This window comes from Cololabis saira, chromosome 1, assembly GCF_033807715.1.
Source record: "Cololabis saira isolate AMF1-May2022 chromosome 1, fColSai1.1, whole genome shotgun sequence".
Classification (NCBI taxonomy): Eukaryota; Metazoa; Chordata; class Actinopteri; order Beloniformes; family Belonidae; genus Cololabis; species Cololabis saira.
Genome location: NC_084587.1, coordinates 19214930 through 19357610, shown reverse-complemented (window position 1 = coordinate 19357610; position 142681 = coordinate 19214930). Strand labels below are relative to the sequence as shown.

The following is a 142681-nucleotide window of genomic DNA, read 5'->3' as shown; positions in this document are numbered from 1 at the left end:
GTGGGGGCTTTATTGGTTTATGATTGATTTGCAGCAGCGTGTGTTTAAACTGTGCATTGAAGTTTGCAGGTTGCATGTAATTTCCTATGATGACCACTTGAGGGAGGCAAATGCGTTATAAAGTTTGAACAAATCTCTGGCTAAATGGGGTATTTATGAGTAGCAGAGTAGCATACATCGCATTTAGGTCCCTTACCTGGAACAGTGCAAATGGTACCCCATTTGGTGGGAGGTTTGTCCTCCATTCTTTGCACGTTAAACTTTGAGATAATTGAAATTATCAGATCAAAAACACAAAATTAAAATAAAGGACTGCAGAAATATCTGAAAAACAGAAAATGCCCCTTATATACAATGTGGTGACTGTTAAGTGACAATTGTTCCCCTTTTCCTATGGCTGAAGGACAAAGCCCAACAAATGGACTGGCAGGGGAGGAAGGAAAGAGGGGACATTAGATACTTACATTGGGTGTTGAGACATGGTTGTGATGAACAGTCAGGGAAGATTATGACAGACAGGCCAGAAAGGGAAGAAAGGCATTTACTTTCAAAATAAAATACAAAATAATTTGTGAAAGAGCGCACAGGAAAACCAAGATCAGCAAACCCATATACCATGACAGGTGACGCTAAGATGTGTGACGCTAAAATGTGTGATGATAATTATGTTACTTTGCGATTTGTGATGGATTATAGATTACACAGGGTTTTCATTTGTTATGTTATGTTTTGTAGATTGATCTTTTTAAAACTGAAACATTTGATTGCATATTTTCTCAGAACATTTGAAATGGCAAATTAAGAATTGTTATTTTTGAGATATGTAGTTTTTGTAGAACAACACAGAGTGACAGTTTTGTTTCCTCTGATCACTGGTTTTTAATGGCGTATATTGGACTTCCAATGTTGGTGGCAGAGACTGAATGCATACGATTATACTTGCATTATGCTCTTGTGTATGTCTATGCAACGTTTGTGGTGTTTCAGACTATACTAACAAGACAAAGTCGTAAATCACACCGGACAAAAGGGACATAATGGCCATCAACAGAGTGGAGTAAGTATAATATGGTGATAATAAACCTCCTCTCTCCAATTCTTTCAAAAATAATCCCTCTATTCACTCAGTACCAAGCAGCAGCCTCCTCCTGCCATCCTACGGAAGAGAAGGAGGACCAGGGCCAGTCTTGTACCTAGTCTGCAGTCATTCAATGGGCCTTTGTAGACGCTACCATCCTCTCCCCCTGCAGCCTATTCAGGAGTGTCACATGGCACTCCCACTCAGCAGCCATCTCACAATGCACTTCTGTCATTTGCACCTCATTGACATGCGCTCATAGTGATGTGTATCAGAGAATGGTTGTGCTCTTCCACTGATTTCAAAGGAAATGAAGCGTTGGGCTGGGTGGCCAAAGTGTGGCTTCCTGGAGAAGAGCCTCATGTTTCTTGGGAGGAAGTAGGAAATTGTGTGCGTTGGGAGCTGGCAATGAGCTCCAACAAATGTGATGTTGGAGCCACCCTACATGTTTAACTCAGTCACTGAGAGAAGAAATGTAAACTAACTCAATAAGCACGTATTATCAATAATAGTCCTGTGCAGATGGATTTCATAGGAAATCATGATGTTTTCAGCTCTCCACTTCGCATTTGTAGTGAACTTTGATGACATGCACATATCTATAATAAAAATTTTAAAAGATCACATGCTTTATATCTGCATTGTTTAGTTTAGAGTCAAAGGCCAAATTTAATACTGCTACCATTACTGTCCTTTTATCCAAACACGCTATTTGTATATCTTGTAAAATATGTTGGTCCTTCAGAGGAAAAAGAATCTAGAAAGTGACAATTTGAGCTTGATTTCCTGTCACATAGATTGATTCCAGCCATGCGCTTCTTTTAAGAAAAATCTTGCCTTCCTCTTAGTTAGCATTATTGTACTATGAATAAGCCCCAACAGACATATGGGAGATTTTACAGTTTTAACACTGTATATCACTGTCTTGCAACCTTCAATATCTCTCACAGAAAAAGTTAACAGCCACCACTCATCCACCAAGAGAGAACCAACAGCAGAGTTCACTACAGGCATGAATAACCAGGTGCAGTGCTATTAAAACAACAATCCTTAGAATTAAAGGTTCCGTTTGCAACCACTGGTGGGTTTTTAAGTAGAGAAACTAATATTTAATATTTTTTGTTGTAAGTGCTTAATAATGTGCTTCTTTTGAGAATAAAAAAACTATTACTATTTGAGACATTTTTGTGCATCTTTAACAATGTATTTACCGTCAGAAAAAAAAGTGTCCTTGTAGGGTTTATATACGGTAAATGGTAAATGGCTTACACTTATATAGCGCTTTCCAGCTGTACTCCTACAGCCCCAAAGCGAAAGACCTAGTTAAGTTGTGGGGCAGGGTATTTGGCATGTGTCAGTTGTATTTGATAAGACACCATCAGTCATACTCATAGGTTGCTCTCTAAAACATCAAGCATGTTAATGTGCAATTATAAAGTCTGAGTTCTAACTTTCTGAGAGGAGGACATTTTCATGCCAAGAGATGTAAATTATAGTAGTTTCTGACAAAAAATGGTTTAAAAAACTTTGCATTTACCTTTGTAAGGTAAATGGTATATATTTGATATATATTTAATTGCAGAATTGTATTGTACCTGATGTGTGGTCTCAAGTGACGTATAACAACTAAAAACAAATGTATTTTGTATCCGAGGTATCGGCTCTGTTAAAGGTTTATTCAAGGTCTTCTCATATACTTTCGCCTTGACTAGACATATTTAATGCAACATTTAGGACAATATGTTTTTAATGCAGATGATATTGGATATATTGTTATTACATTACAAATATATATATATATATATATATATATATATATATATATATATATATATATATATATATATATATACAACGCATCGCGTCGTGCAGCGCTGCGTCGCTTGCGGCCAGTTAGGACAGTCCAATAGAAAATAAAGCAATGGAATTAATTTTGTCGCTGACGCTCACACAGAGGTGGACAGAGTACTCGACCCCAGTACTTGAGTAAGAGTACAAATACTACTGGTCAAAATTTCAAAATTCCTTCTTTTCTCCCTCCCTTTCTTCTTTCCTTCCTTCCTTCTTTTCTCCCTTCCTTTCTTCTTTTCTCCCTTCCTTCCTTCCTTCCTTCCTTCCTTCCTTCCTTCCTTCCTTCCTTCCTTCCTTCCTTCCTTCCTTCCTTCCTTCCTTCCTTCCTTCCTTCCTTCCTTCCTTCCTTCCTTCCTACCTTCCTTCCTTCCTTCCTTCCTTCCTTCCTTCCTTCCTTCCTTCCTTCTTTCTTTCCTTCCTTCCTTATTTTCTCCATTCCTTCCTTCTTTCCTCCCTTCCTTCTTTTCTCCCTTCCTTCCTTCCTTCTTTCCTTCCTTATTTCCTCCCTTCTTTCCTTCTTTTCTCCCTTCCTTCCTTCTTTCCTTCCTGCCTTCTTTTCTCCCTTCCTTCCTTCTTTTCTCCCTTCCTTTCTTCTTTCCTTCCTTCCTTCTTTTCTCCCTTCCTTTCTTCTTTTCTCCCTTCCTTCCTTCTTTTCTCCCTTTCTTCCTTCCTTCCTTCCTTCCTTCCTTCCTTCCTTCCTTCCTTCCTTCCTTCCTTCCTTCCTTCCTTCCTTCCTTCCTTCCTTCCTTCCTTCCTTCCTTCCTTCCTTCCTTCCTTCCTTCCTTTCTTATTTTCTCACTTCCTTCCTACTTTTCTTTCTTCCTTCCTTCTTCCCTTCCTTCCTTCTTTTCTTTTCTTCCTTCCTTCTTCCCTTCCTTCCAGTTCCTTCTTTTCTTCCTCCCTTCTTCCCTTCCTCCTTCCTTGACCCGAAGACAGCACAAGGGTTAAGAATAAATTATGTTGTTTTTCTTTCTCTTAGGTGAGGAGATCATCCTTATACAAGAATCGCTTGAAAATAACAATGTTTCCATGTGCAGCATCTCCTCCCTCCCTGCCAGCCCAGCATCCCTCCCATCGTACACGCCGTCCTCAAAACCTCCAGCAGCACCAGCAGGTCTGAGTGCCGGGCTCTTCTCGACTGGGAGGAGGAGGGATCTCTCACCGGTGGCAGTCAGACTTGGGCGAGTCAGCGCGTACGTGCGGATCGTGCAGACCTCCACAAGGGCAAGCAAGCTGCCATCATCGCCAACGAACTGCTGACTCAAAGTATTCACACCCCTATGAGAGCTACCTGCCGTTTTAACCCCCATTGTTGTTGGTTTTTGTTTCTCCTGTCGTTTTTGCCTCTGTTTAAACGCAGACCTAGTAAAGCCTGATTTACGCTTCCGCGTTAAATCGACGCAGAACCTACGGCGTAGGGTACCGTGGAGACGCGCACCGTAGTGGTTGCGTTGATTTATGGTTCTGCGTTAAATCTACACTGGCTTCCAGTGAGTCAAAGGATAGAGTTTAAAATCTTACTGCTGGTCTACAAAGACCTGAATGGTCTTGGACCAAAATACATGCTTGATCTGTTAGTTCCCTATGAAGCTCCCAGAACCCTGAGGTTCATCTGGATCTGGTTTGCTGTGGTTCCCAAGAACAAGAACCAAGCAAGGTGAGGCAGCGTTCAGTTACTGTCTACTGCCCTTATTTTTAACAGCTTGTGCTTTTTATTATTTTACTTCTTTTCTTATCATCTTATTCTTATTTGCTATTCACTGTCTAATTATGTCTTGTATAATATGGTGGATTTTATCATATGGGGACAGATAATTTGTGCTGATTACAAATAATGTAATATATTACAAATATTAGCACTGACCAAAACACCTGCCGAAATACTGCAGGAATGACATAGCAGCAGTTAAATGCAGCTTTCTGTAAGCTTTAAATATCCACTGGGCTTACATCAAATACATCAAAACACAAAAAAAAAACAACAGTTTTCTGAATTTATCAATATGCTTATATAAGTAAAATGGATCACTGCAAAAACTCAAATCTTAACAAGAATATTTGTCTTATTTCTAGTTAAAATGTCTCATTTTAGTAAAAAGAAATCTCATTACACTTAAAACAAGACTCGTAATTGGAAAAAACAACAATTTTCACCTGTTTCAAGTAGATTTTCACTTAAAATAAGTAGAAAAATCTGCCAGTGGAACAAGATTTTTTTGCTTGTAATGAGAAGATAAATCTTGTCCCACTGGCAGATTTTTCTACTTATTTCAAGTGAAAATGTACTTGAAACAGGTGAAAATGGTCAAATAAGTTATTTTTCTGGTGTTATTTTTCTGGTGATGACTCTAATGTTGAAATAGCAGTAATACCACATTCATTGATGAAATTACATAAGGGATGGAAAGGGGGGGATTATTTTGACCGTTTTTATTTCAGGAGAGATGCCATCCCCCCTCATCCCCCCTCAATTCGAGTACTGCTTAAATCGACGCAGAGCTTACGGTGCGCGTCGCCGCGTACCCTACGCCGTCGCTTTAACGCGGAGCCATAAATCAGCCTTTAGATTCACTGTGTGTCGGAGCCGTGAGCCCCGCAGATACATAACAGGCGGAGCTGTGATGAGCAGCAGCAGCAGCAGCAGCAGCAGTAGTGGCGAGGGTTTGCGTAACATTTGAGATACTAAGTGGGCTTTTTTTTCTCCTTTTCCCCCCCTTTTGTCGTGAGGACTCCTGCAGTTGTGGTCTAATTCCAGCCTGCTGCCACCGACACCGACTGTGTAGTTATTACTGCAGGAGTTGTGGAGGGGATTACTGGTGAGTGGAAGGTTATTTTTATCGCTTCTAGCTCTCTAGTTTTCAATCAATGTGCTGAAACTTGGAAACAAACGTGGATGCTGTCGACTTCACAGTCAGAGTAGTGTTTTCTCCACACCAGCTTCTGGAATTCAATCGCTTTTAACTCGGAAAGCTTCCCAAATTAGCTTGTTTTGGTGTCCCTGCTGTTGGTTGTAAAAGGCGTGTAAATTGGCATTTTTGTTATTTATTCTGGTTAACTTCACGCTATGTCATTTTGAAGCTAAGCTAAGCTAGCCAGCCTCCGCCCATTTATCTCCAGTCCGGTTGACAATCAATACAAAGCTCTTTAATGGTGCATAAATGTATTGATAACGTTATATCGAATCCCGAAGTTGTCTTGGTTCTGCTGATGTAAAAAAAAAGGTCGATGCACTGACACTATGCCAAGTCATTTTCTTATTTTTGTTGAGTGCAGGCATCATGAGCACAGAAAAGAGCATCAGTCGAGGTTAAAAGCTCAGCTGTCAGTCACAGAAACCCATGAAAACACATGCTAGTTCTTCTTGACTGCAACACTGATCGCATTGTGTGCATTTAAGCTTGCCAACTCCCTGAAAAATGAATAAGGGACACCTCACCAACCCTTTTCATTTTTTTAGCTCCTTTTTTTGTGAGTGAAACGATTTTTTTTTTACTATTTGATTCGAACCTGAATTGGATACATATTTTTGAATGCCATGAACACATGGGAAAACAAATTATTATCCAACAATTCACTTTAATACCAAATAACAAAATGAACTGAATGAAATAAGTATCTTTCTTAAACAGAAACCTGTCCTGCTTAACTTAAAATTGTATAAATTAATAGAAATTAATTAATAAATTAATAAAAATTAATAGAAAGAAAGCAGAACATCCATTCTGTAATAGTGCACATTTTTAGTGCAATAACAAAAGTGCAAACAGAAAGTCTGTAGAAAACATATTTGTGCCTCAAAGGCCATGACTGTAGGCTACAGTTGTAGTAAAACAGGAAAAAAAACGTATGAACTCAACAGCTCAATGCCATTTTCCACTTAACTTTTCCACATTTTATGACTATTTTTTGACTCTCGCAGTAATACGGGACAAAGTGCGTCCATTTTCAGCTCAATACGGGACGGTTCCGTTTTTCAAGGGAAGGTTGGCATCCCTATATGCACTGTATGCACCATGAAAACAAGTAAGCTCTGTGTGCATTCATCCACCGTTTGAGTGCACTGATTATGGAAAGAGAAAGCAAAGAAAACAAGAGCTGAAAAGTGGTTCTTGTGGATTCTGATCATGGATGGAGTCAAGTTGGGAGATCCCGGCAGCTGTGATGATAGAAGAATGATTGTTTTTAGAACAATGCTGGGGAAATTTCTGTCAGATAAAAAGACAGATTTCAAACTGTACACACTCTTGACTTGATTTCCGTTTCTTTAGTCTTTACTTTCAAGCACATGTTGGACAGCTGCTTTGGCAAAAGTTCAGGTTGTTTTTTAAACACTGAACTTCCAGAACAATGAAAACCGACTCATATGTGGTGATAACTTGAAAATGTTAATGTCATATCTGGATGGTGCTTTTCTGAAAGAAATCACGTCAGCAAGCCTTCCTCTTTTCCACATGGTCGTGTGTTGGTGAGTCAACTGGAAGTCTATTTATTCCAATAGTAATCCCCTAATCTGAAAGGTAGGGGATGCAGGGGTTAAGTGAGAAGTGTTGTGTCTTGGGATACGCAACATAGCAAGTAGCTGTGCAATGGATTTTGGCATATTTAGCAAATACTGTCCTCGCTGTATATGAACCAGCTGAATGTCTTACACCTCCAAGGGGCAGGGCCATTAGTTTCTGTGTGTTTTTTTTTTTTTATCTCTGGAGAGATGAATGAAATGTTAAAAACATGTAGCATTCATCCAAAAGGGGCTCAGACTAGACCTGCTGCTCATCTGCATCGAGGGAATCCAGATGAGGTGGCTCAGCATCTGGTTTGGATGCCCTTGGATACTTCCTTGTTGAGCTTTTATCCCACTGGGAGGAGACCCCAGGGCACGCTGGAGGGGCTGTCTCTGGGCTGGCCAGGGGACGCCTGGGGATTTAGCTATATGAGCTGGATAAAGTGGGTGTGGAGAGGGAAGAATTTTTCTTCTGGAATTTACCTCTGGTACGATGACATTTTATTGTTTCTTGGTAGATTTTGTTGCCGTAAAACTTTATATTCAGTTTCTCAGCAGTCACTCGTGCAGTTGTGAACTAGTCCGTCATCTTAAGATATTTTGAAGGCATAGTTAGTGTAATTAAGTGACTTTTTTATTTCATTATATATCATGTCAAATATTCAGATCTTAATGTAATCAATTGGTCATCTTTTAGTACAGATTGTAGATTATGTACCAAGTAGACTAACTTTTTTGCTTTTTTATCACTTAACATTAATTTGTTGTGGCAGTGCCCCATGTGTATATTCCACAAAACAAGACTTAAAAAAAAATGGCTAAAATTGGCTACGTTCCTATGGTGACGATGAAGTTTCCCTCCATATATCCTGAAATTCATTTCCATACATTGAACACTGGGGAGGTCCTAGTCCAAATATCAAATGGAAGTTTGTGCAGCAAGCATGGGTGTTTAGGAAAGTGGCATTTCTGTGTTAGATGCAGTAACGTTTACGTAACAGTTTAATTCCTGTTCAAGGTTGAACTGTCTGGTATATTTATATTTAAAGATTGACACACAGAGTGGCAGCAGGTCTTAACATGACACAAGGCAAAAGTCTCCAAATTCTCCCACTCTGTTTTCTCTTTGACTGCTGCGTGTACATTTACCGGCCACTTTATCAGGTACACCTTGCTAGCACCGGATTGGACCCCCTTTTCCCTTCACAACTGCCTTAATCCTTCGTGGCATAGATTCAACAAGGTACTGGAAACATTTCTCAGAGAGTTTGGTCCATATTAACATGATATCATCATTTATCGGCTGCACATCCATGATGCGAATCTCACGTTCCACCACAACCCCCCGTGGTGTTGATGCTCAATTGGTACTAATGGGCCCAAAGTGTGCCAGGATAATATCCCCTGCACCATTACACCACCACCACCACCTGAAGTGTTGATACAAGGTAGGCTGGATTCATGCTATCATGTTGTTGAGGCCAAATTCTGACCCTAACATCGGAATGTTGCAGCAGAAATCCAGACTCATCTGACCAGGCAACGTTTTTCCAATATTCTGTTGTCCAATTTTGATGAGCCTGTACGAAGAAATTTGCGTGAACAAGCAGTTGGACAGGTATAACTAATAAAAGTGGCCGGTGAGTGTAGATCCCATTAATCACAGTACCATAAACCGGCGTATGTCCGAAACCACAAAGGATGGTCCATTGTTTGAACAAGTGGCCACAAAAATGACAAACTGGGGCTTTGCAAGAAGATCTGGCCAAAAAACGCTCATCCCAATGTTCATCCATGAATGTTCCATGAAACCTGTATGACGGCATATTAAGCTTGCTGATGTACAGACAATACGTTATTCTACACGCCCACACAGCTTGCGTTATGTTACGCGGATAATGCCGCTGGACTCGTCTTCCCTCTCATCAATTCGCTTCAGGCATGAGGTGACTAATAACACACCTTGCGTTTATATTACCCAAGGTGCGTTTAAACACTCAATCATCATCCAGCGATAATAGCAGGAAAGAATCTAAAAACACCTTTTCCATACTAGGCTCTACACACATGACCAGAATGGAGACTTGGACATGTGAAATGTTCCTGTTTTAGTTTTTATTAATTTTCTTCGGTTTACCTTTATCATGTACTTTTTTATTAGTATCACCTTGTTAAGTTTTTACTTGAACCAAGGTGATACTAAAAGTTACTATGAAACACTCCATACTGCTCCATACTGGGAAAATGTATGTGTAAGCACACACATCCAACGCCTCTGGAGTAGTATTGAACTCCTTCCACACCACTCCTTTTTCTCAGGAGAGAGAATTCATTTGCAAGTCCGTGAGCACGGTTTGCAAATCTGAGGGCAGGATTGCAAAAAACAAGGCACATATTACACAGATACATTTGACTGTGGAAAAACAAAACATCCTACTAATTGATGGAGCATTTTAGCAGTATCATAAGAGACATATTAGTCACAACTTTTAACTAATAAGACCAGACAGTTGTGACTGTAGCCTGAGGTGGCAACTTCACTGCCAAAATGTTAAGTTAGTTTATTACTTTTGGAAAGAAAAGTTGGCCCACTGTTTATTGAAATAATCCTTAGTAAAAAACATATGATCCGTGATTTTTAGACAGTATTTAAAAAAAAAAGAGGAAAAAATGAGGACTACCACTTGCATCCTTCTGCTGTGTTCAAAATGAACCCAATCTGGATAGGTAGCGCCTAGAGTTATTTGCATACTCCTTTTACAAGACTCAACAGGTTAAGCATGTCTTATGTGTGCATACATACACACACCCACACAAAAAGTATATACAACAGCATTCCGTGGTTTAAGAAGTGGGCAAATGTGAGACTGTAATTGTTTGTTTTTGTAGATAAAGAAACATAGTTGTGATTGCTACTTGATGGTGAGCAACTTGTGGATGGCCTCTTAGAGCATTTGTTAGTTTTTAACAGTATAGTGCATGTGTGCTATAACCAGTTATGTAATTGCTCCGTAAAAGCGGAAAGGAGCATTACCAGCTGAGGTGTAGGAAACCTTTGAGGGAAAAGGTACGCAATATGATCAAATTATGTAACAGCAGATTTTAGAGTTTCCCATAAGCATGTAGAGCCAGTCCGACTTTTTCCTACTGTGTCAGTTTTAACCTGAGTGACTGCTGCAGCTCTTCACATGTGGGTGTGTAGCACCTTCACTGCTTACATTTGTGATGTTTCACACATGGACTGGAACCCTGAAATCTTTGAGACATGTTGAAGACAGGCTGCATGCATCAACACTTGCAACACTCTGGGAACGTTGGCAAACTTCTGAGTGGGGTTTAGCTAGCTAGCGCGCTATTAATAACTGGAAAGTTAATGTGTGATGCAACAGGAAGTAGAGTAAAGACAGAATAACTTTTTCCCACGTAAGAGGAGAAATACACTTGAAAGTCACAGCGATGGCAGGAAGATGAATATCAACAGTAGAGTACTTTAGGAATGAATGAGCTTCTGTTTTAAGTTGAAAAGGAACATCATTTGATATCGGCTGGCAGCCTTGTTATAGCTAATGTTTGTAAATTAGATTAAGCCATAAGTATTTGTTTCAAGCGTTCTCAAAGTCAAGAACCATAACGTTAGGGTGACGTCAGATACATTAATCAGGTACACAAACCCATATACTGTAGATGTTTGCCTGCTCCAACACACCTGATTCAAATTATCAGCTTGTTATCAGGCCACTTCAGAGCTTGATGAGGTTGATCATTTGAATCAGGTGTGTTTGGAGCAGGGAAACATAAAACATGCAGGACAGGGCTACCTGAGGACCAGGTTTGGAAAACCACTGTTCTAGTGTATTAGTTATTAAAGCTCAATGGTTGATTTTATTATTTTCCCCAAACATCAAAAATCTATGGCAACCAAAAAATTGTAAAACAGCCCCTAAAACCATAATTGCTTTCTTCATCCAAGTCTTCTGAAGCCACCACATGCAGTTGACTTGCTAATGTGTCACTAACACTCTGTTTTAAATCTAACTCCTCACTGTTGCAAGTTAAACTCGTGCAACAATCAGCAAATTGTGTGAGGAAACTGCATGCATTTAGCTCTTCTTGCAATGTTGAGGAGTTGGATTAAGAACACAATGTGAGTTACGTCTTTCAAGTCAACCTCAAATGTGGCTTTAGGAAAGCTGGATGAAGTTACACAAATAATCTAGATTAGGGGTGTCCAAAGTCGGTCCTTGAGGGCCGGTGTCCTGCATGTTTTAGATGTGTCCCTTTTTTTTATCAAACCGTGATACAGGGAGCTTGGTCATCAACAGAACTATCCAGACTTTGATGACAAGGTGGTGACGACCGTTAATTAGAATCAGGTGTGTTGATGCAGGGGAACAACTAAAACATGCAGGACTGCGGCCCTCGAGGACCGACTTTGGACACCCCTGCTGTAGGTGAATACCCACATTTATCTTCTTTGGGTGGTTTTGCCTTGGTGTGGATTGTGGTATAGCCATACCACACTCTTGCAGGGATGGAGAGCTGCATTTGCAGTTTCAAATGTTAAATGCATCAAGTTCATACTTGTTTAGAAATATTTTGTTTCCGTGCATGGAAAGGAAAAACACAGTTTTTGTTCCCAGAAGGCCGAAGTGGCATGAAATTTAATAAAGTGACCGCATTGCATTTATTTAACGTTGGGAAAATCATGCTACTAATTTCTGGGTTGAGGTCACAGGGGCAGCAGCCTAAGCAAAGAGGCGCAAACCTCCCTCTTCATGGCCATTTCCTCTCGCACCGCCAGAGGAATACTGAGATGTTCCCAAGCCAGCCGAGGGATATAATCAGTCCAGTGTGTCCCGGGTTTGCCCCGGGGCCTCTGCGTGGTTAGTCAACCCCCGAAACCCCTCCCTTGGACGGCGCTCTGTACTCCAAGTCCCTCCCATGCGGTGCGACATCTCAGATTCACCACATCCTGCCATATTTAATTTGGTCTTCCTACACTAAAGTTAATTACCGTATTAGTGAATTGGCCCTTAGGTAGTGAATTTGTTATATGTTCTCATATGACCAGACCTGGCTGATGTTTATTTTCTGAAGGTCAATATGTTGGACTTAGCTTGTTTCTATATTACGGTTTCTCCATCTCACCTTCCCACAACTGCTGGTTTTATTTTTAGGACTGTGACCATGCACTTCCCAGACCAAGGGTTTTATTTCTTTAAAGTATATAGATGTAAAAATTAGGGGTGGGCAAAAATATCGATATGGCAATATATCGGGATACTTTTCCAGCCGATTCAATATCGATATTCAAAATTTGAATATCGATTTTTTTTTTTTTTTTTTTTTTTTTTTTTTTTCTTTTTTTTTTTTTAGCCCCGATTTTTTTTTTCCATATCACCCAGTGCTCCTACCTAAGTGACAGTCCTGGGCATTGCCACTCTCTACCAACCCTGGGAGGGCCCTGCACTGAGCTCAGGTTTTATTTCACGTTTTATTTCATTTTATAATTTATTTTTTATATACCACAATTTCCTGTCCTTAAAAAATGAAAAATAATGGACAGAGGTTTATTTATTTATGGATTTATATCTATACTGACTGATCACTGTGCCTGTCCTTGGTTTTAGTACCCATCTTTCTTGTGTTTATTATCATTTGCCACATAATTAAAGCAACCTCATACTAAATTTAATGTTAATTTCATATGATGTAAATAATATGAAAAACATATACAAATATGTTGTAACTTTAGCTTGTATAGTTATAATAAAACATTGTTTTGACTCAGTTTGTCCCATGAATTGTCCCTATAATGTGATGAACGTGCAACTCGGATTTTAAGATCCATCACTATCATCTGATGTACATATAACTTGGATTTTATGATGTGTAATGCATTTTTAAATTTTTCGGTGAACTATGTAGAATATAATAATCGGGATATCGCATAATCGGGATATCGCAATGTGTATCGTATCGTGGCTCAAGTATCGTGATGCGTATCGTATCGTGAGGTCCTTCCCAATACCCACCCCTAGTAAAAATGAATTGCACAGAACAAGGCTTTTTGCAATTAGAATCAAATTAGTTGTATTACTGTAAGGAACAATCAACTAATTTATTATTGTTGATTTTAAAGGGATGTGCTTGTAGCTGTTGGGTAAACAGAAATTAAATAGGAGAAGAAAAGAAAGTAAAATTGTGACTGCTAAATAGCAGTAGACAATGAGGTGACATGAAGCAGAAGGGGAAAAACAAGACAAAAAAATTTGGTTCTAGAAGCATCAACACGGGAAGGTTATGAGAAAAGATTAAGGAATCTAGGGAAGGAAAGGAGGTCATATCTTTTGAAGTCTATAATAATTGCTTAATATTGCACCAATTAATTTAGTAACAAAGGTACTATATACACAGTGTTGAGTTTGAGCAAGTGATCAAAACAACAGGAGATATTTGAACAAACCCTTATGAAAGAAGGTCAAAAAATCATCTCAGACCCAAATCACATCCTGCACAGGGAATATGAGTTGATGCCTTCAGGCAGAAGGTATATGTTGCCAAGCTGTAAGCTCAATAGATATACTGTAAATTCTCATTTATTCCATTATCAATTAAGTTACTCAATAACCGGAAATGTGCTGTGTGTGTGTGTGTGTGTGTGTGTGTGGGAAGGGCGGAATGTGCAATAACGTGTGCTGCTGTATGAATAGAGGGAAGTGCAATAATGTTGCTGTAGCAAGGGTTTTTTTTTTGTGTAGAGGTGTTTTCAGGACATTGCGGGGGGGCATGCAAAGAGCGGGGGAATATGACGATGTGTTATTTGTTTATTGTGATTTTATGTTTTGTTATATATGTGGTGCCTGGAGTCTCTAGTTTTGTCCAAGACAAATTTCTCTCAAGGGAGACAATAAAGATTATCTTATCTTATCTTATCTTATCTTATCTTACATACAATTTGTTGGGCATAGTAAGGTTAGATAGTAGATATCACATGACTAGTCAATGCTGGACATTAAGCTTTTTCTGTCACTTGTCCTTTTGGCAATGTTTTAACAAGTTTTACTCCTGCCCATGACTCAATGACAAGCCATGAAAAATAATGTCTATCAAATGTCATTATAAGGCTCAATATCAATGAACGGGTCTATTTTCATACATAAGGCGCACCAGGTTATAAGGCGGATGATAAAACATATAAAGCAAAACAAAACAGTCTGATAAGTCAAACTTTATTCAACCATTTCACAATAACTCAGAATATCGTTCAGTTGTAACTAATACAGAAAAATACACTCAAATTTTAAATAATTTGTCTCCCGTAAATCCATGAATAAAAAGTGGCGGTAGTAAACATCGTACTACGTCCTGTTCTCTGATTGGTTCATCGTTGCCAGCGATAGCGAACTTCTGAAGTGTGAGGTTGGAACAACGTTGTATTCCAACACTTCATCGCTTAGAAAACTTGCACTAAAACATTTAGACAGATTTTTGAGCGCACTGTACTACATAAAATTTGTTCGAGGTCAGTAAGCACAACAAAATTCATACATTTTTTTTGAAAAAAATGAAGTGTGTAAGTACGCCTTATAGTGTGGAAAATATGATGACACTTTCCCAACTGTCATGTGAATCATTTCCCCAGAAACTGAGTTCATATGCCGCAGGCAAGTTCTAATGGGCCCTGCTAGTCATGATATCTTAAATGTTGCTCTGGAAAAAGTATTGCAAAAGATAGTCATCTCTACTGATAGAAATGATACTGCTCATGTTTAAAAGTTAAAAAAAATAGTTTTTAAAAATATGCTTAAAAGTCATGAGTGAAAAATCAACCATGTGCCAAGATTTGTTAGCATGAAGATGGATATACAAGTGGGATAATATATGGATAATATCAAGTATCTGCAGTTCTGTTGGAGTTTATTTAGCTTGACTTTGAAGAAAAATAAACAAATACTTAGCCCAGCTATGACTAAATTAATTTTTAATAAATATTTGTGGTTAGTATTACTACTTTCAGTGAAAAACAAATATGGTGTTTAATCATCCGTATCATGTTGATCCTGTCATAATCCATCTCTGTTTAAATCACAGAAAATGTGTACAATGTTTAAATTCTTCACTGAGAGCCATGTCCTTGAATCTGCTTTACTCTTGAAACTGATGTTTTCAAACCAAACTCTTGTCACAAAACATACGGTACAGTGTTATATAATTGACAGTTAGATATGTGAGTAGCCTGCATGTAAAATGATTAACGTGGTTTCAGCACCAGAGCCAGGACCTTTTGAAGAGTCCCTGGATCTGAGGCCCTGGTGTTTGTTGCTGCCCTTTGGCATATAAAGTTTCAGATGAGCAAAATCTCATAGCTGCTCGTGGCAGCTAGTGGAAATTTCCACTTCTCATTCAGACAGCAGGCTATAAAAAAATAAACAAAAAAACTAGAGTTTCATTATGTCATTTTTTTGTATTTGGTAAGACAAATACAGAAACTAAAAAACAAAACAAAAAAAACATTAGATATATAGTTTAGAACTATTTTATAGAGAGAACATTTAAAGGATTTTGCAACTTCTTTATAACCCAGTGACTGTATTTCTGATTTCTTCAAAAAATGCTTCAATAAATTACAAAACAATAAAATATAATGGTAATGTTTTCTAATGTAATGTGTAGAAATGGTTCAGTGGGAAGTGGTGGGTAGTGGGTGGTTTGTGATTGCTTCAACCTTAGTCTGCAGAATGAGTTGTGTAATGACAGGGTAAGCGAAAGGGAAGTTTCTTTGATCAGTTTTAGAAGTTTGATCTGGAGCATTGTAGGTATACATGTACATGTATTACAGTTTGCTCGGTTATTTTCAGGTTCTTTTTGTATCTTAGGTTTATTGTTACTATTTGATATGGTTCAATAGGTCTTAAAACATATGTTTGCCTGTGCTCTGTTAATATTTTAGTTGAACAAGTTCTATATCCAAGTAAATGGCGATGTGGAAGTTGTTTCATGTCATATACTGTATCGACTATAGACTTGTTTTACATGGCATGGGTCAGAGGGAAACCATTTTGTTGCACAAATAAGTCATGACTCATGTTATATCTGGATAAGTCCCCTTGACCTCTGTTGACCTCTGTTCATAACAAGCATTGATTGTCCAGAGGTTTTAGTGCTCACGGAGCAGATGTTGCTCTTCAGCATGTTTCAGCATGTGGGAGTAGTGGAATAGTGCCAGTAGAAGGAAAAAAATGTTTATCATACTGGCAGAGAGTGATGTACTCCTGAGGAAGTTAAGAATCCCTATTCATGTAGGGTCAGGAAATGGTTTCGTTGATAAAAGATTCACTTGAGATAAAATGTAGCTCAGAGAAATTCCTCCTAACTAAAACAACAATGAGATGTTCTCAATCTCCCATTACAAATTAACTTGTATAAAAGGTGTCTGATTTAATTTTATATATATATATATATATATATATATATATATATATATATATATATATATATATATATACCCCTGCATATATTTTATTACTCGGCTTTCTCAACAAATAAACAACACAATAATATGTGGAGTGATGCGTGATTCAGCTCTCCTGCTGGTTTCCTATAATTGTGTCATGTTATGTGTCGTCTTGTTATTAGTTATGTAATGGGGTGAGGCCATGTGAAAAGGCAGATGCTGAAAGTGGAAAGCAGATGGAAATCTAATCTCCCCTCACTAGCAAGGAAACAATATTATTTGCCATGTTACTTCAGTCTACCAGATGTGAAGATCTGTTAGATTTTTTTTCACTATGGAAAATAATGTGATTTTTGTGATTTCAAGTAAAACTCAGCTTCAGCCGTTGCTTTCTGCCAGAGCAGCTTCAATGGGCTTTGGAATACAGTCTTTATACCTTTGTTTGTAGGGGTAACACAATTCTTCCACGTATTGAATTATATTGAATTGAATTATTTTGTTTTTGTTGGTGTCAGTGGTGGTAAGCTTTGCCAATGAGTAACCATCTAAATTCTCATGGAACCATTATGTCATCATCATCTATGGCCTACATGGAAACATTTAGGAAACATGCTCTGCTTCTTTTTTTTTTTTTCATTAATTTCATACATGTTTGAATGTAGTACCAGTTCATTTTATAGTATACTCCTGCGTGACACCCTTGAATAACTTGAGATATGTGGGTTGATGAATGTAAACGTTTTGGATTTGTAGATCACTTGATGCTCCTGAGATATAGTACTTTTTAAATTGACATTCAGTCTTAATGCGCTTTAGCAAAGATGAAACCACAATGGGCATGTTCGCACAGATCAGTCACACGGAGGCTCATGCTGTCAAAATCAAGTTTGAATTTGTACCTTCTGTGTTGAATGATATGGTAGTCCTGTTGTTGCTTAGCTTATGTGCCTAGTGAATAATCATTAAAGCAAATCATCTTGGAAATTGTCCCTTGGAACTGTTTGGAAAAGGGCAGGTATTGGAAAAAGCCCTTAAAGCATGATTGAATGAAGCATCTGTTACTATTTATCAACACTGAACTTTAGAATAACTCTGCTTTGGCCAGACACACATAGCTTCAAGTCTGGCAAGAAGAGTTGTCGTGTGATTTGGATGAGACTCAAATCCAGAGGTGCTTTTCATATTCTGATACTATGGAATTCTGGCTATGTTGTCTCCTCTTACAGCCAATAAATCATCCAACACCTTTTAGGATTTGCCTATCCAGCACACAGTAAGCAAGGAAAAACATCATGGGCAGAATCTTTGTGCAAAACTGGTGCAATTTATGAGATTTGTTGTCATTTAAAGTTCCCTTTTGACCGATGCAAAGGGAACCCAAGTTTTCAAAAGGCAGTTTTGGCTCATTCATCTTTGTGCTTCATTTTTGCATCTGTCTTTCATGTTCTTCACTAGGAAATGGAGGAGAGGGAAATTGAGGGGTTGTTTTAGCATAATGAAATGCTGTCAGGAGAGCAGTTGGCTCCCAATTTGCAAGAGAAGATGTAGTTGATTTTAAAAAAGAAATGACTTCATAGGTAAGGTTGTTTTTTTGTTTTTTTTAAATGCACACAGTCAGTGTACATCATAACAAAATTTTATCGCAGCTTGACCCGCTTATGAACTTGCATGAAATAAATAAAAAGATACATATAAAAAGAGTTGATAAAAGTGTCCATCTACAAAACATGTTGCACAAGCCCAATTATAAGCAGGGGGAAGGTTGCCGTGGCACCGTTGAGGCTCAGACTCCAAAAGGAGTTACAGCTAAGAGGATCTTGTGTTTAAGTGCCTTTTATCAAAGGGGACATGATCCAAACATCTGAAAGAAGGCAAACCTGACAAGTCTCTTTCTCAAGCATAAGCTGCGTCATTTTTCAGAGGCCTGTTTTACTGGTCTATAGCTCTGTTGTTTAACTGTTAATTATAAATATATACATGTTGTTTTTTTTAAATCAATGTGTTGTATTTCCAAAGCTGATCATTAATCTAACAGTTTTTTTTGTTTTATTTTTAGATGAATCTTGTGATGATTTTTCTTTTTTTATACATCTTTCTCTTAAATCCCAAGAAATAATACATTTGACCATTCTCACAATTTTTTACTTGTGAAAAAATAAAATACATTTCATACATAAACCAAACAAAAGGTTTCTTAGAGCATCATTTGGTTTATTCAAAACAATGTGCATAAATCTAAAATAACTAATTCAAAAAGTGCAAACACTGTTTAAGACATCACTTTGTGTCAAGGTCCCTAATTCTAACATAAATTCTGCCCAAAGTTGTAAGTCTGAATGGTTTTCCATCACAAGCATTAATAATCTCTGCACAATTGACATTGAATATGTAGTTACTTTTTTAATATTAAATGATGTTTTACCAGTTGATGGCACAAAGAAGGATGTATATTTGTCAACTATATTGACAGACAGTATAACATGAAATTAATAGGAATTAATATTGTTTAGTTCTAAGTGCCCAAAAATGCTTAAATTGTTGTAGTTTCATCACTTTAAGGTTTGAGAACCACAAGATGTTTTCTTTTGAGATGCTCACGCATGGCGGTTGTGCTGCTGTTATATGCTATTTAGATTTTTTGAGTGTGCAGACCACCATTTTTGTTGGGTTTCTGCTTGAAAAATTCCCAAATTTGATGCTCGTATCCGAGGTAGAAGTTTAATGCGATTAATGTTTATGTTTATTAAGGATCCCCATTAGCCGACGCACAAACGCCAGGCTAGTCTTCCTGGGGTCCTATTTAAAAAGTACAATATAAACAACAATACACAATAACATACAATTCCAGTTACAAAACATACACAGATCAAATTGCAATTAAAAAGAGAAGAAAAGAAGAAAAAGAAAAGAATAAATCACAGTTCCCAAAATGAAAACATAACACTATTAACTCTCCAATCTAAAAAATGACTTAACATGTTTTTTAAATGATTTCTTGTTTGGAATGCTCCTAATATTTAAAGGAAGAATGTATGATACTTGTACTCGCCATGGTGAGGGTGTTGTGTACATGCGTCATATAATGCATAGAGGCACTCGTTGCAGCTCGAATTAACTCATCCTGACATTGTGCATAGTTTAATTGCATTAAAAGTTAAAAGTCTATGAACTAAATCCACAATCTTTTGAAGGCTGGTGCTGGATATGAAAAGGATGCTGTATAAAATTGCAAGAATTGTATTCCTGTGGCCTTGACTGCTATACTCTCTCCTCATGGGGGCTGTTAGACGATGTTTACACAGCAGATGCATTAGCTGGTGAGTTAAATACCCTCGTGCTTATTATTTAATGAGTGTAAGATGCTAGCCCCCCCCCTCAACTAAGTTGTTGTATCAATGATTTAAGATCTGAGGGAATGTCCTGGAAGTAATTTAAATTCATTATGATGTTTTTAAATCTGGTTTGTTGGAGCCTCACATAAGCAACATATCAGCCAGTGATATTTATTTGTTCACCTCTTCTTTTGAGGTATAATGAGGCTTAGTCAAGTCTTTAGGCCCATGAGCAATCCAGGGGAAATTGACTTTAAATCCATGTTTTTCTTCCTCATACCTGTCAGTTTTCAAAGAAAGTTAAATGTTCACATGAGGTGACAGTTAGTGTGTCAGAACAAGAACTTCACGTTCCTTCATGTTGTCATGTGGCACTCTGATATCCTGGGCCAGGTGTATGAACATTACCCCCTCTTGAAAGTGGTGAGCATAACCCTGGTAACCCCGGCCCCCCGACCACCTCTCCCGCCTTTATTTTGTGGCTCTGGATCCCAAGTGTAGCTCCAGATCAGGGTCTCAATCTTCGCTGTTGATTCTCGGGTGTCATAATGTTTTGAAGATGCTGAGGTGATGACTGTTATGTAACAGTGCACATTTTTGAGTGGTGAGTTTATGATAATCCTCTTAGAGGGTTCTCCATGACATCAGCAAAAGCTTTAAAACTTTCCACTAGGTGAGTGTAGTAAAATTAAGTGGCTTGAGGAGGAGAAGGGCACAAGATACCCCCCCCCCCCCAAAAGGAGCAATAGTTATTCTTGTCTTCCCCTCCTCCTCCTCCTCCTCCTCTTCATCCTCCATTGGTAGGTGTAGACATGTCTAGTCTTGCTCCATTTTTGTATGCTGTGTAAGAACTATACCAGTAACATTTTTGCAAGTTTTCTCTAGCAATTTTTTTCTTCTTGCATGTTCATATAAAATTAACAGATGTATATCAGCATGTGACCTGGATAAACAATTTCATTAAGAACATCATGATAGGGATGTAGCTCTTTATTTTAAATTGTCCTTTTTTATTTGTGAAAAAGGTTATGATTCAGTGGAAGGAGAATCCTTTTTTTTTTCAGAAGGGGTTTATTAAAAAAGTACAGGCTTGGAAGATGCTCTTGCTTTGTATTACTGATGTGGATATAAATGAGCAATAATGCGTGCAATAATGTTGGTGTAATTTGTGTTCCTCACTGAGTAATTGTCCCACCGTTTGTCTTCAGATGACTCTGAGGTTTGGGCATCTTGCCAATCTTAACAAACTCTAAAGCAGGGTTTTTTTTATTTCACAGTAAACATTATTTTATTTTTTTACATTGAAACTATATTTCCAATGAGAAATGTTGTGTTTTTGTTTATGTAATGTGTAGCTTTATTTAATCATTTCTCTTTATAATTAATTGAGATCAACTGTACCATTTATATGTATGTGTATGTGTGTATATATATATATATATATATATATATATATATATATATATATATATGATTAATATAAGCACTTTATTGACTCATTGTTGATGAGCAGGAAATGTATCTTCTTGTTCATCGCCATCATCAGCAACATATCATGCCAGGAAACTGAGTCAGCTCCTTCCACACTGATTTCATCATTATAATTAGCTTTTTGAGACTACTTGGTGTATATGTTGCATTTAAACTGTTGCAAAACTATTATGTAGGAGTTAAAACTGTCAAGAAATGATTTTGTCACTACCAAAGGTCAGAATATCATACTGGAGTTCTACACTGATGGTGGTTCAGTTAAAAGTTCCTGCCACCAGGGTTTTATCTAAAGACTAAACTAAAGCAAGCTATCCGGCCATGCTTTATTTTTTTTAATATAAAGAAGAAACTATGATGTTTCTGACCTATGTACCTCTGTTTTAAACCAAAAACTACCTTAATGTAATCCTAAAGGGTAATAAAAGAAAACTTGAAAGCGGAACTAAGTTACTTTCACTTTTAGGTATTCTTTTAAATTATTTTTTGATGTTTTATTATTAGCCCATGGTTTGACAAAGTTTGAAAGTCCTCATGTACTGTGTATGTTTCTTTCTCTCCATCCAGAATATCCATGAACTCAGAGTTGCAAAACTGCAGTTTCACAATGCCGAATATAGGGTTCCAGAACCTTCCCCTCAATATCTACATTGTGGTGTTTGGGACCGCCATCTTTGTCTTCATCCTCAGCCTCCTCTTCTGCTGCTACCTAATAAGGTAAGAGCTATGCTCCTTTTATGTGGGTTTAGAAAAGGATTAGTATTTGAATTGTGTATTGTGTTTACTTTTGGGAAAAAGTGTCATACAGAGATTTTTTATTTTTATTTTGTGGGCTTTAGTGGCCTTTTGTTTTTAAGTGAAGACATGGTAAATAAAGAGAGGAGGGAGTAGACGAGCTGGGAAGGGTCACAAGCCGGCATGCAAGGGTCTTAAACCTCTGTACTTGGGGGCTCCTGTCCATCCAGCTGAGCTACCTGTCATCCAAAACAACGTTTGTTTGTTGTTTTTGTGGCAGAATGCTTTACTGGGTGAAACTAACCGTTGATTTAGCAGAAGTACAACATCCATCTCAACTTAACAGTCTATAAAGTAAAACTAAAATGCATAATCATGTTAAAGTAACACAATTTTAGTATTGAACCTGAGCAGTTAAAAAGCCAGCAAGACGCATTGGAGAAAAAAAAGCAAAACAAAAAAAGTAATAACAGTCTCTAGTATGTAGGTAATTCCTGATTTTTCTGGTTCCCCAAATTTATGCACGCCATTTAATCTTAAAGCAACTTCTAACAGCCGTCATCCAGCTTGTGTACATTCATCCCTCATGGATAAATTTACCTTTGCTTATAAAAATGATCAGAAAATGTTTTGTAAAGAGGCTAGGCTAGAATACCATCAAGCTTTAACACTGGGTAGGAGACATCTGTTCACAAGCAACCCATCAACACCACTTTCGTGAGAAATTATGAACTGATTGTTCTCACAGACCCCCATCATGCATCTGTCTCTTTCAGGTCTCTTTGGTTCATGATGTAGTTGTTCACAAGGGATCCTGTACCATTCCCTGTAGCTTTATTCACATTTGTGCATTAATAGGATACATTAACAGACACGTACATGTATGATATTAATGTGATACCTTATTTGCTAAGGTGAGAATTATGTCTTTTTAGTACCAGTCAGGACCAAACGTATCTGTCTTGACTTTGTTACATATATATGTGCTAAAAGGGTGCATCAAATAGCACTCAGAGATAAAATGTATCACAAATGATCTGTATGGCACTTGTCACAGTGGCTGAATGAGAATGAATCTTTCTTCTCCCTCTTTAGAGATGCACATTTTGTACTTTTCCAAAAGCTATTTCACAAATGGACAGATTGTTTCAACAGCACAGTTTGGAGAAGGTAACACTGATCCCACAATTGGTAACTTGATTATCTAAATAGATAAGAGAAATGTGAAAATATGCTGAAGCTGCAACATTATAATTATTATCATGGCACTTGGCGTCAAAGAAACTAATTATGTTTTTATTTAATTTTTTAGGTCCTTATTATTTCACTGTTTTCTTTCATTAAAAATACCTCTTTATTTATCAGACCTCCATTTTTAATTTTTACAGTAAGTCTTGAAAGTATTTTTTGTTGCAGAAAATCTTCAATCTACTCCAGTTTTTGTTTTTAAACTATGAAGGAACAAGTAGAGTTAGTTGCCAGTCAGTCCCTTGGCCCTCTTTACAACCTCAAAGGTAACCAGATTATCCTGGCTGCTGATACTTCAGGGGTTTTCCTCCTGGCAGCAGCTAACTGAACACAAATAATGCCCTGCATTGTTTTATCTAAGACAGTGAGAAGCAGCAGTTTCCCCTAAAAATCTCCCCTCGCCATCCTGTCATATCCTATCTTGCAGGGCAAATGGTAAGTAAAATAATTACTCCCTTAATTCCTCATGTACCTATGAAGAATACTTTCTAGAATATCTTATGACTTTGATGCAGTACCATGATTCAATACTGAAAGTCCAGATTGTGAGTTTAGTGACTAAAAAGAAAAAAGAGCAGTTTTGCTCCTTAAAAAGCATCTAAAGATGCAGTCTCCCAAAGGACTGACCCTAAATGATTTATAATATTGCAAATAATACATATGCTGGGTTTTATGAATGATCGCTGCTGTTTTTGCAGACTAAATTCTACCATAAAATGTTATGACCACTGGCTTGGTCTTAAAGGCCACCTTAAAAGTGATATCCTATATAGTTTCTGAGCCTGTAAAGGCTCATCGATCTTACTTTCACTGACAGAGGAATGAAGTGACCTAAGTTAGAGTTGGGGTGTGACATTCCCGCAGAGACAGACTGGCACACATATTTTGACACAAGGCAGACTCTCGCAGAAATACTCGACCACCTCTCTCTCAGTGAGTCTCTAGTCTATACGCACATGTGCAAAATGTACAGCGTTGTTTGCACAGAGATTGGACATATTTCTTGAGTATTTTGTATTTTTGTGAATTTCCTTGAAGTAGTTAAATCACAAATACACAAACAGGTTAATGAATGTGTAAAAATGAAGAAATGTATCTGAAATCCAAAAGCAAAATGTTGAATTCAGTTATGACAAACCTTTTCCTTTACTGACAATATAGTTAATTTGTAGTTGCTATCAACTGCAGTGATGATGTAATAGTACAGTAAATAGAACCTTTAGTTATTTGCATTTAGCCAGAAGTTTATTTTCACTAAAGGGCCTCAGAACAATCAATCAATCGCCCATGACCCACTGACCCTTGACCTTGTCCTTGACCTTGGGAGTCCCTGCACCTTTACCTGCTGACCTCTTTCAAAATGTCAGTTTTTCTCCTAGACTGTGCTGCTTGTTTTACAGATCCCTCTCACTCAGCTGCGAGAGGTTAAGGTTACTAGTAATGGAGGTAAATCTTACAAACCTATGAATTTCCTGTCTCTCTTGCTCCCCCCCTCCCTGTTTCTATATATTCTCAGTTCACAGATTCTCTTCTTATTAAGTGCTCATGTTCTTTCTCTGTTCACTACGATGTTTACGTTATTACTGTTGGTAGTTTTTTTTCAACTTGAAGCTAAGCAAACTTTCAAAGTGCGCTTCATCACCCAGCAGTTCTAAATGTTGTATCAAATGTGTTTTTGTATACTTTTTGAGTTGATGTTTTACTCACAGTTCAGTGTTTTGAGTCTTTTGAGGATGTCTGTTAAAAAGTAATTTGGCTTATGTTTGCATGACTAGGCAATGTAAATATTTAATTCACATAAACACATAAATTGGTCACATAAAAGTATTTATTCTGTCTGTAGATTCTTTAAATGTACGTAAACCAGATATTTTTCATCACATGAATTAATGTCTCTTAAGTTTAGACATGAAATGTGGATGGAAAATGATCCTTTTTTTTTTTTTTTATCATACCTGCTGACATCACTGTTTGGAATTTTCTTCTACTTTTCCAGGATGTATGAATATGTATGAATGTGATTTAGTCAGTTGAAGAAAATCACTCACTAATCAAATAGATGCTCTGTTTTTGCGTTTCTCCAGGTTACGGCACCAGGCGCACAAAGAGCTATATGCATACAAACAAGTAAGAAAAACACATGCATTCAGGAATTTTACATAAGAAACAACTTATAAGTAAAGACAAATTAAAGAGTGTATGTGGTTATATGGGGCTAAATAATCCATCGCTTTAGCTGTTCCATTAATTCACTTGACAGTGGAGTTGGCAGCTACAGTTGCACAGCGGATTTAGCTCACTTCAAAACTATTTACCAGTTTTCGTCAGCTGGGAAATCCATGTTCGCAGTCTGTTGGGGCTCATTGTTAAAGCAGAGTGATGCTCACAAAGCTTGATAAATAGAGATGCTCGTCTTTCTCAGCTCTGCAAAACCACCGTGACAAAAAGACACCAGAGTTAATCAGATGGCAGAGTTGATTTTAGGATCAGTGTTGACCTTGTTAATTTGTTTCCCCATTCAAATCACCACCTGCAAACTAAAAATATCACTGCATTCAGCTGTAGGTTACATAAGATTGTCAAGCTCATACAGTTTGTGCACACATAGAAGTATTTGTATGACTGAACTTACAAGAAACCAACAGCTTTATTATTCATCCGAACTGACTCTTTTGCCGTATTTCCACATGATCTATTTTCGTAGTGATTTGTTTTTTACTCATTTCCTCTTATGCCTTTCAGGTCATTCAGAAGGAAAAGGTCAAAGAGCTAAACTTGCATGAGGTAAGCACTCATCCTTTTGGTAACTTCAATAAAGAAAAATCTCCTGTTCCTGTCTTGTCACCCGAAGGTTTGAAATTGACCAGTCACATATTTCTCACATCTAACAGTAGTTCAGTCATTACCCAGGTTTGCATTTACATGAAAACTCTTGAAATCCGTGACATAATTGGCCTTGAAATGGTTTGGAATAAATCACATTACAGTTTAGAGGTTTAAAGTGCAAACTCCAGTTAGGTAATCTGGATCTGAAGCAACTATGTACCCTGTCTGAACATCCCTGTGTGTGTGTGTGTGTGTGTGTGTGTGTGTGTGTGTGTGTGTGTGTGTGTGTGTGTGTGTGTGTGTGTGTGTGTGTGTGTGTGTGTGTGTGTGTGTGTGTGTGTGTGTGTGTGTGTGTGTGTGTGTGTGTGTGTGTGTGTGTGTGTGTGTGTGTGTGTGTGGGTGTGGGTGTGGGTGTGTGTGTGTGTGGGTGTGTGTGTGGTAGTTACAACAGTGGTCCATTTATACTTTTATCTTTCTTTTTTGCAGTTTCTCTCTATTTTGGTAACAATAAAAAACATTTTTTAAAAGGACATGCTGTTTACCAACTCACATTTACTGCACACATGACTCATTGTCATGCTTGTCTTGTGGTTAATTCATGAGTCTCCTCACTGTCATCATTACGTAACGCTGCATGTGGGTTCAGCTTGGAAAATTACTAGCAATGTGTCAAGCACCAGAAGTGATTTTACAATAGGGTAATGGCAGTCCACAGCCAAGAACATCCTCCCTGTAACACTGTAGTGCAAATGAAATGTTACGAATAGCATCTTCATATGTGTTTTGGCACGGGCAGACCACAGTTTCTTGTTGTCAGTTCTGGAGTTTCACAGTGTCCCACTGGGCATCAGCCTTTCATTGTTAATGTTTATGGAAACCGAGAAAAAACATCACATGTGAGTGAAGGCTGTGACAAAATAACCAAGATTTGTGTGTTTAAGGGCAGTAATGGGCAGAAAGCCTGGGTGGATGACCCACTTTTGAATGAATTCAAAGGATCAGCCTGGACCTATGAGGATGGTCTTCGTCGCCTCTCGACTTTCTATTTTTAAAGTATTGTAAATAAATGCTGTGAGGTTTCAGTTTACAGGTTTAGGCATACTCAAGTTATTTTTTGATGGGTAAGCCGACCAGGTCTCCTAAAATACTCCTACTTTTAGGGCGAGTTTGAATCTGTCTCAGGTTAACTGATATGTTGCATATAAAAATTTGATGGTGAAAAAAGGTAAATGTTTGTAAACAACTATAACATCATGCTGCTTTATGCCCCTTTCTGCATATATATATATATATATATATATATATATATATATATATATATATATATATAATATATATACACATTCCAACAATAGCTTTTTTTCCCCTGATCATTTAGATTTTTTTAATTTTTTTTATTTAGATTTATTTATTTTCACAGTTAAAAATTACACAAATAAAAGGAACAACTTTACAAATTAAAGTGCAGGAAGAGGCGAAAACTCAAAGAGGTTATCAGGTGCCTCCACCTAGAGTTAACATAAAATTTAATATCATACTTATAACAACAACATATACAAATGAGCAATTAGAAATCTATAGATGATAGAAATGATCATACAACACTAATTGTCAACATGACTTAAGTGTTGAATTTTCAGGTTTTCACACACACATACATTTTGCACTTTTCATGTGTTACAGTTTACCAAGTTAATTTAAGCCATTTACTACATCTAAGTACAGGAATCAAGAAACACAGCCATATAGTTTAATTTTGTGACAAAACTAAGGAACCCCCACATTAACTTGCCTCTTACAGCTGTTGAACAAAAACAGTATCATTGCAAAACGTATCATTCGTTTTTGGGAATGTATCACACAGAAACGTATTGTTAAAATAACAAGTCAATCTTATTCTTCTCCAGAATCAGTTTCCCGTTCAAACGTATCACTGAATTACTCCAATACTAAAGCTTGGCATTGCATAGTGTAGCTCCATGCTTACTAGACAAGACATCGTTGTAAAGTTGCATCCAAGGGAACTTTCACACTTCATGACTTTTGGTATGGGCAGATTTGTGAGCCATTCAGACTTCATTATCCACCTGCTGTCCTGTAGGCAGGCGTCTTGAAGTTGTGGTGTTCAGACTACATGACTGATCAGTGACAGGAGGCCACACACTATCTGGCAGCGGTCCACCAACCTGTCCTTCAGACCTTGTTTTTTCACCAAAACAACTAGAAACGGTTGGAGAGAAGAAAATGAGAAGTGTAAGCTGTTCTACAAAGATTTGTTCAAAACAAGAAAAGGCAATAAACACGGAGTAGCATGAGTAGCAGAGTCCCTTTGGAGCAGCAGGGATCTGTGTTACAAAGAAAGTTAGAGGATTGTGGAAAAAATCTTTTTAAATGAAAAAGTAGCGAGCCCACTCATATTGTGGTATAGTGTATTGTGTTTTGTTGAATGCTGTACAGCTCATCTCATCTTTGCTTCGCGGGTTTCCTTTCCTCACAGTGATGTTGCTACATTGCTTGCTTCCTTATGAGCTGTAGCTCTAATGGAGAGTTCAATTATATTATATTTGGCACGCTAGGTATCTGTAATGGCCCAGCCACGTGTTTCTTAGCATCTTTGATGCGTTTTTCAGTTATTTGCACCTACGACTGTCCACCAACTGCTCACTGGTTTGGATTTGGATCCCCAGTTTGAATCCTCTGCAACTGGCATATCAGTTTTGTAGTTTAAAAGTGGTCCAAGGGGCCCTGGATAGCTCAGTGGGTTGAGCGGGTGCCATTTACAGAGTCCTTGTGCAGGCAGCGCAGGTTCGAGTCCCTGCCTGTCGCTCCTTACGGCGTGTCTTCCCTCCCCATCTCTGCCCTTTCCTGTGTACATACTTTCCCAATAAAGGCCGCTAGTCCCACAAAAGTCAAAGGAAAAAAAAAAGTTGTCTAAGTCATAAAAGAAATCAGCTATTGTGGTTTTTTAATCCAGATGCATAGTTTTGATGAACAGAGATGCTTTATGGATCACAAGACCTTAGTTTCCAAAGTGTTTTTTTTCCACTGGTTCTCAGTGCAGATCATTTTACAGTGTTTGGAAGATGGAACGTAAACCAGCTGGTAATTAGTTTGATCTTACTTGCCTACTTGGCTGTTTTGAGTCCAGCTTTTTTTTCTTTGCTTTTTTTAAACTTAAATGCTGTGGGACTTTTTTTTATAAGGAACTATTGTTGGTGCGTGCTTCATGTCTGACACGAAGGCTTTTCCAGTAATGTTTGCCTTTCTCTATGTTTAAATCTGTTGAAGTGGCTTTTGTGTGGAATTTTAAGTGTGACTTACGAGAATAGTGCACAGTAGGGAATTTCTTTTGTTTTTTGTTTGCCAGGGCTTTCAGGTCTCATCTCAGCGCATTAACACAACAGACAAGGCATAGAGGAAGGATGGGAAACAAAAACACTGAGGGATTCACCAGCAAAAAGGAAAAAAAAAAACTGTAAAAGATGGACAGTTTTTTTTTAATCCCACATTTTTTCAGAGAGAAAGCTAAGAGAGACCCCAGACTGTTTTATTTTTCACTTACAATTGTCCATCCACCCACAACTGTAGAAAAAGAAAATCTGGGTGACAAAAGAAGCAGGGTTAAAAGTGTCAAAATAAAACATTCGGCCATGAAAGAGCTCTCCCCTGATGTTTTGTGATGGGAAAGCTGAGTGGGTTGACTATTTCTTTGCTTGTGTCCTTGCAATGTCATATTTCTGTAAACTGCTGTATTGGTTATTGCTAAATCTTAGAAAAGTAGATGCAGGGCAGTCAGTCATTTCACCTCATTGGCCAGATCTGGATTTCACCCTGCCTTCGCACGAGCCCCTTCTGGGGTCAGTAGCAAGATCATCTGTTAATGTCCTATTGGGATACCATCTGTTAAATGTTTTAACAAACAGTTTTTCATGTCTTTTATTTTTATATAATTCTACTTTAGTGTAAGGTCATCCGTTGCTTCCTCATTAATCAGTTGGTGGATTAAACTTGAGCCTTCTGGTTCCAGATGGCTGTGTCTTTGGGCAAAACAATGTCTTTATCTGTGTGCGTGTGCGTGTGCGTGCGTGCATGGTAAGGATTTACACTCAAAGTATAGGACAAAAGGCATGACATGAATGTCGAATTGCATTGTGAAGCACTTTGACTTGTCAACAAGACCATACAAGTGCTAATCGTTATTAGCACTTTCAGATCTAATTTTTACATATAAATGCTTTATTTAGATAATCTTTATTACTGAATACCATAGAAAGGTAGTAGGGAAGGACGTATACTACAGAACTGGAAAGTTTGAATGGAATATGTTTTCTGCAAGGCACCAACTGCATAAATGGAGCTGGCTCTATATTCCTGTGTAGCTTGGTAGAGCACGTGGTCTTTGGGTACAAACTCTGCAGCCAAAACACAGCGAGGCCTGGGGACTCGTGGATTGTCAGTGAAGCAGAGGGTAAAGGAAAAATGCGAGCCCTGGCAAACGTTGAATACGGAGCCTGTCTTTTTAGAAAGTGAGGCGACGGACCCTGGGGACAAGTGACAGGGTGATATATTGCACTGTCTCTAGTGTTGTCAATGTCAGTGCCAGACACTTGTTGAGGCTAAGCTCGAGTACTATAGTGTCTTGATTTGCCTGCTGATTCATGACTGGCTGGGGGGCAGCTGCTGCTGAAATTATTTGACTTTCCTTAGTGAGACAGATGTCTAGCGCAAATGTATCCTGTGAAACTCCTGTGAGGGTTGAGCCAGTGCTCCTCCTTTTTCGGCCACCTTATTCTTCATGTGGTTTCAGCAGCTGACCAAAACTTCAGTCTTCCATGAATTGTACACTTATGGCGCTTTTCCACTAGTACCTACTCAGCCCGACTCGCCTCGGGACGGCTCGTCACGCCTCATCCCGGCTCCACCTGTTTTGTCCTCGTTTGTTTTTCCACAGCCAGGTGAGAAGTGGGCGGGTTGGGGTGAAGCTGCTGTGACGTACTCGTTGCGCAATCCCTTTGTTTGTGTCAGCGCTGATGAGAAAATCAGCTGGAGCCGCGAGCGGCTGAGAGTAAAACAGTGCCTGTGGATCTGATGGTTCCTTATCACCCGTCTACATCCCTTTTTTAATTCTCTCGTCAGCCACCAGGTTTATGAACATCTGCACCTCAGAGTTGGATCACCAAACAGACGTTTGCGCTGTATAATAAAATCGCTGCGAGTCGCTCTCGCGCTGACTCCCGCTTCCTGATTCAAACGTCTGACGGCCCCGCCCCCCCGACCAATCAGTGGCCTGTAATGTGATGACGTCAGATATAGTGCCGGCTCAGCACGCTTAGAACCTCAGCAGAATGGTTACAGAAAAAGTATCTGCTTGGCACGGCTCCCCCCGCCTCGGCCCGTAGTGGAAAAGCGCAAGACGGGGGCGTGGCGGGTAGAAGCGCGCTGAGTAGGTACTAGTGGAAAAGGGCCATTAGTGAAGAAATCGGAAGCTCCAATGTGCTCCAACTTGATCATTCTGCAGACCAGCTGCAGCCCCTTCTCAGTCCTTCTTTGCAGGTTTACGGGAATTGTCATTAATAAGGATCCGGGTGTAGTTTTACGAGGCCTTGGCCATTGACACGTCTCTCCATTTTGGGAGTGGCCGTGCAGTGGGGTTTTTGGGACAGCCCCAAAATTCTGTGAGGTGGTGCTGATTGCTTATACTATAGGTAGGAGATGACGTTGTTTACCATCTATGCAAACACAACAAACAGTTTTGCCATCCTGGTATTTTATTTCATTGGTGCTTGGCATGCAGGGAAAGTGGTGGCTTAGTGTTGAAGTGAAGAGTTTTCTGACACCATACTACCCTATAATTCTGTAACACGCAGTGGTCAGTGGATTCTGCCAGGTGGAGGCAGTGGAGTCACAAAGCCTGAAAGGGCCATGGAGGAGGTTGGCATTGTTTCAGTTCAAGTCTCCTAGGGGTTTTCTCATAGACTGTAGAGGAACTGAACAAAACCCGCTTTGATGTCACCCACAAGGTTTTCCTGAAGACTGTCAGTAGAGATCAGCTCGCTTATAGAGCCGGCCCCCAGTGGTCAGTGGAACAACTGCAACTTTTCTTTGTTCTGCATTGGATTCAAGCCAGAAGTGTGGGAATATCCCTGGATGATTCCTAATGTAAACCTGTTAAATCTGTTGACTTCCGAAGTCCAGTTCAATATAATACACTTAGAAAAGGGTTTTGTCAAAAAGTTTAATATTCCACTGCTTTAGGATACTGCAGAAAGCCATCCCTTCTGTTTGTCACAGTGTAGTCCAATTTCCTTGAAGGAAATGACTGCAAGCCACTTAAAATGTACAAGTGCATGACCCTCAGCGCTCTGAGCATAAACATTGCTGTTCCTGGTAATGGGAAAGTTAAAAAACAAAACAAAAACAAACACACATCAGCATGCTAGTGTTTTGTTACCCTCACAGTATTCGAAAGTGTGTGTGCATTTTAAACAATGACATACAAACAAAAGTTGGGTCTTTTTCAGTGACCCGTGTTAGGATGCTGTGCTGGGCGTCAAAGATGTTTCACCTCAAAACAGAATTTTGTGAATCTTTGTGAACACTGATGTAAGTTTTTTCTGTTCAATTGGGAAGAACCTGGACACAGATTGTGAATTTATTTTTCCTAATTTCTTTTCCCCTCCCAGGGAAACCTGAGTTTTGACCTGAGTGATTTGTATCCAGTCCACTAGTACAAATTTCAGATTAGGTCTGAAAGAAACAACACCACAGAATAACCAAAATATTTAAAGTTTTCTGCATAAATGTTTACAAAAATGATCTCTTCAACTTGACTTTGTCTCACTTTCAGATATGTGCAGTGTGCTTGGAGGAGTTCAAACAGAAAGATGAGCTGGGGATTTGTCCATGCAAGCATGCCTTTCATAGGAAGTAAGTATTGGCTTATGTTGAAGTATGCAGCCTCGTACAAACAAAATACTCACACCAAGCCAGGATCACATGAGTCTGGTTAGATTTCTTTAACATCATAGATGCCCTTTCCTTTTAGGTAGTCACATGCACATCTAAATTGAGCTATTGGCAACAATCTAGCTAAGGTTTAACTGGAGTTTCTGAGAAATCCGAGTATACATGCGCAGGAAGAGAATTATTAAGTCCTTTCAACTCCGCGACACTAGGTGGCGCTACATGCCTTTTCAAGTTGGCATTCTTCCGGTTAGTTGGAACAATTAGTAAACAAATGCGGCAGATTAGATGCCACTGTGTTGTTGTCATGTCATGACTGTTATCATTCCTGCTTCGAATTAGAACCTTATCTGGCACAAATACCTTGAATTCAAGAGCTCCGTTTCGGCTACAGCCTGACTAAAGTGTATACATGGTTTTCAAAACGTCAATATCAGTCGGACTAAGGTAATAATTCAACTTTGTTAGTGCACTTAAACGTACTGACAGTACATTAAAAATAAAGGCTTAAAAACTTTTATACTTAAAAGTAAAGGCAAGTGTTGTGTTTGCCGTGACAAATGACAGTTCATGAGGGATTGCTTGAGCCAGCTTTACCCCCCCCCCACGCCTGACCATTACAACGCAGTTGTTTACAACAGCCTGACACCTCTTGACCTAGTTTTTTGTTGTGTTTTTTTTCCCCCGTTGCTGCGAGGGTGCTGACCAGTCACAGCATTTCATGTGTTTGCAAGTCGAGTCATGCTGTTTTTAAAAGAGGAAAAAAATATATATTACACAAGTTGTTTGTTGAGGGAACAATACAGAAATTGTGCTATAAACAACTAGTGGAATCTGAACAGAAGTGGGTGTTGATTGAATGTTGCTAAGAAAAGAGGGGAAAAACGTGGATCAAGAAAAATGCTTAATTAGGGCCCGAGCGCTTACAGTGCGAAGGCCCTATTGTATCTGTAGGAATTTTTTTTTTTCCTTTTCCTTTACCTTTTCCTTTTTATTTTTCCGACGAAAGGAGGGCCTTTTTGACCCCCTAAACGTGTCCCAAAAGTCACCAAATTTTGCACGCAAGCCAGGCCTGGCGAAAAATTTGATATTTAATGGGCGTGGCCTAATGGCTCAACAGCGCCCCCTAGAAAACTTTGTGCCTCAAGCCCCACAATACGGTTTGACGTACATGCACGAAAATCGCTACACACCTGTATCATGTCGCAACTTAAAGAAAAGTCGGCGCCATGGCCGAAACCGAACAGGAAGTCGGCCATTTTGAATTAATCGTGTAATTTTGGTGCGATTTATGCCATTCCTTCGGCAGTTAATACGGCCCGAACCGTAACGTACACCCAGGTGTGTTATACATCAAAATGTGCGTCTCCATCCTGCGACGATGGGCATTACTTTTCTCAGTCAAAAGCGTTACCTTGGCAACGCTAGACGCCCAAAAGTGCGCCCCCCCCCCCTTCATCCAATTAGTCCATATGTGATAGTTCCTACTTTCTGCCATAACTTTTAAATGGTTTGACATAGAGAGCCGTGGGTGGTGTCATCTGACTCGGTTTTGAGTCCTTGAACATAATTGGTGCAAATTAGCCACGCCCCTTCTTCTGATTGGTCGATATTTGATAGATCCTATTTTCTGCCATAACTTTTAAATGGTTTGATATAGAGAGTCGTGGGTGGTGTCATCCGCTAAATGTCCAGGCCTGAAGGGCCCGTTCATCGCTGCTTGCAGCTTTAAACTGAGTGTTTGGTCACCTGCCTTTTGGAAGTTCTCTAAGCCAAATTCATAGTCGTCAAATTAACACATTTAAAATGCTGGAATATGGGCTTAAAAACAGGTTTCAAATCATATGTATGCGTTTCCATCTGATTCAAATCCATTAAATGCCCCTTAACGCCCATCACCAGTCCCCTGGTATGGTCAGGACATTTTCTCGTACAATTCCAGGGATTCTCATTTGGTATTTGTTACAACACCTGGAGGGCGATGGAGAGGTCACATCCTGCAGTGAAGCAATATCCTGCCCTACTTCAATTTACGTCTATTGTTTGGCTCTGTTTAGGCAACAAAAGTTGTTGTTAGGTTTACAGTTTGACCCAGGAGACTGTTTTTCCAGGAATTTGAAGTTATCACTGAAATTTCAACCTTGCTTGAACATGGAAGACTGTGCATCTAATCTGAGCTCTGTTTATCATTGATTAAAACTGAATTATGATGCCTCTCTGAGTCATCTAAGAGGTAGTGATGAAAAACTGCCGGTCATAACTGTGGGGGTGGTGTCGGGTCATGACGTTCATATAATAGGCTGATAACACTTGAAGGAAGTGGATTTTGATGATTTAAGTTTGAAGAGAGAATAAGGTTAATCCATTTTGTGCAGCAGCTGCTATGAGATGACAAATGCAGTTGTCACTCTGTGATTGTTTTGGTTTAACAAAATTATTTATGTGACATCTAAACTTGCTGAAATGTAAACCAAGTTTACATTTTCTGTAGACAACAGTCATTAAACATCTTTAACTTAAAGGAGCTTGAGGCAGGATTTATGAAAAAAATCTGTATACATTTTAAGTTTTCTAGTAATAATGTCAGATGAATGTCAGATGACCAAAACGAATGAGCCCTCTAGTGTATCTCTCCGTTGCCTTGAACAGGCTGTGTGCTGCAAAATGTGTTGCAATTCGGGCCCGAATTTCCCGCGCTGTCCTGCGGATGTGACGTCACATGACGCTGCATGCGCGTGCTCCCCGTTCTCCCGTGCCGGCTTCGCTGTTGGCTGCAGTACCCCCAACGGCCGTCGTGGTGAAGGGTGGCGCTAGAGAGTCTCATTTCTTAAAAGGAGCCTCATGCTCCTTTTAAAGAAGACATCATTTAGGGGTTTTCACCTTTTTTTTTTTTTTTTTTTAACCTGCAAGGTGACACCTGCCTAGGGGTTAGTTTGTTGTACCTAAAAATAAATCAATAAAATAACAGCTGCTGTGCTTTCAACCATTTCTGACCAGTCAGAGAGCTGGGGGAGTTTTTGAGTGCAATACTTTAAATACATGAACTAAAATAGACACAAGAGGTTGCTCAGAAAGGTGCAATAGGAGAAAGACCCTCTAAACTTGCAATTCTGAACTGTGATGGCATGTAGATTTGTTTTCAAACATAAACCCCACTGTTTTCCCTTTCTCTCAGGTGCCTCATTAAGTGGTTGGAGGTGAGGAAAGTGTGCCCGCTGTGCAACACGCCCGTCTTGCAGCTCGCCCAGAAGGCCGGCAGCCCAGAGCCCCCTGAGCCGGCTCAGCAGCCTTTACCTGGCATCGAGAACCCGGTGTAGCAGACTCAGCACCGCCCCCCTCCCTCACAGTAAACACATAAGACACACCCCAGCTTTTCATGCGCTCACCTGTACAGGTACACTTCAATACGAGTGTGTGGATAGATGGGAGAAACTGGAGTTGCTCCGCAGGCCTCCACAAAAAACCTGTGATTCTGCAGCCATCATCGCCTTTCTTATCTCTGCGTTGGTTCACAAGAGGATCTCCTTACATCGGCTGTGACTGATGATCAGCTGTCCTCGTGGTTTCGCTCTTCATGGACAATGAAGACGAGTTGTTGTTGTTGAAGAAGTTTCCTTCGTGACTTGTTCACAACCAAAGCACTTTTCTGGGGACACCAGCGAAAAAGAGCCGGAGGAGAACACAAAAGCCAAGAACTTCAGTACACTAAAATACAAATTCTTGTTCCTTTTTTTGTTTTCTTTTTTTTTTAACACGCACTTTATAAAAAGTCAAAATCTTAATTGCTTGTGGATCAAAGTCCCAAGGTAGTGTTTTATATTTTATTCTGAACTATTATTTGTATGTACAGTGCTAATCAGCATTATGTTTTCATTTTGAATTGATAAACTTGGATTTTTCAACAATAAAAATAGAAATAAATCTCAAAGGGACATAACTGTAATGTTAGATGTCAGGAAATGTGGACAATTGTGTACGGATACACACCAAAATTGAAACTCAACCTCAAGACTTTGTTGTCTGATTAAATGTGAAATATTTGAATGGGTTAAAAACGTGATATATAATCACACATAAACAACAGTAAACTGCCAGTACAGACATTTACATAAGAAAAATAAAAATCTCAAAGTCACTACTGTGATATTCATAAAAGAAAAAGAAAAAAGCAGATGTATTTATTTAAAAGATATCCAGTGTAAGTGTGTATAGCCTTATGCTTTATCTCTAAACTGTTTCACAGAACAAACTTGCGAAATTGATCAACATTTAACTCAAACACTTGTGGTGACGTACATGTTCCAGTCTTCCATTGCTCTGCATCACATTATTTATCAAAATAACTGCAACTTAATTCTGAAAAAGGTTGAGATATTTGACAGAACAAAACACGTAAAACTGAAAGCATCGTCACATGTCAACAAAACGATCAATTCAATTTAGGAACAGATGTGAAAACTGTAGCTGCAGCTTTGGTTTTGTTCATTTTTATTCTTTTTCATTCTTTTTTTTTTTTTGCTTGTGCCCTACAAGAGTAATTTTATTTGCCGTCTCCAAACATCATTTCTTGGTACTGTTGCATGAAGGGAAGGACTTGGTGGATTGACACTACTACGTTCAGTATGTCGCCGGCATATCTTTAGCTCGACATAATTGGGAGCTCTAGCCTCTCGTTCATGTTTGCCCCCCCTAAAAAAAAAAAAAACCCCAACAAGACTGCCGTAGTCAGTGGTCAGCAGGTTGTAATGAAACAGCACTTTCATTCACACGGACACACACATGCGGTGCAGCTCAGCTTTTTGGCTGAAGCGTTCTGGCGCTTTCGCCTCTCTGCCTCTTTCTGTACGGTACAGGGGGCTTTTGTTTTGTGCCACACATACATCAACTATAAGCCCTTTTTTTCCGTTTTTGTTGGCTGCATTGTTGCCAATTTAAAAGATGGGCTTTAAAAAAACAAAAAAAAACCTCTACTATAGAGACCGCCCCCCCCCCCCAGTGACGTCGGTGGGAAAAATGTTATCCAGTGGTAACAGGTTACCGATCCATGACAGTGAGGTCATTCAGTGATAATTTAATGATACTGTATGTGAGAGATTGCAGGATGTATGGTTTGTTCGTGGTAATAGCTTCCTGTATAACGAAAGCATTACTAACATTACTAGCATTACTATCTTAATTTTCACTTGCGACCAGTTTATGGTTATATCTCGGTTTGTTCAAGCAGAGATATTTCCTCCCGATGGTACAAGGGAAGGTCCGTAGGTGATATACTCCCCCCCAAAAAAAAAGAAAATTAGCCTTTTATCAGAATTGGTACAATGTAATACCTGATATAACATGAACATCTAATAATGTAAGTTTTTTGTCCTGTTCTGTAAAATTGTGTTGATATTTAAAAACATTAAAGGCGAAGATTAGTCAAGTAAATAAGCTATATATAGACTTCTGAAAAAGCAGCAAAATGAACATTACATGCGTCTGTCCAAGTCTTCGGACTGGCAACTGCCACTCTGTTGACAGATTTTTATTTTTTATTTTTTTCCCTCCTCTGGGCACTGTCACATGCAGAGCAGCTCTCTGGGACAATGCCCTCGACTGCATGTGGCAGAAAAGCATTGTTACCATGACCTCTGTGGATTGAATGTTGGTTCTGTCGAACATCCGCCCACACAGACGGAGGAGTGAAGTCCTTTTTTTTTTTAATAGGGTCAGAGAAGGAAGCAAGGTTGAAATGTCAAATGTTCAGTGACCTTTAAAGAGGTCAAGACTATTAATAAAAAGCTCTAAAAGTAGAAACATTGTGCCCAGTTATTGGAACAAAACTCTGCCCTGATCACTAAGAAGCTTCATCACATGACTTTTCAACTGATCATTTATTTTGATCTGAAAAACTTTTGTTGAACAAAACATCTGAAGGGCTTTCTTCAGCATGTGGTGTGATTTATCATGGACTTTGCTTTGATTATCCCACTGCCAATGTTGCAGTAAGAAAACACCCAACATCTCTAAAATCATCCCGAAATATTGATTATCTTCCGTTGTCCCTGAGAGACACTGCTGATACACAAGTCTTAAGGATTTGCTCCTGTCTACACTTGTTTTATTTTTTTTTATTTCTTTGAATGTATGGTTCATGTGAAAAAGAAGAGGAGATTTAATGTGAAAGCATGTTACTTTGAATAAAGTTACCACTTATATCACCATAGTTAAATGTAAGAAGATGCTATTATGTAAGTTGTTGATTAACTAAATGGCAGCTGAGACTTACTGCCATTTAGTCATCTTTATTGTTGTCTGATAGAAATAGAAATTTTCCACTAGCGTCCCTGTTTTGCTCCCGAGTGCCGTCCTAATCACACTGAAAGATGAAGTGCCAACTCCACATGAAATGTGATTTAAAGTCTCAGCCAACAAGAAAGAAGGTTCTCCCTCTGTTAAAGAGGGAGAGAGTGTGAGAGAGAGAGAAGCAAAAGTGGAAGTGAAGCCGTCATGAATACAGTAATAAGGTCTTCCCACAGCTGAAATCATCATTGACGTCAGTGTTGCTTCTGAGGGGGTGGTTATAAATAGCCACACATTTGGTAACACTGTTTCACATAAAAAATTCACCAATACACCTAGAAGAAAGTAACAGAAATGGCACTCAGAGGGCATTTATTTGATGTTCATGTCCCCTTCATGGCACAAGGTTTGATGGCAGATAATGCTCTTGCAGAATGTGAAAAAAATAAAACTGCTTTTATTAAAAAAACAAGAAGAAAAAAAAGCAATGTAACTTTCCCTTACAGCGGAGGGTTTCATTCACTCTTCCATGGTTGGTTTTAGCAGCCAGACCATTTATGATGTTTAATCACTATCACTGCCTCCTTGAAGTGAACCTTCCTCTTATTTGTTTGGTGTGTTATTTATTCCCCTGTAGCGCTTATAAACTCACAATTAACGCCCCCATCTTTGTCCAAACCACCCCTCCCACTGATTATGTTTGTGGACTTTCACAGACATTGTTTGTAAAACTAAGAATTCTGCAGCAGAATATTTTTGAGACGATTTGCTGTACAGTATTTGTAAGCTCTATTTTTGTATATTGCTATTTTGAAGAAAATAATATTTTTTTTCTTTTCTTGTTTTTGCTAATTTCATGTCTATTCATTTAAAAAAAATGTTGCATGTGACTGACTTGAACTGTAAATAAAATTTCCATATTTTGGAAAGATTTGACTTTTTGGTTTGTTTTCTTCTCTTTCCTAAGAATAAGAATGTTTTGGTTGCAGGGAAATACCACACTGAGGTCGACGGACAGTAAATGTGGAAAATGTTGTAAACTTTCAACATGAATAATAGTATTTCACTTTTTACTGGGGACACAAAAAGGCCTGATACATTCCTCAATACCGAATGTGAGAAGAGAAAAAAAGACTTTCATAACAGAAAAAATATGTTTATATCAAATGCTCACTTCTAATTCGCTTATGTACTGTTTTTGCAGAAGTTCATAACTGACGAGGTTCTGAAGTAAAATTAACCAGAGACATAAATAATGTGCAAAACAAACACTTTGTGCCAAAATTGTGAGTTTCATTTGAAATTTCTGAACAAAGTTTTAGAAAATAAAATTGTTGACTTGCAGACATGTCTGTGTGGGCACGTTCCATTTAAAAGAAAAACCCACAGGTCTCTGAAATAAAGAAAGTGAAAGCCGTTTGGTGTCATGGTGTTCACCACACTGAGCATGGAACCAGACAAACATAGCAGAGTTGTGTGAGGAGATCAGACAAAAAATTATAGATTAAAACAAATCAAACTTGAAGCATATTGGCATTAAAAAAAAACTATTCTGGGCCTCTCCTTCAAAAAATGTCAAAGTAACCATTTTGACTGAATCAGTATTAGCATTTATAACTTTCTGCCTTATCAACCGATTTATAAACCAAGAAATGTAATCGGGTAGTACTCTACTATCTAATTTATTTCAATTCACCTTTATATTTACTTTTCCTCAACTGGTCATCTAAAGCCACTTTCAGAGAAGTCAAATACTAGTCCAATACAATCCACTAAGACGATTAAATTAATTTAAACTGTACAGTCAGACAGGCAGACTTTTAGCAGTTTCACTTTTGCACTGCTTTGTTGATGCACCATTTTTATAGAAAATAAACTGCGTCAATGTTACTTTGCTTGAGATAAAGTTGGAGACCTCCCAATAACAGAGCAGCGTCTGCCACCTGCTGGACAGCCGTGGTATCGCTCCTCAGCGGTCATGGAACAGCAGTTTCACTTTTACATGCATGTTTATACGAATACAGCGCAACACCGCCATCTAGCGGCTATGAACGAAATATATTTCTTGAAGATTTGGAGACCTGCGATGACTGGCAAGTAAAAAACCTCGAGACAACGCAACTCCAACCTTTGCTCGGGGCCACCTAAATCTGAAAATGTTATTTGTTGAGCTGTTTACATTTGCAGGGTTCTGGGACATAACAGACCCACATCGTCATTATTGTTTGGCATCCACTTCCTGTAAACTTCTGTAGTAAAAAAAAAAAAAAATCACACCTTCTGAAAGAGGCACTACCGCACCAATCTGCCAACCAAGAGGCATTGTGATGGGTAAGTCACTCCAAACTCTGCAGCATCCTTTTCCATTACAGATGGTGTGTCAGTCAGGTTTAGAATATTCTTAAAGTGTTTCTAGTTGTAGTCAGCAGCAGCAGCCCATCCCGCTGTAAATAGAGCTGGTAAATCCCTGCTTTCCTTGCGTGAGATATTAGTTTTCCACAATGCTTTTACCCCCGTACCAGTTTAAAATGTTTTGTTGGATCTAGATCAAACTAAAGCACCAACATAATCTTTGCTAATACAGATTTGGATTGGCTTGTACAAAATAACCGAAAGGATGCATCATCAGAAGTCTGTCGTAGGTTGAATCAGTCACAGGGAATCAGGACAGTACGGTAATGCTTCATAGAGCTAATGGGTTTGAACTAAAATAAACATTTGAAACTGATCGGACTAACATCTTGAAGAATGCTTCAATGCTTTGAGCAACTGTATAAAAGTTGTCAGGATCTGTAACAATAACCAAAAATATGCTACTTTTCATTGGAAAATGACGTTAAAAATGGCGGATCTTCCATGTTTGCTGATAATTGATAGTAAAATGTAACATGCTTTGTTTAAACCCCAGCAAATGATAAGATGAATAAAAGCATGCCAGAAAAGTACAGAATATATGCATTTTATTGTCAGATTTTGTTCAAGTAAGCTCTTGCTCAACATTTTTCTGCGTTTTGGTCTTCTTATTCTGCTTCTGGGACTTCTGCAGCAGAGCCAGCGTGTCTCGCTTCTCAATCTTTCTCAGTTGCTTTTTCTTCATCCTCTTGATCTTCGTCGTGTTGCGAATCTGCGAAACAGAAAGTTCAAGGATTTGCTTTTTGAAACAGTTGTCATCTCTTGAGCTCTGAACCCTTGCACACCGTTTTCATTTTAACATTTCAGTGCACAAAACATCAAGTGAAGATATTCTGACACTGTGCAAACATCTGATGACGTACCACTTGAACAATCTCAGATTTCCGTTCGTTCTCTGCACGCCGTTTCAGATTTTCTTCTCTTCTCAGCCTCTTCTCCTAAAAACACAGATGACAGGTGACACTTTGTTAGAGATGCATCCGCACTGACATCGGTGTTGCATCAATCCTGCATTTACGTTACCTCTTTCTGCCGGGCCTTCTCCTCTGTAAGCTTCACTGAATATTGTTTCAGGAGTTGCTTTTCCCGCTTGGCCGCCATCTTCTTTTCCCAAGAGGAGTTCAACGGTTTATCTCTCACCAGCGCAGAGAACCTGGAAGACAAACAGACTTGGAGACAACTGTGTTTTTCATTCCCACATACGGTGATCTTATGAGTGGTGTTCAGTTCATGTCCTAAATATCCAACAGTATGAAGGACTGAAGTGTCAACTATCATAGGATGACGCTTTATAAAGACCTACGGTAGATTCATATTTGGCCAAGTCAGGTCAAACAAGACAGGGAATTTGACTCTGTTATTTTCGCTCACTGTACAGTAAATAGACAGCTCTTATTAACATATATACAATTTAAAAAAAAAAGTGAAAGGTGCAGCTCTATGAGGTAGACATGGTTATTGAAAGGTGCATTGTTACAGGATATGATTGTGGTTATTATTATTATTTAATAAACCAAGCAATGAAGAGTTTATTAGCCATGGATTTATTTTTTAATCTCGTAGTGGATATAGTCCTAGGGTCGACTGATCCATTTGAAAGTATTTGAGTCTCAGCTAAGCAAGATTTTTTATTGTTTTAATGCAAGAGTGAAAGAGAAGACTACACCACTTAGTCCATGGGCCAGACCAGATATCAGTACTACTCAAGGTGACAAAACTTGCTTATAATTTTTGAAAATATCTATGTCTGTAGGTGATATTTTGGTATGACAACCTTCATGAATGGCAGCTGGATCATAGTTATCAGCTCATGAAGTTCAAAAAATTACATTTTAGATGCTGGTGCATGTCCTGGTTTAGACTCATGTACAGGATATCTGTCAATGTTTCACTATATTGTCTTTGGTATCATTTTAAAGGGGACCTTTTAAGCATTCATTCAAGCTAAGATGTGAATCTTTCTGACCAACATAGACGTCACTGCAGCTCTTTAAACTATAAACAACACACATTTTTACACAATTTTCGCCTAAAAGATATACTATATTTTAGCCCTGTGTCATCTAGGAACAACAGAGACACAAAATACAAAAACTGGAATACTCACAGGACCATAAGGATTCAGGGAATGTATAACATCTTAGCTTGAATGAATGCTTAAAGCAGCACTATGTAACTTTTCCATCTTAATATAATATTTCCAGAGTCATTGTGATGGTACATCAACTTCCCACAGATTTAATGACACCTCTGTCATGGTCTGAGGGGTCTGTATCGCCTTCACTGGCACTATGTAACTTTGAGGTGCATGGTAGGAACCCTGCCACACTGCTGGTAAAGCACTACCGCTTTTGTCCAAAGGAGACGCCAAACTCAACAAAAGCTGAAAGTTACATTGTGCTGCTTTAAAAGGCCCCCTTTAAAATGATACCAAAGACAATATTGTGAAACATTGACAGATATCCTGTACATGAGTCGAAACCAGGATATGCACCAGCATCTAAAATGTAATGTTCTGAAGGGGGGTGGGTGACTTCATGAGCTGATAACTCTGATACAGCAGCCACTCAGGAAGGGTTATCATACCAAAATATCATCTACAGACATTAGGAATGGGCGATATTTTACCGTCAAAAAAATTCCCCACGGTAAGAATTTGTCATCTCGCGGTAAAAATGATAAATTCCCGTTGATGACGTTTTTGTGTAAAGCTGATTTATAGTTCTGTGTTAAATCCACGCACAACGTACGGGAAGGAAGGAAGGAAGGAAGGAAGGAAGGAAGGAAGGAAGGAAGGAAGGAAGGAAGGAAGGAAGGAAGGAAGGAAGGAAGGAAGGAAGGAAGGAAGGAAGGAAGGAAGGAAGGAAGGAAGGAAGGAAGGAAGGAAGGAAGGAAGGAAGGGAGAAAAGAAGGAAGATGGAGGGAGGGAGGAAGGAAAGGAGGGAGGGAGGATGGGATAAAGGGAAGGGAGAAAGAAGGAAGAAAGGATGGGAGAAAAGGAAGGGAGGAAGGAAGGAAGGAAGGAAGGAAGGAAGATGGAGGGAGGAAGGATGGGAGAAAAGGAAGATGGAGGGAGGGAGGAAGGAAGGAAGGAAGATGGAAGGAAGGAAGATGTATAGTTAAAAAGGTGGAGTTGAATTGGTATTTTTTTATCGTCATTTTTATCGTTATCGGGATAAATACCAGAAATTATCGTGATACATTTTTTAGTCCATACCGCCCATCCCTAACAGACATGGATCTTTTCAAAAATCATAAGTAAGTAGTGTCACCTTGAGTGGTACTGACGAGTGAGATTGTGGGCTCTGGCCCCTGGACTAGCTGGCTGGAATACCAGCATCTCCTCCCGGGTGTGTTTACCTCTGCTTGTTGCGGTCCTTCCACACTCGTCCTGACTTGGGTTTTCCCAGAGGAACCGCCGGGATCTTTTTAGCACTTGGGGCTAAATGAGGTTTCTTCTTGGGGACAGTCTCTGAATTTAAAGGTGCTGTTTCTGCAGCCGGAGGCCTGGACACAGTCACAGTCTCTGCTGCCCCCGGATCCGCCTGGACCTGGACCTGCTGCTCCCCGGCCGCCGCCGGCTCCGGCGAGGCAGCAGACTTGGTTTCCACCGGCCTCTCGGGGCTCCGCTCCGGCTCCTCCACGATTTTGTCTTCTGCCGCCACTCGCTCCTGGGCCACGGAGCTCCGGGTCCTCCTGCCGGGGGTCGCCGGGGGTTTGTATTCCGGCTGAGAGGCCGGAGCTCGGATCCTGCGGCCGCTGCGGGTCCGCCTGGTCTCCGCGGGAACATCCTCCACCTGCTCCGGCCCCCGGGCCTCTTCTTCATGCACAACTTTCACTCTCTTCGGCATGTTTTCAGCTACAGGGTCCCAAAGCGCATAACTGAGATTGAACTCCCGCACCCACGTGTGAGCAGCCTTGTGTACGTCCTGCTGCTTCCGGGCGGACGTGTGGGATAACTCACCGGTGGAAACATTACCGCCACCTGCAGGTGTGAAGTGGAACTGCACACACGAGCAGCCTAAATAAATGGAAAAACAGCAAACCCTCCATAGTATGTTTTAAAAACGAAATAAAAAGTTATATAACATAAGGTACTTTCAAAAGAAAATCTATAAATGATTTATGTGAAACAATGTTAGAGTCTCTTGCTCTTTAAGATACAATCTTGCTACGCTTATACATTTTTGTTGAAATGTCAACCCCTGTGATTATTTTATTTTGTGATTATTTAAATTTATTTTATTTATTTATTTTTTATTTAAATTTAGAAGTTTATCTTGGAAAAAATGTATAGTTACATATTCGCTTGTGTGTTGTGAACTTATGTTTCAGTTGGAAACCAATGTTTCCTCAAAGAAATGTTGTAATTTTGAAATGTTGAATAAAGTTTGTTAAAAAAATTAAATCTGTAAAAAAAATAAAAAATAAAAAAATTACAATCAATGATGAAGAATTCCGAGGTGGGTAATAAAATACGGAAATCACAAATATAAAAAAATGCAATGAAGGAAAACAAATGTAAACGATGGAGGAAATTATTTTGACTACAGACGGATGTGATTGTTTTCTAATGGTATAAAAATAATGTGTTCTAAAATCTAAAATAAAATAAAATAATGTCAGAGCTTAATGACCCCATCACATTTTGTTTTACATTTTCTCGTAAACAAATGTAAAACCTCTCAATTTGCAACTTAAAAAAAGAAAAAAAAACAGCAGATTTGACTAATTGAAAGACAAGATGTGAAAATGTAGTATTTATATGAAGGTAATTAATGCTTAACCAATCAGACAATTATAGCTGAGCTACAACAAAGAAATTAATTGATACTTTATATTTTCATATTTGTCTGTAAAAAATAACAAAATAGGGTGCTCTTTTTGAAAAGTTGGGAGACCTTTCATAATCATTCATGAAAAGGTTTGAAAATGAAAATAAACTTAGAAGATGCTTATTAATTACAATCCAGTTAACAGTGCATACAAACATGTTTATTTCAAGTGTTGGCTACTTATGATCATCAGAAATGTTATTACACTGAAGCGATAGTGTGGATGGATAGAGCAAACCGAGGTACCTTTCATTTTGTAAGGACACAGAAAGTGCATCAGTGTTGGTTGTTGTTATTGTTTTTTACAGTCTATAATCACAAGGCATATCTGTTTGATCAGTGCTTCTTATTTTTAGACCAAACGAATTGACCACCAAATGTTGGACATACTACTGTCTATAGGAGCAGGGGCCATAGCCTCTACTTCCCACAGTTGCTTATTGTGTCCTAAATATCTACGTACAGATCCACTTCTATGGAAGCAGATGCCACAAACTTCCATCCTTTTAAGAAGTTCAATTTTTCCCAAAAATATGTGCAGGCCCCCAACCTCAAATGAATGCTATATATTCCTTTAAAAAGTGGTATGTTTTCAAAATAAAGGTATACAGGACTGTCTCAGAAAATTAGAATATTATGAAAAAGTTCTTTATTTTCTGTAATGCAATTAAAAAAACAAAAATGTCATACATTCTGGATTCATTACAAATCAACTGGAATATTGCAAGCCTTTTATTATTTTTATATTGCTGATTATGGCTTACAGTTTAAGATTAAGATTCCCAGAATATTCTAATTTTTTGAGATAGGATATTTGAGTTTTCTTAAGCTGTAAGCCATGATCAGCAATTTTAAAATAATAAAAGGCTTGCAATATTTCAGTTGATTTGTAATGAATCCAGAATTATGACATTTTTGTTTTTGTAATTTCATTACAGAAAATCACAATATTCTAATTTTCTGAGACAGTCCTGTAGTTCAATTTAAAGGTAATAATTTGAATATAATTTTTTTTTTCATATACCATGTAAGTAAAGTGTGAAATACTGACACCTAGTGACCAGAAAGCAGCACTACACCAGCGTACCGGCAGATCACATGACTTTACTTCCGCAACTCATGATGCTACTTTCATTGATGCACAACACGGTCCACTTCGGGAAGTTGAATGCCGTTGTGGAGTGTTTTCTCTTCAAAACCACTTTGCAGGAGCTTTAGCAAAGATTTTGTGTCTGAAACGGAGCAGCAGGGACCGAGAAAGAAGTCATCATGTCTGAGAAGACATCATGTCTTCTCAGGGTTTGTGCCTTACTGCTGCTGCTGTTTGGACAATCTGTGAGTACATACTCAGGTTTAAACTCATACATGTTCTTTCAGCAGCTGGAGGATAAATGTTTATCTGGAGATCTTTAGATAAGAACACTTTTCCACCTACTCAAACCAACAAACTAAGTGCAGTAGTGTTTGTGTGGATCATGTTTAGTGAAACGTTTCTGCTTGTTTTTCACTGAAGTAAAGCTCATCTGTCCATGCATGTCAATATTATAGTATAAAATGATGTATATGGCCTAAAGCAGGGGCGTCAATTCAGTATGGCAAGGTATGGCAGCCGCCACACCTTGGCTTCAAGGGAAAATGTAAATGTTTGTTTTTTTTAATACATTTATGGAATTACTCTGTGTCTATTTGTATTGATTATTCTATTACTTAATACATATAGAATAACTACAAATGCAAATCAGAACAACATGGTCGATTTCACTAGTTATTATACACTGCAAAAACTGAAAATCTTAACAAGAATATTTGTCTTATTTCTAGTTAAAATGTCTAATTTTTAGTAAAAAAAACCCCATTACATTTAAGACAAGACTAAAAAACAACCATTTTCACCTGTTTCAAGTAGATTTTCACTTAAAATAAGTGGAAAAATCTGCCAGTGGAACAATATTTTTTTGCTTGTAATGAGAAGATAAATCTTGTCCCACTGGCAGATTTTTCTACTTATTTCAAGTGAAAATGTACTTGAAACAGGTGAACATGGTAAAATAACAAGTTATTTTTCTGGTGATGACTCTTGTTTTAAGTGTAATGAGATTTTTTGACTAAAAATTAGACATTTTAACTAGAAATAAGACAAATATTCCTTTTTTTTTTAGTTTTTGCAGTGAGCGAGACTGCATTTGAAAAAGTTCCAATTTTCTCGACCACACAGATAAGCTACATAGCAGACTTCTGTGATGAGTATTTGCTGGATGTGTTGATTGATACTCTAGTTAAGTTCTGTGACTCGTAACCTTGCCATACCTTAGCTTTCACTGAATTGACGCCACTGGCCTAAAGCACTGATCAGGGTTTCATTTTTATTTTTTTTAAGACATATTTTTTTTAATATGTTTGTAGAACTCGTGTTTTATTGTCTACATGAAGTTGTTCTGGGTCTATATCTGCCTGCCGCATGCTGGAGTCACCTGAAATGTCATCCCTGTGCCATAAAACCCAAGTTATATGGCACAGAGAAGCATCATACAATTGTTGTGTAAGATCATGTTGTGTTGCCATCCAGCTACAGGGACCTCCTTCATTCAGCGTGGATTACAAGGACGACTGCTTCCGTAAGGATGGACAAAGGTTTCGCTACATATCAGGAAGCATCCACTACAGCCGGATCCCCAGAGTCTACTGGAAGGACCGCCTTCTGAAGATGTATATGGCTGGACTGAACACCATCCAGACGTAGGTCGCCTTCTGGGATCAGCCAGTATCTGCACACTCAGACTCTGGTCTGGTGGTGTACAAGTTTACCTGAGTGAAAGACTAGACAATAAATAAAGAGCAGGAGTCACGTGTTTTGCAACAGTGCGAAGAGTCATTTTTTAAGACAAAAGATGACAAAGAAAACACTGGATCTGTGGAAGATATGTCATTAAGGATTTAGATAAGAAGACAAGAAGTAGCTTTTCTTGGGTTTCTCTTGTTGCAAGTTGAACTATAAAACTTCTGAGTTTTATAGCTGAAATTTTTAGTACTAAAGTTACATTTTTAATTCTAACAAAGCATCACTGCTAGTATTTTAAAGAAATTTCACATTGATGTTGAGTTCCAATCAATAAATAAGTCTTTATTGATTAAAATAACATTTAAAAAGATTAGTATGTCGGTGTTTAAAGATTCTTTAGTCCTTTCACATTACAACACTACTTAATCATGTTTTCCAACTTTGTTTTAGTAAAAACCCTGAAAAAAAACCCTGCATTTATAGATAAAACACACCGGGAGGATTGTTTGTATGATGTTGACTCTTTCAATCACTTTGCAGGTACATTCCCTGGAATTATCACGAGAAATATCCGGGTCAGTACAACTTTAGCGGAGACAGAGATGTGGAATATTTCCTTAAGCTGGCCCAGGACATCGGGTTGCTGGTCATCCTTCGGCCAGGCCCCTACATATGTGGAGAGTGGGACATGGTGAGAAAGCCGCCAGCAAATATGTTTACTATGTCCTTTTGTGAATGGATTTGTATGTGTGTGCTTTTTTTTAACAAACGAGTTGAAAGATCTTTTATAGTGAAAATATTTTGCATACGGGACAATAATATAGGAATGTGCAGCACGTTTTACACAACAATGCTACACAGAGTGCTTTAAAGGATGAAATACAACAAAATCAATAGAAACAATGAAAGGGCTTCTGCAGACATGATCACATACAAACACTTGGAGTCATAAAATGTAAAAAATAAATAGGAGCCAAGCAGAAATTCAAACTGGAATTGAGGAAATGTTGTCCATAAAGATAGATCACTGTAAAAATCAGTTAAGGGTTTGAATTGAAAACCCCAAAAAAAACTGTAAAATGTTGAGAAACTGTGGATGTCAATAGTTAATAGTCAACAGAAATGAAACTATCTAGGATTTATCTCTAGATTATGCTGGTTCAGGATGCATCAAATGTATTAGTCTTCATCCTGTGAAGCTGTCACAGTTTTTACAAAACATTCTGACAATCCAGGGGACTGTAGTTGAGCTACTTTAGTCAGAATAAAACATTTGAATGACACAGCTTCACTAACATGATGGGAGGTACAGTATCTATGGAAACATAATGTTGTACCTACAGCAAATGCTCCTTTTTATATAACCAATATCTTCCAGTTGCTTTTCCTGAGAGGGGAAATGTGTGTTTACTGGGCTCCACAGTGCAGAGTTTAAAAATATATAAACTTTAATACAGGCTCTAGACCCAATAGCAAGACATACAACATAAAAAAACAAATACATAAACACATACAAACAAACATTCATGAGAGTCTTAAAAGGCACCCATACCAATATTTCCATAGATATGATTCATATCTGACCGAACTGCACCTGGGGCTTGTGAGCTTCATTATAATACAGTTTGTGACTCATCAAGTTGAGACATAAACTTAAACATCAGGTTCCTCAAGAGTAGCCTGTAAAGTGCCCAGCCCTGAGTCACAAAAGAGTTTACTAGCACTGCTACTCCTGGGCTTTTTCAGCAGTATCCTCAGTCATTACAGGACTGTCTCAGAAAATTAGAACATTGTGATAAAGTTCTTTATTTTCTGTAATGCAATTAAAAAAACAAAAATGTCATTCTGGATTCATTACAATTCAACTGAAATATTGCAAGCCTTTTATTATTTAAATATTGCTGATTATTGCTTACAGTTTAAGATTAAGATTCCCAGAATATTCTAATGTTTTGAGATAGGATATTTGAGTTTTCTTAAGCTGTAAGCCATGATATTTCAGTTGATTTGTAATGAATTCAGAATGTATGAAATTTTTGTTTTTTTAATTGCATTACAGACAATCACAATATTCTTATTTTCTGAGACAGTCATTAAATGCTTCCTGAAGTTTTCACAGGGTCTCCTTTTTGTAGCTGACCCATAATTGGGCTGTATACATAGGGGTGCAGTAAGCACGAAACAAGCTCACTTTCACATCATCAGAACAGTAATGGAATTTCCTGACTATACTAATAAAAATTTGCATAACATTTAATAAAAATGTATGTGTTTTATTTTATTCTCTTATCATTTGTGTAATTCTGCCAACTAGGGCGGTCTGCCTGCCTGGCTGCTCAGCAAGAAGGACATCGTGCTGCGGTCTTCAGATCCAGGTGAGCAGCCAAGGCGAAGACGAGTGACGCAAACACCATCTCGTGCTGCAGTTCATACAACAATTTAATTCGTTCATTCCAGATTACATTGCAGCTGTGGATAAGTGGATGGGGAAGTTTCTGCCTATGATGAAACCTTACCTGTATCAGAACGGCGGTCCCATCATTACTGTGCAGGTGAGTGTGGAGATCTGGACTCATCTCTGTGTGTTTGCACCTGGATTTAGTAGCAGAGGGGAGGAGCGTCTTGCTTGGGATGTACATTATATTTTTTTATTGACAGGTGGAGAATGAATATGGAAGTTATTTTGCCTGTGACTACAACTACATGCGTCACCTGACCAAGTTGTTCCGGTCTCATCTGGGTGACGAGGTGGTGCTGTTCACTACAGATGGAGCAGGACTCAACTTCCTCAAGTGTGGCTCTATTCAAGGCCTGTATGCCACTGTGGACTTTGGGCCAGGTAAAGTTGTCTCAAGTATTGTGAAGTTTGCTGGAAATTAATCAATACTTCGTATGCAAAGATGTAAAAGGTCATGATGTGTTGGTCATGTGTAGATGACACAGCAAGAGCCAGTTTGTTTGTTTTGTTTTTAGATGTAAAGCTTCTTCTTTGCATCTGCACTGGCTCAAAGCCCCATTTTAGATTAGTCAGATGTCACGAGGATGTTGCACATCTACAAGTATGCTCATTTTCTCCCTCTGCCAGGTTCTAACATAACTGCCGCCTTTGAAGCACAGCGACACGTTGAACCTCACGGACCTTTGGCAAGCATCACCCACATCACACGTTGGAACAGAAACGCGTGCCAAAATATCTAAATGCTGCTTCTTTCCTGTCTTAGGTGAACTCTGAGTTTTACACCGGCTGGCTGGACCACTGGGGTTCCCGTCACTCTGTCGTGTCGTCTGCTTATGTGGCCAAATCGCTTAATCAGATTCTGTCCACGGGAGCGAATGTCAACATGTGAGCATACAGATTTCTATCATATAGCTGCATTGATGCAGACAAACAAGACAACTGATTTACTGGGTCTTCTGCCGCTTGAACTGCCTACTCGAGAATCATAAAATATTATATTTCCCAGCAAAAGTGGTGCCAAGGCTCGCTCTTGTACTGTTTTGTGTGACATTTGTGTTTCTGGTATGTAAAATGGGAACATACATGGTGATAAAACAGTCATAGTCAACAGTTTTTACTGACTGGTGTCCGTGCTGAGTAAGACATCTTCCTGTTATGTGAGTGTTTTGAGCACAAAGTTGTGTTTGTATAACTACACCACATCAGAGGAGACACATTTTCTACATTTTAGTGAAAAGAATATAAGCTCTTTAGTGGAAACTGTGGGTGCCATAGCAGGTCAGGTTAGACGTGTTTATTTCTTTCTATTAGAATTAGTTTTTCCAATTTTCCCTGCAGTTTTAATCTTTAGTTATGAACAATCATTGTGTTTCTTGTGAGAAAACATACATCATTTATCAAACTATATCTGAAATGTAGGGAAGAGGATTAGGGCCACTGAAGAAAAAAAAAGTACTTCTGAGAAAAAAGTCAGAAATCTGACTTTTTTTCAGGGGCCTAAACAATATATATTTCAGGTAGGATTTTTTTTTTTTTTTTTTTTTTTCATTTCTAAAAAAGTCAGAATTCGGACTTTAATTTCAGAATTCTGACTTTTTTCACAAACCTAAAACAAAAAATCTCAGAATTCTGAGAAAAAAGCCACAATTCTGACTTTTTTTAGAAATGAAAAAAAAAAAATCCCCACAAAATGTTTTGTTCGTTTTATGTTTCTGAAAAAAGTCAGAATTCTGAGATTAAAGTCAGAATTCTGACTTTTTTCTCAGAATTCAATTTTCTTTCTTCAGTGGCCCTAATCCTCTTCTGTAGAAATGTGTTTCTATGCCACAAAGTGGAATAATAATCCATTACAAGAACAATTAATGGTGGAATTTGCACTTTACAGCAATTCTAAAAAGATTTTTTTGCAATCATCAATGGGTTTTTAAAATAACTGATAAAACGATATCAAAAGGGTTAAATAATATTATGCATTAAGATTGAGTGAGATTGAATGATTGAATTCTTATTGTATGCATTCTTTAGTTATAGGATGCTAAATAGTTGAGGTTGACAGAGATTCTGCCTCCCTCAGGTACATGTTCATAGGTGGATCCAACTTTGGATACTGGAATGGTGAGTGCAGCTAAACAAGGAGAAAAGAAAATCCACTTGAGAGCTGAGGTCTCCAGCGAACTACACGTGTTTTAATATCCTCAGGCGCCAACTCGCCGTACGCCGCACAGCCCACAAGCTACGACTACGATGCTCCATTATCAGAAGCGGGGGACCTCACAGAGAAATACTTTGCTATCCAGGAAGTCATCAAAATGGTATGAACGCAAACTTTGGCTGAGAAAGAACAGTATTATTTTAATACTTTACTTTAACATTGCTCTTGAGCCTTTTTTCCTATTCTATGCCATGTGGAAGAACTAATAAGTCCTCTTGAAATAGTACCGCAAGATCCCGCAGGGACCAGTGCTACCATCAACTCCCAAGTACGCGTACAGCACAGTTACAATGAAGAAGGTAAGCGCTTACAAGAAGTGTTTATTCAATCTCTTGCAGCTTTTTGGGGGGATGTTTTTTATTACAGCTTGACTATGAACATGATTTTAGTTATAGTTTGAACTGTGAAGAACGAGAAGTAAAATTTGATATTCTGCCACCTGCAGCTTCAGACTGTATCGGATGCCCTAGAAAAGCTGTCCTACTCTGGTCCTGTTAAAAGCATCTATCCCCAGACGTTCATAGACTTGAATCAGGTATCCTTATGATTGTTTCCCCTTTTTTTTGGCTGTTATATTTGTAATAATATGTTTGCTCAACCAGTGATGGGTCTGTTTCCCTCCTCCAGTCTCTTGGTTTCGTGCTCTATAGGACTACGTTGCCTGTTAACTGCAGCTCAGCCACTCCTCTGTCGTCGCCCTTGAACGGGGTCCACGACAGAGCGTACGTGTCAGTGGACGGGGTGAGTTTCCAACATATTACTTACTTTACAGTTACTTGCTCTTGGAAATTAATTTCAGACCAATTTCATTTTTCCACAGAGAGCCAGTGTATAAGAGAAAATTTAACACAAGCCCAATTAAAAGAGCAATGTCTAATTTGAGGCCTGAAGAAAAATATTTTTTAAATCATGTGATTAAAAACAAGTTTCCAGTTGGGTATTTAAGTTTTTATTATTGGGGAGGCCGGATGTAAAAGTGTACAAACAGTTTCATTAAAATAAATATTTATTTTAGTGGTCTTTTGTGTCCACACTGACTGGAGTCATGTGACTGCAGGTCAGCGGGTAATTTTAAGTTGTTTTTTTTTTTTTTTTTCTAATGCTGCCAATTATGATATTCTAAAGGTGGCTGTAGGAATCCTTGAGAGGAACAAAGCCATAACGGTGAATGTGACTGGGAAGGCTGGCAGTCAAGTGGACATACTGGTGGAGAACATGGGTCGAATCAACTATGGAAGAGGCATCAACGACTTTAAGGTTTTATTCCAGCTACATATTGAATAAAAGATGTGCTCCTTCAATTACAACAGTCTGATTTTCTATCTCATGTCCTTATAACTGCTGATACATTTACAATATTTTCTGTTCTGTTTTATTACCAAAGGGTTTGGTATCCAATCTGACTTTGGGGAAGGAGCTGCTCGTGGGCTGGACCATGTACAGTCTGAGCATTGATGAAGCAGTCGGCCAGGGCCTGCTCTGGGAAACAACATCCACACAGACACAACCCCCTCAATCTGCTTCTCTGTCCCTTCCAACCTTCTATGGAGGAAGCTTCACAATCCCCGATGGCATCCCATACCTCCCTGAAGACACCTACGTCAAGCTTCCCAACTGGAAGAAGGTACGTGTCCGCATTAGACATTTAGACTGGACTGGTTAGATTTGCAATCTTTGTGAAAATTCATATGTAACCATTAGTGTAGCATTAGTTACCTTTTTGTTTGTGCTGGACAGACAAGTAGTTGTGATTAATTCCAGTTTTTCAGCAAGTAACAAGTAAATATAAAATTCCATCACTTATTTAAATATGAATACCGTGTATCTGCTTTATACAAGTTCAATATATATATTCCCTTTCATAGTGTCCTTGTTACCGTTACAATTTCATGACAAATCTATGCAGCCGATTTGTCTGCATTTCTTATCATACCTCTTTTTTCTGAAGGCTTTTATTTCACTACGAGTTTGCAGTAGAAATACTCATATTTCTGTTTTTGTGTGTTTTTGTTTTTTTAGGGGCAGATCTGGATTAACGGCTTCAATCTGGGACGTTACTGGCCAGATCGAGGCCCTCAGGTGACACTTTTTGTCCCAGCCAACATCCTCAGCACAGACGCGCCCAACAATGTCACTGTGTTGGAGCTGGAAGGGGCTTCTTGTAACTCGCAGCCGTGCACCGTGGAGTTCACGACCACCCCGATCCTTAATGCAACAGTCCAGCCTGAATACGAACAGCACCGGAGACTTTCTGCTAAAGAGGATTTACTGTGATGAAAGAGGGAATTCTGCTGCACAAATACAATCATTTTGCACTAGACTCACTGGCGTTTGAGCCACAAGTGGGCACTTGCTGAGTGAACTCAAATATGTGATTTAATTTAAATGTATAGAGAAGACGCTGATTTAGGACATGATATAAATCTTTTGCCAAATCCTGTTTTTACTTATGTCCATCTGTACCTCACTGGTTCTGTCTGATATGTATTTGAAATCTCTTTTTGTCTCCTCTCAAATGGATAAAGGGAAATGAAAGCTATTGTTAGTCTAATGTGTATTTCTAAGGTTTTTTTTGTAATATTGCTTTGAGGAAAATGTTTTTGTTTTTTTTGTTGTTTTTTTAGTCAATCGTTTAATTGGTGGGACTACAGATCTGTGCCTTCTATTCATTTGGAAACTTTACTACCTATTGCAAAGAATTCTCGCTTAATTCTCGCTCATCTCATGTCTTAAAATATAAAATAAAAATAACAGTTCAAGTCAAATATGGGAAAATAACGTTGGAGAGCATTTTTTATATATATAATTATATCTATTTACAGTGGGTACAGGAAGTATTCAGACACCTTCAAATTTTTCCCTTTGTTTCATTGCAGCCATTTGCTAAAATCAAAAACTGAAGCATCACATGGTCATAAGTATTCAGATGCTGTGACACATATTTAACTCACATGCTGTCCATTTCTTTTGATCCTCCTTGAGATGGTTCTGCTCCTTCAGTGGAGTGCATCATGTTTGGTTGAACACAAACTCGGACCAGATAAATGTTGCAACCCCAATGGAACAGAGTCCCCTATCGTACCAAGTCTGCTGAACTATTAGATGTGAAAACAACCTAACAGCAATGACAGGCTGACCAAATTTTGCCCCAAAGATTTTTTGGTGGTTTGTTTTTGGTTGTTCCAGGCAGTGTCCAGGCTCACCTATTGGCAACTTGGTCCACTGCAATATGAGAAAAAAGAAAACTGCCATCCCCCCTTTCCACCCCTTATGTCATTTCATCAATGAATGTGGTTTTACTGCTATTTCAACATTTAGAGTCATCACCAGAAAAATTACTTATTTTCACCTGTTTCAAGTAAATTTTCTCTTGAAATAAGTAGGAAAATCTGCCAGTGGGATTTATCTTCTTATAACAAGCAAAAAAATCTTGTTCCACTGGCAGATTTTTCTACTTATTTCAAGTGAAAATCTACTTGAAACAGGTGAAAATTGTTTTTTCCAGTGACGAGTCTTGTTTTAAGTGTAATTGAGATTTTTTTACTAAAATGAGACATTTTAACTAGAAATAAGACCAATATTCTTGTTAAGATTTTGAGTTTTTGCAGTGATCCATTTTACTCATCCTGTGAAGGACAGAGGCATATTGATAAGTTCAGAAAACTGTTTTTTATTTTTGTGTTTTGATGTATTTGATGTAAGCCCAGTGGATATTTAAAGCTTACAGAAGGTTGCATTTACCTGCTGCTATGTCATTCCTGCAGTATTTCTGCAGGTGTTTTGGTCAATGTTATTATTTGTAATATTGTGGTATTATATTATTTGTAATCGGCACAAATGATCTGTCCCCATATGATAAAATCCACCATCCCCCCTGATTTTTATTTACAACTCGATTACCATATATATATATATATATATATATATATATATATATATATATATATATATATATATATATATATATATATATATACTGTACATATGCAACAGCAGGGGGCGATGTTGCAATGATGCATTATAGTTTCCGCCGTGTCACGTGACAGACGAGCCAGAAGAAGATGGTCGTGGCCTGCTGGAAGTTAAACGAGCTCGGAAGATAAAGGGTAAAAGCGAAAATTAACAATAACTGAGACATATATTGTTCGCTTTTCTTGCTGAATAAATAGCTGAAACGTCGCTTCCCTTTACCTAAGATTAGCGTCAGTGTACCAATAACGAGCCAAGAAGGTTTGCATATTTAATGAGGCTGCTTTTTTTTTCTCCCCCATTTTTGTTTTGTTTTGTTTTTCTTTTTTGTAACTCACTAACAAGACGACACTATTCATAGTTTAGTGTAACATAAAGTTAGTGGATAAACTAAACCTCGCCTTAATTGTCAGAATTAGAGTTGCCAACTCCCTAAAAATGAATAAGGGACACCTCATCAACCCTTTCAATTGTTTTATCCCCTTTTTTTGTGAGTGAAACGATTTTTTTAAACTATTTGACTCGAACCTGAATTGAATTGGATGAATATTTTTGAATGCCATGAACACATGGAAAAAACATTATTATCCAGAAATTCACTTTAATACAAAATAACAAAATGCACTGAATGAAATAAGTATCTTTCTTAAACAGAAACCTGTCCTGCTTAACTTAAAATTGTATAAATTCATATAAAACAATAGAAAGAAAGCAGAACATCCATTCTGTAATAGTGCACACTTTTAGTGCAATAACAAAAGTGCAAACAGAAAGTCTTTGTGCCTCAAAGGCCATGACTGTAGGCTACAGTTGTAGTAAAACAGGAAAAAAAAACTTATGAACTCAAGAGCTCAATGCCATTTTCCATTGGCATTTTATGACTATTTTTTGACTCTCACAGTAATACGGGATAAAGTGCGTCCCTTTTCAGCTCAATATGGGACGATTCTGTTTTTCAAGGGACGGTGGGCAACCCTAGTCAGAATATGACTGAGTAAATTACTGAGTATGTTTCCAGATACAGCAAAAACACTTGCCGTAGTGGCACAGATAGACATTTCCACAACTCAAGTCGACCACACGTACTCAGCATGAAAGTCACGCCTTTTTAAACTTGTTTTCTCCTATTTTCAGTGTGCGTCCACACCATGGTGGATAACCGGTATGCCACCGCCCTGGTGATCGGCTCGGTGCTGAGCCTGCTGGCCTCCGTCTACCTGTCGGCGGCCGTGGGGACTCAGCACTGGTTCCAGTACAGCAGCCCGCCACTCAGACAGGGGACCAACGTCTCGGAGCTGAAGGAGGAGTTCGTCAAGGGGGACTTCAACGAGAGCGCCTACAGCGACGCCATGTTCCGCCTGAACGGCGCCCTGGGACTCTGGCTGAGGTGCATCCAGGTGCCCAGTAAGTCGCACTGGTACAAAGAACCAGGTACAGCTGCACATCCATGTGTGACTGACTGAAAACCTTTATGTAGCTCATCAGAACTCACCGGTTTACGTTTTGGTCAGAATTTAGAATAGATTAGATCTTTATTTTGTCATTGTTATATAACAACGAAATTAAAAATGTGAGTGAGTCAGTCAGTGCTAAAAAATAAATAGATAATCTAGGGCTGCCGAGCCTTTCTCTTCCAGAGCTGAGAAACTTCACCTAGTGTTGCTTAAATGTGGCCACATGAAATCAATCACTATCATCAAAACAAAGTCAAACAAGACTATATGACGTCATATTTCTGAAAGTAAGTGAAAGTGATGCAAAGTAAAGGAGGAGAGGATGAAACATTGCAGTCCCTACACCTACAATTAGTCTTAATATAAAGATGCTGTAAGGGGCCCCTCCTGCTCGAGAGCAGCTCATCCTGGTAAAACCGGGACCAGAAGATGTTCCTAGCAGATGTTCTTTAGACGTAGAAAGACACCAGCAGTTTTTCCTTGATATTGTACTTTCTGAGGACCCTATTATGGGCTCTTTTGTCTTTGAGGTGTTGAGGAGCAGATTTAAATTACCGTACTCTGGAAAATCGCAAGACAAACTGGGAACCTTAACTGCTAGTATTTCATTTTGTTGCTGCAGTTGCTGCTAACCAGCTGGATTTCATGTTTAAATCAGGTCCGCAAGTGTTTTTAAAACTTCTGGGAATGATATGGTCACTGCACAAGAAGGTGTTTTGGATGAATCTCACCTCTCCATCCACAGCTATGCTCCAAGTCCTTCCTTTGAACATCTGCAGACTGTACTAATGTGTTTCAAAGCCAGCGTCACACATTTACATGTTTCCATACTTTTGCTTTGTTTCTGTCAGGCAAAAATGAGAGTAAGATAACCTTTTATTCCTGTCAGAGCAGCAAGATGCCGGTTCATAAGAGCAGGGGGAGTGGTGTAAAGAGGGAGATGCACGATGACTGGGGGATGAGCCACTCGAGAAAGTGGACTAACTTAAGTATGGCTGAAGAAAACGCTTCAGTGGAAATGGAGTAAATGGTTAAAAAGTTTTAGAGTAAAATGACATATAGAAGTTAATCAGCAGTAAAAACTGGCTAGATTTTTAACCAGTGTCTCCGTCAACAGATTATCATCATTCAGACAGTGACGGTAGAGTGCAGCCCTCAGAGTGCGCGCACCAAAATGGATGTGAATTTAGTTTACAGTATGCCGACCATGATCTTCCAGTTACAGCTGTTCTCTTTGCTGGATCTGTTTCTCCTTGAGAAAACATTCAAGAAGCCGTGAAGATGTGCTCTGTTCTTTTGACATCAAAATGTGTTACTGATGATAACTGACGATAACTTGCTTTTCCTAATTTTGTTTCAAAATTGAAATTATCTCTCGTGTTTTGCCAACAAGTCAAGAGGCTTTGGATGAAAAACATCTGCAGATTTTAAAAGAACTACTGACCCTACAGCAATTTGCTGCCCAGTTTAAAAAAGCCAACCAAAAGGTAATAATGAAAATATCCAAGCTTTCTTGGCCTGCCCGGTGAGAGTCGGTCTCAGATTGACAACCCCCTGGTGACGGTAGTCGTGGTTCTGCTCTTAAGATATTATCTGAGCTCAAATGTCATCCAAAAAAAGAACCTGCAGCTGGTGGAGAACCTGGAAAAGGTTATCTTCCCATTAACTACTATCACTAGGTGTCGACCGAGCTGATAGAACTGCTGTTCACAAGACGAGTCGTTGCCGAGGCAACGAAGTGACTGAGAACTTCCTTGTCAGAAATCTGGTCAAGCTGGAGGTAGAATAACTTTGTGTTTGTATGTTACAAGTGCTAGCTGATAAGCTGCCTCGTGCACTTTCATTGTGAAATACTAAATAAAAAAACTTTTCAGCACTTGATTGCATGCACAATGTTAAAATGTGGCTGCATATGCATCACAAAAATACTCATAACTGTGCTCATCCAGAGATGTTAGAGATATCAAGGCAATAGCTGTTCTACCAACAAGGCATCCAGTTTTTCAGTATCTGGGTTCAGTGAGCGAAACAACCGAAGACAAATTCCCTGTCTGGCATGTTCATACTTGGCCTATAAAGCTTATTCTATTCTATTCTATTCTATTCTATGATGTTCAGTCCCACGTCATGTCCTTCTTTTAATCGCAGATATATGATGAAAGAACTCAATCAGATTTGTGCCTTTTTATATTTTGACTTCAGATCCCAAGATGGAAACCATGTGTGTGAGCTTCACCCTCCCTCAGCAATTCATCCCCAAGTACAAAAATCATGGAAACAGCAGTGAAGAAGATTTGGTGAGAACATGTAAGTGCACCTTCCTCCTCTATCAGTCTAGAGATGACGTACAGCTTTGAATTAGCAATTTAAACTATTTTAGAATATAACAAAACTAAAACGCGACTGGATGGCCAAGTTTGCAGAAGTTAATATAACTTGACGGCTCACAGAAGTTTTAATTCTGAGCGGGAACCCTGACGTGGATGGCATTGATTTCCTTTTTAAAAATCTTTTTCATCTTTAACATTTTACAGTTTGCGTTACTCCAAAAACTGCATGACGTGACCTATTAAAGGCTGAATGTTTTTACTGACCAGAACAAAGACCCAAGAACCCTCCTCACAGAATTGGATATACAGAGACATGTCTGTCTTTATTTAACTCTCCCAAGTTATTTTAAGACATTATGCTAGAATTACTTTTTTCCTTTTGAAGAGTTTGTTTTAGAAGTAGCGTCTTCTTTGCAGATCTGTGGAGGTGCCAGTTTCTCCTGCCTTTGGTGTCACTGGCGCTGGTGTTCCTGAGCGTTCTGGTGGGAGTCTGCGCCTGCCTGTGCCGCAGCTTCACCCCCACCCTCGGTGTGGGAGTGCTCCATTTTCTTGCGGGTGAGAGAATGCATCCTTGGTTTGAAAATATATGGGTAAAATTTATGTTTCAAGTTTGTTTGAAAGGGTATTTGAATGTACAGTTGATGTACAGTTTCTGCTCGGCAATAAATACAACGCAAAGTAAAAGTACATAAAACTGTAGTTGGGATTTATGGAGATGCAAATCTTCACGATAGTAGAGAAATTTGTGAATTTTTTCCCTTTAACCGTGGTCCTGCACAGGAATATTGGTGCAACACTTGACCATGGACATTCCGCTATACTAATAAACAGCCAAGCAGTTATTTTCCTGCTGGGTGCACAAGTAAGCCGGGTGCTTTGAAACGGAATCACTCACATGTATGATTTAATTGGCTCTATGTAGCTGTGCAGGTACAACTTGATATGCTGAGTCGAAGGGGGCATGGTGGCGCAGCTGGTAGTGCAGCCGTCTCACAGCAAGAAGGTCCTGGGTTCGATTCCCGCCGGGGGACGCTGTGGGCGCTGAAGGGCGTGTTAGTTCCCCCATGACTTCGGCACCCACACCATGGGTGGGGTTGGCAAAAGGATCTTTCTGTGTGGAGTTTGCATGTTCTCCCCATGTTCCCCTGGGTAGCTAATGGGAGCTACTCTCACAAAAACATGCACACAGTCCTGGGCTACACATGCCCCCTCTGGCCAACCGGGGCGCCAGATGGGGTGGGGAGGATCCGTCCGGAATAACGTGATCCTTCCACGCGCTACGTCCGGCCGGAGAAGCCCCACCCTGTCTGGTGAAAAGAAGCGGCCTGCTCACTCCTCAGGTTAAGGAGGAGACCTGAGCTCAGTGCAGGGCCCTCCCGGGGTTGGTAGAGGATGGCAATGCCCAGGACTGTCACTTAGGTAGGAGCACGGGGTGGTAAAAAATGGGAAAAAACCGGGATAAAAATATTTAAAAAAAAAAAAAAGATATGCTGAGTCGGTCATTATTGCAAAAACTTGTTTTATTCTCTGACGGGAATCAACATTTCCTCGGTGATGTAGTGTACCCATAATTCACTTAGGCAGTGTTTGATGTCACCCCTTTCAGAGCCAGTGGCTAATAACACTGTCACACTTCTGGTCTGCAGGAGTGAGCAGGGCTAAGGATCCATTTGGTCAAATATCTGTGAGAATATTGATTAGAACTGGTTTTGATTGCTGCCATCTACTGGTCTATAAAGTACTAGTCCTTCCTAATTGTTGTCTGATGGAAATGTAAATACACTCAAAAGTATAAATGGAATGTAACTTTTGTAAAAAACAATGCAGAAACTTTTTTGCAATCTCTCTTCTTTTGGATTGATATTATTAACTTTTTTTTTTTTTTATAAAAAAAAGATTTTGCTGTTTGTTGCCATAGCGACCCACTGACCTTGAAAATGTTGAAATGCTCTATTTTCCACATTTCTCTATGAATTGATTCCCAATTTATGGGAACATCATATCCAAAACACCACATTTTCAGAAACAGGTTTAGTGCACCATTTGCTTCCTTTGACATTTACATTTAAATCTGAACTTGTTTCAAATGTTAAAGCTATGAGAGCTGTATCAATCTAATTTAGAAAGAAAAATATATATATTTTTTAAAGCAGTCTGTGTATGTCTTGGATACCACCACTGGAGAAACGATACTCTCATGAAGGTAGTTTTGAAGAAGGTCTATTGATCCTGAAACTCTTGGAAATTATCTCAATAACCTTTTTTGTTATTATTATTATTATTATTAAAATCTACTGTTTGTAATTACTGTTGTAATGTATTTTATTAATTAATTTATTACACAAAATTAAAGTTTGACTGCAAAAAAATCATGCAGGCTGAAGAAAACAAGGTAACCTTCACATTATAAATACATTTAATAAACAGTTATTTATTTGTATTCTTCCATGTGAAGGCTGAGTGAATGGTTAGACAGCACTATCAAGAAATCCTGTTTCACCTGGTCTTCACCAGGCCAGCTGCAGAGAACATCTCCATGTTACTGATCTGTTCCTGCTTTTCTTTGCAGCTGAATGGGGGTTAAGTTCAACAAAGATATACAGATCTAATCCCTTGGTTTCATGCAATAGCTTTCTGATTGTCTGTGGGGACAACTGTGTTTGGTTTTGTAGCACTTTGTCACAACAACAACAACCAAAGAGTCAAAGAAAAGACAGGAAGAAAAAATGAAAATGTGACTGAGCAAGAAACCAAATAAGTAAATCTTGGACAGGGTCGCAAAAGCAACTTAACCTTCAACCCTAAAGGACGACCCTCTGAGATAAACTAGCAAAAGTTTCTCTCTGTCAGAATACTTCAGTTCATTAGTGCTTTGATATATCCCCAAAGGGAAATTGTGTAATATGAATTATGTCATATTTCTGTTAATCATTCAGGCACTCCTGGCTTTGCTGTAAGGTTTATACTAAAATATTACATCTCATCAGTTTTGAATTTGTCTGAATCTTCAAGTTCTTCCTGTTGCATCTGTCCTCAATCACATTATGAGTAAAACAGTGACCCAATGGCAGCACACACATCATCATACTCCCGCCTCATGTTGCTCATATGACGAGGGTGTTGGTTCTGGATCAGGAACCTTTCAAACTTACATAGTTCTTGTGTATGTGGACATCTGGTTTATTTATCATTTTAATTCATCCTGTAAAGGCTCTTATGCAACTCTTCTGTTTTTTTTTTAAGATGGTATTTTTTTGCCCCTTGGAGTAGACCTTTTAGATTTACATTGTGAAGTCCTGTCTTTAAGGTACATTTGGATGTTGTGAAAGGGGCCTTTCTTTACGTCAGTCAACTCTACCTTCACAAGACATCCAGGCTATTAAAGTTGGTGAACTCACCATTTCCCCGTCTCTCTACTATGAATGAACCAAACACGTGATTTAATCACTACTGATATTCCAATCCAGTGGCGGCTGGTCAGTAGAGGGCACTAGGGCTAAGATGCAAATAATTATTAAAATAAGGTTTTTATGTCAGTCTTTAGGTGACTGTCAATCGTAATTAAATGTTTAAATATTTATTTAGTTCCAAATTTTTATTTTATTTTATTTACTTCCAGAAGTACAGGGCGCCGGTCAAACAGAATCCAGTGTAAGCTCTCGAACATTTGATAAGCCCCTGACCTGAGGATCTCTTTTAATTGGTTTGAATTAGATTCGTAAAGTGACACAGTCGTGTGCGTTCCAAAAACTCAGTTATCACCAACGGATCTGCGATCAGTATCGTGATGTAGGCTACTCGTAGACTCGTTTGTTTTTGTTTTTTTTCATCTAATGTGATTGGAGAATTAATTCCCCGTCTTTTTTAGAAAATCAAACTGGACTACACAAACCAGATTTTTAAATACATTAAATAACACTTGCTTTTGAAATATTTGTTGATCAAATATCTGAAAGAAAGAAACGCTATCTTTATAATCAAATAATGTAAATTTCAGACAGAACAATGGAAATGTTAATGTTTTTCTTCTCTCTAATGTGTAAAATAAACTGAACCCAAACCAAGAAGAAAAAATGTTTTAACCTCCTACTTTATGTTAAGTTTTCTTTTTCCACTGCAGCATAATTGAACTGCTTCGCTAAAGCTTATTACCAATAATCCATTGTTGGATGTTTACATTTTTCAAAATTAAAGGATCAAAATATTATTGTCTTTCTTTCTTTATTCTTTCTTTTTTCCCCATTGTAACAAGCTTGTACCTAACCGTGACTTCTGTGTACTGTTACACCCCGATGTATGCCAAGGTCAATTGTGCCCCCCTACACATTTTTTAGCACCAGCCGCTACTGTTCCAATCTAGAAACGTGAACCATTTCAGATGGACTGAGAAATCTCAAAAGAAATGTCTTAACCCAGACCTTTTTTTGACCAGCTTTTACATTCGATGTTAATGTAAAGCACTTAGAATTACCTTGTGTTGAATTGTGCTATACAAATAAACTTGTCTTGCCTTGCCTTGGAGCCCTTATACATTCTCACCTCTTTTCACCAGGTCTGTGTTCTCTGGGCACCGTCTGCTGTTTCCGGGCCGGACTGGATTTGCTCCACCACCAATACTCTCCCCCAGCAGGAGTGGACGGCTCCATGGGCTGGTCTCTGTACCTCGCACTCATCTCCTTCCCTCTGCAGATGATGGCAGCTGCTCTGTTCCTCTGGGCGGCCAAAAGCCATCGCAAGAACTACACCCGCATGAGTGCTTACAGGGTGGCATGAAGGGAGAGGGAACGTGCTTTAACACAACAGGTCTTAAACCTTATAAAAGTAATTTCTGGTTTAGAGAGACTTGTTTTAAAACAATATTTTTGAATGAAATGTTTAACAATCTTCTGAATAGATAAAAGCAATCACAGGGTATGCTGACAAAAGTACAAACTTAAGACTTTATAAAGCCTGTTATCAAAAATACTCATAAGTTGAGGTTTAATTTTTTATTTTTTTTATATTATTTCAACCTTTATTTAGTTCTTTTCATATGTGACCCAAAGCATGTTTTTAACATCCAGATATTTGTGAATTCTGGTGCGATCTGAGTTTCTGAGCTGTATTTTTCTCTTATTTTTGCCTTCTTTTTTTGTTGCCAATGCTTTTGAAGCTGCTCACCACATTGTCCTTAACTCATCTGAAGATTATTAACTTGCACTGTGTCATGAATCTCAGATCTGGAGTTATTCCAAGTCAAGGTAGCTATCTCTGCTGGAGAAAACCGTCTGAACACGCCTTTTATTGAAGTGTTTTGTTGTGTCTCTTTTTTTTTTTGCATAATTTTCCGTGGCAAGCCTTTTGCTCTGCATGCCTTTCAAGCTGACCTTTTCATCATCTGTGGTAATTGTTTATTTCAGTCTGTGGTAAATGCTGACTAAATGTCAGGAAATGTCACTCACTAAAAATGGAACCACTCACTTCCATTGTCACTGGTGTTCATACATCTAATATGTTTAGCATAAATTGAACTTTTTAAGCCACATTTATTTGGTGCCACTTCAAGAAACCTGTGATCTCCAGCCCGAGCTGTATTATTTACCTTTGACACTTGCAATGGTTGGGTTTACTGTTTGGGTGTTCTTAAACGACTTAAATCGTGTATTCAGTTATCTCTGTAATCCTCTTAAATGCTTTAAAATAGGATGATGGGTTTAGTAAATTTAGGATTATTTTAAGTGAATATTTTTTACCATTAAAAAAGGTTTTTTTTTTTTATTAACTTGAATTTGTAAGAAAAAAAAGTGAGGGCTTGTCTTTTTATGTGGGAAAAGTGAGTGAATTCTCAACTTTATTTTAAATTCAATAATTGCTTACCACAAGTAAAAATGGTGATGTTTTGATGTCACAATGTTTGTTACACATCTTGTATGGATACACTATTGCCTTTGTAAATGTTTATATGTAAACTGAAGTACAATGTTGGGTTATTTCAGGATCAATAAATTTAACATTTGCTGAAATGGGTTCTTGTATTTTTCATAGGAAAAGCCCCAAAGACTCACAATTTATTTGTAAAGCCATCAAAACATTGAGGAATATAAACCTTTGCCTGGCAAATGTGGACAAAGAAAATCAGGGTTAACAGTCTGTGGGGTGTACTGAGCAGTCGGAGATGAAATGCCTTCTCAGGCATTTTATTACAACTGTACAGGGAGTAAACCGTCCCGACCGCAGGTTGATGGGAGAACAGCTCAATGTTGAAATAAAGCTTGCAAATTATATAATAGAAAAGGGAGTGTTGTTCAAAACAAGCGAATTCTCCTCAGACCCAGACAGAATATGATAAGAAGATGCTGTTTAGCCCCGCTGAATGAGAAATGTCAAAACATGAGCAGAACGGACGAGACAAAACCTTGGAGCAGAATGTGAACAGTCAAATCCTAAATAGATTTAAAGTAACAAATAACAATCACCATCCTAATTATTCTCCTCCTTCCTAAAGAGTTATCTTCATTAAATTCAGCTTTAATTTCCAGAGGCACTATTGAGAAAAATGTGGGGGAAAAAAAGGCTACTACACAGCAGTTTTTCTAAGCAATGTTGCAAATTGCTTAACACAGCAGAAAAAAATTAAATTCAGCTTCAAAGGCACTTCAGAGCTAGAAATTAAACATCAAATTAGACCCATTTATATAAAGCCAATAGAAATAATTGCCTGGCTAAGGAGAGCAGCAGGTTGCATCAGCATTTAGACAGAGACAACCAGAGTACAACATGACTTCCAAAGTGGCTGGTGGTGGAGGAAGAATGACATTAAATCATTTGGTTGTTTCATGCGTCGTGGTTTTTGGACGCTCCTCTTCGAGCCATTGCATAAAGCTCAACCCTGCCCTGTTATGACTGGTCCTGGTACATTCTGTCAAGGTGGAAATTTCACAAAAGAATTTTTATGATGGGAATCTATTCACGTAGACAACTATGATGTGTTTTTTTTTTAAAGATAAAGAAAAACATTACTTTGGCTCTGACAGTTTTATTTTGTGACTAAAATTGCATTTACTGGCAATTGAGCAGATCCACTGGCATTCAGTTTTAATTATATTTAGTTGAACTGACAATCAAACCAGTTCATGTCTTCATTCAAACGCTACATGTTAAAACAGAATTTTGTCAGGTTCATTTAAAAAATTTAATCTAGGAGGAGGCCTTTAGTATCACTCATCTGTTTCACACATAAGATTCACTCAGAGTTGTTCATTTGTTCGCAGGCCCTATAACTGCAACCTGCAACTGGGACTAGAAAATCACATTACTGTTGTGCTTTTTCTTCCGGTCCTGCTTTGGTCCTCTGTTCATTCAAACCTTCTTCACAGAGATGGATGGTAAAGTGTAAGTGTTCTTTCGGGCTAGATGGAAAGCAATCTTCTTTTCATAGTAGGCGCACTCGTTCACAAAGAAAGCGTAAAGGGGCTCTCCCTCGTACTTCACCGTCTCCCCAGAAAATGACAGGAACAGGGAATCTCCTGGCCGCACAAGCTCAAAGTCTTTATCCTGGAAAAACACGTGCAAATTTGCAATTTAGTGAGTTGTCACTGACTTCAAGCAGGGTGGTTGCATCCTTAAATTCAAATATGTTCACGTAACACCAGTTTTGTTTAAGTGAAGCCTTAAATTCTTAGATCCCTGTTATACTTCACCTGTAGCTCAGGGTGTACGGCAGCAGTAATTTCATCATCAGGGTCTCTTGGGTAGTCGACACTCTTTACATATGTGAATGTTTCCACTTCACCCCCCTCAAAACTACATCCTGTTGGCAGAGGAGAGATGGTTGGAATATTTTGTGACACAAAGGTAATGAAAGGTGGCAAGAACAGGTGATATCAGGATGGTTTCTTACCGGAATTAAACTTTTGAAGCCATTCTATTGTGAGATCAACTGCCTCTTTAGCCATGTTAAAGATATCAGCCCTGACCACGCCGTGTGGTTGAGGACCCACTTCTAACGCTACAAAATATAAGAGATGTGATCACTGAAGGATTAGTACAGTTATCCAGAAGAAAAAGGTAAAAAGAGAGGGAAAACAACTCGAAAATACGAAGGTAAGAGTTACCAAAGCCATGCTTGCCCACTGACTCCAAGGAATAAGCGTCGGAGGAGGATAGGTTAACGTGGATTGCTTTCACAGGTACAGAAGTCATTTTACTCTGAAAATGATACGATATTAATGTTTTAAAGCCAGTTTAATTTAGAAATGCATCTGAGACTTTATCATTTAATCCAAGCACAGATTCAGATTTACCATCACAGAAGAACAGACATGCCATATACAGAAATGAGCATTTCCCAGCTGTCATCAGGATACACCCTGGACAGGTCCCCCAGCCATCAAAGCGTAAACCTTTTTAATAATTCATTTTAAATGGCATCCCTAAAAGTCTGTGTCAGGATGACTTGTTGATGAACATACCCAGTACTCGAGTTGTAAAAAGTACTCGAGTTGTAAAAAGAAATCAGGGGGGATGGTGGATTTTATCATATGGGGACAGATAATTTGTGCTGATTACAAATAATATAATATATTACAAATAATAGCACTGACCAAAACACCTGCAGAAATACTGCAGGAATGACATAGCAGCAGTTAAATGCAGCTTTCTGTAAGCTTTAAATATCCACTGGGCTTACATCAAATACATCAAAACACAACAATAAAAAACAGTTTTCTGAACTTATCAATATGACTCTGTCCTTCACAGGATAAGTAAAATGGATCAGTTCAAAAACTCTAAATCTTAACAAGTATATTTGTCTTATTTCTAGTTAAAATGTCTCATTTAAGTAAAAAAATCTCATTACACTTAAAACAAGACTCATCACTGGAAAAAACAACAATTTTCACCTGTTTCAAGTAGATTTTCCCTTCAAATAAGTATGCTTCTGTCCTTCACAGGATAAGTAAAATGGATCAATGCAAAAACTCAAAATCTTAACAAGAATATTTGTCTTATTTGTCTGCTCCAACTGTCAGCTCCTTTAAATCAGGGTTAAAAACATTACTTTTTACTGAAGTGTACTCTTAAATTAAACCTGCTGTACTCTACTGCCCTTATTTTTTTGAACAGCTTGTGCTTTTTATTATTTTACTTCTTTTCTTATTCTTACCTATTTGTTATTATCTCTTGCCGCTTTTAATGTCAATGTAAAGCACTTTGAATTACCTTGTGTTGAATTGTGCTATATAAATAAATTTGCCTTGCCTTATTTCTAGTTAAAATGTCTCATTTTAGTAAAGAAATCTCTTTACACTTAAAACAAGACTCATCATTGGAAAAAACAACAATTTTCACCTGTTTCAAGTAGATTTTCACTTAAAATAAGTAGAAAAATCTGCCAGTGGAACAAGATTTTTTTGCTTGTAATGAGAAGATAAATCTTGTCCCACTGGCAGATTTTTCTACTTATTTCAAGTGAAAATGTACTTGAAACAGTTGAAAATTGTCAAATAAGTTATTTTTCTGGTGTTATTTTTCTGGTGATGACTCTAAATGTAGAAATAGCAGTAAAACCACATTCATTGATGAAATGACATAAGGGATGGAAAGGGGGGATGGCAGTTTTACAGGGGGGATGATTTTGACCATTTTTATTTCAGGAGGGATGCCATCCCCCCTCATCCCCCCTCAATTTGAGTACTGAACATACCTGTATGTATTTGTAAATGTGAAGGTTGATCCAGTCTACAGAGCAGAAGATGAAGCACAGGCCCATGTTGGCAGTTGTGTTGTGGAGGTCTATGAGCATATCCACGGCCTCGATACTTCCTTTGGGCCCCAGCTGAGAGTTCAGCTCCTGAGCTCGCCTCAGCTCGTACGTAGTTGAATCTGTTATCGGGGAACTTCAAGCCAGAGAACCTAAGTCTGCGCAAACTGCAGCATCAACTCAAGGTTTTGGTGCCACTTTTTTAACGGCAGCTTACCTCAGCAAGGCGCTTGTGAAGCAGCGGTTGAGATCCACCTCTCCATATCTTCTGCAAGTCTCCACGGCTCGTGGATTTGACAGGACGGTGGTTATAGAAACAGATCCCATTTTATCCACCTTTTTTTTCTGCATCTCCTTCACGATGTACACCCCTGTCATCTCATTGCCGTGAGTCCCACCACAAATGGCAACTCTGGACAGTGGTGGGAAAGAGGCACGCTCCATCTGTTTGGAGGAAAACAACTTTTCATCACCTTTTCTTATCAGCCCTCCGTAAATTCTGAACCACCATATCTAAAACCTATAGGTCTATGTTTGACCAGAAAGTTTGCTGAGAAGTTCAGAGGTCCAGCTTGATGGATAAACTAGTAAATCATTTGAGCAAGTAACAGAGGTAGTTTTAACACATCGAGGGGGTCTTAAAAGAAAAAACAAACATCTGTACATTATTTAACAGATGTCTTGAAATGGAAAAACTGTTGAACTGCGAGTGCATTGATAAAAGCTGTTGTGGTTTAATGTTCTGCCAGCAGTTTAGTTTGTTTCACAAATCAGACGTGGCAGACTTCCCCTTCTGCCGTGAAGGACACAGGGATGACCTCTACATGTTCTTATTTGAGGAAGAATATTGATAATTACTAAAAATATTGTTGAGCTTTACCCCAATTTTATTTCTCTTATGTCTGGAAAATGACTCGATTGTTTTGATTCTTTTATGAGGTCATTATAGTGTGAAAATACACACTTGTAACAACAGCTGAAGTGGTAAAAGACTGTTGTTTTCACTAAATAGTTCAATGTGACAGAATTAGTATTACAACCATAATCCCATGTGTAAAACCCAAATGGAAGCAGAATGCAATGATTTGCAAAGACCATAGAACAACATGTTACTCACGGAAGAATGTAAAAAATATATAAAAGGCTGAAGGTGGAACCTTTTCAAGAAAAATCTTAGCTTATTTGAATTTGATATCAACAGCAGATCTTATATGACTTTGGTCCTGGGCAACAAAAGGCCAGAAATATATGTAAAGGCAAAAGGAAACATCTTGCAATGAATTAGGCCATTTCACAGCAGTCAAGTGAGAAGAAAAGAGAATCCTAAAGAGACAGGATCTCCCACAAGTGAAGATAGGCAGACATTCACCATAAAAAAAATGCACCTTTAAATTTTGAAATGATTTCAGAATAATGTTCCTAAGCGTAAAACTTGTGAAGACTGAATATTTAATCATCTACAGAGAATCTGAATAAATCTCTGCACATGAAACAAGGCTAAAAAACCCCAGACAGATTCAATTCTTGTGCTCTCTAGGCCCTCGTGCTCTCAGGCAGCTTTGAAGCCTGCATGTACTATAATTAGATTCTTCAATGGAAATGACTGTCTAAGAACACAATCTGTTACGTCATCCACAGATGTGGGTTAAAGCTGTCTGGCACAGAAGAAGTCACATGTGAACATAATACAGAAATGCTGCTGTCTTCTCCTGGACAAAACTCATTCGGAATTGACCGAGTCAACCAGGAAAAATGCCTCATTGAAGTTTGAATAGAAACTTGGTGTATTGTTTCTGGAAGCTAAGAATGCTGCACCCTCCTGACAAAAGTGGAGGAGGAGCATCCAGCTTTTTATTTGGCTTGATTTCAGATGCAGTGGGAATAATGGTACCTACAATACAGGGTCTTTGCACATCCGGAATGGAAACATTACTTGGGAAAGGTAATATACAGATGTTAAGGCAACATATGCTTCCATCCGGACCTCTTTTGCAGGTATGTCCTTGCATGTTTCAACAGGACAATGCTACTCCCCTCATATATGTATACAAAAAAAAAGAAAAAGAAAAGCTTCATACAAACTGGGTTATAGGCTTCTGGCCTGTTGTTGCTGGTACCTCGGAGTATTAAAAAATAAATAGAAAATGCTAAACCTCATATTACACCCACTGCTAAAGAATGACCTTGGAGTAGAACAGTCCAGTTGTTGAAGTAGCCTCTGGCAGTCCTGACCTTTCAAGAATGCAGAATGAAACACAACAATGAAACAAAACAGACCCAGATCTGTTGAAAAACTCAAATCCTTTATCAGACACATTCCAGTCCCATGACTGCGGCCACGTAACCTCTTTTGATACCAGACTTATATATGGACTGTTTTTAAAAGAAGAGGAGACGACACACATGGCAAATATGGCCAACTTGTATTTTCCTCCAACTTTAGGATGTGTTACTGCTGTCTAATTCAATTTGATCTTTTTTTAGTCTTATGATGGTGCATTTCAGGGTGTCAGTAGCTCAGTGTGATGAGCAGGCTGGATGTCCTCATTACATCTGGTTTGACTCGCAGCCCGTAAACCTTTACTCCAGGTCGTCTCCCGTTCTGGCTAAAATAAGTGGAGTACTGACAGGTTTGGTCAGACCTGGATGACAATTTGATGGCAATCACATCATCTAAATCAGGTATGATGAAGCAGAGAAATATCTAAAACATGCTAAATCAGGATTGCAGGGATTGCAGGACAGTGGATTCTGACTGAAGAACACTGTTTCTGTTTATTTGTTTTACAACTTCTTCAAAACTTCATGGAATGTCAATATTCACGATTTGAGATCATTTGCACCTGATTAATGACTGGACTACAAATCTGGGGTCAGAGTGACCAGGTGGCTGTTCACGATCATTCAAGCGTTAAACTATGTTGATTCTTCACAGCTTTTCTGGTAGTGTTTTAGACAAGAGATACACAGTTTAGTTTGTTTTCTGACAACTTTTGAGGCTTAAACGTTTACACCCACTTTGTCAGGTTGGGTCACAGGAGATCGTACTCCACATCTGCTGCCAGTGGCCTCACATGCTTGAGAAAATATGAACTTCTCTTGGTGACTTTCAACGTGATTGGAGTTCCTTTTCTAAAACTGGATTTTTAGGATCGTCTCAACAAGTGTAATCCGGCTTTGCAGTTTTAAAAAAAAATTACAAGTGTGGACACACTGTGAATTTAATTCATGTAAGCAAAGTGCCGGTTGTGTGCTGCCAAAAAAAAAAAAACACAAAAAAGGAAGTAACCAGTAAGAGGATTAATATTACAAAATATATCGTGGCATTTGTTGATACTGTGAGTCATCCGGTGGACACCAACAGGTGGAGGCTGGTGTACAATTACAGCAGATTGTTTTACATAATAACATTATAAAGGTTTTCACTGGACTGCAGTTCTTCATGGTTAAAGTCACTCATTTGCAAACAGAAAACATCAACAAGCAAACTCATTCCACGTACAAATTGTGCAACAAACAATGTTGAATCTACATGTCTTACCTTGCAGTCTGTAGTGAGCTCTGTTTACTTCTGCCTGAGCTTCAGCAACCTTTGAACGAGGGGGAAGTCATTTGCAGTATTTCACTACCTTCAACCAAAGCACTCCAGGCATACGGCCACAACTTTCCTGTTAACCATTCACATGCACAACAATGACTGACTGCAAGTGAACACAGACAGTTTTCCAATATTCAGCTGATCTTTGTGCTTCCTTGTGGTGTCTTTTCCTTTTCCCTTTGGACACTCCTTCTCTTCATGCCTCCTTCTCTTCGTGCAGCTCAAATTTCAAGCATCTGAACATTTTGTGACGCAACACAAACTTGCCTTCAGTGATTTCCTACCACACCAGCAGGAGCCGCAGTCGTTATTGAGGGCTGCAGAGCCACAGAGCAAGTTGCTGTTCAACTTTAATGTATGTCGAGTGCATTAACGAGAAACAGGAACAAATGGCATATTCAGCATGTGTGTGTGTGTGTGTGTGTGTGTGTGTGTGTGTGTGTGTGTGTGTGTGTGTGTGTGTGTGTGTGTGTGTGTGTGTGTGTGTGTGTGTGTGTGTGTGTGTGTGTGTGTGTGTGTGTTTTAAAGCCTACAGCAGCAGCATTGAGTGGCTTAAACAATGACCAGTTATATGTATAATAAAAAAGCATATAATGCAGATAATTCATAAAAATGTCATCAATGTCAAAATCTCTTTCCTTTTTTACAAGCCCATGGCTGTGGTTCCTAACCTTTCCGGGCTTGTGACCTTTCAAAATAAAGTCATTTTATGTGACCTCAAACAAAACCTACAGTCATGAATCTTAATCTAAAACCACAATATAAACATAATCATTCTCTAAAACAACAAACAATCACGTAAAAGCCATTAGGAGACACAACATATCAGCATGTGACTCTGACAGGTATCAGTATGTGATTAGTTACTGTACGTGTTTTTCCATTCAAACATGTAATTTCATGAAATAGTTATTGGTTTGGATTCTAATTTACATAAAAACAAACAAAAACCAAAAACAAACAGTAAATACCTTACAACCATCACATCTTTCTGGTCCTCACAACCCCTCTGGTCTCGGCTGTTTCTTCTAAGGGAGTCGCTCTATTTATACATGTAATCCTATTGAAGCCATTGGTTGATCATAAGCCTCTGTCTGTCACTCCATTCACTCTCTCTGCTTCTTGTCCTCTTCTTTTCTATACCAACTCAGTCCTTTTCAACAATATTTTATTTGACTTTAATTAACCCCCACTCATGTGACCTAAAGGAGAAACTTCTGGTTTACTTTATTTGAAGCCAAAACGAAAGTGCACTTCCTTGAATGGCCACTAGAGGATGCCCCAAAAGGGAGTCGATCATCACCATCTCCACTGACCTACATGTTACTGTAATATGCCTAACTTTGTAGAAGAAATAAACAGCATTAGGAAAAAAAGAAGAAGAACAAAAAAAAAACGGTTTCGGTCTTCATGACAACTGTACAGGGGGTGAACTTTTATGTACCTCATAAGGTACTTTATTTTTTAGAGGCATCTCTAGTCTATGATGTTGAAGCTGTCATCATTTTGGCTCCTTAGCGCTTTGTATTTTCCATGAACTTAAACTTCTGAGCTCTGAATAAAGACCATGATCGTTCTTATTCGTATTTCCTTTTTGGAGCACCGTCAGAGACATGGCAGCCTTGGTTTCAACTCCAACAGTACTTGCTTCGAATGTTGTTTCAGTGCCGCGACATCAGAAATGTATTTAACATAACGTTAGTTAACGGCTTTTGAGCTAAATCAAGCTAAAATAGTTAGTGGTGAAGGTTAGGTGGGCATGTTCATTCTGCCCATTTGCCCATTCCTGGATTAACCAGGGTGGAGTCAGCTTCTCCAGATATAACGCCATCCAGGGCCCCGAAACACTGACTTCAAACGGACTCTTCAGAAAACCTATGGCTGACATCACAGAGGGTTTGTCCAGTTTTTTTTATCCAGTCTAAGGTATGGACATCATTAAAAGATTGTTGCCAACGTGACAAACAACCATGAAGGAACTGATATACATTCATGTTAATTTCTTTGTTGCTCAGCTCTTTTTTTATGGCATCTGACCTTTTCTGATCTGTACATGATATTTTATGTTTGATTCCCTGTAGGAGGGAATGGACCAAATGTTGGTTTCTTGGTTTAACTTGTGAAATTTTCTGTAGAGGAACCACATGCAGAAAACCTGACTCACACATAGGGGGATGCTTCTGAGGCAGATTCCAGATTCTTGTATGCCGGTAAGACTAAAACTTTAACATAGCCAATGGGATCAGTTTCACATAATTTAAAACTACATTTAAACCAATCTACATGCACCTGACTACTGTTACACCAGCCTGCAAGTAACAGCTGTTCGATGATTACTTTGCAAAGATTTGAAGCTGAGGAGTGCCACTAAAGGTCTTCGGCCACACAGAAAGTGATGAAAATAAACTATCATAAATACCATTTTAGGTTCTGTGGTGTTTCCAGGGAAACTGTCCCATGTTTTGAATGTTAAACAATATCACAACATTTTGGTCAAGCCTGGACAGACGTTTCTCCAAATGTTTTAGCTTTCTCGGCTTTAGCATGTTGGTTTCTGCAAGCTTTTCTGCCCCAGTATTATCAGACCATGTTTTTCATGTGTTTCCAGGTTGGATTGAAGGACATTTATAAGCATTTCATCAGTTTTAAAGGGTTTCATGAGTAAATTGACTCCCTTTTTCTTCAAAATGTCTGCATTTCAGAATCTACAACTCCTCCACTCCGGTCAGCCTTTAACACAACTGGATTAATTTGACCACATCTCCCTCACAAAAATACTGTCAATAATAACACTAATAATACTGTTATTCAGTAATATGTGGAATATGGATACTACACTATGTACCTTGGCAAAAATATAAATGTTTGTTTAAATGTGTAGATATATGTTTATTATGTATCACGTACCATAACCCTACAGATGCAATTGCTCCATCAACCACTATAGGCTCCTTACCTGTTTATAGTGGATTTTTACATTTATATTATATACTTATGTAAATATTGGTCTACATTTCTTTTTTTTATGTAAATGCTATCTATTTATTTTCCCTTTTTTTTTTATTTAGCCTTTATTTATCCAGGAAATGTCCCATTGAGATACAAGATCTCTTCTTCAGGGAGTCCTGACCAAGACAGCACACATTTTCACACAAAGTTTCATAAAAAAATAAAACATACATGTACGATGAAGACAAAAAATAGATAAAAACAACAGTAACGGACAATCTTAAACTTACATTTAAGTTATTCTACTCCATCCATTTCAATGCCGGGCTCTATGGGTTTGGTGAGCTGCTAATGATATCTCATCAACTCTAAGATTTAGTGAGTTTCCTGACCACTGATGCAAAAGTCCTCTGAACTCTGAACTATTTTGTCATCACTTTTGTCTTGTAATCTGGTGTCCATCAGGCTGGAAAATGTATGGATCATCCTCAAATTCTGCTTGATTGTTGAGATGCGGCGCTCTTGGAGGATATTTTGATACCATTCATAGCATTTGGCTAGAGTTGTAAGTGAACCCCCCTCATGAAAAGGAATCCCAAACATTGATTATCTGTGGATGTTTCACACTTAACCTGATTCAGGACAAATCTTAACCTTCACCTTTCCTTTCGTCGGCATTGGATTTTCCAGATTTTTGAGTCAGCAAGAGGGAAGCTTGATCAGAAAAATAACATTGCATTGGTCTTCTGTCTTTAACACCAATCCTGACACCATTTGTTGAGTTTGTACAACAGTATTGTATCACTTAAGTTTTATGTGACATATCTCAGTCATCACAGTAGTGAAAAGTCAACATATTGGTTTGAACTTCACTTTTTGATCACCCTGTATGTACCCAAAAACTTTGTGTACTTACATGCAACTTTGATCAAATTAAAATACAAAATAGTCCAAACATCCTTATAAGTTTACATTTCTCCACAGGACTCTCCTGACTCCACTTTATTATTTGCTTTACATTGATTACACCTCACACACAGATGACACAAGAAAATAGATGACACGGCCACCTTTCCTGCTGTTGCCTTGTGATTAAAATGAGACCTGAATTATTCAAAGGCATTTCAGGTGGAACCATTTTGGATGCAGCTAATGATACTCTTAGTGGTTACTTAACTGAAAAATGACCTTTTAATGCGGAAGACATGGGTGTGTTTGAAACAGTGACATTTGATGCAGGGAGTGGTACAAAAGAGGTGGGTTCTGGGTAATGAGATCTCGCTGAGAGGAAACGCACTTTCTGACCTTCCTGTTCTTCCTGCTCTTCTCACAATGGGTACATATGTTTTTCTGTTCTCCAAAGAGGAGATCCTCTACATCCAAAGAGGATGACCAGCACCCGGAGAATGTGGAAATCCCTACAAAGAGAGAGGGACTGTAAAAGATAAAACCCAAAATGAAGCAGAAGCAGACGGTGAAATCCAGAGGTGACAGCAAATGACTGGGAGCGAAACAACAGCTGGTACAATAAAGCTCATAAAAACAAACTCAGCAGGTTCACTTTAAGCTAATTGGCAGTTGTGAACAGCAGGAGACAAACACACTCATCTGTGCAGCAGGTTTAATTTGGATTCTGACACATTACATTACTGACAAAAGTTGGTAGTTTTTGGTATACACCAATTAACCACAATGGCCTCTGTTGTGTGGGATTATTGATCTTTTTTCCCCTGCAGCTGTCGTAGTTTGTGCATGTGTATCTGTTTCTGGATAATAAACTGCCATGTTCTGTATCTTAGATGATTTTGTTTAACTTCCACATCTCCACCTCTGAATCTGAATATTTTTAGTAGTTACTGCTCAGTTTCCTGCCAGCTTGTTTTTGTTGTTGTTTAGTTTGTATTTCCTCTGTCTCCTGTAAAGACCTGTTTTCTCCTTCTCGTCTTGTTTTCTGGATTACATCCATCACTCTCCAACATCCGCCTGACTCTTCAGGAGAGGTATCACTGATACCAACAAGCGCCCTGCTTGTTGAAGCTTCACATCTGTGTGACTAAAATGGTCATTACATGACCCTTTTTTATATTTCTTTCTCTATCTTTTTAAAAATAAAACCCCAAACAATGCCTTCAATTTATTCAAATTTTTGCTGACATTTTTGTCTCCATGTTAGCATTTAACACCTCTTTTTTGTTCCCCTGTTCCAATGTTTAACATTATTTCTTGTCATTTCTAGCCAATTTGCGAGTGCCTGATTAATTTTACATCTCTTTATGAATATTTGTATCTTCAATGAGAAACTTCAATAGGAATGTTTTTTTTTAACAAACAATCTGAGGTAGGAACCTCCTGATCTTTGGCCAGTCCACCTGGTGGCCAGTTAGGCAGTTCAATATGTATTACATGCTGATATTAATTATAAACCTGAAATGTATCGTTCTTAAAAAAAAAATAAAAAAAAAACTCAACTAGGATTTCTGAAACTCTGAAATTAAGAATCTTGCTAATACGGTCAAATTCTTAGTTAACTGGAGTGCTGAGCTAGAAAATAGTATTAGAAACCATGAAAATAAATTATTTTTATTCATATATATATATATATATGTATTTTCAATATTCATTATTCTGTTGACCTAAAACATAATATGTTTAAGATGCAACAAAAAGGTACTTGAACTTGTACAGCATACTGATGTTGCACGTCACAATGGATTATCAACCCACATAGAAACCATTTTAATCTGAAGTTATGCCGCAATACAGCCCAAAGACAGACCACACATGCATGTTTGATTTGAAATAATAATAATAAAAAGGAGTCTGTGATGTGGCACCAAAATTCCATGAACCTTTTAAAATTGACCTTCCCTCACCTAAAGGACCTTACAGTGAGATTACACTTACATAATGTGCAAACATCCATAAAGCCCTGATATCTGAGCTTTGGTTTTGATTGTAAAGCTATTAGGGATTAACTGTATCACACCGAGGCCGATCTCTAAAGTGTTGGACGCCTAATGAGAGAACAATGGTTTTATCCCTCCAAAATCAAGGACTATATTTAGCAAGTAACCACAGGTCTGATTGTCTGGATTTTCTGGACATGTGAGTAAAAAATAGAGAGACAAAAATGATCACGATGCATTTTATGATAATTTTTTCAAATTACAAGATTATATGTGCGGGTTTTGTCAAGATATTTAAAATTAGGGTGTTAAGACTTATTTTAAACCTTTGCATCCACAATATTTCATTTTGCATTTTGCTTTAACATATATAAAGTGGTCTCCCCTCAGCCTGCCAACTCAGAGAAGGAGGAAAGCAACCAAATTCTGCAGGGTCTGTACAGCCGCCCGGATGAGCCGTCCAGTGTGATGTCGCTTCTACGAGCCGTTCAGATTCTGCTGATTTTCGTTACGTAACCAAAATGCAAACCACGCCCACAACCAAACACCGTGTCCTAACTGCATGAGAGCGTCCGACTATCACGTCGCACTGCGTGACATAGGATGCTCTCTGTCCATCTCCTTCCAGCCAGCTGCCACTTTATGGAGGTTTTTGTAGTGAAATGAGGAGGAATCATAGAGATAACTTCTCATTTCAACTAACTGGATCAGCCATTCCTCATCCATGACCGTTTCCTACAGCGCTTTCAACCGGCTTTCAACGCAAGTGACAGGAAGAAAATAAAAGCAGGGCGTCCGACAAATGTTCAGCTCAAAACGATGCGCCGCGTCTCGATGCGCCGCGTCTCGCTGCGCAGCGCTGCGTCGCTCGCGGTCAGTTAGGACAGTCCAATAGAAAATAAAACAATGGAATTGATTTTGTCGCTGACGCTCGCTCGCATCGCATGCAGTTAGGACACGTTGTAACTCCGCCGGCCGGAGCTTCCGCCATTTTTTCGTACCAGTGTATCCCGTCATTCAGGCAGCCAATCAGCACAGAGCCTCATTATCATAGCCTCCCCACCCACTCAGAATCCCGCATAGATAATGAGGTTAGAGAATGGGAAGATAAAGACATGGCTCAGAGGCTGAATTTCTAATGTATTTAGCAAAAACAATCAAAAGCTTGTTTTTAAGACATTCAAGGCCTGTTTAAAATATATATTAGATGCCATAATAGGTCCCCTTTAATTTTTACCAGCCTTCCATGACCATGTGAAGAAAGAGCCTGATCCCACTTGACCTGAATACCGTGGTCTTTTTCTGACAGCCCCTGCAAACGCCCCTCGTGTCCTGCAGAAACCTCCTCTCCTTAAGGCTGATTTATGGTTCCGCGTTACACCAACGCAGAGCCTACGGCGTAGGGTACGCGGCGACGCGCACCGTACGATGCACGTCGGCTACGCCGTACACTACGGCAGTGTCTCCCAACCTGGGGTCCGGGCCCCCCCCGGGGGAGCACCAGAGATCTCTGGGGGGGGCGCGAAACTTTGTCTGCTTTGAGAATATGCAGTTGTAAAAATTATATTTGCATGTTTAATAAATAAAAAATAATAACACACCTAATTGGATACTGTAATCCAAGTCTGTATAAACCCACGTAGTATTTTAAAATGACCAAAATATATTTCTAAGTTATTTAGCAGGATAAAAACTTAATAACACTACTGAAGTTTCCCCTTTGGGGATTATTAAAGTTGAATCCTATCCTATCCTATCCTATCCTAACTTATTATTATATCATTATTCAACATTTAGTCATACTACTACTCCAACAGGTTGTCAAAGGAAAAATGTTAAAAATGTTTGCGCTCATATTAAAAGAGACATTTTTCAGAAATTATTTTATGTCCTTGCAATTATTTTCTGTGCGTATTTCATACATTGGTGACACAAAATGAAGGTGAGAAAGACAAAGTCATATGTATACAGGGTAAACCAAAGAGAAATGTATCACAAAAACATAATTAATGTAAATTTTTTCAATTAAAGATTTGTAACAAATCACTTTACTCTTTTGGTGCCAGTACTTACGGGTCGGGGGGCCCGGCTGGTCTTAGACACAAGTAGGGGGGGCTCCAAGGAAAAAAGGTTGGGAACAGGGGTGCAGATCTGATGTCAGGATTGGGGGGGACACCAACGTGATTTTAATTTAAATTTTTTTGCCAATATGCAACTCATACCATGCCATAAATTGGTCCATTGATCCACCAATTGATTATTGAAAAGGCTTCGTTGAAAACAGACGCATACGACCGGGAGGAGGCAGGAAAACAGCGGAGAAGTGAGCCACATGTTGGCTACGGGCAGGTATGAATGTAAACAGAACGTTGACAAAAAGTCATTGTCGAGCCTGTCAAAAATTTTAAAAATATTAATTCAGACTAAAAAAAAAAGATTTATGGAGTAGCAATACTTTCATTCTGTACACCTCAAAACGCACCGTGGATGTATTATTTTTTTAGAAATATATTTTTAATAAATACATTCTACATATTCAACCTTTAACTCTGAAAATAACAACAATTTTGAATAATTTAAGGTATTTTTATTGGGGGGGACAATTCATGTTTTTCAGAAATTGGGGGGGACATGTCCCCCCCGTCCCCCCCGGGATCTACACCCATGGTTGGGAACCACTGCCCTACGGCGTAGGCTCTGCGTCGATTTAACGCGGGACCATAAATCAGGTTTTACGCGTCACGGTCACTCCACTGTACCTCTCTGGCGCGTCAGGAGCGCTCCTGTCTGTGTCTGCAGGCTGGCTGCGCACTGAAACCAGAACCACAACCCGGCCAGGACACTCAGCATGGCCTCTGAACGGGATGGATCCAACACGACCACAGGTCTGGCCAACCAGTTCGTGCAGCCAGCCTGGCGCATCGCCCTCTGGTCCGTGGCGTACATCACGGTGCTGGCAGTGGCCGTTTTTGGAAACTTAATCGTGATTTGGATCATCCTTGCGCACAAGCGGATGAGGACTGTCACCAACTATTTCCTACTGAACCTGGCTTTCTCGGATGTTGCGATGGCGGCGTTCAACACGCTCATCAACTTCATCTACGCGGCTCACGGAGAGTGGTACTTTGGAGAAGTGTACTGCAAGTTTCACAACTTCTTCCCTGTGACCGCTGTGTTTGCCAGCATCTACTCTATGACAGCGATAGCCATAGACAGGTAGGTATCAAACGATGTTATTGCACGAGATTCAGTACAGCTTTATCCTAATTTGTTCCACTCTCATTTGATTGACAGGCGTTTAGTTCAGTTTCTACTTTCTTGACACCGCGATTGAATTGGTTTGATATTGGATATTGGATATTATGAATTCAACACCCATAAAACTTGTGATACATACCACTGATTTTGGTCATATTGCTGGTGATGTGTTCATGGTCATCTAGACTATATATCACAAGAGAGTAATTATTATAAAATCATATTATGGGCTGATTTAATGAGGTTTAATGAAAACAATCGGTGTTATGTATCACAAGTTTTATGGGTGTTGAATTCATTAAACCTCATTAAATCAGCCCATAATATGAAATTATAATAATTACTCTCTTGTGATATATAGTCTAGATGACCATGAACACATCACAAGCAATATGACCAAAATCAGTGGTATGTATCACAAGTTTTATGGGTGTTAATTCATTAAACCACATTAAATCAGCCCATATATATGATTTTTAAATCATGAAATCTTGGTGGTCTTAGATTATAACACACAGTTGCAGTGGCATTGATCTGTACTTTGTTTTGGACAAATATGTGAGTTAAAATGATTTCTTATGCTCGCTGAATCACTTGTTCACATTTTAAATCAATGCAGGAAAAAAAATAAAAAATAAAATCAATAAATCTCCCTATGAAAAAACTGTTATTTCCCTGTATTCAAGTACTCAGTTGATTTCTCTCTCTTCTTTGTTAAAGAATCAAGAGTCTTTATAATCTCCAGGGTGGCAATATGTTTTACAGCTATAGCAGTGAAACAACAAGCATTGATCACAAAGCAACAGAGCAGACAAGACAATAATACAAAATTTAAAAAAAAAGAACAATTCTTTGAGATATTTAAGGAGCCGGGAGCAACAGGGACAAATGAGTTCTTCAGTCTGTTGCTCCAGTACCTCAGCACTCTTTATATCTGTGCTCCGAAGGATGTAGCACAAAGTAATTAAAAACTGGACATTCTAAAAAGTCTGCCACCACAGGACCAGTCAGGACTGTCATGGCTCACTACAGATGATAGTGGTCATTAACTGGATCATGTGATTCCCTGCATGTTGGCTCCAACAAGAATTTGTATATAAAATGAGTAAAAAATAGTGACATAGCCCTGGGGTGACCTGGTAGATGAAGAACATTCAATAAAACACCACTGACCTTCTACAATCTTTTAGATAAACAAAAAAAAGTCCACAAGCCAACATAAAAGACCATGATCAAAGTTCACTCTCTGTATTAAAATATGATGCTCAATACAAATAAAAGTTGAAGAAAAGTCGGTAAAAACAAGCCACACTGATGACTTAGCCCTCCGTGAATGTAAAGTTATATTTTTAAAAATAAATGTTATCATCCACATCCCCTCTAGAGGGGAAGAGCATCAAATCTGCCTGAAAGCACTTTCTTCGCCATCCTTTTGAATGGTTTTATAATCAGTGAGGTAAGAGCCTGTAGTATTTCAGTGTTTTTACTTTTTTGCAGCAAGAACAGTTATTGAGTCCTTTCAAATGTGAGGGAGCCTTTGGAGGTGGAGTGACACAGAAAAGATAAATGAAAAAAAAAATCTTATCAACTCTTTGGCACAGATGATGGTTGAACTATTTCATCTGGTGCTCTTCTTTCCCCGTTGCACTCATCACTCTGGAAGAGAGGAACTCCACTGCTCCAGAGTTTGATCATTATGCTCCATAGCAAATGAAAGCCTTTTTTTAACAACCTAATTAAAAAGGTCACACAAGTGACCTTGAATTTTCTTTGGACTGTGTGTATTGAAATGCTCTGACTCTCACTTTTGAATGCTGCCTTGGGTTCTATTATTGATTTTCTTGGATCACATTTCACCAACCTTTCAAGTGATCTCTGAGCATTATCATTCAATATTTTTCTCTAACCACATTTCTTCCTTAAAGATAATGGTTCCCCACCATCATTCCAGGTTTTAATAATGTGTTTAATAATGTGTATGAAAGTTCTAAACTGAAATTTTGAGCCTTCAAGGATTTCCTTTGTTTTGTTTGCTTGATGCAGACCAATAAGCATAGAAAAGACAGGGTTCTTGTTTGTTTTTTAAATCAGGGAACATACTTTTGATAGGAAATAAATAAATGCATGATCACAACCATAGGGTTCTCAACCCCAAAGAACCGGAAACACAGGTGTTTACTACAGTTCCCCTAAAAGCCAAAAAGCCCATTGTAATGTTTTTCCATATTTCTGTGTAATTAAGATGCAGAAACTCTACTTTTGAGGATTTTACTTTCATTCATTTTCTGTTCACTCTTGTTGCAGATATATGGCGATTATTCACCCACTGAAGCCTCGTCTGTCTGGGAAAGCCACTATGGGAGTCATCTTCTGTATCTGGAGCCTTGCCGTGGTTTTGGCCTTCCCTCTTTGCTACTTCTCCACCACCATAACATTACGGGGCCGGACCTTTTGCTACGTGGCCTGGCCCCGTATGACCAATGATTCCTTCATGTGAGGACACACGGAGAGAAACCATGTTACCAAGCACTATCATTCTTGAACTCCATTGACTATTTCTGAATTTCATTTGTGTTTCTGTCGTCTGATGGCATCTGTCTTTGGAGCTGGTTCTGTATTACTGCATCCTTTGAAACTGCCTGATGATGTGTTTCTTTATTTGTGCAGGTATCACATCATTGTAACAGTCCTGGTATATCTTCTGCCTTTAGTAGTGATGGCTATAACATACACTATAGTGGGGGTGTCGCTGTGGGCAAGTGAGATCCCTGGAGACTCGTCTGATAGCTACCATGGACAGCTCCGAGCTAAAAGGAAGGTAACTATTAATTTACACTATTTTGACTGTGATTCTATAGATTTCTTTGTGTTTCTTTGAAAAAACAGGCCTGCACAGGCCAAATTATTGTACATATGACTAAAGTTTTGTCTGAAAAAATTAAGTTGGATAGATATAGATATAGAATATATATGAAGCATATCTTCAACATAGTTGTTCTTGGGTAACTTTTGCAGAAAAGCTGCTATTACATATCATTAAATGAGATAAAGCACATTTGGAAATCAAATCTAGACAGCATTGAAAAAAAAAACAATACTATCCATTAATATATACTGTATGCAGACAGTTGTTAAAAAATACAGAAAACACTATATTTTTAGCAATTTAAGACCTTGTAATTTAGTGTTAATTGAATTATGACACCTAAAGTTACATGCCAAACAAAATATTGAAAGCTGTCAGTGGGTGATAGCCAACTGCCTGCGCCTATGGATTCATTACATGGTGTAATGAATCCAATGGGATAATTGAAATGGTTAAATCAATAGTCTAATTGAAAACAAATCCTTTCTTGTCTCTTTGTCATCCACATTCTCTAAATCTGCCATAACTCAGTGCAACTCTTTTGGACCACCCCCGTAGGCTACCTCCTTATCATTATTCTCAAAGATAACAGCTAATCTTCATTGCTTTTTCTGGGATGAAGCCTTACTGCTGCTCACAAATTGGAACCTCTTTTCTAATCTTAGATACCACCACTCTGCAACATTCCTGCAGTTCATCAATTAATTGCAGTAAATTAACAGCAGTCTAAAATGCCATGACTGTGAGGAGTCAGCAAATGTCAGTGTCGTGAATGAAATTCTTACTTTATATACTGATAGCCACCTCTAGGAGCAACTATACATAATGTGGTGTCATGCACCTTCATACACCTCTGCAAATACAACTTGTAGACACTTGATTAAATTTAGTTTGGCATCATCAGCCAGACTGCACGACATGCTTTGCAGCGGCTTCTCCGGGAGCTGAACAGGGATTAGCGACATCCCAGCTGGGATGACGAGCATCAATCATGGCAGGTCTGGGATTACTGCCAGAGACTGCCGTTTATTGATAAACATCTCAAACACTGCAGGGTAACATGTGAGATTATTCGGTAGGCACAATATCAGACTGCACAAGGGTCACGTACTTCTGTTGTTCATTGGGACCGAATGTTTAGGATGAAATATCCTGTGTTACAAACACAATTATCATCCTTTTTCTTCTATGATCCAGTCACAATTATCGTAATAAAAACTTTTTTATGTTTATTTCACATCCTGAGGGTAAGAAAGTGAGCAATAAAGAACAAAAAATTTAAATGTTTCATAGTATATCTTTGAGAAGGAAATCAAAACCTTGCAGTGAAGCAGTCGAGATATGAAGCAACCAAACTCAGTTCTGGGTTGTAGGTTTGCATCTTTTGATAAACTGCTTTTTTTTTGACCACCTGCAGGTCTGCATTGTGCGTTTTTCCGTGCTCTCACATCTGTTCAACACAATACCTGCTGGGACTGGTGCGTCATTGTTGACCTTTTCTTGGTCTCACAGTTGGCTTGGTCTCAAGTGGAAAAATTTGATGAGAATGAAAGAAACTGGTCAACACAAAGTCTGATGCTTGGGCTATTTACATTTAAAATATAATGGTGCTTCATAGGGATATTTATAAATAGTAATTCTCATGGAAACACCTTTTTTGATTGAAGAGACGTTTCTTGACCCCTTTAAAATCCACTGAGTTAAAATTCTTCCAAAGCAAGTTGCAAGCACAACACAGCCTGTTGTAGAGTTGAATGTGTAACAGGTTAGTATCTTTATGATAATAAAGAGCGCATCTTAAAGAAGCTTATTATTATTATTATTATTATTATTATTATTATTATTATTATTATTATTATTAGTGTTATTATTATTAATAATAATAATAACCCCCTCATGGTTTTAAAATGGCTTGGGAATGGCTCTGCACCTTTTTCCTCTTCTCTAAATGGGGATCTGTTAAGACCTATTAACATACTATCATACACAACATACACCTCTCTCCCCACCAGCAGATGGCGCTGGCCTGCTTTGTTCTTTCCAAATTATAAACTAGTTGTGTACTGGAATATTTTAACCAAATTCACTTTGAAACAGAAAGCAATTTTCAGTAAGACTTGGATTCCTACTGTAACTCCTGCATGAACCTGTATGCAACTGGTAGCACCAGAATAAACTTGAATTATTGATGATTTATTGATGTGTTGGTAGCTCATGCTGTAAAAACCAAATAGCTAATAATGGCCGCCACCATATTGTACCTTTATCTCTTTTTAGACAGATGTGGGCAGCAGGTCCCACTTAGACAGGATGGGTTGCTAAGACCAACAATCGGCTTTCTGGTCCTGCGTCAGTAGTATTGGATATTCTGCTGTTTACACAGGACTTACTATACACTACTAACTGGTTAAGTGCAGAAACTGGAAATGAAAGCAAACAGAGCTAAAATACATAGAACAGATAAGCTTGACAGCTTATGACCCTCCCGTAATGTCAGTGTTCCCTGTATTAATAGTTGGAACATCGTCAGACTTATTTCGGCGGCAGTGGTTATTATATCAAATTTGCAAACTAGTTCCAAACAAACTACAATGCTAGTTTCTTTGATAAGGGCTCTGTTCTGTGCTTAAGGACAATACAGTTCTTGGTTTATAGCATGGTTGGAACAAGGTTCCTTGCGTACCCAGATGTACTGTACAGGGACAAGGGTTTGGAATTTTAGTAATGCCCAAAGAAAACTCAAGGTAATGGGACTTAAGAGTCGTGTGACCTTAAGAAAGACACTTTTCAATGAGGTTGTTAAAAAAAGATTTTAATTTTTTATGCAGCATAATGATCAAACTCTGGAGCAGTGGAGTTATTCTCTTCCAGAGTGAGTGCAAAGGGGAAAGAAGAGAACCAGATGAAATAGTCAAACCATCATCTGTGCCAAAGAGCTGATATGATTTTTTTTTTTTTTTTTCATTTATCTTTTGGGTGTCACAAAAAAAAAAGTAAAAACACTGAATGACTTCCTCACTGATTATAAAAACATTAAAAACAAGGTTTCTTCTCCTTTATCTCCACTCAGAGTGAGAAATGTATCCTCATAGCTTCTTTTTTATCTGGAGACCAGAGGAAGACGGATGGAGAATGGTACAGAGTCAGTGCGGATACAGACAATCTGTCTGGCTGTCAGTCTCCCATCCTGTTCTACTCCCACTCATGAACAAGAACCTAGAAAACACTTAAACTCCTCCACTTCAGCAGGCCTGGTGCCTGCTGGTGGTCTCTGCTGACATTTACGAAGGTCGAGTCCTGAATAAGGCACAAGATATCTTGGCCAGTCCTGATCAACCTCTGTCAGAAGAGTTTGTCCTTCTCCCTTCTGGGCGGTGCTATAGGCTTCCCAAGGCCAATAGCAATAGGTGTAAATTTTCTTTTATACCAGCCGCTGTTAAAATGATCAATTCACATACATTTTAATATTTTTAATACATTTTTATCATTCTGCCTGCACTGCTGGAAGCACTTCTGCTTTTACTAATTTATTAATAATAAATAATAATAATAATAATTTATATTATTAATAAAAATGACTCTCACTGATTCTGAAAGTTCAGTACTCAATTCAGTACAAAGATGAGTCTGACTTGCTGCCAGCAATGCAAACTGAGCTCTCACCATCGTAGTAAAGGAACTGATTGGTCCTTAGCAACGAGCCTGATACACCACACTCTTGAATTAACTTCTACCAGACAACACAAAGGGCACTGTCATAACTCTTTGCCATGGGCACAACCCATTTTGGCAGGTCTGGCAAACTCCCCGCCACACTCTATTATCCTTGTGAGGGTGAGGAGCTGGTCCAATCTTTCATGACCAAGAAAAAAGCATATATCCTCCTGAATCTGAGGTTGCTCTGAAAAGGCTGAACCCACTGCTAAGACTAGTACACCTTACATACACCCGTGGGGACCTCCTGTGAAAGTGGGAACCAAACTGTGTTTGCTACTACAACTAAAGGGCTAAGACTCAGCTTTATCGTAAGGTTACGATTACGCTAAGGATAAGAGTTAACGTTAAGAATCCAGCTGTTATGGCTCCTCAGTTCTCTCTGCTTCCTTCTGCAGGTTGTGAAGATGATGATCATTGTAGTGTCGACCTTCGCTCTCTGCTGGCTGCCGTACCATGTCTACTTCATTGCGACAGTTCTCACCAAGCATCTGAGCAAGTGGAAGTACATCCAGCAGGTTTACCTCTCTGTGATGTGGCTGGCGATGAGCTCCACCATGTACAATCCCATCATCTACTGCTGCCTCAACAACAGGTGAGCACTGATCACCCAAAACCTACGCGTTAACTCTCGTCACAACGGCAGACTCACAAGGCAGCCTTTGTCTTGGCCGCAGGTTCCGGGCTGGTTTCAAGCAGGTTTTCCGCTGGTGTCCATTTGTCCGGATGTCGAGTTACGATGAGCTCGAGCTCCGGAACGCGAGACTTCGACCGTGTCGCCAGAGCAGCATGTGCACCCTCTCTCGAGTTGACACCAGCATCGTGAGCAAAAGCAAGAGCATCTGTTCTCGCGGAAACAAGTCAAAACCAAAACCCGAGCAGGATAATAATGATAGTTAGACTCCACCAGACACAGTCCACTTAACTGCTCTGAAAATAGATCGCTGTTATGTTGTTTTTTCTTTGTAAACTGGTTTGATAAAAGATAAATTAACTATGAAAGCTGTGGTTACTTGCTAAAACGACTAAATTTAAGTCGATCTTACACTACTTTGCGGGGGTTTTCAGATTGTGAAGCATACTTTCTCAAGAAGTGGGGGGGGGGGAGCAGAAAAGCAAAGGGATAAATGTGAGATTTAAATCAGCCAAAAGAGAAAATGTTGAAAAAAGGAGGAAGTTGTTTGGTGCTTTCACATGACCGGATGTAGTGGACCAGACAACAAGATTAAGTTAGTTGTCGGAGGCAATTTCAGTGTTTACACAGTCTAAAAAATGAAAGTGAACGAAAGAGAGAGAGGTACTGTCTTTCTGGATTATGATTTTGGTCAAAATCTACATAAAGCTGCTTGAAAAATCACAGAAATATGTTTCCATGTGACATTGTAGAAGTTACCAGAAAGTCACCGGGCCCCAACATGGGTATGAAATATCAGCAGTGGTGAAATTACAGTAAAGCGGTAGAACTGAACCATCAGTAAAATGTGGTCCGGTAGTTTGCTAAATAAAGAACACAAAACAAATCATTTTATTATTCAAAGTGGGTTTATTTGTGTAAACAAAAACAAAACATTAAATACTAGTTTTAAGTTTGCAAAATGTTATTCCAGGCAGGGGTAAAAATGTCCATGTGGTTGGTTGATATTTATCCAATATTCTGATCACAATGAGTTATGTGAAATGTCATTTTGACATTTGGGATGGTTAAGATGAACATTTGTGTTCAGGATTTGAGCCAAAGTACTTTAAATATGTGTAGGAATTTAATATTTCTATCTCTGGGAAGATATTTGTGTCTATTTTTCATTTTTTGTATTTACTCATTTATTTACGTTAGATGTCCATCTCTATGAAGGTACTTGAGAGCACAAATGCACAAAACACACTCAGAGGAACCAGACTTATTCAGTAATTGGGATCGCTAGCAGCGCAGACTAGATGTTGCCACAGAAAATAAGAATAATTTTTACAGTAATGGAGACCAAATATTTAAAATTGCTTTTTGATTTTTATTATTTAATCATGTGCTCTAATGTGCTTATGATAGATATAGTGCACATAGGACACTCTCACTTCTCACTAAAGTAGCTTGAATGTTATTCCTTCAATATTAATGCTCTTACAAGTATTATATTGTTTCTGATTTCAAAAGGATGTGAGTTGACTACTACCTGTTTTTAATGACAGTTTCTCATTCAGAAGTGCTCTCTGATGTAAATCTTGTTAGTTGGAGGATGCATCTTTAAAACATCAGCTTTTCTGACTATGCCAGTTATTGCAGTATAGTGGATTATTCTGTTTACTTGGTTACTACTTGTAACTGTACCTGTTATGATTTGGTGCAGATTCAAATGCACATAGACATCCTGGCCAGCTCATAACGTCTGTGTGTGTGTGTGTGTGTGTGTGTGTGTGTGTGTGTGTGTGTGTGTGTGTGTGTGTGTGTGTGTGTGTGTGTGTGTGTGTGTGTGTGTGTGTGTGTGTGATGTTCGATGTTTATTTCAGTTGCATGATAAGAAGCACTAAATCAGATTCCAGCTATCACTGTAAAGCATCAGAAATGTAATGTGTTACGTTATGTACTAACATATCTTAGAGGTCTTGCTGGTTTTTTGAAGACTAACAATAAAGAAGTGATTGTTGAAAATAAAATGTGTTACTGAGTCGGATCATTAATTCCAATTCAAATTCCAAACCATGTGGTAACTTGCATGCAGTAACTTGCACAATGAGCAACACCTTAAAACCCCACAGGGCTGAAGTTTATTTGTCACATATTTGTATGCAGAATTGAATACACTCTTTTTGAATCTAGTGCGTGCATGTGTGTGTGCGTGCGTGTGTGTAAACTCATATCAACTATACATAGTAGGTCTTAACATTAAGCCAATACAGTCTCAAACAAAACAGCAGAACAACCTTTTTCACCCTGCTGTTGTTGAAAATGAAACAAAAAAACAAAAAAAATCATGTGGCCAATGCTAAGTACCCCCTTACAGCTTCCATACAATTTAAGAGGTAAAAACCAGGTACTGCTGATCATCAGCCCTTGGTGAAACGATCATCCACAGGTAGCGGACCAGCATTAAAGCAGACGTTTTGGCAATTTGCTGGTTTGAAGCCTTCAGGTGTTTGTTAACCCGATGCAACAAGGAAAAGACAAAAGCAATGGTCTTACAGCTGTAATTGTTGCTGCACATCCAGCTGGGAAGGCTTATTATTTACAAATAGTTTGCAGTTAATGTTATGTGTTGAGAGGGATTATTCACAAGTGGAAAACATTCAAGATAGCTGACAGAAGTGGACAAAGCAAATTTACCCCACGGTTAAACTGAGCAACGCTCAGAGAAAGATAAAACCAAACAAACTCAGAGCTGCACATAAGACCCCACCCGCCTCCCACTGATCTTTTAATCAGCATTCTATCAAATGAAATCAGTTTAATCCCTGTAACACCTTTATTAGCTTGAATCCTTGTTAGATATTGAATGTTAATTGATAGTTTGAAACAAAAACGCAAGAAGAATATGGTATTATAGTTATATACTATACTGCATAGAACATTAGAGAATGTTTGCTGCTGGGGATGGATGGATGGATGGATGGATGGATGGATGGATGGATGGATGGATGGATGGATGGATGGATGGATGGATGGATGGATGGATGGATGGATGGATGGATGGATGGATGGATGGATGGATGAATGAATGGATGGGTGGATGGATGGATGGACAGATAGATAGACAAATAGATAGACATATATATTTATATGTAACTCAGCTGAATCCAGAGCAATCAAACTGTGTTTTTGTCTATTGTAGAAACACTCAGGGAAGTCTGACACTGCAGCTGTTTTTGTTAAAGAGATATTGAAAAAAGCCATGACACCATGAGCAGAGGAGGAAGAGCCTGGGTGGAGAGGACAGCTGCAGACCTGTGGAGATGGAAAAACAAAAGTGAGGTCAGAGATCAATGTCCATGTTACATTGTCTTAGAAGTGCTGAAAAATGTGTTTACTACATGGAAAACATACACATTTTCTCCCTTTTTTTCTTCCTTTTTTGTATTTTAAGACAGAGAAAGAGGATGTCAGAGACTTCTGAGGGGTCAGCAACACTTGAGACAGCTTTTGCTGATGTTTACGCTTTGTCAGCTTGGTCTGATAAAAACTACAAACTTTCCAAATTCCTGTTCTGACCCCCTAAAAAAGTTCACATTTTCAGCTTACAAGAAAAGGGCTTCACATTTTTAAGTGAAAACCAATCTTTTCTGGATAGTTTTCATGAAAATACGACATATTGGAGTAAAGAATGTCCTTGTTGAATCTACTGTATTTGATTATTAAGGCTGTAATAAAGCCGTAAGGTTTTCTTTTAGAGATACTTATTGTATGTACACATGGAATCAGTGGGCTACATTAACAGTCTTTGTACCTATTTAATATATTTTACATGTAGCGCATTTAATTCTGTAAACTTTGACAATCCCAAAGAGAGATAAGATAAACAACATAAGTTACAAATTGTATAGTTGTGGATTTTAAAAAAATACGAAGAATGACATAAGACAAATATGTATTTTCTGTCTTAAAAAAAGTGAGTCTTACCTTGAAAACATGAAACAGTCGTGGTTGCTGTTCAAAGAGGAGTGTTTCAAAGTAACTTCGGTGTACTTATAGTCTTCATCCTTATTTATAGTTATGTTCTCCACAGTGAAATATTCACTGGGAGATAAAAGCACTTCACCAATGTTGTCCTCACAAATGTTTTTCCCCAAGCTGGCATAGAAGCAAGAGGTGATGTCTAGGATGAAGCCTCCATCACTAGGTTCTTCCAGGTTTTTGTGGTCTACATCAGCTGTGACGAAACTTGGAAATCTCACTGTCGAGCCCACTTTTGGTAACTCGAGTTTATCTTGGAGGAGAAATGCACGCTTACATTCCTTTGGCTTCAGCAGCGTAAACGAGTCCATGAGCAGGAAATAAAGCGACTTGTAATGAAAATGGTCTTCATAGAGGGAAACATTAACCCCCATCGCCTCCACTTCATTGTTTAACATCTCTTTGAAAACGCTATCTGCATTGTGGAAGGCTGAAAGTGCAGCAGTGTGGTTCTTGGTTCCTCCTTTAATCATTGCTGAACACTTAAGGCCTTTCTGCCATGCTTTCTGGAATCCCTCACTCTTGTTGAGCTCTTGTTCTAACAGCCCAGAATGAACCAACTTCTCCATGGCTTGCTCACGGCATCCTGTTTGCACTTCAACCTCTGTACCCGGAGCTGTCTCCAGCAGTTTCACTGCTCCCATGGTCACCTGCAGTTTAATTAAGTGTAGGTTATTTATTAGATTCAATATTTTCCTCAATTAACATGGTTTGATGGATAATTTGTATGAAAAATAATACTTACAGTGGTGTAGAGAGCTGTGAAAATGATCGTAGCGAGAAGCAGCTTTCCGCTTTCAAACATTTTTAAGAGCTCTTGTTTTTTCTTCTGCTCACTGCTGTAGGAAAGAAGAAAATGTTGTTTTGAGAAGCTGAGTGATGTTACACAGACCAGAACCACAAGTTGCATGATACAGCATGTTACAGCATGTACAGGACGATACAGCTGTAATCTTTGAAATACACTGCGAACACAGCAAACTAGTAAAATAGTTTAAAATAGTCCTCTAATTTGCAACAAAGCCTTTTCCTTTTTTTGGAAATTAGTTTTTGTGGTTTTGAGAAGTAATGAATCTTATTTATTTTACTTACCTTTTCCTATGAATAAGAAAGAGTGTGCATAGGCTGAAAAACTTAAAAACAAATGTTTAAAAGATGGATAAACACATACCTTATGTCAGGAGTAAACTGAAATCTGCTGCCAACAGATAAAATCCAACTCCAGGGGAGTGATTTGTCTTAGTAGAACACTGTTTTGGATAGTGGGAGTAGTTATCTCATTATGCCCCGGCCCTCTTTTTCCTGTGGAAGGAAATGAGACAACTATTGACCAACTTTGTTTGTTGCACTTTAACTCAAGATTCTTTACTTGCATCTTTTTCTTTCTTTGTTTCTTTGTTTGTTTCTTTGTTTGTTTCTTTCATCATTTCTTTCTTTCTTTATTCCTTTCTTCCTTTATTTCATTCTTTCATTCTTTCTTTCCCTTTCCTGGTTTCTAAGGTATTCCCCAGACATGGACCATGGAATTGCTGTGTCTCCCCTCCCTGGATTCCCTTCCTTCCTTTAGCCTGTAGTGGAAGTCTGCAGGAAATCGCACAAAGGAGAACGGCATAATCTTTCAATGCTTAGCTGTTTAGGAAGAGTGTGAACTACAAGGAACTACTATTGGCCTGATAATATTCTCAGAATACGAAGTGTAGAAAAAGAAGAATGTTTAATTAGTATTTGGTGCAACTATTTTAGAAAATACTCCTGAACAATTGATAGCACCCCATATAGTGGTGTCTGAGTACAGTATATTTTACAAATATATTTATGCATTAGAGGTGGTGCGAAAGATGTGCTAGCTTTGGGGAAAATGTGGCATGGGAGGTCTTCAGCAACTAATTACCTCTTAGAGGTGGTACTTCAAGAAATATTGTTTACCAATGTTCCCTGACCCCTAAACTGGTTCAAATCCTAGAAGGAGGATCCCTGTGCTTGCGTGGGTGTACACTATACAGTATACACTATACCAAATACAACAGTATATACTTTCAGTATAAAAGGAATAAGTAAACCAAGGTTAAAACTTAAGCAAAAAAACTGAACAAGACTAAGATAAACAGCAACAAAATGCCTCAAATGTTTGTGAGTAAAATGCTCAACTGTGACACATGTTTCTTATTGTGAGAACTATTTAAATACTCGAGATGGTCATAAATAACAATAAACATGTAGGGAAAACTGCTCGTCTCAGTAATGACTGGAACTCTCACGCACAGCATTTGTGACTCCTGCCATTTGTCTGATTCTGGGGGCTTCTTCACAATGAATGTTATTCTTTTCAGATTGGCCACCAGGTTTTTCCAATTTACGAACCATGAGAAAACGCCAATGATGGGCAAGTGAAATGCAACAGCTCTTGAAATTCTGAAGTCCCAAGCCAAACCTTCTCAGGCTCTATTAAAAGGATATCTTTGGACAGATATCTGCAAGTGAACATGCAGAATCTGCAAGCAAATTTCACAGTTAAAGACACTGGAGTCATTCTTGTTTTCATTTGTATTCTGAGGAGTATGGATCAATCACGTCTACTGGCATTATATCAATGAGCATTGCAAAGAAAAAAAAAAGAAAACTTGGCCAGAGTATCCATCACCAGGATATCACTTATCCAGATATCCGGTGCGAAAAGTCAAAGCCAAAATTATGTTGTTGCCTCATGAGACGGACTTGTACAAAACCTCCCAGATTTCCTTTTTCAAGTCCTGACAGCAGGCAGCACCCACAAAAGCGATGGAGGTTTGTCTAACGATTTGCCAGTAGGGCAGCTAATGAATGAACAGCAGCAGTGTCACAACCCTGTTCCTGTCCGAGTGTGAGTGGTTGTTTGTCTTTATGTTGCTCTGTGACGGACTGGAAGGTTTTTTTGTTTAGATAATGGATGGATGGATGGATGGATGGACGGACGGATGAGGAGATATATATACAGTATATATGTATATATATATATATATATATATGTATATATATATATATATATATATATATATATATATATATATATATATATATATATATATATATATATATATATATATATATTTCTTTTTTCATCATAGGTACACTTCATCTATGAGAGACAGAATAGGAAATCACATTGTAAGATTTTTACTGAATGACGTGACACATTCCTGGGTAAAATAAGTATTTGGTCACCTACAAACAAGCAGGATTTCTTGCTTTTCACAGACCTGTAATTTCTTTAAGAGGCTCCTCTGTCCTCCACTCGTTACCTGTATTAATGGCACCTGTTTTAACTGGTTATCAGTATAAAAGACACCTGTCCACAACATCAAACAATCACACTCCAAACTCCACTATGGCCAAGACCAAAGAGCTGTCAAAGGACGTGAGAAGCAAAATTGTAGACCTGCACCAGGCTGGGAAGACTGAATCTGCAATAGGTAAGCAGCTTGGTGTGAAGAAATCAACTGTGGGAGTAATTATTAGAAAATGGAAGACATACAAGACACTGATAATCTCCCTCCATCTGGGGCTCCACACAAGATCTCACCCCGTTGGGTAAAAATGATCACAAGAACGGTGAGTAAAGGTCCCAGAACCACACGGGGGTCCTAGTGAATGAACTGCAGAGAGCTGGGACCAAAGTAACAAAGGCTACCATCAGTAACACACTACGCCGCCAGGGACTCAGATCCTGCAGGGTCATACGTGTCACCCTGCTGAAGCCAGTACATGTCAAGGCCCGTCTGAAGTTTGCTAGAGAGCATTTGGATGATGCAGAAGAGGATTGGGAGAATGTTATATGGTCAGATGAAACCAAACTAGAACTTTTTAGTAGAAACACAACTTGTCATGTTTGGAGGAGAAAGAAAGCTGAGTTGCATCCAAAGAACACCATTCCTACTGTGAAGCACGGAGGTGGAAACATCATGTTTTGGGGATGTTTTTCTGCAAAGGGACCAGGACGACTGATCCGTGTAAGAGAAAGAATGAATGGGGCCATGTATGGTGAGATTTTGAGTGAAAACTTCCTTCCATCAGCAAGAGCATTGAAGATAAACATGGCTGGGTCTTTCAGCATGACAATGATCCCAAACACTTCATAAGAAACATTTCAAGGTCCTGGAGTGCCCTAGCCAGTCTCCAGATCTCAACCCCATAGAAAATCTATGCCAACAAAGGGTCTATAACAAAGTATTGAGGTGAACTTTTGTTATTGACCAAATACTTATTTTACACTATAATTTGCAAATACATTCTTTAAAAATCAGACAATGGGATTTTCTGGATTTTTTTTTTTTTTCATTTTGTCTCTCATAGTTGAGATATACCTACGATGAAAATACAGGTAGGCAATATCTCATCTCTTTAAGTGGGAGAACTTGCACAATTGGTGGCTGCCCCACTATATATATATGTATATATATATATATATATATATATATATATATATATATATATATATATATATATATATATATATATATATATATATGGCTATAGAAAATAATGAATAGAACACTCTAAAATGTATCAATTATTGATTGATTTGTTTTTTGTAACTTGTATCAATCTACATTCTACAACAACAACAACAACAACCTGACAATAAATATACATACCGGAAAATAATGTGCAATATCATTCACTGCAACGTGCATAAATAACATCTGTAAATATCCATCTATCCATCTGTTTTTCTTTTTTTGTATACTAGTATTTTTTTATTTATTACTATTTTATTCTCCTTCTTATTCTTCTTATTATTATTGTATATACTGTTTATAGTGTTTTTTATTATTTTTATTATTATTGTGTAATATTGATGCCTCTTGTGTTTTGCACTATCCCCTTTGCTGCTGTAATCTGGAAATTTCCCCTCTGGGGGACTATTAAAGGATTTCTTATCTTATCTTATCTTATTCAGAATTTTTGATTATGTTTTATTAATGCTCTTAAAATATTTTCAGTGAAATATTATGTAAAATGGATGGATGGATTGTGTAAAAAGTAAATAGTGAAAAGAAAGGTGAATATTTTCACCTTTATTTTGAAAAGTAATAAATATCCTGCAGCTGATCTTTGGATGATACCATCTAGTTTATAGGGGACACTAATAAGTTAGCCCAGACGGCCTGAACTTTAAATACCCTCATCTAATGTATTTTTTTACAATTGGGCTGTAGTCTATTGTTAATAAATGTATTTGTATGCTTAAGTACACTTCACAGGTATAAATTGTAAAAGAAAATATGTTCACAACCAGTGTTGTCACCCGTCACGATTTCTATGTGTGACCGGAAACAGCACAACTTCCGCTTCCAGAAGCGCCAAACAAGAAAAGAGGTTTGTATGTATAAACTTTAAAATTAACTATAAATACAACTATCAGCATGTGCTATTGACTAGACTACGCCAAATAAGAAGCACAAAATGCTAGTATGTTAGCTATGAGATGATGACAGATGATTCTGTGGACTAAAGTCATCGATAAAGGCTGAACCAGAATCAGATACTAAAGTTGAGGTCAGTACTTGTTAAGTAGTTTACACATATTCATTTACTATGAAGAAAAAACAGACTTTTCTGTGTTGTAATGTCGGTCAAGTTTCAAGAAAAATCCATATTAGGAAGAAAAGGTCGACATTGTTTATTTATTTATTTATTTATTTACTTATTTATTTATTTGTCTGCACGCATATTTATGGTTAATGCAATGTTGGTAAGAACCTAAGGCATATATATATATATATATATATATATATATATATATATATATATATATATATATATATATATATATGCACATAAAATAAATATATGTGACATATTAAAAAAAATATATCATATGTATTTTATATTAAAAATGTGTATATATATATATATATATATATATATATATATACATATACAAACCCATTTATATATATATATATATATATATATATATATATATATATATATATATATATATATACACACACAGGAAAGAAAAAAGAAAAAAAACATTGTTTAATTTAACCAAGATCAACACTCTGTGACTTCAACAAAATTATGTTTAATTATGTTTTTTTGGCGTTAAAATCATGTCCAAAAAGTAGATCAGTTTACTAATACAATCAATCATTTAGTTCTTTATAAACTGTGCCCATTTTTTAATCATTGTTACTGCGTGTGCGGACCAGAGGTATATCACTGCATAATTAGTTTGAAATAACAAAAATTACTGTTTCTTTCTCCAAACATGGACCTTTGAAGGTCGTCATATACAATTTGCATAGAGGTAGGAGAGTCTGCACAGCTTTTCAAAATATTGGTGAGCGTCATTTGCCTGACCTGTCACAGATGCTGTCTTAAAGTGTTTAAAGCAGTATTTTCTGCTTTTATTTTCAGAGTTGCACAATGGTGTGATTTTAAACTGCCACCCAACAGCAGGGACCAGACCCTTGTCACTACATGCTTAATTTGAAATAACAAAGTGCAGATTCTGATTTATCCTTCCTGCATGTCAGAGAATAATGATGGAAACGTTATATTATGTTACCTCATAGTAAAAAGGTTTCTAATTTGAATCTTAGCCGGAACTTTTCTGTGTCCATGTTTTCCCTGAACCATCTTCAGGGTTTCCAGCTTCCAAAAACATGCATATCAGGTTGATTGAAGTTATCAATTGTCCGTTGAGCGTATGTGAGCGTGCATGGTTTGTCTCTGCATGCTGTGATGAGCTGGTGGTCTTTCCCCATCATCTCATGGGAGTGTAATCCCACCTTGAACAGGAAAAAGACCAGAAGATGGATGGGTTTTCACTTTTAAGTTGCACATTAATGTGAATAGTTTGTTTTTGAAAACAATAATTTCTAAAAAAAAAAAAGAAAAAAAAAAGAAGATGCACATTCTTCCTTTTTACATTGACTTTACTCACAGCAAACTAGTTGCAAGTGAACTCCCTCTCACTCCTCAGTGGATCAACTTTCTCTTAAGTGCTGTAATAAAATACAAACGAGTAAAACGGTCTGAGAACCTGATTCAGCCCCTGGACCATCTCAGTCTGGTCCTATGTAAATAAAAGTGATAATTAAAAAAAAAAGACAAGCATTTTTTTACATCTTTTATACGTTGACTGTAGCAGACTGCAGCTTGCTTTCTTTGCAGTGACAGTTCAGTAATCCTGCAGTTTTGATGCTTAACATCTGTTATCAGTTTTTGGGGTACAACTAACTGTCTGCAGGAAGGCTGTGACTTTCCCTGAATTGTCCTTTTTTTTTTTTTTTACAAGATGTAGACTAGTTTGTATTCTGTATTAATTAAAGCATATTACACTAATATCAATATACAATGTTTTTAATCAATTAATCCATTTATTTTCCAGGTTGAAAGATGATGGTGTAACAGAATACTGTGCAGAAATTCTAGTTACACTTAGCTGAATAAAAGATAATTTATACCTGGTTAATAAGCGCTTGAGGATGAGCAAGTGGGGAGACCGGGTGAAGAAGATTGAGCAGCTCGCTCAGTCTTTCCAGCAGCATCCTCTGACGACGCGCTACAAACCTCGCCTGTGGCCGTGTGAGCCCTCTTCTGTATGGAAACTCTTCCCTCGTCAAAGTATGGCAATCAGCTTTGCTCAGAGCTGCAAAGAGGTACACAAGACACCGCACTACCACATAAGCGAATCCTGTAGCGCTTACATCCCCTGTTTAATCAGAAAGCAATTGATATTTATGTCTTGTATATTTCTAGGGTGTACATGTTTTTGCTCTTGAAAAGGAAGAGGCGGCTCAGGGTCAGCGGATCTATCTGGTTACCAGTTATAGCGAACTGTGGCATTACTACAAGTAAATATCAGTTCTACATTTCAAAATGAGTTGAAGCTTCATTTGTGGTTCGTAAAAACGAGACTAATCAATTAGTGGCCTCACATCATCATTTGTCCCAGAGCGTACCCTCACTCCTTGATGCATTGTTATGAGGTGATACCAGAGGGGGCTGTCTGCAAGCTTTACTTCGACTTGGAGTTCCACAAGCCTTCAAATGAAGGGGTTGATGGGAAATCAATGGTCACTTTGTTTATCCAGGTAGGGAACTTCTGTGTCCTGATTCACCATTAAACATATTGTTTATCATATTTACATTTAGAGCCTTGCTGTTTGCTGGCTATCCTTTGTACATTTTACTATTACTGTTCTTCATTTGATTTTCATTTTTTAGATTTGAAACTGACATGTGGCCTAACATCTGGGTGTATTATTTGTCACATACTCTGTTTTTTGTTTTTCTTAACCGAATATGAAGATGCAGAATTTACAGTGTTTTTTTTTTGTTTTTTTTTAAACAAAAATGTGTTTCACAGTTTGTCTGTGATGAGTTGATGGACGTTTACGGGATTGACTGTTCTGTGAAAAACGTCCTGAACCTGGACTCCAGCACAGAGGAGAAATTCAGTCGGCATCTTATCTTCGTGCTACAAAATGCTGTTTTCAAAGACAACATACATGTCGGTAAGTTCACCTCTACATGCTATCAACCGCCTGCCTTTTGTACCGTTCTCCAATATAAATGATTCATATAATCTACCTGTATTTTTTTCTTATTTATTAGGCAGGTTCGTCCACGGCATTCTTCAAACTATTCAGAGCAAAGTCAAAAAAGCAAGTGGAAAAGGGATGAACGTCCTCACAGAAGACGAGGAAACCTGGTCTGGTATTATGGCCTTGTGAAAGCCCATATTTGTTATTCTTTTTTGTCCTTCTATCATCACGTTGTGTCATTTTTCCTAAATGTGCTGACGGTAAAACATATGTTGTTCCTGAAAGGAAGCCTGCAAAGGCTGATGGAATATCTGAGAGTCCACATATGAAAAGGCGTAAAAAGGAGGAGAAAGACCTCAGCTTCCTCCTGATAAAAAACAAGGACGGCCACAACGGTCTCTTCGTTGACGTTGGTAAGACAAACTCGTGTTATATTTGGCCTGTTTTTTTCGTTTTGTTTTTTTTCAACCTGTAGACACTTGACGTTATAGAGGTGACATATTTCTAAGTTTGTCTTGATAAGGGATATAAACATTAAAACAGGTTTAGTTTACTTGAATCACTGCATCAAATAACTTTCCAAATGGATTTCAAGGGGGTTCACCTCATAAAAAATAACCCTCATTAGTGCATATCTGTAGCTTTTTATTTTTATAATTTACTCAAACAGGTGTTTACACCAAGAATAGGAATTTCCGACTGTACAAGTCTTCCAAAGTGGGGAAGAATGCTGCGTTCACTTTGGCAGAAGACAACACATTTATTGCCAAAGCAGAGAAGGGAATTTCTCCTGAACAAGGTGTCTTTCTGGCATCCTTGGTGTGTAACGTGAGGTATGTTATGCAACTCTAACTAACTCTTCTTTGTGCTGAAATGATCTTTTCCAAACTGCAAATCTTATTCCCGCATGTCATCAGTTTCACAGGTCAGAGAATACTTACATGGGACATCCCAGAAACGAATGAGCCTGATACCTCGGCATCTTCTTGTCAACAGGATTCAGCTTCACCTCAAGGTAACGCTGAGCAAATATCGGCGTTGTTCATCTAAACATGTGGCGTGTCAGTTTACAGTCTGCTTATCTGTGATGTGTGCTCTGCTACATTATCACAGATAAGAAGACTGTAAACTGACACGCTGTTATTATTACAGCGGAGATCTTTGATGGCACTATATGGGAATTACCCCAGGGTATTGATTGTTTGATTGCACTTTTGTGTTTAAAAACAGTTTGCACATCAGCAAACATGCATGCCAATGTTAATATATGGGTTAGTGACCAAAATGTGTCGATAACTGGAATTTAGTTTGCATATGGTATAAGTATTTTTAGTAACGCTACTCTGGTCGTTTTTAGTCAGAATACGTTTGATTCATGAAACCTTTTTCTGCTACGTTACTGACAGGCATGTTTTCTGGCTGTCTATCGTCCCCCCACCAAGAAGTGGACAACTTTGTGTTCACTCTGGTCAGAAAGGACGGAATTCAAGGAAGTAAGTAGTGTTATAGATTTCTGCATAGCTTGATAATAAGGATTGAATGAATTTTGAAGTCAAATGAATGAAGTTTATTCAGTCATGACAACAACACAAAACACAACACCAAAAAAACATTGTGCACAGCATTAACATTTCATACAAAACCAAAAATGTGTTGAACAATGACTGAAAAGGATTAGGCTGAAGCAAACTGCTTATAAAAGCCTATCCTCTATTACCAACTTTCTTTTTGTGGCTACCAACCTCCAGAAAACCAAAAAGAGAATAGAAAAGCAAAGAAACAACAAAAGGCAAAGAAACAATAGAAAAGCAAAGAAACATTAACAGATAGTCAATTGCACTTATAAGCTTCAAAAATAGCTTTACAAACCATTTTCTTAAAAACAAAAAGAGAATGACATGTTTTTAAATTTATGTTGGCATCATTCCAGAATTTAACTCCAGTAATGGAGACACATCTCCTTTTCATACCTTTTTTTTTTCTAGCTTTTTGTACAGTGAAATTGCAGACACCTCTAATATTTTCTTTATTTTAAAAGTTTCTCTAAGGTAAACTTGAAAGGACAAAGCTACTGTATTGGACTATTGTCAATGAATGTTTTCAGGCTGCCTAACACTGTTTGATCTTGGGCTGTCATGAAAAAATTCGGGCAGATCTTTTTCATTGTACGTCTGAATCAGCCTCATACAATGTGAGCGGTTCGACTCCCGTTACACTGGTCCTGCCACCAAAGACTTTCCGATATAACTTTTACGGACAGAGCCAGATGTCCTTTGATTCTGTCTACTGACTTGCTGATTAAAATATAACTTAAAATGACGTATTAATGCCACCCAGCGGAATGCCTTTGGGGAAAACAAAAACATGGAAGTGTGTAAGAACACAAATTTTACGAGACTCTGAGGAGGTATAAAACTTGGTAGAGCTGAACTGAGTCAGCTTCTTCGCCTGAATCATGACCGGGTTTTATGTGTTTTCCATCAGTACGTGTTGATGACGCAATCCTTCATCCGTACACATCAGGTCATAGCCTATGACTCAAGGTTAAGCAGATTCGAGTCATACAGTGTGAGATGTGATCTCAGACAACTGCAGAACATGTGTCATGAAAGGGTGTCGAGCTCCAGCTTGCATGTACGATGTTTCAGTGCGTCATCACACCCTGAAACAAATGACTCATTAACAGACTTGTGCAGACCTGGAAGCTGATAATGAGCCGTTTTTTTTTTTTTTTTTTTCCCCTTTTTTCCCTTATAAATATCAACAGTCATGTTCCATTACAGACCTAAATGTGTACTAGTCGGTGCATATCAATAAATATATGTGCAATGATGCGCGTGTCTGTTGTTCAATACAACTGCGTCAGACCAATCATTGACACAAGGTGCTCTGATCCAGACGGGGGTGAGTTGGGAACAAACTGTCACACAATGTCGAGAGAACGAGACAGATTCAGGAAATTTCCATCAGGGGAATGAAAAAAGAAAAAAACTAAAGAAAATGGAAGAGTTTAATGCCTCTCTGAAAGGCTTGTTTGATAAATTTGTTACAAAAATCACCGATCTGACCAGGTCTCAAGCAGCCGTGGGGCCCCGCGTTGAGGCAAGCCAAATGATGATGAGGGGAAGGTATCCAGTATTTTGCTAATTGGAGAGTTAAAATTGCACATATAGACACCTGATCCGACCCGAAAAACCCAAAAATTTCGTGCGCACTCGCTACGCTCACGCCAAGGGCCCCCCCTCGGCCATTTCGCACAGGGCCTCGCAAATCTCCCAGACGCCTCTGTATGGTTACACTACAGTTTTGCCCATTTGAAAGCCACCAAAAGTGCATTTAAAAGAATTATCTTGCATAAATGATTTTATGTAGATGATTGGCTGCTGTGTTTGTGTGCTCAGTCTTGAGATTGACTCTTCCCTGTATCTTTATTGATGATAACACAATGAGATCTCTTTTTCTTCTAACTTAAGTCCATATTTGTGTTGGAGTATACAGGTATGAGCTTTTTATGCAAATTGTGTTGTTTATGCAAATCCACCATCAACCTGACTTTCACAAACTCAACAGACATAAGAAGATGGAACTACTTTGCTGCAGAGCAACTTCTTGTCTATGACATTGCCAAATACCGCTGGTGTGAACACGTGGGACGGTTCCATAAAAGCAACAACATCATGTATGTACTGTATGTTTCATGTTCTGAAGGCCATTTGTAGGTTCTTCGTTCTGTCTGACTTGGTCTCGTCCTGCTCCGCAGGATTGTTGTGGATTTTAAAGAGGAAGTCTGGTACCAGAAGTGTCATGATCCGGAGTGCAGGAACTTCAGGTCTTCAAGTATGTTATGAAGCATAGTGACTCATATTTAATAGATTTCATGGAAACAAACTGCATTAGGTTAAAGAAATTGCAAATTCCTTCCAATAAAAGATTTCATTTTTATTGTTTCAGGTTATCCACTCCCACAGGAGATCTGCGTGAGCTACATCCTGAAACTGGTTCGTTCATTTTAATCATCAGTTGCTAAAATGCTAAGAAATCCCGAAATATTATCTGCTAAAGATGTAAGACGTTGTGTTCTTTACAACATGGAGTGTCTCCTGTTCAACGACAGGATGAGGAGGATCAGAAGTACTTAATGGACGACGCCGGCAACTTTGAACCCAGTCAGGGGACAAACGGAGCAGCGCAGCGCACACTGGAGCCTCCTGGTGGGTGGGGAGATGAACGAGAAGACCGGGACTATTTGGAGGGTCTGGATGACTTTGAGCAAAACAGCGGGGAGATCTCGGACCAGCTTCTGCTCACGTGTGCGGCAGACTTGGATTCGTAGTAGAAGATGAGGTTTGTTATTTTGCTGTGTGGCTTCAAAGATACAGATAAGACTGTAGGAGCAATTTTAAATATAATTATCTTTTTCATTCTAAATGCGAAAGGCTCACTTCTGGTTGGCAGGGTTGGGGAAAACAGACCAAAAAAGCTTTCACTGATTTATACTTTTTATATAGGTGCAGAGTTTTCACTTTTGTTGACAAGTTTCAATACAAGTTCTGTTTATGAAAACCAGAGTGCCATGAGCTCAGTTTCAGACAGAACGTTCAACAAACTCTAAAATACTGGCCTGCATGTGAACTATTGTAGGTTTGTGTTATATCTAAGTTATCGGAGCTTGAAAGTTGAAGGTGATGTATGAAAACAATTCAAACAGCTAACTTGACCATAACAGGCTCATGGGTGTCACTTTAATGGAAATAAGTGAAATCAATGCTTCCAATCACATTTGGAAATCTTAAAGGAAAGTTCCTTTACTCACAGAGGTGTGAGCAGGATGCTATTTAATAAAAAAAAAAAACTGCAACAAAGCATATTTTGTGAAGTATAAACGTGGCCACCATGGGGGATTTTTCTGATGCATGGATACGATATTTCAGCTGTGCAGAAAAAATGGTAACCATCAAACAGAAATCGAGATGTGCCAAACAATCTTTTTGGAGGTTTTTCAATATTTGTTTTCTAAGCAGATGCAGATTCAATCAAACCGGTGAAGCCTCTTTATCAATAAAGACATGTCATTGTTCAGACACCTCCAATACTAAAGAAAGCCCCAATTAAATTAAACATGTTTTGGCTTTACGAAGTGGATGACATTCAAACACTGAATTCGTGGAGCGGAACCTGCTCTCAGGATGTGAGGTCAAAGTTACCATGGTTACAGCCACTAAAATACAGTTTCAGAGAACAGCGGTGCAGTTGTCTCATTAGGTATGAAAGGTGCATAAAATGTGCTTAAATGGTTTAAAAACAAAACAATAACCGCTGATTGTAAGGTGTATTAATATATTTTTCACCTCCTGTGAGAATCCGTAGCTGCATGGTGTTCCTAAAGAAAATAATTCATTTGGTGTACTTTAACACAATAACGAGGTGGCTCCCTCTTCTCCATGTCATCTGTCAGTAGATAAAAACAACTGGCCATAATAGAAGACAAAGTTACACAACTGTATTGAAATAAAGTATTTATTCATTTCAGTTGACAGATACAAGTCCTAAACTTTCCATTACACCTGTACATTTATCCCCTTTTCAGAATCATAACAGTATGGCTTTTAGCATCAAGGATTCCTTGATATGATTAGATGTGCAGAAGTTTGGACGAAACCTTTGAAGTCACAATTGATTTTTTTTTCTTTTTGTTTTGTCATAGAAAATAAATGCAGACTGTGACTTTATATGCATCGAAGCACATATAATTTATCTTAAAAATTAGCTTCCTGATATTAATCACAATATCATTATTCCCTTCAGCACTTTTGCAGTATACACACTCCAGTTATGGGACTTTATCCTGCAGCACGGAAAAAGGAGTCTGCATGTACAGTATAGTCACATTCAGTATATTACATGCGCTGTTAGACACAACAAACAAAAGGCACATGACTCCCATAGGCTGGTAACTAAATTCTGATAAAAGTCTGTGGTTAAGCCTGCAGCATTGAAACACACGGGAATGCAGGAGATTACAGAGTATCAGAGTACTCTAAATACAAATATACTCTTCCAGCACATACACTATTTACAGGTTTGAAGATCACATTATGTCAATTTAAATAGATTACCAAAACATTAAATAGCTTGGCATATAAATATTTTATATTTGTCACGATAAAATGTTCCTATTCCGCTAACAGACAAAGTGGCAGTGAAGTTGAGAGGAACTCTGATTTTAAGCCTCTACTCAAAGACGGATGGCATTAACCCATGTTCTGGAATATTCCTCATCTATTGCCATCATCAAAATAGATGATAAATACTTAGATTCAATGCCTTATTACTGTTGGAGCAACCGCTGCAAAATTGTTTAAATTGTTGCAGGCAGAAAATATGTAGAGAATTCTCCGAGTAACATGTTTTGGTTGGTTGTGTGACCTTTGTAACGAACTCCTCGATGGATGCTCACATCTTTATTTTGGCATAAAGTTGATCGATCTGCGCCCTGAAGTATTTTCGAAGGTCATTCCTCTTTGCCTTCAGGGTCGGAGTCAGCAGGCCGTTCTGGATAGTAAACATCTCGGGATGCAGCGCAATGTCTCTCACCTGCAGTGGAGAAAAGGATCAAAAGTACATGAAGTTAAGGATTATCTGACATACTGACATTATGATAGTTTTAGTTTGTCATTCGGTCAGCGTATAAAAGTGACGTGCCATTTCAGCTTTGATTGAAAGGGTACTAAGTGAGGTTTAAAAACAGTTTATGTAGAAGTTGATAGAACTTAAATTAAGTCAAATGTGACATCAGTCACCTGTTCAAAAGACTTGAGCCCTGCTTCTTTGCCAATATTCAGGATGTCCTCCAGAATGCCGGCTTTCACGTCCTGCAAAAGGATTGAGAACGTTAGGCTCGAATTAAAGAGAGTAAAGGTGTCTGTTCACTAGGGCTGGACTTGATACCGTGTTATTGGCTCTGAAGGCTGCTAGACTACAACAGATACTCAAAGCTTCTCTCGTATGATGGTGCAGACTGAGAGCGAGCAAGATATTAATGGGTGCTCAATCAAAAGAAGCACACTACATGGTGCTGGAAATTTTTTTTTTAAATGCAATAGGGGAGGAGTTTAATTAAAAGTGCCACACAACTGTAATCTCCGTAATGCTGTGTTGTTTAATGGGTCAAATTAACTGATGAATTCCTCACTGCTGACAGCAAGTGAGAGCATTGAACGTGAAGGGGTAAAAAAAATAAATCTGGATGTCCACGTGATGGATGTACATCGCAGTATTCAGGTCCAGCCCTAATGTTCAGAGTGTCCCTGGTAATACATCTGACCTTGTTATTGCACAGTTCAGTGTAGGATCCTTCAATCCCTTTTCTCTTGGCCCAAATAGGTAAAAAGTCTGGATCAGGTACCACTATCGCCACCAGGCATGCCTTGAAAATAAAACGTGCATAAGATGAAAGAGGAAGGCAGTAAAAGGAGAGATTTAATGGGGTTTGAGTTGGTTCAATAACCAACCTGTAAGCTGTCGCCGTGAACGTATATCTGGGCCACTGGATCACTGCGATTATAAACCATTTCTATTTTCTCTGGGGCGATGTACTCTCCTTGTGCCAGTTTGAAAATGTTTTTTATTCTGTCGATGATCTTTAGTGTGCCATCCTGAAATAAACAACAGGAACAGTGACAGTTATTTTTCTCCCTTTATTGACAATCAATATTTTACTTCAAGATGGATTCTGCTTTACTTACAGGAAGCCATTTCCCAATGTCTCCTGTGTGCAGCCATCCGTCCTGATCTAGGGCCTCGGCTGTTTTCTTGGAGTCTTCAAGGTATCCTTTGAATACATTTGGTCCTTTGACACACACCTAGAGTAACAGAGGTCACAAGTGAAGATATTTTAAACTTACCAGAATACAGATACCCACATATTGTTTATAGATTAATATAAGTGAACCCTTCAGATTTATACAAGGGCTTTTCATGATTAACTCTTCTGTCTCCTATAGATTATTTTCCTAACTCATACTGCATTGTTACATATAGCTGGTTTCATCTGATGTGCATATGTAATAGACAAATGTGTATGAATAAAATACATTTACCACATTCATTGTAATGAAAATATGCCTTCTAAATACAATTGTGTTTTTTTATATTTAATGTTTTGGGGCATGCATTTCTTTTGAGTCATTTAGCAGATACATTTCATGTTGGTAGAATAGATTTAAACCACCCAATGTGGCAATACCACTTCTGACCACACGGGGGCGCACAGATCTGCTGTGCTGACAGAAGCCATTTATAATACAATACTAATGAGTGGAGGCATGTCTTTGTCCCACCAGAGGTGCACTTTGTTGTGATGTTTCCTCCATGTGTTCAGAAGTGGTTTTGCCTTAACTGCTGATATTGGTATATTAATATAAACCATAATACCATCTTATATTTAGCAAGATTGAAGAGCTTGTGTAGTAAGTAAAAGAAAATTCAGAAACTGTTCCCATCTTGTGTTAGAGTATTTTTGTAATAAAGCGTGCTCCTCACCTCTCCCTCTCCATTGGCTGCCAAGTAATTCATTTCTACCACATCCACGAGTTTTATAGCGTTGCAGGGCAGAGGAGGCCCGACGTGACCTGCGGGCACAATTTTCATTTTAGTCTCTTGTTGCAGCGTTGATGTCCTCCACATACTGCTCACATTACATATAAACTATAGTTAAACTCCAGTTAAGCTTCCTGCATGGTTTCTGTGGACCGTTTAGGATCACTTAGGAGTCTGCAGACATGGATTCAGCTCTATTCATTTATCTTTTTAAGTCTGCTGTGGCAGGCCTTTCCATGCATGGGCAAGTTATCCGTCTGTGGATTCTCTCGGCTGAGGCTACAGCGTCAGGATGTTGATTTACTGGACTTTTACCTGCTGACCAGTCTCCAGGCAACGACATGGAGCACCCTGCGGTACATTCAGTCTGGCCATAGCCTTCATAAAACTGTAGAAAGCATTGATGTTAGTGGCAATCACAGAATATCACGCAGTTACACATATTGATTTTTATTCCAAAAAGACAACAACCTCAATTCAGCGAGGATGACACCGGTTGACTAACCTGACAGCCGAGAGCAGCTCGGAGGAAAGTCAGGATTGTTGGGGACACGGGGGCAGCTCCTGTTATCATGAGTCTCACACGACCACCCAGACCCAACTGCGAACAGCAAAACACTGACCGTCAAATATAAAACTAAAGTTGCCCTTTTGTGCATCACAGATTCACTGCAGGTTATCAAAATGACTACGAGGGGCTACTTAAACCCAACTCCACCCTTCTAATCCCCTACTGCGCTTTAATCTCATGCCATCTAAACAGAATGCCGGATTTCAGTGTATCAACAAATTCATGGAGTCTATTTTTTTTTTTGTCCAATTATGATAACCTGGCAGATGTAGGGCTGTTCGATTTTGCCCAAAAATAAAATCTCGATTTTTTTCTCTCAAAATCCGATTTCCGATTACGATTATTTTGTGAATTGACAAAAGGCAAAGAAATGATTTCAAATATGCAGTTTTTTTTATTGAACATTTGCCCCATTGGGCTTTAAGTGCAAACTTTGCTCTTATTAAACCAAAAATGAATGAATAAAGTGCAAAACTCTGTAAAATAAGTTGAAAAAAAGTTTTAAAAAATATAATAAAATATAAAGTTTTATCTCTGAAAAAAAAATTAGCAAATCAGCACTTGCTACATACAGTAAGTTATATTTCCAATTAAATAAAACAAGACATTTTCTAATTAAACTAAACTGGGTCTTTGCATGCTAAATAATAATGCAACCCATGAAGGAGGTAGAGGTGTGTAATGTCAGTCATTACATTTGCTATTCACATTTGCAAGTTTTTTGCAAGGAACACGAGCCGGTCTACCGCATCTGGCTTGAGGGATGCCCGGTGGCATGTTACAACGCCCCCTCCTACACTAAAGAGCCTCTCCGATGGGGCACTTGTCGCAGGTATTGAGAGGTATTTCCATCAATCATTAATATGGTATCAATCATTAATATGTGTGCAGACAAGGTAAAAAAAAAAAAAAAAAAAAAAAGTGAAAAATCGATTTTACGATTTTCACGTTTTAACATCGTTCTAATTACATAATCGCGATAACGATTTAAAATCGATTAATCGAACAGCCCTAAGCAAATGTAATTAAACATTACGGATTTACCTGCACTTTTTTGAAGATGAGTTTGTCCCACAAGCTGTCCTTTCGGATCACTCCCTGTTTGAGCTCCGACTCTTTCCTCCTGAAGGCGAAGTCCAGCAGCCATCTTTTCACTGGTGTGTTGGCCTGACTGAAAACCTGGTGAGAAACAAGGAAACTACAACTACTTTTCCAGTTAAATATAAAAACGAGGCTGCACGCCAGAGAAATGCGGGTGTGCAGAAAACAAAAGGCATTTAACTGACCCTGTCAAACATTCGGTTAAGGAGACGAGGGACGACGGGAAAGACCGTCGGCTGCAGTGTCTTCAGATCGTCCATCAAGAGTCGAATGTCCCCTTGGAAGAAGCCTATTCGTGCCCCGTGGATGAGGATGACACCCTGAGGTCAAAATAATACAATGGTTTATTCCAACTGCTTCAAATGAAAAATGCCAGGTCTTGACCACCAGAGGTCACAGCGCACATGTTGCTTTTTCTTCTCCAACTTGTTGCTGCAATTGCTGTCATTCCGCAGAGTTTTACAGATGGCAGTGCTGTCAAACATTATTCGATACTTAATGCATTTATCTATAAATAATCTTAATTCAGGACATACCTGCTTCAATAATGGCGTATATATACAGTATTATTAATAACACAATAAAAGTTTAAAGGAAATCATAACATGCAGCTACAAACTACAGTATTTCAACAAAACAGGAACTTCATTAGTAGCACTGCAAATTCAACATGCTTCTTATTAAAAGAAATCCATGAAAGAAAAGCATTTGTTTTTCCTACAATGTTTATAACTGAACTTTTTTTTTTTTTTTTTTCCAAAATTCGATTGGGTTATTTATCTGAAGGTAAGTAAGCCCACAACATACCTGCACAACCCTCTCAAACATGTGAGCTAGGGGGAGATAGGACACATGAATGTCATGGAGGGTCAGCATGCTGTGTACCTAGAGAGGACACACACAACAAAAAACACATGCGCAAATGCGAGTCAAGCACACGCCTACTGTACCTCCACCACCCTTTCAAACATGTGGGCCAGAGGGAGGAAGGAGATGAGCACATCTTTAGTGCTGGGCTTCAGTAAGCCCTGGGCAACGCAGGAGGAGGACGGGGCGAGGGAGAAGAGCACAGGACAGCAAGACATCACAGAAGGTTAAACATCCAACAACCCCATGTTTATGTTTTCTTTGATCTAAGTCTCTGGAGTGCAAAGGTGCATGGACTGATCTCTAAGGGCAGTGGTGGTCTATATTCAAAAGTTGTACCGAGAGGATGCCTCAAAAATAATTACTCTGTAAAAAAGGAGAAGAAAAACTAAAATCCATCAATCTAAATGTCTAACAAGAGCTAGCTCCTCCCTCCAGCACTCCCTGAGAAAAAACCCATCATGAATTTTCCCTGTTGCACCATAACAATGAGAGTAGATATAGTGGACATCATGGCAGACCAAACTAAGAGACTGAAGACTAATAATGGAAGAAAAAACGAGAGCTGCTCTCAACACTCATTCAGTGAATCGTTTTCTTGAAGTGTCTTGAGACGTTGTCGCTATATAAATACAGCTAAATCTAGCTGAATTGACTGGTATTGTGAAAAAATCAAAATCCGACAGCACTCACTTGAAGTACAAAACTTTAATATATGGTAAATCACTGCACAGCAGCAGAAAATCGGACGTGTTTCAGCTTACAGCCGTCCTCAGCGGAAACGCTGCTGTGCAGTGATTTACCATATATTAAAGTTTTGTACTTCAAGTGAGTGCTGTTGGATTTTGATTTTTTGATGTGTTTTTTGGACTGGCACCCGGTGACACACTTTTGCTCTTTTTGAGTGAGCACGCCAAGTCTGCCGATTATTGACTTGTATTGTGCTCACGGGCTCGGGCCGAGTTCACGACGGGCCGTTTTATCAGGGAGCACTGACGCAAAGGGGAGGTAAGGGTAAGCTCTCCGACGATTGTTTCAAATTAACCTTCCTCCTATAGGGGGACCTGCTAAAAGTTTCAAAAGCACTTTTTTTGTTGCTTTTAAATTAACTTTTGCCTTTTTGCTCAACAACTTTCAAGTGTCCTCACCTTTTTCCTATATTTTTGGTTGTATTGTAGCCCCAGTTTAACGCAATACTGCCAAAACTACAAGAGTTTGAGTTTAAAACTTAGCTGATCTGCAGTACAAACAGATGGAAACTGGAATCATAAAGCCTGGAGAGTCAGTCCAGCCAAAAAGAAATCAATTGTTTAATGGAAAAAATAAATCAATCTCTGTAATAAATAGACATCTATTGAATTCTTCAGAGAGAGCTGACGTCATCTGATGAAGACCTTAAGTCTGGATTGTTCTGTTCATTATTACTGGCAGAAACTATCACTTTAAAGAACGCTAGAAGCTGCAAAGACTGGCAAGACATGAAAGGGCGCTCTAATAACCTCAATGGGTGACTAAAATCGGAGGCATGCTGTAGCAGTTTATCCAAAAGCCATGAGTCTTAACAGGAACATCACAATATAATTGTTTACGCCTGCTTTCAGATGCCTAATGCACTACAGATATAGATTTTTCTGTTGGTCTTTCATTTAATATGAATAAAAATTAGTGTGCAGGAAGAGATGAAACGTATCCACGTGTTTAAAAAAAATGGCTTGAATCAGAAAACTCTGCTGCGGTTAAGTCCAGGCTAAACCTCATCTGCACCTGTTAAAACACAGGTGCAGATTATATCACGTAACTGACATTACCCAGGAGTTGAAGCTCCAAACCTCAGCGACGCATTTAACAGGCCCCTCGTCTTTAGAGATGAATATTTTCAATATACTAATTCTTATGTAAACAAAGTACAGGGAAGCTTTGAGACCTTCTCTTTCGGCCCTGGACCGGCTGCTCTCCAGCAATAAAAAGAAGGGAGTTTGGGAAGCTTGTTACCATGGTAACACATTTTAAACTTTACCACATTTCTCATAATTTGTTTCCATGTCTTCTGAATTTTTAAAGGACTAGAATCAAAGTCTTGCAGGTGCGTTCCTTTACCTCTGTTATTTTTATGAAAGCTGCAGTGTTGGAGATGATGTTTCCATGTGTAAGAAGTGCACCTTTAGGGTTCCCTGAATATATGCACATAGAAAAAACAGGATTACACATTAAATATTCATTCTTTTTTTTTGTCTCTTCAAAATGTTAAAGCCATGTCATTTCTGAAGGTACCTGTGGTGCCGGAAGTGAAGCAGACAATTGCGTAATCGTCCGGTTTTGGAGGCTGTAATTAGATCAGAGATGATAGTAATTCACAGCATGAACTGCTTTTCAAGTGTGTATCGTGATCCTGCCTTTTATTTTTTTCTTTAAGATAGGGTCCTACTGCTTAAAGAAATATATCCGCATTAAAACAAACACTTAGGGCCCGATTTACTAAAGGTTTGCGTGTGTAAAAACGTGTGCAAACTTGACAGCACCCGCAAACCAAAGTGCCAGCTGATCTACTAACAGCGTGCAAAGAGGACTGCGCCTCTCAAATGCGCAAAATAGCACACACAATTCATTTAGTACTTTTGCCCTGATGAATAATCAATATGGGGCGTACCCACCAGAAATCGCTAAATACTGGGAGGGAAAGATGCAAATTGGTCCATTTACCACCCGCAATGAGATTTACCAAGCCTGAAAGTTTTTGCAGGGATTGTGATTGCGTCTGTATTTAATACGTTCGAAAGGAAGGTGCTAATCTCCACATGCAAAAGGAGAAATATTTTATTTGAATGTTAAATCGAGTATTATTCAGCAAAAGGTTGCCACAGGAGGCACATTCATTTTTTTATTTGTGATAATAAATAAATCACGTGTTTTCATGGAGAAAAAAGTGTTTCTCATTGTGCGCCTATACTTGTTCTGCAGTTGTCATACCCCGGTGTTGTGCCGTATGCACCCCTGCCGTGAAAAGCACCCCCTCGTCTGACAAAAATGATATTCTCATTCCGTGTTCTGTTCTGTTTAGCGTCCAGTTTTGTGTTAATGATTCATGTTTAAATGCGCTCATGGATTCGGGTAAAAAAAAAAAAAAAAATCAGGTAAATGGTTATTGGTTATTGATGTCATTAATTAATAGCCTGCTTACTGTGTTGTCTTCCATAATATTTGTAAATATATATAATATAAACTCCTAAGTATGTGTTTGTGTGAGTGTGTATATATAAATATATTGAAGTGTCAATGTGTTGTTTTTTTTCTTGGTCTACTTATCATTGAATATACGAGGGGGTGCTTTTCACGGCAGGGGTGCTGAATACGGCACAACAATTTGCCTCTTCCACTAATATCTCTAACTCCAACTCGTCAAATTTCATTTTGCGCTTGCGACTATATCCTGCTTTCCATCCACTCTCCATGGCGCAAAGTTTGCGCGCAACACCTCATTTAAATACTGAGGTTTGCACCTGTTATCAATTGCGCACGCAATCTTAGTTGATCACCCGCAAAACACACAACAACAGCACGCGCAAACTTTTTCAGTGCACACGCAATTTAGTACTCTTTATTTAGGATCTTAGTAAATCGGGCCCTTAGTGTAATAATTTAGGAAGAATTAAGAGCTTTTATTTTGTTGTGAAGTCAACTGGTCAGGCAAAGCAACTTGTTCCTACTCACCACTGGTTTCTGGTGGTGAGCTTTACCTACAGCCTGAGGGGAAATAAAAAAAAGAAAAGAATAAATATATAATATATATGGTCAGCTTTACCGTATATGCAGAGGTCCAATTTAAGTTTAATCTGATCATGACTGTGACGGTAATACGTGTTAAAGTATTACGCAACGCAGGAAAATATAGCAAGATGGGGAGATTTTTTTAAAGTCAGTGAGAAAGGGACAGTCCTCTTACCTCAAACTCCTTCAGACTTAGAATCTGGATCCCGCACTCCTGTCCCCGTGTCACCAGCTCACTATCAAAAGCCTCCATGATAACAATCGTCTTCACCGACTTTCCTTGTCCGCTGGCGCAATCCAGAATCATGCGAGCCTTTTCAGGGACGTCACAGATCACTGTTGTGATGGCGGCTGAAAGACAAAGAGATTTGGCGTAACCATTTAAATGTTCGGTACCCGGGCCGGGATCCTCAGCAGGGTGATTGTGGATGAGGTGTCAATTTTCATTTTAAATACCTTTTTCAATAATATAGCCAATGGCCTCTGGGCCAAGTGTATCGTACAGCGGGACTGCCACCAAGGAGTAGGTGTAACACGCCAGTTCTGAAATTGTCCACTTCACAAAGAAAACAAACCAACGTTATTTGATTAATTAAATATAAGTGGTAAAAGAAAAGTAAAGTAGGCTCTGAATTATCTCACCAGCCCTTTACATGATCTACAAATGAATATTAAGATGGAAGAAGGAAAAGACTTCCAACCAGTGTTTCATCTCATCCTTAATTACGGCATGCATTCGCTTATATTTATTTAAACAGTTTTTAATTTTCAACATGCTAGTCTAATATCACACATGCAAAACAGGAAAAATATAGAGTGGGAAAAAAAAAAGCATTTTAGACATTTGCAGGAATTTTATGAAAATCAACTCTTAAAAATGAAGTGTTAAAATTCACTTGGGGGAATAAGTTAAATAGTAAGCATTTAAACTCCTCTGCATTTAAACCAGCATGCAAATAAAATAGCAGCTACAGAAAAATAAAAAAAATAAAATCACAAAATGGTATGTACATTAAAAGAAAAAGTATATTCATTTGTGTATTAACTTTTCTGTATGTTTTGAGAACACATTAATAAAAAAAATGTATGTGTATATGTATATATATATATATATATATATATACATACATACATATATATATATATATACACACACACACACACACACACACACACACACACACACACACACATTATAAAACATAATATATAATATATATTATGAAGGTGGAAAGATCAGATGCCTGATTTTAACTGCTAAATAGCCTCTAGAGCAGCATATATACAGAATAAATCTTGGGAAACAGTTCTAGCCACTGGGTGTCAATTGAGTATTATAATTCAAAACAAATCTGAGATATGGGCATTACATTATGACTGCAATATACTGCTTGTTAAAAGCCAAATTCAAAATAGTTTCAGGAGCTTGTTGGGCCTTTTACACCAGCACTACTGTTCATTGATTTTCCATTCTGCCTTCATGATGGTGTGCAGCACTTTAAAAATGTGCCACTTTTCATGGTTCCACAGTGTAGAAGCAGCACCACATTGTGAACCGTGAGCAGCAAAAGGTGATGCAAGTGCAAAAGGATGATGAAGTGTATCACCTCTGGTCTGTTCTGAGAAAAGATGCCGATGTATTTGTCCCCAGTATGAGAGTGTCCTTTGTGAAGGAGGCCAGAGCCGAGACACTCTGCCCTGTCAATCACCTAAGACAAAACGACAAAAATATTCTTAAAATTGTACCGTATTTTTTCCATTTTGGGGCACATCTACGCCCCCGTGCCTGCGGTCGACATCTTACCTCCTTGTAAGATAGCCACTCGTATGGCTGGTCTGGTTTTCGTGATCCAAGACATGGTCCGTCATCTGACGAGGGAAATAAAGCTCTCATTTTTACCTCTTTGCACCATCTGCACAGTGTTTCCCATTTACCTGATGCAACAAATTCACTCACTTGATACCCTGAGCCCTCGCAGGAACACCTCATACACTGTTCGGGCATCATCGTAGTAGTGCGTCAAGTTGGCATGGCTGTCGTTCAACGCTGATCTCCTGGCACGTTCTCCACCCTGGCAGAAAAGAATCCACACAAAGTAAAGACCAGCCCGCTCCTCCACACCTGCATTTTGCAGCACAATGTTCTGCTTATTGAGCTGCAAATGACATCACCACTTCACCAACTCAGCCAGTTTAAACTGGGAGATAAAGTTTCCAGTACTGTAAATGGGGGATGGCGTGAGGATGACACAGCCTGTAATTTGAAGAACTGCACAAGAACTTCAGCTGTGAATGCTGGAGAAGATCCAACAGACATTCATGCGGAATGAGGCCAGCTACAGGACCTCACTGTGCACCCTGGGAACGCTACACTGAGTGAGTGTGATTTCAGGCCATTTCCTACAACTCTAACAAAACAAGAAAATCGAAAAATAATATGAAAGAACAGAACAGAACACAGACAAAACCATTATTACTGGAAAGGAAAAGAGATCACTCACTGGGATTTCCACCGACTGCTGTCTGAGATCACAGGGGGCTTTGAGGGCTTTGGGCCGGGTGGCAAACCAGTATGTGGTGATGGCAGCGAAGGCGCCCATACCCATGAGGGCGTTGGTGGGGAGACTTCGGACATACTGTCGAAAATCATCTAGTTCGGGCATCCGCAGCTGTCTCAAGATATCTTGAGCCTGCATGGCTGTCGTAGAATTACCCTGAAAAAACAAAAAAATTGCATCACTTAGAAGCCTGGTTTGCTCCTTTCAGCTCCATTCAGTATCAGCCAAAAACAGCACCCCCATCCCCCATTAATACAGAGTTTCCATTTGGTGTAAATTCATCGTGCTTTTCACAAGCCTTGAAATTAAAACCACAGAACCTATGTAAACTCAAACTGGTGTCATTTCACCACCGAAACTAAGTTCCCCTCCCCTCGCTCCACCTGTGTGGCGTCTTGATTCCACCCTCCGTGAATCGAGAGCCTTACAAAGGAACAGCGTAACACATTCTTCTGCGACTGTTACGCATCTGTCCTGTCTTTGGAGCTTGGTGAAAGGAGAGCTGTGTCATTTGACAGTGAGGAGAGGTGTAAGGGACGGGTGAGGATAGCGTCTGGTCTTTAAATCAACCCAGAGGGGCACACATCCCACCTCTGTTCATTGATCTGCACCGGCTGCTCCAATAAAACACAAGTCTCCGTCACTTGCCGACAAGGTGATCTCAGGGTCCGTACCTGCCTACGAGATCTCCACCGTACACCCCTTCATTAGCACTGCACTCTTCACAAGAACACCGACTGGACTTGCCCTCCCCGACACAAGGCAATCTCAGTCAAGACTGTTCTCCCACGCAGCAAAAAATTGTATTTTAAAAAACTGGAAATCGGAAAACCCCCCAGCACCCAAACAGTGGATCAATGAACTTGGATCACATTGTACTCCAGAAAAAATATTGTATTCCGTTAGAAAAAAAAACAGAGACTTTGACCTTATTTGGGGACCTTTTTTGGATTTTTTGCTTTTAATGGACTAATGATCTGAATCTACCATGTTAATGAATGTGTTTACACAGGACTTGATTATTTAATTTATCATTCATTTTTGTTCTAGTATTGATAGACATATGTAAAATTATTTTGAATGATGTAATCTATTGACCATATGAGGGAGGGAAGGGGAGAGGGGTGTGTTGTTGTTTTTTTATTTTTACTTACATTTTTTATTTTGTATTTATTTATTTATTTTTTTTAATTTTTTTTTTATTTTATTTTTTTTTAATTTTTATTTATTTATTTATTTTTATTATTATTTATTTATTTTGGTTTAATTAATGTTATGAAAGGTAAAAAAAAAAAAAAAAAAAGGGGGAGAGATATTGATAATTATATTGTTATTGTAAATATTATTTCTTTTTTTTGCTATGCCCTCAATAAACATATCTATATTAAAAAAAAGACTGTTCTCCCACATTGCTCCTCAACGATGGAACAAGTTACCTGTGGCCACAAGAGGAGAGTTGCTACCTTCAAGGTGTTGAAAACTGTCCTCTTCCTTCAGTCGTGGACTGTGCTCTCCCTATAACTTTCCCAGCACTTGAATGTTGTCTTAGTGGCATTTAGCTGCACTTATTTAAATACTGTTTTATCTACACCTACTTTGTCATTACCATGCAACTGTAGCTTGATCATTTTCCTCTGCTGTAAGTCGCTTTGGATAAAAGCGGCTGCTAAATGTGATGACTGCAAACTCCACGGAGAGGGTGAAATCAGTCTTAGACAGTGAGAGACGGCCCTGCAAGGACTCTGGCATGCTGTCAGAGCTACACAAAGGAGCTAAAGATGCTGCGGAATAAATGAATAGATAAGACCGTGTTTGCGACCACATTGGTCAGGAGGATGGCTTCTCACTGAACGCTGTTGTTGTGCATAACAACCTGGAGGAGTCACCAGCGGTCACCATCTGCTCAACTGGACGTTTCCTCTCGCAGCCTTGTAAGCACAGTCGTGTGTGTGTGTGTCATACTTGAAAAACCATGTAGAAACTTTCATTTCTTTGTCAGTGTTCATTGAGTGCAGACTGAATACAGCAGTCAGTCACCAGCGACTCAAGAGACTTGTTGCTGAGCCCTGAACTGCAAAGAAGGTGGAAGAAAGACTCAGTCTCCAAATGGTGAACCTGAAGTGCTCATTTTTGTCTAAGGTCATCGTTCTCTCACGTGTCGCGTCACAGGTCAAGCAAAACAATCTCCAAAGTTCAAAGTTTATTTATTTGTCTCCCTAAGGAGAAAGTTTGCCCAGACAAGAGGAACATTGCTACATACACAGACATGTTAAATCTGACACGTAATCCATAAAAGATCCATAAAAATCCATACAACAGAAAGATAGGTGATTAGGTGATATGTAAGGGGACGCAAGGTATTTGTGCTGATATCTATTCACAAGTTGTCTCTACTTTGAGCTTATCTGTCCAGAGTCTTGTGATTTGTCTCACGAGATGCAACTTTGCAAACTGAAGTCCAGTTGTCCTATCAAACCCTTGAGTAGTGCGACTTAAACTCTACCAAGATAGTTGTACTTGTGCAGTAATTTGTAAAGTTGCGCGATTTGGGGGAATTAAAAAGAATATATAAATCACATTTATTTTGGACAACACTGAAATCAACAGACCTGTACCGGTCTGTTGTGGTAAAGGGAGTTGAGCCAAAAGGGAAGGCTTTCTGTTTAGCGGTCGATATACATTCCTGCTCTCACCTATGGTCCTCCATACGGAGGCTGGGCTTTCCCATAGAGATGCAGTGATATGTTTAGTCATCTGGGAAGGACTTTGAGTCGAGTCGTTGCACCTTCACATACAAAGGGAGCCAGTTGATGTGTTTCAGGCATCTAGCGACGATGCCCCCTGGACACCTCTTTTGGGCGGTGTTTTAGGAATGTCCAGCCGGGGGGAGGACACGCTGGAGAGATTATATCTTTCGCCCCGGCCTGGGAATGCCATTTATTACCCTGAAGGAGCTGGAAGAGGTGGCTGGGGAGACAGAGGCCTGGGTCTCTCTGCTTAGGCTGCTGCCCCTATTAACCGGCCTTAAGTGGATGATGGATGGATGGATGGATGGATGGATGGATGGATGGATGGATGGATGGATGGATGGATGATTTTCATTTAATATGATTATTCACTAAAGCAAATGCTTGTAGAGCTAATAATATAACCCTTTAAATATTTTTGTCCAAAAGCACTAGTGTCACCTCTTATTCTTGAGAATAACTCATTCGTTCAGATCACAAGACAAAATAATATATTTTTTTTCCTCGATTACATTATTTTTGTGATTGTCGGGAGCACAAATTGAAACTGTGATTAAAATTTGATCAAGTGCAGAGCCGTATGTTGTATTAACTTTAACATCTGACATGCTAAAGTAAGACTTTAAAACCTGGGATTTATCTTTTTGGGGGGAGGGGGGTTGGATAGTCTGACGAGGAGGCCAACCTGCTGAGATGTCTCTACTGAGAACACGCTGGTGGAGACTCAGTCATCCAGGTCATGGTAACTCTCAAAGGCTTGAAACAATGTAACTGGACGTCCTTTCCTTTTTGTTGTTGAAGACGTTTCCAACTCTATCATGAAGACCTCTCTACTGAGAATACTGACACTTGTCTTGAATAGGTAAAACCTTTGTGTTTCTTTGTCACTGTGAAGCCAAATTCTTAGATGTCATAATTAAATCCAATGAATACGGCATTTTAGGCCTTCCCAGGTTGATTGGAAGCCTCAATTCACTTTTAAGATCATTGCTGATGTCTTTGCTCCGTTGCGTTGTGTTAACACACACCTGAATGAGTTCTCACTTGCTGATGTAGCAGCATTGATGGCAGCACTTGACTGCCGTTTACGATGTTTAATCCCCCCAAACCACAGCGAGACAACGGTTTAATCTTTAGTTAAACTGGCGCGAGTTGGAAAAAGTTACTGGACAGATTCACAGCTCTGTACTATCAACATGTTCTGTATGGTTCTTTACTTTTTTTTCTATTTCTCTGCATCATCATTTTCCAGTACTTCTGGGTCGTGTCCTGGTTGAACTGTGGAGCATGTGCGGAGGGTGGAGTCCACCTTCAGTTACTGTAAGCCAGAATGTTTACATATCAGGATTACCCAACTTTAACCCCATTATCTGGGTGTGTTAGTGTGACTCAACCATGGCGGCCTCTCAGACCTTACTTTAAACTGTGTTCTGAGACATCCAGTCACAAGTGACAAGATTTCAACACACTCCAGGGCGGATTCCGATCTGATCATCTGGGGACAGCGCTGATGATGAAGACTATGTATCCATTTTCATCATCTCTTTGTAACGTTATTTCTCCTCCTCCTTGGATTGTAATATCCTTTATTGCACAAAGCTTTCAAAAGTTATTTTTGTTGCACTTTCTTAATCTTGGTGTCATCTTGTCTTATTCCAGCTTCTTCTTTTTTGTCAATTACAGTCAAGCTGTTGCCTTTATACGTTAAAAATAACAGCACACTTGGTGCCTGTAAGGGAAAATACAACAGTGAAGCTAGTTTCAGGTTGGATACTGCCTTACAACTTCCTGTTTTGAGTCACCAGGTAGAACAGCAGTGGCACTTTGGATTGTGGTATTATGTTGGCAATAAAGGTGTTCATCACATGAAAAAGCACGAGTTCATCAAGTCAAAGATAAAGGCAAATGAACTAGCTGCAAACTTTTGGAGTTTGGTTTTCAGAAATGACTTCCCCAACGAAAGCCAGAAACCAGAGCAAAGACGGACAAAACTGGCCGTTGAATATGTTCAATTACACAGTCAAATCCAACATCTGGAACAACATTACAGTTTCCCAGGTTGAAATTTCTGCGATCGGTTTGAGACTGACTGATCACGAGAAATGCAGTTTTACCAGTTTTACAGTCCAAATCTGGACTTGAAACGTGCTCGAATGTCAAAACGTAAATGTATTTTTTCTTTAGTATATTTTGGATACATTTCCTGGATTTCTTTATTTAGCAGACATTCTTTATTCAATGGTAATAAAATCAATTAAAATTCTAAATGAATAAATAAAAATAACACTGATGACGTATAATGATGATAATAATGAAATCTCAGTATCAGCCAATGTGAGCCCTGAGATTGGAATCAGAATTAAAGAGAAGTGGAAAAAAAAAGAAAGTATCAGAACACCTGTACCAGGTGTAAATACATGTGCGAAGCACGTACCACTGATCAGGACCAATGTCGAGTCTGCTTTCAGGTGAACTGAGATGTTTACGAACATTTTAAAACAAAGATTTCAGCCACTGATGCAGTAATTACTTTTTTTCCTCATATAAATGCACAAATAATTCATCCCTTCAAGATTACTATATTTTTGTTGTATTGTGTTCATCATGTCTTCCAATTGATATATTATGGTTTTCTTTTCCTGAGGAAGGCGGGAGAACCGCCGAAACTGTCAGTCTGAAGGTAAGAAGTCTGTCTTTGTCTGAAAAAAAGAAAACCATAATATATTACTATATTTTATTATTTGACTTTAAACTTATCAACAAAATAAAATGTTTAAATTCCTTGAGAACTAAAATAACTTGTTTTAATGAGTTAAATTGTAGAATCTTCTTAAAGATGATACTGTATATATGGAAACAAGGACACAACATTGGCCTGTGGATTCATTGTGTCACGGCATCGAACAGATGGATGTGTGGATGCAGAACAATTTTCTCCAGTTAAACTCAGGCAAAACAGAAATCATTGTCCGCAGAAACAGAGAGAAAGTGTTATCAGTTACCTTTCAACTCTCTCTCCATAGAACCTAAAAATCTGGGGGTAATATTGGACTCAGATCTGAACTTTACAGCCACCTTAAATCCATAACATCAGCAGCTTTTTACCATTTAAAAAGCATTGCCAGTATCAAAGCAATAGTGTCTAAACCTAATTTAGAAGGACTAATCCATCCATTTGTCTCCAGCAGGTTAGACTACTGTAACAGCCTGCTCACTGCTGCAGTACATCCAGAATGATGCAGCTCCAGTCCTCAGGTCTGCACTGGCTTCCTGTCGCTCAGAAACTTTAAAACAGCTTTGCTTGTGTACGAGTATCTTCATGGCTTAGCACCAAAGTACATCTACTGTGACATGTTAGAGCCATGTGAAGTAAGTGGGACTCTGAGAACCTCAGGGAGACGTCTCCTGCCGGTGCCCAGAGTCAGGACTAAACAAGGAGAAGCTGCGTTTCAGTTTTATGCTCCTAAAATCTGGAACAGTCTTCCAGAAAATTTGAGACATCCCTCAACTCTGAAAATGTCTCAGTGTCTGACAATTCTATCTTTTTCAACCTTTTTACAAACGTTGCATCTAAAAGAAAAAAAGAGAAAAATCCATTCAACAGCTGCACACTTGGAAACAAAGACACAGGAAGGAAATACGACTCTCCTGCTCACTTTTTCTAATCACAAGCCTCAATGGAGACATACAGACAACCACAGACGCTGGACCAATCGCTTCTGGGGGGAAAAAGAAAAAAAATCTGTGTATTTGGGATTTTTTAGAGGTGAGCTAACGAAGCTGGAGCTTTAATCTTTATAGTTGTGCTCCACTCAAACTTCAGTATCACAATCAGAAAAGCCAGAACCAGCACCTCTGTGGACATTTTTAATCACATATAAACACCGAAACTACCCTAAGGCAGGGGATATTTTTTAAATCAAAAAATATATTTGTAGAAATGATTTTTACATTGTTAGGCCTCACTCACATAAAGAAATGAAGCAGCCCTCTCACACTCCATGGTTATTTGTACTTTATCCCCTATGAGGGCGTTCAGGTCGGGCTCACCTGACCTCTGCACTGGAGGTAAATGAAGTGTACAGCCACCCTAAGGTGACAATTGACTTCTCCCCTACTTCTATTATTAACACAGAGCCCATGACACTGGGACCAGCGCCAACTGGGACAAAGTACATAGAAAAGGTGACAAATACATTTCTCATTAAAAAACTTAAATTCAGCTAACCGTTACGAAATTACATTTACTGTCAAAGTACATCTGTGACATGCCATGATTCATTTAAGCCGTTTATCAGTTCTGCTCACCCTCTAAAAGGGGGGAAGAAACTAAATAAACCGATCGAAAACTCCACATTAAACTTCTCAAATGCTCTGGGTCTTAAGTGTTATCATCCAGACGTGAAAGCAAAGCAATGATCAAGCCGCTTTTAACTCGAGTCCAAGTCATCTCCAAATGCAGCCGAAACTATTTCCAGGCGGTTCAGAGCGCTTTGATGACAAAATATAACCGATATTCTGTACTCACTGTTCTCAAGTGTGCAAATGAAGAAAGGTCGACAGTGTGTCCAGAGTGGAGGGATGCAGTAATCTGAAGGACTTGGCTCTGTTGCGGTTGCTATTAGAAGGACTCAGTCTGACCTCCAATAGACCTCTGAAGTTCTCACAACTATGAATAGCAGAAACACGCCCCTTTTCAAACAGAAACACAGACGCACGAGACACCGGCAGCCACTCACTTTGCTGCAACGCAACTAGTACGTTAATGAAAAGCCACTTTTTTTTCCTACTTTCTTTTTTTTTTTCTTCCCTTAACCACATCCAAAGTGAAACAAGCTTTTAGCCTTCACGGGCACGTCTATCTGTACCTCAGCTAGGTTTAAAGCACAGGAGCCTGACCATTTAATAGCGATTACTACTTCAGAACAAACTGTTCGGAACGATTTCAAACATTTCTCCCCCGATGTTTATTTAAGAGCACTCAACAATCATCTTATCCTACGTTATCTGGACAAAGTGTGTGGAATTCATGTGTGGCTGAGAGTTCAAACAGCTCAAACTAGTACGACAAAAAAGATAAAACCTGTGCATTCTGTGAAAGTGTATGTAGTCCAACTGACAGATGTGGTGACCGAGTCCCCCCTTTGCCCCTTTGCTTTTTTTCCTTCCCAACTTACATGCGTGCACTAACGCTGACTCACGTGTTCAAGTCTGAGCATGTGTGCAGATTCCAGAGTTAATGAAGTGTTTCAATTTACTGTTTACCAACATTTAATCTATTTTCCTTTTTTTTTTTCTTACTGCTTTACAAATGACACAAATACAAACTGTGGATTCATGTGGACAAAGGTGCTTTTAAATTAGCACGAGTGGATTTTACAAGTTTTCTGCTCAATATTGTATTATCTATAAGTGTACATGTATGTCCTGCAATGTAGTCAGTTATCTGAATATTTTTATCATTTGTGGACAAGGTGTACAAGTACCAAACAATACGTTCTCAAATTCCAGCTTTCTTAATTACACATCATCTGAAACTTGATATACTGAAACATCCTGTTTCAGAAACATAGCCTGCACAGTTTCAACACAAACTCAATCGGTTTCCTCACTACAGTATCATCATGCCTCATTGGCATCTGCTGACACAAATAGATTATCTTATTTTCTTTGTGTTTCGCTTGTTATCAGCTGCTTTAATCAGCACATACTTTCAAAGTTCATCATAACAGCACAGCAAAATTTCAATCCAAATTTCAGATACCGTCTGAACTTTGACCCAGGTGTCAGACTGTTGCGACATCTTTCTTTGAACCTCTATGACTTCATCACACACAGAGATGCAGAACCCCCGCCTCGGAAGGGTGATCACATATATCGTCACACTGGCTAAGTTTCACCAAGAACTTATTACACACAATAGTGTAGAAATGTTAGTGACGTTATTAACTGACATCTTTGACAGTGAACCCATTTAGAAGACAAACTTTTCTGAAATGAACAAAGTTAAGTTGTAGTGATTCATAAATGTAATTGAAAATGATTACTTATTTTGTATAGAAGACAAACTTTTTAGTTTAGAAGACAAACCTTTCTGAAATGAACAAAGTAAAGACTGTTTTTGTAGTGATTCATAACTGAAATTATTACTTATTTTGAAGCTGTATCTAGAATCAAAATTTCTTGTTAAATTTTGGAAGTTGGAAATGTTCCACGTGCATTAAAACTGCTCAAATACTTTCTAATCTTAAATTATTGGTTTCAATTTCATTTGAAGGAATATTTGCCTACTTTTAGGAAGTGTCATTTGGTGCATTTTCCTCTACTACTACTACTATTACTTTCATTTAGCAGACGCTGTTATTATCGAGAGAAGAAAAACAAAACAGCAAAAGTAGCTTTAGACCCTCATCTCGGTTGTCTCTTGCAACAACAGTGTATTGATTACGGTACTATGTAACAAAAAGTGCGGTAATCAATATGGCACCATGTCACACATCAACATCGATGAGACTATCGCTCACAGTGGACATCACGGCAGTGGTAACTATGTAACTTAATAAAGCAAGGACCGAAGGACGAGTGATGGCTCCAAAGACCAAACAAGAGCGGTCTCAGATAGTGTTGTAAAAGTGAATTAACCTCCAAGTGAAAAATGTCATCTGAAATGTTGACTGACCACTAGAGGAAGGCTCCAAAAGCACGTCAATCTCCATTGACTTCCATGTTAAAATATCCAAACTATACACCAAAAATAAACATTATAAACAAATTGCATAATAATCATAATAATCATAATAATAATAATAATAATAATAATAAAACACTCTTCAAAAAAAGCTTTTGGTCTCTATAGTTAAACTTTTACATCCATGGGGGTGATTTCGATAAATGAATTTATAAAAAGCAGTATATTCATTTATAACATGCGGAGAAACCTTTTGATTGGCAGCCAGCTTAGCTAGCAACCAGCCTTCATCACTCTTCATCCGTCATCATCGTGCTACAAAGCTTTCCGAAGCAACTGGCAGTTTGTGCTGATCCAGCGATACTGAAACAACGTCGGATACCAGATGTCCTGCTGCTTACGCTAGCAGCTCCGCTGCTTCTCCAGCGGGGATCAACTGAAGGAACTCGTAACCATGGCTACAAGCCAGCAAGACGATGCCTATTCAACGCTTGGGAGAAGTCGAGAATCAAGCGAACACATTTTTGAAAATCTGCAAGACAGATTATAACAAGAAACTTAAATGCTGTTGTTTTTATTTATTATTTTATTTATTGCTAATTAAGTTGAGTTAGAAACCCTGTGGGTTCCTCTGTCACAAGCACAGATTATTTTCCCAAATCCTGCCCAACCACACAAGGACTACTGCACTATTTGAGTCCAAGGGGCACGTCCACTTAAGAAAGGCTTGACGATGTCAAACTAGGGTCAATTGATAAGTGGTACTAAAGTTCAACTAACAAAAACATAATGTGTTTGCACAGGATTATTGGCTAGCTAACCATTTCACTGGTCATTTCAGAAGCGACCTGCCATAGTGCTAGCTGGCTAGTCCTTTTCTTCTCCGATGCTATAATTCAAATATGGAGGTCAGTTTGATTTAACCCACTGATTGATGGGATGCTCATCTCCTCATCCAGGCTGTTTCTATCGTCCAGTATCACGAATTAATTGTTTTATCCGTTAGTCCAGATTATACCCGCTGCTTAGCTGACTACCTATCTGGGAGTGGCATTGTGTTCATTTTGTTTTTTTAAGCTTTTTTCTTATTTCAGAGATATGTCACACAAACCATTTGATTCCAAGCTGGAATATTTCCACTTAACTTATCTTGGAAAATTTCTGGACAGTTTCCAGAAATTTCCAAGAAATGTCCCACCACCTTGCAAACACAGCTGCAGTTAACTCAATAAATAATTCTATCTTCTTCCGTTATTGTTAATTAATCTGACCTGTTTATGTATATTGTGTAAAGTCGGGAAAAATATCCCAAATGTTATTTTGGAGCCCCTGTGATGTCTTTTCTTCATTTCTTCAAACAGAAAGATATTTAGTTTGGAATGAAGAGGAACAAAACCTGTTAAGAGAGTTTGGATAATGAGTTAATCTAATAATAAAATAATTGTTGCAGCACTTGCAACTTTAATGCTTGACATTCAGGTATTTCTCTCTATCATTGTGTTTATGATTTTACAGGCTAGACAATAATCTTAGAGAATCAGTTAATAAGTTAAAGGACAGAAAGGAAAAAAAAAAAAAAAGGTGGGAGACGGCACGCAGATGTCATTGGTGCTACGCTTGGTTGACAGTCGTCAGAGGTAAAAGGTAGTCCTGCAGCTCCCCCGCCCACGACCACCTCCACTCTCCATACTTGGTCTGCGAGGACGGTAAGCCAATGGCAGAGCAAGTCGGGCAGTCACCCCACACCCGAGCGCGCACACACACACACACAAACCACACACACACACACACAAACACGCAAGACACTGGAAAAAAATGGGAAGGGCAGCTGGTTCGTTTGACACAAACCAGAACATGAAGACGAGCCGGCTGCTGCTCTCAGACACGTTGCAGCTCCGCTGCTCGGCACATCAGCCACTCAAACCACAGGCAGGAAGTTACAGCAATAAAAACACAAAGCTGGTCAGTTTGACTTTAATCTCTATGATGGTTTAGTTAAGAGTAACGAGATATCTGTGTGAGCCTCGGCAACTAGGCAGCTTGGGTGTTAAGCCTCAGGTGGAACTATTTAACCTCATTACCTCCTACCGTATCTATTAAAGATTATCACACAGTCTCTAAACACACCAAAGCAATCCAATCACGACAAGCTTTTAAATCTCCCAAGCAGCTTTCCATCAGCAACGACACAAATCTGCATAGCACGGACTCAAGAAGGCTAATATCGTTTGTCTACGATAGAAAAACAGAGCAGCAGAAGTATAAACAATGGATTAAACCGTCTGCATCCTGACCGTACTTGTAAGAACCAAATTACTCCCCATAATTTCTTTAATGAAGGTTGTTCACTGGAAAATGCACAGATTGTTGCGACTTCTTCACTTTTTTCTGTAGAAGTCTAACGTTATTGGAAAAACCAAATCGGAAATGTAAGATCACTGTGGATCTGTTTCAGTTATCTTGATGACTTTGGTGGGACTTAGGAACTGCACATCTGACAGCGACAGGTGTTTTCTGCAGCTGACGTGACATAATGATAACCTAGGTAGCATAAGATTGTATCTAAAAGGGAGGTAAGTTTAGGTTATGAGTAAAACATTTCATAACAGCGCGGAAGATGAATCGGAATAACGGAAACCCGTTCAGCCCTGTGATCTTGTAAAATGATGCAAATGAACGACTCCTTGTTGCAGGTTCTTGTCTGGTACTGATCTTAATATGGCGAAAGAACTGCTAAAGAGGAAGATACTTTTCAGACTTCCTTAAAGTGTCTGCCTTATTGGGATACACTATTGTGAAATCTTCACTTTTAAATCAATCATACTGAAACTATCTGATCTGTAGGCAGATGGGGGGATGTGCAGTAGTTCACAGTGGGCTCTGCTGTAGCTGGGTCCTGACAATTCAACAGCTTCGCAAATAGCACATCATGCCCTGAGGAAGGCAATTCAACGAGACGATGAGTCAATGCGTTCATGCTTAAAGCCCTTCACGTCTAAATTTACAGCCGCCTCAAGGCAACGGCCAGACCAGTTTTGCTTGTTTTCTACGTGAATGAATAAATTGCGTGACAAAAAGAGGCTCCTGCCGGCTTCCGTGCGGCATCTTTCAGCCACCTCTTTTCATTTTCTTCCAGCTTCCTTCAACCTTGATTTCAGAGCGCTCACCTTGCGCAAAAGGAACATGCTAAAGACTGAAGGTCCCGACACCACCACCCCCCCCCCGATGAAACTTCACACCCATGATCACATGGCTGAAGAAGAGAAACGTATAGAGGGGAGGGTGGAGGACGGGATTTGTGAAGTGGAGCAAAGTTCATGCACCCTTCAGCAGCTACCAGCACAGTAACGGGGCACGGATAAAGCCAAACAAATATAATATAGTTCAGCTGACAGAAGTTTACAAAGGGACCAAACATGAAGAACTGAAAGTCGGCAACTTTTGTTTGAGTTAGAGGAGATAACAGACACTTTTGGCCATTAAAGACATATTTGAATTTCTTTGAAGCAGGTGAGTTGTGCAAGGGGCTTATGAAAGCTGGTGTCATATGAACACATGTCAACTGTCACACCCCTTTCCATGAATTCTGATGGGGAGCCAGGCTAACACATACCGGTACTCAAAAATGTGCTATTGGGAATAAAATAAAGGTTCATGAGCTTTGCAAATCACTACAAATCCTGGTTTTTATTTACATTGCACATTGCACAACTTTTTTGAATGTGTTTTTTTTTTAAATGCCTCAGATTTACAACAACTTGAAAGAACATTGCATTGTGGATTTTTAAACAGTGTGGAAAAAACTCATTAAGTTGCCTGAGTCAGTGTAACACGACGTGCGTTGCGACTCAGAGCTGCAGCCAGATATATATAAGAAGAACTGGACAACCACCCTGTGATGTCACTCGTAGGCTTTCTGAAGAGGGTTTAATAAGCTTCTTTTTCTTCAATCTGAACAGCGCCATGTTGCAACAGGCCAGCATGGCCTTTGGAAGCGGGCTGGAACACGCCCACTTTATTTCAGTCCCAGTTACCTATTTTAGCCTGGCTGACTTAGCAAATGCTAACCTATGACTCTAACCAGTATAAACATCCTCATCCTAATCCACATCCTCATTTTAAGTGTTGCTATTGAAAGACCATCCTAAGCAAGTGCTGCCAGAGCCGGAAAAAGGACTAGCAGGGTTCTCAGGGTTTCAGCCACTTCAAGCAGAGTCCATGAGATTTCTTCTCCGTTTATGTCTAACCTATAGTTGCAGACTTTTTTGTTTTTTGAAGTGTAAGGGCTGGGCCACAATAGTCAGACATCAAGAAAGGAGGTCCTTCGATTTTCAATTTGGCATCCACATTTATTTATATTTTCATGAAGCTTTTAAACTGAGTCATAGCAATTTGTCCAATTTATAAGCTCCTCCCCCTATCTCACTCACTCTCATGCTCCTCACAGTCTCGGCAAATGGCCTACACTTGTTAGATGATGTACATGTTTATCACACTCGCTTGGTCGCCACAGTCATACCATGCTACTTATTAGGGATGGGTGGTATGGACTAAAAAATGTATCACGATCATTTCTGGCATTTAGGGTTAGGGTAACGGATAACGATAAAAAAAAAAAACAATTCAACTCCTTCTTTTTAACTATAAATCTATCACCACATTCAGTCTATGGAGCCCCCAAATCACTGCTCTAAAAGAATACTAAATGCTACTAAACTACACCAATTAAATTGAATTGATAAAAACCAATTAAATGAGTCCACCTGTACTGCAAAACTGGAATGACTCAGATCCGCCATGTTTGTTACACAAAAACCTCATCAACGGGAATTTATCTTTCTCTTTCTTTCTTTCAGGCTCATTTCCTTCCTTCCTTCCTTCCTTCCTTCCTTCCTTCCTTCCTTCCTTCCTTCCTTCCTTCCTTCCTTCCTTCCTTCCTTCCTTCCTTCCTTCCTTCCTTCCTTCCTTCCTTCCTTCCTTCCTTCCTTCCTTCCTTCCTTCCTTCCTTCCTTCCTTCCTTCCTTCCTTCCTTCCTTCCTTCCTTCCTTCCTTCCTTCCTTCCTTCCTTCCTTCCTTCCTTCCTTCCTTCCTTCCTTCCTTCCTTCCTTCCTTCCTTCCTTCCTTCCTTCCTTCCTTCCTTCCTTCCTTCCTTCCTTCCTTCCTTCCTTCCTTCCTTCCTTCCTTCCTTCCTTCCTTCCTTCCTTCCTTCCTTCCTTCCTTCCTTCCTTCCTTCCTTCCTTCCTTCCTTCCTTCCTTCCTTCCTTCCTTCCTTCCTTCCTTCCTTCCTTCCTTCCTTCCTTCCTTCCTTCCTTCCTTCCTTCCTTCCTTCCTTCCTTCCTTCCTTCACATACGTTGTGCGTCGATTTAACGCAGAACCATAAATCAGCTTTACACAAAAACGTCATCAACGGGAATTTATCGTTTTTACCGCGAGATGACAAATTCTTACCGTGAGGAATTTTTTTGACGGTATATCGTGAACGGTAAAATATCGCCCATTCCTACTACTTATTCATTAAAACAAACAAATAATTACAAATCAAATAAGTGTGACATTGACAGGACCAGCATGTTAGTTGTTTGGAACCTAAAGCCTATAAAAGCACAATATTTAACGTTAAAAATCATCTGCCTTTATTATTTGAGCAGTGTCAAATCAGACCAAAGTGTTGGGGACACCAGCAGACACCAGAGTCTGAAACTGGCCCGACACATATCAGTGTAAATGCAGAACATCATTCTGCTGATCATCTTTTCCCGTGATACACATTCAAGCGTGCAGTGATATCATATTTCGGCAGCTGTACTGGATGAACAGAGGAAACCTTTATGTGGACAATCCAGAAAACCGTTAGCGCCTGACAAGACAAGAAACTTGCTTATGGAGTCGAATGAGCTGAAAACAAATTTGAGATACGTCAGAATTCCCTTTTGACAGAATGATTAAAAAAAAAAAAAACTTTCCATGAGGTAAGCAGCAGAAGAAAAACTGCATTCAATGTGGATCCATGTCTTAATGCTCCATGAAGAAGCATGAAAATTAATTCTTTAAGCCAGAGCTCAAGACTCAAGACCCTTTCAAATTTATTCCAGGAAGTTAGAATCATCAGTAAAAGTTGGTTGGGGTGACGTCTCCAAGTTTCCTTTCCTGAGCTGACATTCCAGCTTAAGAAGGTCATATGACCAAGCTGATTGTTGAGTAAACATGAGTCAACTATCAACCCCAAAACAGACAGAAGGGCTCATACTGGTATTCACTAAAGTGGAGGAATGACGAGGCGGCGGCCTGTGGCCTGAACGACAGCCAAAAACCTCCTGTGTCTTACAACGAAAACTGCTCCTGTACTTGAAGAAAACGAAAGCAAATGATTGCATCTGCAGGGTCACTTAACTGCACACATGACTGCAGAAAATGGTCAAAACAGAACTAAAAGGGAAAAAAAACACCTGCATTCCTCAGATTCTAGACAGGGGAGGTTTGGCCTAAAAACGCCTTTTTTCCTAAAGTGCATCTCCGGCCGGCACCTCGACTCCCCCAGCTCAAAGTTGTAGCGCTGCACGCACAGAAAGAAAGAAAGCATTTTTCTTATTCACAGAGAAAGTGATCACTCTGTGACAACCATCAACTGTCTGTCCTAGGCTGAAGAGATTAGTATCTGTCTTTACTTCAGAGGAAATAACAGAAATATCTGATCAGGAAAACTAGATTTATCTATGGTATCTGCAAAATAGACCGTTCAAAAAAAGAGGAGGATAAAGGCCACCATGTTGACCATTTGCTTGAGTTCCCCTCTGAAGTCTCAAGTTGTTTTTTTGCCAACATCCCTATCTGAACGGGTGGATCTGGGAGCCTACGCTTGGCCCCGTGTGCACCAGCACTGATCTTTCGATTACAGAGAACTGTCGCCTTCCTGACTCCCCTCATTCGCCCTTCAAGCAAATCTTTATTTCTGACGCAAAAAAGGCACAAAATGAGACTCCAAAAAAAACTTGATAATTAGCTAAAAGTGTGTCGTATTTAACAATTTACACGTTTTGTTTTTAACTGCTCCCATCAACCACCATCTCTACTGCTCACTGGCTTGTATTTGGTCTATTTTTACTAAATGTTAAAGTCTTCGCCACGCTGAACTTTGATTTCTTTTTACCTCCGCTTGAAATAAATGATTGACTCTTTTATGCAGCACAATGCAAATTTAAAGACTTTAAGCTGGTTTTCGGATATGACCATTACCAGCTGAGAATGTTTATAAGTATTTTTATGAAACATAATCCCTCCAACTTTTACGTTCCCAGGAGATATTTCAGTTTTACCCTCGCGTTGGTGGATACTTGCATTGTAAAACACATCTGTACGCAGAGGTGGACAGAGTACTCGACCCCAGTACTTGAGTAAGAGTACAAATACTACTGGTCAAAATTTACTCCGTTACAAGTAAAAGTAGCTCAGTCAAAATATTACTTGAGTAAGAGTAGAAAAGTACTTGCTTTTAAAGGTACTTAAGTATCCAAAAGTAAATGCTTTCAAATTTACTTTAAGTAAAAGTAAGAGAATTTTCAGTAAATTACTATATTTTTTCTAAATTAATTTAAGGATCTTTTAACTATTGTTTCTGAGAATTAACTATTTGAAACCAGCTGCACTGATGTGCTGCTTTTAGAACCACAATGTTATATAAAACCTGCAGAAACACCAAAATCAAATGAATGGGATCATAAGAGGACAGCAGATGATGCAGAGTTTATTAACAATCATGAACTGAAACCAAATGAACCTGCACCATCCAACTAAGTCTGGATCCCCCTCAAAGACCACTGCTTTACAAAAAACTACATCTCTGCCTTCAATAACTCAATGTTGAAGTCACTTAACTTTACAGGAAGGACATGTACCAGTACAATCTAGCAATATAAAGCATAACAAACTGTCTCCCCATGTCTGTCTTGTCTGTCTCCGTGCCTGTCTCCCAATGTCCCAATATTCTTCTCCTGACGCAGGCGTAGCCATTGTTGCGGCTCTGTCTTGACAAACGCAGGCTACTTTGGCGGTATGGTTTTGAGGAGGCTTGACGTATTTCCGCTTTACGTACATCCCAGTGGAGAGGGTGCACTGTGATAGGTCTCCTCCTTTGACAAAAACAGCTTGTGTCCAATAGGATTTTAGGGAAGAAGAAAAAAGAGCAGACCTGAAAGGAACGAGTACTTTTCAGCCTTATTTACTTGAGTAAAAGTAAAAATATTTGTCTTGGAAATGTATTCAAGTAAGAGTAATAAGTACCAAAGAAATCTAATACTCAAGTAAAGTACAAATCCTCTGGATATGTACTTAAGTACAGTACTCAAGTAAATTTACTCCGTTACTGTCCACCACTGCTTTTACGTTCCCAGGAGATATTTCAGTTTTACCCTCGCATTGGTGGATACTTGCATTGTAAAACACATCTGTAAGGCTGCTGCAAGCATTCAACACAAGATCTATGACTAAAAAAGGGGCATGCGCACCAGGAGAGCTTTACCTCTGACAACATCCCTGGCCTGGACTTACTGCTGGTTGCCTGGCAACTGTTGCTCACAAAAAAGCAGAAGACCTCCTTGAAAAAACAGCCATAGAAGGATGCTTCACCAACTCTGAAGGTGACACAGGCGAGAGTGGTCATTTCTCATTCGAGGAAACAGCTTGTACTCATTTTTTTTTTTTTTTTTTTTTAAATCCCCAGCAGATTATCATTTTGTATAGAAATTAGATGGACCAATGGATGCGTGGATAGGTGAACACATGAGAAAACGCCTGATCTGATCAAGAGCAGAACTCGTGTCATTCTGATTTCCTCATAAAGTAAGCATGTAACCACGCAGAGGAAAACATGTTTAACCAGGTCTCTGTCTCTCTTTCACACACATACGCAGTTATTATTGGTGGCAGGATGCCGCCACATGAACGAGGAGATAATGCTCACATTGTTTCCCTGACACGCTTTCTACCAACAACAGCGCGGTTATGAGCGCTACAAGGAAGGCAGAAGGGAAGGGAGATAAGCAAAGTTTGACGACAATGTATCGTCGGATGCGGAGTATATAAATATATAGCAACATAAAATCATCCCTGATGCAACGCGTCCATTTCTGATTTCATTGATGAGACAGCATCATACACGCGCAGCTTTCTCTTACAAATGCAAAATAAAAACAAGCAGCATAGTCTGATTTAACATCATACAAAACATGATGGTAAATTCATGGATAAGCGGAACTGAACATGCAAAGCCGGAAAAAAAAAGTTACAAGGGATTGGGCTGTTTCGGATCTATTTATGGAAAGCATAAATGCGGCGCCGCCAGAGGCTGGATCACAGATTTAAGTTATCTACGCCACGTAACACTGAGCGCTCATGAACGCTGGTTTATATTTGTATTTAGGCGGTTTTTGCATTACTAACCTGTGAGCAGCCGCGGACTTGAGCGTGCTTGTGTAGAGGAAGGAGAACAGACGCGCGTCCTGTGTTTGTGCAGCCGCGACGCTCTCAGCCAATCAGAGGCCGCGTCTCAGGCCGCCGGGCTGCGGCTTGAGAGGAGCTCGCTGATTGGCCAATGAGTCGTGACAAAGTGGGCGTAGAGTCTGATTTATGGTTCTGCGTTAAATCGACGCAGAGCCTACGGCGTAGGGTACGCGACGACGCCGTAGGCTACGCCGTCGATTTAACGCAGAACCATAATTCAGATATATATCTGATATAATTATACATAATTGACATCAATTGTCTAGGGGCTTCAAAACAAAAAAAAATATGAAACAGCGACAGATCCATGTAACCATGTCTCTCAAGTGTCTTTTGACACTTGAGGCTCATGTTTCTTTTCCTTCTTTTTTTATTTTTTATTTATTTTTTAGCAGTACTGCTTTTATGGTGTGCAACTGTTACGAAATGATTAAAAAATGAAAGAAAGAAAGAAAGAAAGAAAGAAAGAAAGAAAGAAAGAAAGAAAGAAAGAAAGAAAGAAAGAAAGAAAGAAAGAAAGAAAGAAAGAAAGAAAGAAAGAAAGAAAGAAAGAAAGAAAGAAAGAAAGAAAGAAAGAAAGAAAGAAAGAAAGAACGAAAGAACGAACGAAAGAACGAAAGAACGAAAGAAAGAAAGAAAGAAAGAAAGAAAGAAAGAAAGAAAGAAAGAAAGAAAGAAAGAAAGAAAGAAAGAAAGAAAGAAAGAGAAGGATTTTCATTAGGAAGTTAAAGTTTTGGACAGAGTCATCTCAAACCGCCCTGACCCGCAGTGTTTTGGAAACTTCTCCCTCCAGAAAACAGATGTCTAAATCCAACAGCTGTTCCCCAACTGACACATTTCCAACTGCAGTGTGTCTGTGTGCAGTTATCTGTTTTTCTTTCTTTCTTACTTACATTTTTTCTTAAAATAAGCTAGTCTTACAAGCTCAAAACATGATAAGTAGACTGAAGTTGATACAAGGATGTTCTGTTCTGCAGGAGGAATTGAACAGTCTTATGAACAGCTGAGGTGATTCTTTCAAACTCTTAAGTTTATGTTCATCAACTGATTAATGAATGTATGATTCCTGAGTGTATAACGGTTTAGATGTGTATTGCTGCAGGTAAACTTGGTTATCTGAACCTTGATGGCTATCTTATATTATCTTTCTGTGCTGTAAAGTAATTTGTCCAAACGTTGTCATGCAGGAATGACATTCATCTGTGTTAACTGGTAAACTACAAGGAAGGATGGTGTAATTGGAACCAGGAATCGCCTGGCCTCAACCTCACCGGACTTGTTTGAGACAAGTTAAACTACAAACCCAGCTGCTCTGGAAATCTCTTCAAATTGCAACAGGAAGGATTAGTAGCCACAAGTGTAAATATTGGTGGTGCAACCGGTGCAGCTGCACCGGGGCCCACACGCCGTCAGGGGCCCCTGAAGGAGGGAGAAAAAAAAAAGGGTTTTGTGAATGGAATAGTCCAACCTTAATAGGTTACCTGTCCGTCATGTTAAGTGGATGATGTGTTGATGACGTGTGGTGAGTTTTCAGCAAGAAAAAAGAAAACATAAGAAAATAGACAACAAACATACAACATAGCATCATGTTTAGCAGGCCCAAACAAAAAAGTGGCGCACAAAGTATGAAAGAAAAAAAGAGCCCTGATGATGTTAAAGCAAAAATGACAACATTAGATGAGTTTTTTACTGCATCCAAGGAAAAAGACAGCATCCCATTGAAGGATAGCTTGCCAGCTGCCTCCATAAATAAAACGGAAATGACCTGACCGCCGGGGGCCAGGAGGAGACGCCCCCTCTTCACAACGTCAGCCATCATGGGGATAATAGCAGTTCTCTATAGTGGGTAC

At 38.8% G+C, this 142681-nt stretch overlaps 9 protein-coding genes across 16 annotated transcripts; 5 read left to right on the top strand and 4 right to left on the bottom strand.

The window, feature by feature from the left end:
- The first annotated feature begins 4064 nt into the window (after window positions 1-4064).
- On the top strand, window positions 4065-40660 carry rnf24 (ring finger protein 24). 3 transcript variants are annotated; one of them, XM_061717222.1, is made up of 7 exons: window positions 4561-4586; window positions 5657-5745; window positions 22275-22424; window positions 25775-25817; window positions 26433-26474; window positions 33364-33443; window positions 36655-40660. In XM_061717222.1, exons 3-7 carry the CDS (start codon window positions 22282-22284, stop codon window positions 36794-36796), a joined length of 450 nt encoding a protein of 149 aa, XP_061573206.1. In that variant the 5' UTR covers window positions 4561-4586; window positions 5657-5745; window positions 22275-22281; the 3' UTR covers window positions 36797-40660. The 3 variants fall into 3 exon arrangements, with proteins under 3 accessions (XP_061573190.1, XP_061573206.1, XP_061573199.1); XM_061717206.1 differs by lacking the exon at window positions 5657-5745 and having other exon boundaries at window positions 4065-4586; XM_061717215.1 differs by lacking the exon at window positions 4561-4586 and having other exon boundaries at window positions 5563-5745.
- A 2050-nt stretch (window positions 40661-42710) lies between these two features.
- On the bottom strand, window positions 42711-46121 carry ccdc86 (coiled-coil domain containing 86). Its single transcript, XM_061730478.1, has 4 exons — window positions 45534-46121; window positions 43197-43326; window positions 43037-43111; window positions 42711-42885 (listed from the first exon to the last, which is right to left on the bottom strand). Exons 1-4 carry the CDS (start codon window positions 46022-46024, stop codon window positions 42739-42741), a joined length of 843 nt encoding a protein of 280 aa, XP_061586462.1. The 5' UTR covers window positions 46025-46121; the 3' UTR covers window positions 42711-42738.
- Window positions 46122-48129: 2008 nt separating this feature from the next.
- Window positions 48130-57222, top strand: glb1 (galactosidase, beta 1). The gene is made up of 16 exons (XM_061717124.1): window positions 48130-48343; window positions 49575-49744; window positions 50328-50478; window positions 52102-52162; window positions 52245-52339; window positions 52446-52626; window positions 52873-52931; window positions 53009-53130; window positions 54320-54360; window positions 54445-54557; window positions 54682-54756; window positions 54903-54992; window positions 55085-55198; window positions 55583-55714; window positions 55842-56081; window positions 56477-57222. The coding sequence occupies exons 1-16, from the start codon at window positions 48278-48280 to the stop codon at window positions 56729-56731; spliced, it is 1965 nt and encodes a 654-aa protein (XP_061573108.1). The 5' UTR covers window positions 48130-48277; the 3' UTR covers window positions 56732-57222.
- Window positions 57223-58471: 1249 nt separating this feature from the next.
- On the top strand, window positions 58472-68212 carry cldnd1b (claudin domain containing 1b). Of its 2 annotated transcripts, none has more exons than XM_061717111.1 (5): window positions 58472-58563; window positions 59561-59830; window positions 62083-62187; window positions 62628-62765; window positions 66763-68212. In XM_061717111.1, the coding sequence occupies exons 2-5, from the start codon at window positions 59575-59577 to the stop codon at window positions 66981-66983; spliced, it is 720 nt and encodes a 239-aa protein (XP_061573095.1). In that variant the 5' UTR covers window positions 58472-58563; window positions 59561-59574; the 3' UTR covers window positions 66984-68212. The 2 variants fall into 2 exon arrangements, with proteins under 2 accessions (XP_061573095.1, XP_061573086.1); XM_061717102.1 differs by having other exon boundaries at window positions 58473-58563; window positions 59561-59857.
- Window positions 68213-69028: 816 nt separating this feature from the next.
- LOC133434752 (N-acyl-aromatic-L-amino acid amidohydrolase (carboxylate-forming) B-like) lies at window positions 69029-75802 on the bottom strand. 2 transcript variants are annotated; one of them, XM_061717090.1, is made up of 8 exons: window positions 75494-75802; window positions 74136-74184; window positions 72170-72396; window positions 71896-72088; window positions 70304-70397; window positions 70090-70197; window positions 69890-69999; window positions 69029-69743 (listed from the first exon to the last, which is right to left on the bottom strand). In XM_061717090.1, exons 3-8 carry the CDS (start codon window positions 72394-72396, stop codon window positions 69549-69551), a joined length of 927 nt encoding a protein of 308 aa, XP_061573074.1. In that variant the 5' UTR covers window positions 74136-74184; window positions 75494-75802; the 3' UTR covers window positions 69029-69548. The 2 variants fall into 2 exon arrangements, with proteins under 2 accessions (XP_061573074.1, XP_061573066.1); XM_061717082.1 differs by lacking the exon at window positions 74136-74184 and having other exon boundaries at window positions 75494-75799.
- Window positions 75803-84227: 8425 nt separating this feature from the next.
- Window positions 84228-93720, top strand: tacr3l (tachykinin receptor 3-like). The gene is made up of 5 exons (XM_061717060.1): window positions 84228-84621; window positions 86968-87156; window positions 87331-87481; window positions 91642-91838; window positions 91921-93720. The coding sequence occupies exons 1-5, from the start codon at window positions 84254-84256 to the stop codon at window positions 92141-92143; spliced, it is 1128 nt and encodes a 375-aa protein (XP_061573044.1). The 5' UTR covers window positions 84228-84253; the 3' UTR covers window positions 92144-93720.
- si:ch211-145b13.6 (ecto-ADP-ribosyltransferase 4) lies at window positions 92787-97017 on the bottom strand. Its single transcript, XM_061717072.1, has 4 exons — window positions 96996-97017; window positions 96649-96742; window positions 95850-96553; window positions 92787-95177 (listed from the first exon to the last, which is right to left on the bottom strand). The coding sequence occupies exons 2-4, from the start codon at window positions 96706-96708 to the stop codon at window positions 95102-95104; spliced, it is 840 nt and encodes a 279-aa protein (XP_061573056.1). The 5' UTR covers window positions 96709-96742; window positions 96996-97017; the 3' UTR covers window positions 92787-95101.
- Window positions 97018-101224: 4207 nt separating this feature from the next.
- Window positions 101225-108888, top strand: primpol (primase and polymerase (DNA-directed)). The gene is made up of 14 exons (XM_061730465.1): window positions 101225-101258; window positions 103282-103552; window positions 103653-103747; window positions 103849-103987; window positions 104263-104410; window positions 104511-104607; window positions 104726-104853; window positions 105111-105273; window positions 105358-105455; window positions 105847-105933; window positions 108011-108119; window positions 108201-108277; window positions 108392-108438; window positions 108555-108888. The coding sequence occupies exons 2-14, from the start codon at window positions 103379-103381 to the stop codon at window positions 108771-108773; spliced, it is 1581 nt and encodes a 526-aa protein (XP_061586449.1). The 5' UTR covers window positions 101225-101258; window positions 103282-103378; the 3' UTR covers window positions 108774-108888.
- A 1053-nt stretch (window positions 108889-109941) lies between these two features.
- Window positions 109942-140852, bottom strand: acsl1a (acyl-CoA synthetase long chain family member 1a). Of its 4 annotated transcripts, none has more exons than XM_061717048.1 (21): window positions 140772-140852; window positions 121844-122056; window positions 121300-121414; window positions 121147-121211; window positions 120950-121051; window positions 119799-119898; window positions 119518-119693; window positions 119286-119318; window positions 117849-117900; window positions 117675-117748; window positions 115661-115738; window positions 114896-115030; window positions 114654-114788; window positions 113544-113639; window positions 113354-113426; window positions 112982-113070; window positions 112186-112302; window positions 111952-112095; window positions 111765-111866; window positions 111241-111312; window positions 109942-111034 (listed from the first exon to the last, which is right to left on the bottom strand). In XM_061717048.1, the coding sequence occupies exons 2-21, from the start codon at window positions 122036-122038 to the stop codon at window positions 110894-110896; spliced, it is 2094 nt and encodes a 697-aa protein (XP_061573032.1). In that variant the 5' UTR covers window positions 122039-122056; window positions 140772-140852; the 3' UTR covers window positions 109942-110893. The 4 variants fall into 4 exon arrangements, with proteins under 4 accessions (XP_061573032.1, XP_061573006.1, XP_061573014.1 ...); XM_061717022.1 differs by lacking the exon at window positions 140772-140852 and adding an exon at window positions 139852-139878; XM_061717030.1 differs by lacking the exons at window positions 115661-115738; window positions 140772-140852 and adding exons at window positions 115518-115595; window positions 139852-139878.
- Between the last annotated feature and the right edge of the window lie 1829 nt (window positions 140853-142681).

Bases quoted from the DNA above. Each gene is read 5' to 3' on its own strand.
- cldnd1b (XM_061717102.1), top strand. From the start codon at position 59,575: ATGGTGGATAACCGGTATGCCACCGCCCTGGTGATCGGCTCGGTGCTG. The intron at 62,188-62,627 runs GTAAGTGCACCT...TCTTCTTTGCAG, and splicing joins AGAAGATTTGGTGAGAACAT to ATCTGTGGAGGTGCCAGTTT. The intron at 62,766-66,762 runs GTGAGAGAATGC...TCTTTTCACCAG, and splicing joins AGTGCTCCATTTTCTTGCGG to GTCTGTGTTCTCTGGGCACC.
- rnf24 (XM_061717206.1), top strand. From the start codon at position 4,492: ATGCTTGATCTGTTAGTTCCCTATGAAGCTCCCAGAACCCTGAGGTTC. The intron at 25,818-26,432 runs GTAAGAAAAACA...TATGCCTTTCAG, and splicing joins AGCTATATGCATACAAACAA to GTCATTCAGAAGGAAAAGGT. The intron at 33,444-36,654 runs GTAAGTATTGGC...CCTTTCTCTCAG, and splicing joins AAGCATGCCTTTCATAGGAA to GTGCCTCATTAAGTGGTTGG.
- si:ch211-145b13.6 (XM_061717072.1), bottom strand. From the start codon at position 96,708: ATGTTTGAAAGCGGAAAGCTGCTTCTCGCTACGATCATTTTCACAGCT. The intron at 96,554-96,648 runs GTAAGTATTATT...ATTAAACTGCAG, and splicing joins TCACAGCTCTCTACACCACT to GTGACCATGGGAGCAGTGAA. The intron at 95,178-95,849 runs GTAAGACTCACT...CCATCTCCACAG, and splicing joins GACTGTTTCATGTTTTCAAG to GTCTGCAGCTGTCCTCTCCA.
- tacr3l (XM_061717060.1), top strand. From the start codon at position 84,254: ATGGCCTCTGAACGGGATGGATCCAACACGACCACAGGTCTGGCCAAC. The intron at 87,157-87,330 runs GTGAGGACACAC...TTATTTGTGCAG, and splicing joins ATGACCAATGATTCCTTCAT to GTATCACATCATTGTAACAG. The intron at 87,482-91,641 runs GTAACTATTAAT...TTCCTTCTGCAG, and splicing joins AGCTCCGAGCTAAAAGGAAG to GTTGTGAAGATGATGATCAT.
- LOC133434752 (XM_061717090.1), bottom strand. From the start codon at position 72,396: ATGGAGCGTGCCTCTTTCCCACCACTGTCCAGAGTTGCCATTTGTGGT. The intron at 70,398-71,895 runs GTATGTTCAGTA...TATCATTTTCAG, and splicing joins ACATTTACAAATACATACAG to AGTAAAATGACTTCTGTACC. The intron at 70,000-70,089 runs GTAAGAAACCAT...CTCTGCCAACAG, and splicing joins GCTTCAAAAGTTTAATTCCG to GATGTAGTTTTGAGGGGGGT.
- glb1 (XM_061717124.1), top strand. From the start codon at position 48,278: ATGTCTGAGAAGACATCATGTCTTCTCAGGGTTTGTGCCTTACTGCTG. The intron at 52,932-53,008 runs GCAAGCATCACC...TTCCTGTCTTAG, and splicing joins TTGAACCTCACGGACCTTTG to GTGAACTCTGAGTTTTACAC. The intron at 54,558-54,681 runs GTATGAACGCAA...CTCTTGAAATAG, and splicing joins TCCAGGAAGTCATCAAAATG to TACCGCAAGATCCCGCAGGG.
- primpol (XM_061730465.1), top strand. From the start codon at position 103,379: ATGAGCAAGTGGGGAGACCGGGTGAAGAAGATTGAGCAGCTCGCTCAG. The intron at 103,988-104,262 runs GTAGGGAACTTC...TGTGTTTCACAG, and splicing joins TGGTCACTTTGTTTATCCAG to TTTGTCTGTGATGAGTTGAT. The intron at 104,411-104,510 runs GTAAGTTCACCT...CTTATTTATTAG, and splicing joins CAAAGACAACATACATGTCG to GCAGGTTCGTCCACGGCATT.
- acsl1a (XM_061717022.1), bottom strand. The intron at 119,319-119,517 runs GTAAGAGGACTG...ATTTCCCCTCAG, and splicing joins TAAGTCTGAAGGAGTTTGAG to GCTGTAGGTAAAGCTCACCA. The intron at 113,071-113,353 runs GTAAAAGTCCAG...TTGTGCCCGCAG, and splicing joins GCCTGGAGACTGGTCAGCAG to GTCACGTCGGGCCTCCTCTG.
- ccdc86 (XM_061730478.1), bottom strand. From the start codon at position 46,024: ATGCCGAAGAGAGTGAAAGTTGTGCATGAAGAAGAGGCCCGGGGGCCG. The intron at 43,327-45,533 runs GTAAACACACCC...TTTGTCTTCCAG, and splicing joins AAGGACCGCAACAAGCAGAG to GTTCTCTGCGCTGGTGAGAG. The intron at 42,886-43,036 runs GTACGTCATCAG...TCTGTTTCGCAG, and splicing joins AATCTGAGATTGTTCAAGTG to ATTCGCAACACGACGAAGAT.